This window comes from Notolepis coatsorum (genome assembly GCF_963971535.1).
Source record: "Notolepis coatsorum genome assembly, chromosome: 5".
NCBI classification, from domain to species: domain Eukaryota; kingdom Metazoa; phylum Chordata; class Actinopteri; order Aulopiformes; family Paralepididae; genus Notolepis; species Notolepis coatsorum.
Window position 1 is genome coordinate 174,824,406 of NC_140169.1, and position 144,179 is coordinate 174,968,584.

At 43.5% G+C, this 144,179-nt stretch overlaps 2 protein-coding genes across 7 annotated transcripts in view; both read right to left on the reverse strand.

Annotated features, from left to right (window-relative positions):
- Positions 1–10,387: 10,387 nt before the first annotated feature.
- Positions 10,388–110,466, reverse strand: lypd6b (LY6/PLAUR domain containing 6B). 6 transcript variants are annotated; one of them, XM_084315438.1, is made up of 7 exons: positions 110,328–110,456; positions 39,799–39,933; positions 39,420–39,469; positions 18,213–18,367; positions 13,367–13,465; positions 13,094–13,224; positions 10,388–11,177 (listed from the first exon to the last, which is right to left on the reverse strand). In XM_084315438.1, exons 4-7 carry the CDS (start codon positions 18,331–18,333, stop codon positions 10,992–10,994), a joined length of 537 nt encoding a protein of 178 aa, XP_084171564.1. In that variant the 5' UTR covers positions 18,334–18,367; positions 39,420–39,469; positions 39,799–39,933; positions 110,328–110,456; the 3' UTR covers positions 10,388–10,991. The 6 variants fall into 6 exon arrangements, with proteins under 6 accessions (XP_084171564.1, XP_084171562.1, XP_084171566.1 ...); XM_084315436.1 differs by lacking the exon at positions 39,420–39,469; XM_084315440.1 differs by lacking the exon at positions 39,799–39,933 and having other exon boundaries at positions 39,420–39,466; positions 110,328–110,451.
- Positions 110,467–114,764: 4,298 nt separating this feature from the next.
- Positions 114,765–144,179, reverse strand: part of kif5c (kinesin family member 5C) — a gene marked incomplete at its 5' end in the record, with an annotated part of 152,638 nt that continues 123,223 nt past the window's right edge. The window contains 4 exons of the mRNA XM_084313865.1: positions 114,765–114,892; positions 129,726–129,900; positions 133,283–133,499; positions 135,308–135,412. Coding sequence (XP_084169991.1) covers positions 129,737–129,900; positions 133,283–133,499; positions 135,308–135,412 — 486 coding nt within the window. The 3' untranslated portion in view covers positions 114,765–114,892; positions 129,726–129,736. The remainder of the gene's footprint in view (positions 114,893–129,725; positions 129,901–133,282; positions 133,500–135,307; positions 135,413–144,179) is intronic.

A 144,179-nucleotide genomic window follows, 5' to 3' on the forward strand; every position in this document is an offset into this window, starting at 1 on the left:
CCGAGGAGACCTAGACGAGAACCGTATGGACATGTACACTGGATTAATCTACCCGACGACTACATAGCCTTTGCGGCTGGAATATATTTGCTTTGGTCCTGTGATTTATGGAGCGGATAATCGCCGACGCCTGCACGTGTTGGATTTACCCCGCGAGGAGTGAAGTCGAGTCGGCGCCTCAGAGAGCCTGAGGCCGACTAGCTTTCTTCACTGTGGAGCTACAGTCTACGGAGAACAGCTGTATTCGTCTGTGGATCAAGAGGCTATTGCACCGGCTCCTGTACCTGGAGTCTCCTTAGTCATCGTTGACCAGACTCTCTACTACCGACAGATCTTCTACCCCTGCTGGCTTACAACCAGGGGGACCCTTCCAGTATCTCCCGCTATATTACTAGTGTACCATAGATATAATTCCCTAAGATTCAGGTTGTATAATTACCTCCTGCGTAACCAGAGAATGGACATTCATTGTTGATTTGCCTACGCACATTCCTTTGCCTTACAAGTGCATTCAAAGAATAATGTAAAGTATATTATGTACCTTTTGCTCCATTAAATACTTGATTATACCTTTGTGTGGAACCGATTTCATTGTGGGAAGTGTTCATCATATTCATATATCGTGTACTGTATGGCCAGTAATTAAAGTACATAAAGCGGTAGTGGTTTAATGATACCATACTTATCAATACAGTCAGGGAATTGTACCCCTCAGTTACAATGATGATGATGATGATGATGATGATGATGAAGACTTTATTTCAGACTCAAGGTCCATATTACACATATACAAAACAACAACAAGAATACAATAACAAAAGAAACAAGGCCAACAACATAGATTAAAATACATTAAAATACATAAAGGCATCGGTTCCAATGTTTCCACAAATCAGAGGAGTACCTTGTATCACTTCGTTTCACATCACTAATGGCACCTATTATCTTGTTTTTTGACTCTAATAAACGACACACACACACACACACACACACACACACACACACACACACACACACTCACACATGCACGTCACGCACAAACACACACAAATATGCACACACACTGCTTGTGGGAAATATTATATGTTTCATCCTATTACATCATTTGTACAGATTACTGGACCTATTAATGTGTACAGACAGCATATTTAAAGCTCTGTTTAAATACATATTCTCTGTACAGCCTTGACAATATAGTTAACTAGTATACCATTTCTCAGACACTAGGGCGACAGTCTTAACAGTGTTCTTAAAACAACAACCATGGGCCAGGACAGCTTGACATAGATATGACATACTGTACAGTATGTCCAAGAAAATCACATCTTGTTCTTTTCTTGTTGTCTTCATACAGTAGCAATCGTGTGTCAGATACGACAAAACCCCTAATGTCATCTATGTTTTCCATTTTGTCGTCATGTCAAACTGTGTGTATTTATTGTAAGTCTGACCAGAGCTCTTTCTCACTTTCTGGTCAGACGCTTGTCTTACACGTGTCTCTGATTGTTTTGGCCACAGAAAATAAACTACTATCTGAATTTCTACAGTTCACTGTCTTGGCTCTTTTAAAATATTCCACGACAACAACACACACAGACTGTACTGTAAATATGGTGCAGTCGTGGAGGACGAAGATTATTCTGCTGCGGGCTGCAGTTTATCTATCAGCAACTGTTTCTTCAGTGCTTGATCGGAGACAGACTGCCTTGCAGATCATCTGCATGTCATCGTTTGGCAACACTGACGGTAACTCTTCTTCTACCTTCACTCTGCCGCCTCCATTTTTCAATCAACACTTGTCCCGTCAAATTGGACTAAAGTATAGAATTGCAGATTCCACGCCCCCTTGACCTGATTATCAAAACACCAGGGAGGAAGAAGGAAGACCCACATTTCCTTTTAAAGAGAGATACTGTACCCGCACCCTCCCCTCCTTTCCCTCCTCAGAAACTGTTTTTATTCATCCATCCCTCTATACTTTCATTACTTACTAATAGAAACATAATGACCATGAACACTTACAGTTACCACTGCCTGGGTCAAGCAAGCAGCCGGCGTGAGGTCCCAGAGGGTCGTTCACCATCACAGCCCCCCCCCCCTCCCCCCTGCTGTGAGGAGAATGACAGGAGGCAGATCACACAGGCTCCAAAGTCTCTGTGGTGTGACGTGAACCCCGGAGCTCAGTGTTTTTCGGTCACAGGAGGGACCCATCCTCCTCATTACCACCACCCCCGGACATGAAGGCCTCTGCCTGGGTCGGCTTGGAGAGACCCTCGACCTTCTCTGCTGGACGTCTCAGGGATGTCTCCCCTCTGGAGGCCTGAGATCAAAGGAAGCTGACGATGAGGATGATGAGGATGATGATGATGATGACTAAGTCAGACACCATGTGCTGCTCTGCTCTGCTCACACCTGGCAGGGTACGAGGTTGATGACAACATGAAAGACCTGTAGAACCTGATCAAACATGCCAGGTACGGTATTATTGTACTGTCAGCCTGGCTAACGCTGAGTGAGTGGAATAGTTCCCTGTACGTACTGTGTTTCACAAGAGTGTCTCTCTCCACTCACATAAAATGTATCTATTCTACACAATACTGTATGTTCGCAGTTGTTTGGCACGGACTGTACAGTGAACTGCAGTCTGAATGAAGGTAACGTTAGACCATTAAATCACTTTGTGTATTTAAATGATGAAAGAAGGATATTTATTTCTTAACTTCAGTGAGTTCAGAAATCGACACAGTCAACAGGGGAGTGTTTTTGAACGAGGCTGTATAGTGTGGAGTAATAAAGAGGGGGGACTCCCCTTCTCCGCACAGTTGAATAAAATTTTGATGAGGGGTGTGGTTTGAAAAAGCATTAGGTTGATAATACATATCAATAATACATAGAGAGGGTACAAGGAAGCTGCATTCACTTAAAACTCTTGCAGTTTCATTATTAGTCAGACTGGCGATACGCAACTGCTACTGTGCAGATATTGTGTGGTTGTGCAGATAATTGATAGTTTAAGTTTAAGTTTATTTGGATCCCCATTAGCCACAGCAGTGCTGGGGCTATTCTTCCTGGGGTCCATAACACATAAAATACAGTTACAGACTTATACACTCACAACATTTAAATGTCATACAGACAATTAAAACAACAATAAAAACCCTAATCAAATTCATAATACAATACAACAATATATACGCCTTATGAATTCATAATACAATACAATAATACCTACTCATAATTAATTCATAATACAATACAGCATAATATACTATTTAGCTTTTACATACATTATCTATGTTCATATCAGCCAATTATACAATATTTTAATAATATATCCCTATCAGACACATGCCTTTTCATCCATATATATACCTCTCTCTTTATCAGACACATACATTTTCATTTACGTACACACTATCTATTAGGGAATGTCAATTTCTTTGGTTGAAAATATTGTTTTACCACGATTTTGAAACGACATTTACTATTCTCCTGATTAACATGTCTGGGAAGAGAGTTCCATTCCTGCATACCACGGAACATGACAGTTGTGCAGATAGTGTGTGGTTGTGCAGATAATTGGTAGTTGTGCAGATATTGTGTGGTTGTGCAGATAATTGGTAGTTGTGCAGATATTGTGTGGTTGTGCAGATAATTGGTAGTTGTGCAGATATTGTGTGGTTGCGCACATAATTGGTGATTGTTCAGATATTGTGTGGTTGCGCAGATAATTGGTGGCTGATATGTTCTTGCACTGTCTCGCTTCGTACAAGGATTCAAGAGCATGCACAATTCCATGTATGTATTCAATGGTAATTCCACTGAGGTAGATGTTTAGGTGTTTTTTTTCTGGGAGTGATGGTCATCCTGTCTTGTCTATACATTTATTTTTTTAGAAAAAATTTATGGAAAGAAAGTATTGTAATGAAAGAAAAATGGAGATGTTTAATATATAGGTAGGGCTACAATGCAGTGCCATTTCAACCATACATGCCTCAGTGTGCAGACTCTACCTGTCATGTTTATACTTGTTCCAGCACCTGATTTAAGTTGACTAGATGTGCACTTTTGTTTGTTTGTTGTACTATAGGTATGCAGGCCCATAAAACCTTCTTTCATGTATAAATGAAAGAATGTATGATGTCACACCATTGCCATTTTGTGGACTTTTGTGGAACTCATAACTCATGAAACAACTAAGAAACATTACTTCATATAATATAACACGTTATATTGCTTTTGGTGGAATGGCCATTTAATGGTGTGTGGACAATTAAAACTAAAAAGCGACTGGACATCAAGCACGTCGGACTCACTTCTGGTGTTGTGGTTGAAATAGCCACACCGCCAGGCCAGCTGAATCAGACCTCTCCCTTCAGCGCGGCTCCTATCAAAGAGTTTCTATTTAAACCCCTCCTGGGTTGAAGTGGTGTTCTTTCTTCCTTTGAGACCCCGGCTTATCCATATATCAAGGGCTAAGATCCCCTTTTTACAAAACAAAGTGTTGGGATCCCTTTCTGAACCAGTGCTGCCAATTAGCACAATGAACTCTGCCCTCAGATTGGAATGTTAATCCCTGATTGGCCGTTGCCGTGTAAACACAGCAGGACAAGGAGCGGCGATGGCCGACCATCTACACGATGGGTGAGTATGAGGGGTGAGTATATGAGGGGTGAGGGTATGAGGGGTGAGTATATGAGGGGTCAGTGTATGAGGGGTGAGGGTATGAGGGGTGAGTATATGAGGGGTGAGTATATGAGGGGTGAGTATATGATGGGTGAGTATATGAGGGGTGAGTATATGATGGGTGAGTATATGAGGGTTGAGTATATGAGGGGTGAGTATATGAGGGGTGAGTATATGAGGTGTGAGTATATGAGGGGTGAGGGTATGAGGTGTGAGTATATGCATATGAGGGGTGAGTATATGAGGGGTGAGTATTATGCATACGAGGTGTGAGTATATGCGTATGAGGGCTAAGTATATGAGGTGTGAGTAGGGGAGAACAGGGATGGTTGTCACACGGGTAGGTTGTCACATTCATTATATTTCGCTACCAAAAGGCGCTTTCTCCCATATTTTGGTATGGAAATGTCCAGAATTGGGATCAGAGCTCACCTACATAGTCTTCTTTGGAGTAAGACAGCTGGACTTTAGGTGAGAGGACTTTTTGTGTTTTTCATGTGGAATTGTAAATATTCAGATCCTCTGTATTTTTCTTCTAGGCTTTTACACAATTGGTTTATAATGAAACAATTGTTACCCTTAAAAAGTGTGAAGGGAAAGCTATATTTTAGATTGTTGTTGGCTAACTAACACATTTTTAGATGGTTGTTAGCCTTGATACTAGCAAGACATTCCAGTTGGGGTTGGTTGACAAGCACATGAGTGCTTTAATGAGCACAACATGGACCGCTTCTTCACCAACTTGGAGGTGATGGATGAGCTGAGGACAGAACGAGCAGAGCCCAATGCACCCCAGCCCACCTACCAAGCCTAGTACATCCCAGTCTAGACCATCTGCCAAGCCTAGTACATCCAAGCCTAGACCATCTGCCAAGCCTAGTACATCCCAGCCTAGACCATCTGCCAAGCCTAGTACATCCCAGTCTAGACTACCTACCAAGCCTAGTACATCCCAGCCTAGACCACCTGCCAAGCCTAGTACATCCCAGCCTAGACTACCTACCAAGCCTAGTACCTCCCAGCCTAGACTACCTACCAAGCCTAGTACATCCCAGCCTAGACCATCTACCAAGCCTAGTACATCCCAGCCTAGACCACCTGCCAAGCCTAGTACATCCCAGCCTAGACTACCTACCAAGCCTAGTACCTCCCAGCCTAGACTACCTACCAAGCCTAGTACATCCCAGCCTAGACCATCTGCCAAGCCTAGTACATCCAAGCCTAGACCATCTGCCAAGCCTAGTACATCCCAGCCTAGACCATCTGCCAAGCCTAGTACATCCCAGCCTAGACCATCTGCCAAGCCTAGTACATCCCAGTCTAGACTACCTACCAAGCCTAGTACATCCCAGCCTAGACCACCTGCCAAGCCTAGTACATCCCAGCCTAGACCATCTGCCAAGCCTAGTACATCCCAGCCTAGACCATCTGCCAAGCCTAGTACATCCAAGCCTAGACCATCTGCCAAGCCTAGTACATCCCAGCCTAGACCACCTGCCAAGCCTAGTACATCCAAGCCTAGACCACCTGCCAAGCCTAGTACATCCCAGCCTAGACCAGACAGGAGGAGTCTTCATCAGAGAAGATGATTGTTTTTGTTTGGTTTGTATGGAAACGTTGTCCAACAGCCGTTCAGGGGAGGTATGGGAGAAGTGTTGGATGTGCAACCAGTTGGCACACAAGCTCTGCTTAGTTGGAGTGCCCAGACCCTACATTTGCCATCACTGTAACTTAGATAGTGAATGAGTGTAGCCTAGTTGTGTTGGCTATTATTGTTAGGCCTATTTATTTTGTTTTTGTTTTGTTATATAGGATGGCCTAAAGATGTCTTTCCTGTTTATGTTCATGTTAAGATGCATTAAGTTATGTATTTGTCAAATTCAACGTTCAAATTTAGTTCTTCCTTCTTGCTTTCTTTCTAAGATTTTTTCCATTAAAACACATAGTGACAACCAACCCCATAGTGTGTGACACTGACAACCATCCCCGTGATGGGTCAGAGTGTCTTTGATAGGTAATTTCCTCTTTGTTACAATAATATTGTAAACAAACAAAATTATGTTGGAAAATGAGAGGCATACACATTTCAAGCCAACATCTTAAGCTTCAATTTAATGTAGGAATGACTATTGAAAGATGTTTTGATGATGAGCAATCCACACTAGAGTAAAAAGTGTGACAACCATCCCCGTTCTCCCCTATAGGAGGGGTGAATATATGCGTATGAGGGGTGAGTATATGAGTATGAGTATGATATGTAAGTATGTATATGACATGTAAGTATATGAGATCCCTTACTGGAAAATGTAAATTACAATAAATATGTTTTCTATCACTGGAATCACTCTGACTCAACAAGAAAAAGATGCCATTGAGGGGCCAGCTGAAAACAAACCATTGGAATGTGTCATAACATAGAAAGACGTATTTAATCCTCTGCATCATGCTTTTTAATTTAATATTATCATCACATGCCACTCAATAGGATTACTGCCTTCAACAGTAAATCTGCCTGTTTTCACACTACTAACAACCATACCCCATAACTCCCATTCATGCTGATTACCTGGTTATGCCTTATGGCTCTTATGTCTTGTACTTGTTTTTATCTCTACTTGTATTTTATAATAAATAAACTAATTCAGTTTGGTGGCTACTACTACTACAAGTAGATACATTTCTTTGATCTATCATCATCGTTGTCATCATCATCACTATCATCATCATCGTAATCTAAACACATACGAGGTACAGCTTCAATTGGGAACGTCTTGATCAATGCTGTGGTGTTTAAACAGGGGATAAACATTATCCTCCAGACACATTGTTAGTAAACGCAGAGGCACAAAGCAGACGTCAGGAGTCACTCTGAGGGGGGGAGGGGCCGTGTGTGCGTGTGTGTGTGTGTGGGTGGGGGGTTGGTGGAGAGAGCGACAGAGACAGAGAGAGAGACACACACACAGAGAGGAGGGATAGTGTCAAGTCTCCAGCCTTATGCCTAATAAAGTTAGAATAAAGAGAGCAGAAGCCAGAGCAAACAGCATGTGCCTGCCTGCCACACACACACACACACACACACACACACACACACACACAGCTGTCCAGTTAGGCTCTCAGCGAGACCAAAGCACACAATAGAAAGGCACACAGACTCAGTAAGAATCCCCCCCCCCCCTCGCACCACGCTACACGCTACTGTCCTGTATTATCTAGAGGTCTGCTTGAAAAAGAAGAGGAGGAATGACAAACGTTTCCCCCAGGGTCTTATTTTAGGATATGATCGTCTGTTGTTTTGACAGCACTTTCAACACCTCCTGCAAAGGCAGGGGCTTGGGTACAGGTGAGGAGGCCCCTGCTGGATCCACACCACTCTCACTGGATAGGGGTGTGTCACGGTAGCCTGGGTACAGGTGAGGCCCCTGCTGGATCCACACCACTCTCACTGGATAGGGGTGCGTCACGGTAGCCTGTGTACAGGTGAGGCCCCTGCTGGATCCACACCACTCTCACTGGATAGGGGTGCGTCACGGTAGCTGGGAGGAAGGTGGCCCCATCCATCTCAACTAGCCATCTATCACACAAGGTCTTTGCTCTGAGCCACCTTCAAAAACACACCCAGGAGAAATTAAAGCAAACATACAGTAGGAGCTTTTTATTTTGTACTAGTGCTGTCAATAGATTAATTTCTTTTTACCAATTAATCTCACAATTTTCTGTAATTAATCTAGATTAAAAATTACATTTTTCTACTTAAGACCGAAGCTTGTAACAGATATTTACGTGAGTAAAATCATGGAATTAATGTAAAATCAACACAAAGAAAGTATATTTAGATTCAAAGACTGCTAAATAGCTTTCTTTGAAGAGTTTCTCTCCTGTGAAATACAAATGTTCAACAAAACCATCAACATTGACTCAGCTAGACCTCTTTCTTATATCCGAACACGCAAATATACTGCTGAAAGTTCCGAATGTTGACGATTTTTCACTCCATAGATTAATCTAGATACATTTATTTTAAATGCTTTAAATAATTTAAATGAATCTCCAAAATTAAAGCATTCATTTTGACAGCCCTATTTTGTACCCTTGTCCAGGGAAGATTAGCTGAGCATCTATGGTTATTTTTCAGAAACACCCTGCTACACACCTATAGGAGCTGCCCAGTACAACAACCCCAGTCTTCTACTGTTGGGCACTGGATCACGCAGCTGCACTGAAGCACTTTAAGTGCAAACCTTCTCAAACCTCCAGGCAACGGCTGCCCTCTGATAATAATAGTGGCTTCACTCTCTCAGTGTGGATCACACACCAATGCCATGTGTGTGCATGTTTACTCTGGCCTAGAATATAGAGAACACTCTTGATAGAAACATACATTTACTATTATATACTATTAAGTTGGAGCCATAATGTTTCAGTGGACAAAATATGAAAAAAAAAACATCCAATACAAATATTTTTATGGTTAATTAATAAAATAATCAATTATAGTCATTAATGAGCCATCAATCACAGAATGTCCACTGCTGGCAGGGGCATAGCAATGGGGGGGGGGGGGGGGGGGGGGGGTAATGGTGGAATTGACTACCCCAGGCCCTCAGAGGGTCTGGAGTAAAAGGTTTGTTTTATAAGGTTGTTTTAAAAGGATGTGAAGGCTGATCTCAATTTCATCTCTGTGCTTCCACAAGAGAGAGGTTCGGGTGTGTGTAAGCATTGGAAGTAGGGAGAAGCAGTTAGCCAAGCTCCGTCAAAATTAAGAAATACACCTTCCAACAAATCCCAAACTGTCCTATTTATTACTTGGTTTATTTATTTGGTCCCAGGCAGTTTGACAGGCTCATATCATTCAGATTCCCTTCTCAGCACTTCCTGATTTACAGATTTTAGTGACCAGTTGTTGGTTGTGTCAACATGACTTCCATGCTCATAGGCTATGTCACCAATTAGCATTTAAAGTTGTGTCGAGATATTTTCAATAATTGTTACAATAATTATCTTCAAATTAAGTTGACTATAGCTTGCTAAAACCAATAGACATGCCAACAGATAAGTCAAGCCATTTCACCTTGATTTAAACATTATGTTCAGTGAATTCTGAGTTACCTCCCCCCAAATAATCAAACAATTTAAAACTTAAGTGGTTTCTTTTAATTAACATTTTCTTGCTGCGTACACAACTCCCAAGTGCTCATAAAACTGAGGACAAAACATCTAAATACGTCTCTATTGTCTTTTGTACATATGGCATGAGGATCAATCATTTTAACATTCACAAATGCACAAATATTAATTACATAAAGATATTCGTATACAGTACCTCATGGCATGAGGATCAATAAAAAGCTAAGTTTTCATAATGCTATATTCTGAAATGTTCAAATATTCTTATATACAATTCGTACATATCCAGCAATAGAAATGTGTGTAAAAAAAGAAAAAAATCAAGTGCAAAATATCTTTCACGTCATCATATATCTATATAGCCGTAATACCTGTGTGCCATACTCCCCGACCCAACGGGCGTGGCAATGTCCGTCCAGTGTTTGTGTTCTGGCGTAGAGCCTACGTGAATATTTTCAATGCTGTATCATTCTAGAAAGAAAACAGTTATTAACATTCTCTAGAGTCCAGTAGCATTCCCAAAGAATGTTTCAACAGACGTTTACCCCCCCCCCCCCCCCCCCAGTTGACAGTTGAAATCAAAATCACATGCTTTCACGATGTAGTGGGGCTCCAAGCAAAGTCTGGGAACAGTCACTTAGCATTCCATATCCTGTCAAGGGGACGGAGTGGGAAAAAATCAAATCCACAAGTAACACCATCCAGGGTCTAATGCGGCCACTCATCAGATTATAGATACAGTATGTTGTCCATTTTCCTGGCCAGACACATGGCCTCTCTGGATAGAAGCCAAGCCTTTAATTTAGTCCTGGTCATGAGACGACTGCAGAAGCCTGATGGATCATGATGACGGAAATCTTTATACCGTGGTCGATCGCCATCACAGCTCGCCCTGATACACACCACACCCAGTAGTACCACGGCAGAAGTCGAATTTTCAGCCCCGTATAAAAGTGCTCCTCGCACCCTTTTCCCCACAGAGCGCATACTCTGTCGGACCCCCGATCCACTGACTGTCCTTTCCGGGTCCAGTACCAGGCAGCACTGTGTGGGTAGGCGGACGTTCATGCCCGGCGACTACTACGGGTCTGGTTCATTACGTTTCCATTTTGGTTTCATTGGTGGAACATCAACGACAAGTCCTTCCAGCGTTTCTTATTATTCTGGAAGAGACCACAGAGTCACAGCCGGAGCCATGTGGGAAGTCCCAGCGTGGTGAAGGGGATCAACCAGACCCACCACGTCCTGCCGCGGTGCAGGTGTGACGCGGAGCTGTGCGCCGCCTGACTCCTGGCGAACACGGCGTTGGTGTGATTGGTGGGAACCTCCACGTTACAAATCATGCCCTCACAGCAGGACACGCACTCCTGAAGGGAGGGAGGGGTGGGGAGCAGGGAGGAGGAGACGAGGAGAGAGGTTATTATTATTATTATTAATAACAACAACAACAACAATACTACTACTACTACTACTACTAATAATAATAATAATAATAATAATAATAATAATAATAATAATAATAATAATAATAATAATAATATTAGTAGTAATACATTTTATTTACATAGCACTCATTTAAACACAGTTAGGGATTTAAAAAATGCTAATAAGAATGAGAAATAAATAAAATACAGGATAAAAACAAAACAAAAAAAGAATAATAAAAACAGAATCACAAACTCAGCGACTTAATTCATTGGGCGCCATTCACGAGAAAAGTCGGGTTAACTCGCCATCGCTTGAGCGCCAATCACGAGAAACGTCGGGTTTTAATAGTTATTTACCTTTTATTCACTATATCCATTCATTTTTCATCCATCCAGCCTGATGTTATCATTGGGAATGGGTCTGAGCTCGCAAAAGGCCAATACCGCCGCCTAACGCCTTCCGGCCGGTATTGCACGTCGTTGGAATCCCTCCCCCTTGGGCTGTACGCTGATCTAAGAAGTCCGGTCCAGGTTTTCATTCTCGGGCATGCAGTATCGTTATAACACATGGACTGGGGGCGTGTATCGCTTCCGCAACGGAATTCAGTTTCTGGGTTCCTCTGATTGGCCGCGACCCCCACGTGACCCGCCCCCCTATCCACCGCTCTGCCGCTGTCGCGCGCGGCAGAGCGAGCGGCCGCGGACTCGCTCGCTTCCTCAATTTATACGCATGGAAGTATTGACTGAATGAATGAATGAATGAAAACTTTATTTAACAGATTGCAGAATGGGTACAATACAGTACGGCTCAATACACACAATTGTTAAGGGGATGCAGACCTGAGAAAGACGTTTGTCTTGTTTACATCAGGGTCCCCCATTTTCAATTCATATAGAACGACGCAATATTTTATTTGTTTAACCAATTACATAATCCAACATATGTGTAAAGGCACAACATATTCCAGTTAACAGTATCTTTTTTTAATGATTTGTTACGGCGCAATCAATACTTCCATGCATTCGGGACCTCCATGTTTGGGGGTATTCATCAGACAAATCGGATGCGGGGATTCGGCTCCCATCAGGCGGGCAAGAACTGCGGGTTTTCAGCCTCTCCCCTCTCTCCTGGAGCTTAAGGGGGAGCTTAGTATTCCTGCCGCGGAGGAGGTGGCTACAACATCAACACACAGTGACTACATGCAGTCACTGTGTGTTGTTTTATTTGTTTGTCATGACAAACCAATTACATAATCCAACATATGTGTAAAGGCACAATATATTCCAGTTAACGGTATATTTTTTTAATGATTTGTTACGGCGTAGTCGTTCTATATGAATTGAAAATGGGGGACCCTGATGTAAACAAGACAAACATCTTTCTCAGGTCTGCATCCCCTTAACAATTGTGTGTATTGAGCCGTACTGTATTGTACCCATTCTGCAATCTGTTAAATAAAGTTTTCCGATAATCTAGCGTTTATTTCATAACGATTCATAAAACAAGCGACAAATGGCACGATTTCTAAGGAAATGCATTGAAGCGCGGTTTGCTTGAGTTTCTTGAGATTAGACAGAATCGCTCTGGAACTATACTCATATTCACCACGGTATAAAACGGAAATGTATGTATGAAAAAATTATCTGTTTTTTGCATGTTGACTGGAAGAAACTCACTGACAATCGACGTGTTTATTAGATCCATAGCTATAATATTTAATATAGTTTTAGCACTCGCAAACACGGCATTCTCCCCATTGCGCTACAGCAATGGCGTTCTAACCAGAAGGTAAACAGCGACCCCTTGGCGTCCATTGAGTTAATGAATGAGAGTTAGATGTTTGGGCGAGTCTCACCGTGTGACCGGTGTCCCTGTGACGCCTGCAGCCCGAGGTGTGGCAGTCTTCACGAGCAGCACATCTCTTCGTGACGAACTTGGTTTTACCGTGACTGGTGACATGGTGGATCGTCATGCAGAACTGAGTATCTGCAGAAGCAATAGAAAAATTATGATGATCACTAATGATGACCAAAATGTTACATTGATGTCCAACCCATTTGAATGTGACATGGAGTGAATCTGGTTCTGACAATGTGTACGACACACTTGCGAGGGACGACACACTTACTCTGTGGACACCACTTGTCCTCCGCCCAGCGGTTGCAGTTGTAGTTGTCCTGTGCTCGCTCGCAGGTGAAGCATTTAAAGCTTTTGGGAAATGGAGTGGCTGTAAAGACCAAACAATGATAGAAATATATAATATAATATCAATATCAATCTCTCACTCATATAACAACTGACCAATCACAAAACGGCACGCCAATTGCATATGGGTGGTCCTTGACTTCTGTGTCTGTTTTTCAAGATGGCGGCTCACTAGGCGGCTGGGTGGCGCAGCAGACATTGCGCTCGTCACCAACGCAAGAGACACCGGTCTCGAATCCGGCTGTCGGCGTTGCCTCCGGCTTGGGCCGGCCGTCATACTGACTCAATTGGCAGAGTCAGCGGGAGGGGAGTCGATGGGTGGTTGTCTGGTCGTTGTAAACAGCGACTCCTACAGGTCAGTCAGGGCGCCTGCACAGCAAAGACAGGAAATGGCGGGGGCAGTGTGAGCCTCCCACACGTTACACCTCGCCAATGAGAGTCCGCGCTGGCAGGTGAAAAGATGTGACTGGCTGCCTCCACATGTATCGGAGGGGACATGTGATGCAAGGCTTCTATCCTCCCTACGACCGGCCAGTGGGGGGCACATGCGAGCAACTATCAAGACAGGGGAGGGAGAATTGGCACGAGAGGAAATTGGGATGGGAAAAAAAACCACAGAAAAAGTAGGTAAAAAAATTTAAAAATGGCGGCTCACTCGTAAACCTCCTAAACTAAACTAAAATATGTTTCTGATAAAAATATTAGGTGAGAAATAGGATAAGCAATTACTGGATCTTTCATTCATATTTTATCTGCAATGCCTAGTTTGACAGTTTGATCTGGATTCCGTGAGCCAGACGCCTCGGGGTGTGTATTTCCCTCAGACTAGACGCTTTCGCAGTGGTTCTCAAACTTTTTACACCAAGTACCACCTGAGAACGTAGCTGGCTCTCCAAGTACCACCATATGACCGGCGTTAAAATACATATTCAGCTATGCACAGTTCACGCAGGAGGCAAATGTATTCCTAATACCATTATTTATTGTTAACTTTTGTCAGACACAGCCACAATGTACAAAGGGATAGCACTAGAACTAGCAAACGCTTCCACACAACTCATACAATGCAAGGGGCATTGAGAACATAATAACCAGTGTTGGGACTAACGCGTTACAAAGTAACGCGTTACAGAAACGAAGTTACTTTTTGCCGCAACTAGTACTCTAACGCATTACTTTTGAAATTCAGTAACGCTACTTACGTTACTGAATGGTTTGTTAGTTCGTTACTGCGTTCTTTTTATGTAGATTCATAGCGAGCGTCCTTATTTCGCCTGCGTTTGTTTTGTTTACTGTAGACTGAAAGGCGCTATATAAAACGAAGTATTATTATTATTATTATTTCTTTCCGTAGCCTCATTCTGGTTTCGCACTTCTGATTGGCCACTGACGTTCTGAAAGAAATAGGCGCTCTCTACAGTAAACAACAAGAGGACGCTCGCTATGAATCTACATAATAAGAACGCAGTAATAATAACGAACTAACAAACCATTTAGCAACTACTTGGAGAGATAATTAATATACAACATGGAAACGAGATAAAGAACATGTTTGAAGGGCTGCTGGAGTCAACTGGACTAACGTTACATCTCGACCACCGCAGACTGGTGACGGTGAGTGCAATGTGTTCACTGAAACTCAAGATCAACGGATTTTGACTGTACGAAATCTGCCAGGGAATCTCATAATACTAATCAAACAATATAAATATAGTCCTTTCATGCACAATTGATATCCTAACTATTCTAACGTTGCAATGCTTTGATAACAACGCTGCAAGATGGTTATGAATGAATTAATGAATGGATGAATGAATGAATGAATGAAAACTTTATTTAACAGATTGCAGAATGGGTACAATACAGTACGGCTCAATACATACAATTGTTAAGGGGATGCAGACCTGAGAAAGACGTTTGTCTTGTTTCCATCAGGGTCCCCCATTTTCAATTCATATAGACATTTATGACATACACAACATACATGACATTTATGGCATAGGGACATATAGGTATTTAGTACTGATACATTTGTGACATAGGCGGTATTCAAATATACAGTACTGTTACCCCTAGATCCTGACAGAGTATATACATATGATGGGGAGGGGACTGTACATTAGGAGGGGGTGGGTGGGTGGGAGAGAAATATACATACAGCGGGGAGGGAATATATAATGAAACGCTCTAGACCACATTGCTTAGCAGAGTTCGGTGATGTGAATGGAAACTGTCAAGTTGATCAACCGATTTTGAGTATATGGGGCATGGGACTTGAGCAATTTTTTTTTTTATTTTTTTTTAAATAACTAAATAGTTACTTTTCACAGTAACTCATTACTTTTGGGTGTAAGTAACTAGTACAGTAACGAAGTTACTTTGAAATGAAGTAACTAGTAAAGTAACTGAGTTACTATTTTTCAGTAACTAGCACAACACTGATAATAACTAACATTCTCACATAGCAAGTGAGAAAATTAAGAACAACTGTATTTCAGCAAATGTACTTAATTCTCTCTCTCTCTCTCTCTCTCTCTCTCTCTCTCTCTCTCTCACACAGCAAGCAATTGTCCGTCATTCTCTCTCACACTCTCTCTCACACACACACACACACACACACACACACACACACACACACACACACACACACACACACACACACACACACACACACACACACACACACACAATAATTTGGTTACAAAAACTTAATTTCCTGCATTCTGGTGCAGGAATTTTTGAATTTTTACCCTTTAAATGCCAGTGTTTGTGATGGGCATCACAAATTATTGTAAAAAAGAAAAGAAAACACATATTCAATACATTTTTGAATGTTTACCCTTTAAATGCCAGTTTGTGTGATGGCATCACAAATTATTGTTAAAAAAACACACACAAAAAGTAAAATATTTACAATATATCAAATGCAAAGTACATTTTTCTGGGGGGGATTATTACAGGCTAGGCATGTGTCAATGATTAGCAGCAACACATATTTTGATGGATTTTTTGTAATGTCAGATTTAACACCAACTCTTTTCAGAAAAGTGGGAGTATTTCATTTTTTATCTGACATTACAAGAAATCTAAAAATAAATGGTTATGATCAGGGCTGAAGTTGAATTAAAGATTTATGACTGTTTAGACTGCATTACTCTCTGTCACAGTGATCTCCTGGTTGTTCCCCACTTAGATTATCTAACTATCGCGCTGCCGCAACCAGAAACACTGGCCTGGCCTGGCTGCCTGTAGCTGTTCCGCAACCGTTCCTACTTCCGGGGTAGGCCTGATTGGCCCCGACAGGCACGTGACCCGCCGCGGCCACGCCCCGCGGCAGCCCCAGGAGCAAGCGCGCTACTGCTGGAGTTCGCTTCGCCTTTCACATCGCTGCCGTTGGCAAAAGCAGACAAATGAATGACTAACTAATAACGTTAGTAAGCACTGCTTATATGCTTATTATGTCTGCGGGGTACAGTAAACGTTTCTCCCGGTACATTCTGAAGAGCACACCGCTGTATGTTGGAGAACCAGCGGTCTTCCTCACTCGAGTGAGACTAAAGCCGTGCACAGCTCAGCCCTGTGAGACGCTTATGTCTGCGGGGTACAGTAAACGTTTCTCCCGGTACATTCTGAAGAGCACACCGCTGTATGTTGGAGAACCAGCGGTCTTCCTCACTCGAGTGAGACTAAAGCCGTGCACTGCACAGTCTCTAACAGTAAGAAGCATTTTGGATAAAAGTATTCTGTACTTCTGTATGACAACAATGTATGCCTTTCAAATGTTAAATGATTAAATGATACACAGCGAAATCTATGCTCTCGCCTCTCATCCTGCTTTCGCCAACGGCAGCGATGTGAAAGGCGAAGCGAACTCCAGCAGTAGCGTGCTTGCTCCTGGGCGGGTCACGTGCCTGTCGGGGCCAATCAGGCCTACCCCGGAAGTAGGAACGGTTGCGGAACAGCTACAGGCGGCCTGGCTGCTTCTAAGTTCAGTGGCCTGACTGCAAATTTTTCTTTTTTTCTTTTTTTGCTTTTTTGGAAATGTTTTCAAGTACCACCAGCAGTACCACTAAGTACCACTAGTGGTACGCGTACCACAGTTTGAGAACCACTGCTTTAGAGGATCCAATTGCCACCAATGAAATGTTTCAAATAGTGCTGTCAGGCGATTAAAAAAATGTATCTAATTAATTACAGGATTTGTAATTAATCAATCTAATTAATCGCATTTTAATCGCATAACCATTTTAGGCTTGCTATTCTATATTCTATAATCATATTTCAAATAGCATGTGTCCGGATGGCAGAATTCAGTACTGTATCTACAAAACCTTCTGTTTAATCATCTTCCATTTATTCATTTGCTTAGATTTTTCAGGTCTGGTAAATTTTAGCATGGTGTTATTCACAGTCAAAGATAAAAAATATATATATATATATAATTGAATTGATCTCATTTGGTTCATTACAATTTACTCAAGCCTAGTAACAGACACAGTATTTCTGACACTGGGAATACATTATCTGAGATCCATAGATGTCCCTAGAATCAGATACCAAGAACATGCAAATGGGCCATTTAAAAAAAAGTCTGTAAATGTTTATTCTACGTTCTTATGGAATGAATGAGATAAAAAAAAGAAAAAAGAAAATTTGCTGTGTAATTAATTAATCTAATTAACGCGATAAACTGACAGCCCTAGTTTCAAAGCATTGCAGCAGTGATTTCTAATCGATTGTTTTTTGTGTTCGATGAAAGTCAGTCGTACCTTCTACCGGCGGTCTGATGTTGTAGAAGTTGATGCGATCGGCCTTCACCATGTCACACAGGGCCACCAGGGTCAGCAGATGGAGAGCGCCGGTGATGCGCAGGGCCATAGAGAACGTCATCTTCAAACGCTCTCTCCTTGTCTCAAACGTGAACCTGAAACACAACAACGACATTATTAGTCTCATACGCAAATAATGCAAATAATAACCATTTCCAGTGTCGTTTTTGTTTTTGGAATGTTCTCTTGGAATTCTAAAACTCCACAGCGTTCAATAGAACCTCTCAAATGTTGTCGTTGGGAGGGAAAAGAAGCTCCGTCTCCGTCTTCCCGCCACTTACCGTGAAAATGAATGGTTTTCCTTTCCTGTTAAACAGTAGTTTTGTCCTCTACAGTACAGGTGGGGTGAGAGGGGAAAGAGATGTTTTACAGAAGGGGGGAAAAAAGTCAAAGAAATACTTCAGGTCAGGCAAACGCTGATGCAGCTTCAAGGCCAACACTCAAGAGAAGCTACGCTCCCCAAGCCATCCAGATTCCAAATGCGTTGCGCACAACGTTTAGAGGCTTATTTGCACAACCCTTAGATTCTATCTATCATTCCGCCCTCAGATTTATTACTGGTGATTAGGGGTGGGAGAAAAATCGATACGTAGTAGTATCGCGATATTTTGCGTGGCGATACTTTTTTTTTTTTTTTTTTACAAGGAAGTTGCATTGTTCATTTCAATACCTGTAATAGTACAGTAGTCCACACACACACATGTGCATTCAGTTAAGTTGGAATATGACTGTAATACAAACAGTTCAGTTTGTCAGGTACATGCAACACAGATTACAGTGTTTACATCTGCTTGAGAAAATACCATGTTCTGCAATAAAAATGATTGAAGTGAGATGAACAGACTGAACTTTATTTTATTAGATAAAACATGTTGACAAAGTTGTACTTTGCAGTTGAAAAAAGGTAATAAATTAAATTTGATAAAAAAAAATGTGTGTGTGTGTGTGCAATACTCAGCGTATCACGATATATTTAGTATCGCGATACTATCGTATCGTGACGCAAGTATCGCGATAGTATCGTATCGTGAGGTCTCTGGCGATTCCCACCCCTACTGGTGAGTTAGGGTACTCGTCATCGCGTCCTGTATGATAAGGTTGGTTGGTCTTCTCTGGCAGAGAGGGCATAACAAACGCTGCTATACGTTTATCTATAAAGCCCTTATTGGAAAACTACCATCTTAGTTGTGATAACTATGCCGGTTTGGAACTGGACCGGTCTAACTCGTTCAAATGACTTGTGCTCATGTCCCCCCCGAGCATGTTTCTGAGTTTGGAAAGTAATTTTAGCTCTTCTAAACTCATGGAACGAACACACCCTAAAGATCGATACTCTCATAACCGATGGACAGTTTAAAACAATGATCACAAACCACTCTGTTTTTAACTTTATATTTTATCTTTATAATTGAGTTTGATATTTTATCCTTACTTTTATTTAAGGAGATTTTCTTTTCTTTCTTTTATTGTTTTATTTGTTTTAGGGGGGAAGCATATCACTGCAATATACATGATTGAAACTTGATTACCGGGTATATGTTTTGTCAACTAGCCTATTTTTAAGGGCCACATTGTCAACACTAAAGGAAGGGATGTTGTAGTGTAATTAAGCCCCCGATACCGGTTGAGAGAGTCAACAGCTTTAAGTACCTCGGAGCCTACATATCCGAGGACTTGACATGGACCACACACATTAACAGTGTTGTGAAGAAGGCACGACAACGTCTCTACTTCCTCAGGCGCCTAAGGAAGTTCCAAGTCAGCCAGAAGATCCTTAAGAACTTCTACTCATGTACAATAGAGAGCATCTTGACCGGCAACATCACCTCCTGGTTTGGGAATAGCACTGCACAAGACCAAAGCAGACTACAAAGAGTGACACGTTCAGCCGAACGCACAATTGGAGGGGGGCTCCCCACCCTCCAGAACATTTACTACAAGCGTTGCAAGGGCAAGGCTAAGAGAATCATTAAAGACTCCAGTCACCCGAACAACTGCCTCTTTGAACTGCTGCGGTCAGGCAAGCGATACAGGAGTCTCAAGGCGAGCACAGAAAGACTCAGAAGAAGCTTCTATCCCCAGGCCATCAGGCTGCTAAACGAACAATGAATGAACACTACACAACAACAACCACCAAACGCACATAGCACACACATCCACACGCACACACTCACTTTAAACAAACACACTGTAGCACCCACTCCACACACTTATAGCACACACCCACTTTAAACAAACACACTGTAGCACCCACTCCCCACACTTTATATTTATGGATGAAGGATTGCACTACAACTCGTACACCTTACTGTAAATTGTACCTAAAATTGTACCTCATCCCATTTCTGCTTTGCACTAGATAGTACTGTACATTAGTACACTGCATAGTATTGTGTATTGTATATTATATGGTAACTCAGAACATTGTACATATGCCTATACCGAACACTGTGACCTCATTTTCTTCTTCTAAATTCATGCTATATTATGTTATTATGTTATTTGATACTATCTTGTCTAGCACAGTCTCTGGAGCGTAACAGTAAGAAGCATTTTGTATGAAAGTATTCTGTACTTCTGTATGACAACTATTAAAGAACTTGAACTTGAACTTGATACAAGAATGCACTGAAGCTGGTGATGTCAGGGAACCTGCGCTGAAAGGTTTTCTAGTTTTGCCACTTCAAAATTCCAAAGAGAAATTAATATTAGAGCACGTCATTCAAGGTGAGGAGCCTGTGTGAACCGCAGATGCCAGGGGCGATCTTTTAATAACCCATTAATTTCCCCATAGCTGCGGGAGATAGGTGCAGTCGGACTCCCTTATTTGGGTTGAAAAATTACCACACACTTGAGAGGTCTATGCCGGCGGCTATTGATACATCATAATTAGAACGCTCATTTCTCAAAATACTACCTTACATTGTGAGAGTGAACACCTGAAAGGGTTAAAGGGACACGCCAACATCATGGGAAATGCGCTTACCGTCTTCTCCAGAGTCAGACAAGAAGATATATACCAATTTCCTCTCTGTGTATTCAGAAAGCTATCCAACTACAAGCTAGCATAGCTTAGTTAGCACAAATGAATGGAAGCGGATATGGACCACTAGCCTAGATTAAAACTCCGGGAGAGGTGATTTTGGCCACCAGCTACGCTAGCTGGTCCGTATCTACTTCCATTCATTTGTGTTAAGCTAGGCTAGTTTACAGCCGGATAGCTTTCTACTGAACGCACAGAGAGGAAACTGGTGTCTATCTTCTTGTCTGACTCTGGAGAAGACAGTAAAGCCATGATTCATTTTGGCTTGTTCCTTTAAGATGAAGATTCAGGCGACGTAGTAGAACAAAGATATAATGGAGGAGGGAAGACAACCAGGAGCTACTATCTCTTTTTACCATACGTTGTTCTCATGTTACCGTACCACCAGGCCTCTGCTTCACCCAGAGACAGAGAGCTGGGGACAGGCATTGTATAGGTATCCACCCTGGTATTAAATGGCACTCCTTAGTGACCTGTTCACCTTTAACTGTTCCCACAGGGTCATCCCTCAATACTCAAGTCTTTGACCTCTAAACTTTGACCCCTTGGCCATGTCATGTTGATGCCAGGTAAGCGGGCGGTCAGGTGAGCGAGGAGGCGAAGAGAAGTAATGGAGAGATGACCGAGTGCTCAACTGAGAGCATGACTGAGCAAGCAAAGCAGCAGACTAAATAACCGCCATCAGTCAGCAGGCAATATGAAATCAGTTGTTTGTTTTCTTTTGTTTAAAAGACACTAGCAGAGATTAGACACCTCGTCCTCAACGAGTAAATGAAAAAAGAAAATTCTACATGTTATTGCATCACATTATGCAATATATATATAATTGGCTAAGTATCATGAATCAAATGTGAGCTTTTTACATTGTATTGCACAGAAATGCCCAGAGAGGGCCTGGATACTTAAAAAAAATAATAATAATATTTTAGCATTTTTACAGCTTTTATTTGATTTGATTTGAAATCTTTATTTCGAACATGTAAATGAATACAAACAAAATAAATAACTAAACAAAATCAAAACAACTCAAACAAAATAAATAACTAAACAAAAGCAAAACATAACTCAATTTACATGTTCGAAAAGGAGTAGGAAGAAGTATACACTTATTTAACCCTACCCCTTTTCCACTACTCAAATGAGTGTACTAATTTAAAACATCTAAAAAAACTATATATATATATATATATATATATATATATATATATGCAAAACAAAAAAAACTAAAACTATATATGTAAAACATGAAAGAAATAAAATAAAATGTAAACACCCGTGAATATCAAGTCCCATCCTCATCCCTGTACCTCGTGAACCCATTTCCTTATACATCAGTTTGAATTGTCTCATGTTTGGACATTGCTTTAGCACCACATTCAGACTGTTCCACAGTTTCACTCCACATATTGAGATGCAGTGTCTTCTCATGGTAGTGCGTACATTTAGCACTTTTAAATTGAGTTCTCCCCTCAGATTATAACCCCCCTCCCTATCAAAGAACAGTTCTTGAATGTTTCCTGGAAGTACATGACCTTTTGCTTTATACATTAATTGTGCCATTTTTTTTATTCCACAAGATCATTTAACTTTAATGTTTTTGACTTTAAAAATAATATGTTATTGGTCATACAAGACTGACAGAGGAGAGGGAGAACGGGAGAAGAGGTGGGGAGGACATGCGACAAATCAGCCCGGGAGCGGGAGGCGAACCCGGGACGGCCGCGTGGGTCTGCGAGGCACTGTGCGGTGCGCCACTGGGGCGCCCCCTGATGCTAATACTTTAACACAAAGTTACAAGATGCATGACTAACAGTACAACCACAGGAACGGGTAACGATAATCCAGATGAAGCCGAGTTTAAACCCAACCTGTCAGGCTTGGATAAAGACACAGAAAGTCTTTCACAGCCCAAAGTGTCTGCAGAGACCTTCAGTTCCAGACAGGAGTTGGCTGATTCAAATACCCTACCGTTTCAGTAAATCAACAAGGCGGAATGAGATGATTTATGGCAATGCAATTGACAACGCTGCCCTGTTGAGGTAAACACGGACAGATAACGACAAGACATTTGATATAGCGCCGCGCTGTGCCTAGAGACGTCTGACGATGACATGCTGCTGGAAGACTTCAATGACGTACGGCCAGCAATTACTCTGTCACTTAGAAGGGCATGTGATGCACTACTGAATAACAAAAACAACATAAATGGCGTCTAAATAGCAGGGATGAACCCATACTAGTATCAGATATGGAGACAATACCAGGCTAAAAGAGGGTGTAGGTATCGGAGGATTTTCCCAGGACTAACATCCGATATCAAGAAGGGAGTCAAAAAAAGGCAACTACATTTTATGTATTTTTGACGTTAGATTTCTCTAGTGGGGTGGATTAGATCTGAATCATACAAAGATCCCAAACTAATGGTCTAAGGTCTATACTAAACTGTAAGAGTAATATAACAGATCTGTGCCCATATTCAGAGTTCAGGATTCAGAATAATTCTCATATCAGTGTATCCCCTAATGAAATCGTTCTATAGACTATTATGCATTTTGTCATTTTTCAACATGTGTGTTTAGTGATGGACAACTAGGGTTGCAATAACACTGGACACTGGCCTTGACTACCTGGGCTGGCTTGAAGACAATAAATAGGTAAGAGAGAAGGGAGAGGTTAGACAGAAAAGGTGGATATTTGGCTAGCGAGGGGGTTTAAACATAATTTTTTTTTTAAACCGATACCGATATTTTCCGATATCACATTTTAATGCCAATATCGGCCGATAATATCGGTAGGCCGATAATATCGGACATCCCTAATTAAGAGTAATTCATAACCAACAGCTATCTTACTGTAAGACATCAACAACCATTTATCTTTTTCTCTCTCTTTTTTCCTCTAGAAAGTAAAGCATGTCCAAATGTGTCCGGGAAAAGACTGTGAAGGAGAGGAAGAGGCCGTTCCCGCGGTAGCGGCGACTGATTCAAAGGAACAGGAAGTTATTGATTCCTGAACAGCAGCAACTCGCCGTAAGGAAAGAATGTCTGGAGAAGGAGAGGGCTGAAGTGGACAATCAGAGGAAGAAGAACCAACCGTCCGTACATCAGTGTGGCTCCACAGGGACGCCGCCTCCTTGTGTGCTGGTGGAAGGAAGACACGGCAGAAACAGCCCTTCCGCAAAAACCCAACCAAGAGGCTGATGAAGAATGAATGAATGAATGAATGAAAACTTTATTTAACAGATTTCAGAATGGGTACAATACAGTACGGCTCAATACATACAATTGTTAAGGGGATGCAGACCTGAGAAAGACGTTTGTCTTGTTTCCATCAGGGTCCCCCATTTTCAATTCATATAAAAGCACAGCAAGCTGACCTGTCTGAACTAGTGCCATCAGGCGATTAAAAAAAATAATCTAATTAATTACAGGATTTGTAATTAATTAATCTAATTAATCGCATTTTAATCGCATAACCATTTTATGCCTGATATTCTATATTCTATAATCATATTTCAAATTGCATGTGTCCGGATGGCAGAATGCAGTACTGTATCTACAAAACCTTCTGTTTAATCATCTTCCATTATTCATTTGCTTAGATATTTCAGGTCTGGTAAATTTTAGCATGGTGTTATTCACAGTCAAAGATAAAAAAAAAAATGTATTGATATTCTCATTTGGTTCATTACAATTTACTCAAGCCTAGTAACAGACACAGTATTTCTGACACTGGGAATACATTCCCTGAGATCCATAGATGTCCATAAAATCAGATACCAAGAACGTGCAAATGGACCATATTAAAAAAAAGTCTGTAAATGTGTATTCTACGTTCTTATGGAATGAATGAGATTAAAAAATATTTAAATAATAATAAAACAAATTTGTATCTTTTTTTTTTAAATAAATGTTTAGTTCATTTTCATATCATATGATTCAGATCATTTATAATTAATTAATCTAATTAACGCGATAAACTGACAGCCCTAGTCTGAACCTCTACTGGCCAGAGAGCGTCTGGAGGTGCCGGACCCAGCGTGGTGACTGTGGGCCTCGCTAACTCCACCCACCACCCACTGTTAAGTTCCAAAGAGGGAACCGTGGCTTCAATCAGCCATCATCACGTGAACAGTACACAAAAACAAACATTACTATCTTATCTTTTCCTGTTTAATAACGTATCTACCTTAAATCAAAATCAAAATATATTTAATCAAATCTATTGGACTATACAGAGTAATAACAGTGCTATTCTATCGCTGCCTCTGCTACTGTTTTGCACACACTACACCCACGCTGTGTTTGTTAAAGGAGCCAGAGCTGCTGCTACTTTGCACCCACCACACCCACACCATGTATGCTATTTTTCTTTTTTTATCATTGCTATGCTGCTAATCTTTTTATATTTTAAATCGTTACACAAATTGAATTGCTTATTTTTTGTACTACTTTTTGGTGGTGGGTCTACCCATTTGTTTTGTATTGGTATGTATTGGTACGTATTGGTAATTGGATGGTAAATGGACTGCATTTATATAGTGCTTTTATCCAAAACGCTTTACAATTTGTTCCTCACATTCACTCACACGTTCACACACCGATGGCAGAGGCAACCATGCAAGGTGCCAGCCTGCACATCAGGAGCAATTAGGGGTTAAGTGTCTTGCTCAAGGACACTTTGACACGCTGCTGGGAGGAGCGGGAATCGAACAGGGATTACCAGACAACCACTCTACCTCCTGAGTCTGTGACACTGTCGTACAGGTGAACTTATTTCTGGGGATAAATACACAAAAGGCAATACTAACATGTTTTTGTTATCCACATTTGATGAAAATTCAGAATTGCACTCATTAAATAATGCAGTGCACTCCTCCTATAGATCATCTCCAGCATCCCATTTCATGGGAATTCAGTAGAATTACAACCCTCTGCCTGCACAGTGCATTCTCCCATCACATGTACAGAGCGATCTTCTATCATATGTGCAGAGCATCCGTCCATCAGATGTGCAGAGCATTATCAGCATCTTGTACTCTAATGCAGTGCTATATCTATTATCCAGGCAGGACGTTTTGGGACCATGAGCAGGAAATGTGAAAGGCTTTACAGACCAGGCTAGATCCACAAAGAATGGATTGCACGGTGCTAGTTGCTTGCACCCTTACTTACAATTCATTATGAATTGAAAATGGGGGACCCTGACAATTGTGTGTATTGAGCCGTACTGTATTGTAGGGGTGGGGGAAAAAATCGATACGTAGTAGTATCGCGATACTTTGCATGGCGATACTGTATCGATACAGGGACGCCAAGTATTTTTTTTTTTTTTATATAAGGAAGTTGCATTGTTCATTTCAATACCTGTAATAGTACAGTATAGTCCACACACACACATGTGCATTCAGTTAAGTTGGAATATGACTGTAATACAAACAGTCCAGTTTGTCAGGTACATGCAACACAGATTACAGTGTTTACATCTGTCTGCTTGAGAAAATACCATGTTCTGCAATAAAAATGATTGAAGTGAGATGAACAGACTGAACTTGATTTTATTAGATAAAACATGTTGACAGTTTTACTTTGCAGTTAAAAAAAATAAATAAAAAAAAGTTGATAATAATAAAAATATCGCAATATTCGCGATTATCGTATCGCGGCTCAAGCATCGCAATAGTATCGTATCGCGAGGTCTCTGGAGATTCCCACCCCTACTGTATTGTACCCATTCTGCAATCTGTTCATTTTCATTCAATCAATCACCGATTGATTGAATGAAAATTTTATTAACAGATTGCAGAATGGATACAATACAGTACAGCTCAATACACACAATTGTTAAGGGGATGCAGACCAGAGAAAGACTTTCGTCTTGTTTACATCAGGGTCCCCCATTTTCAATTCATAATGAATTGTAAGTAAGGGTGCAACTAGCACCGTGCAATCCATTCTTTGTGGTGTCTTTATTATTGATTATTATTAGTATTCCCTCTGTTTTATTCTCTTATTATTTTATTATTCATAATTGTACCGTCTATTCTATTCTACTATTTTATTGTACTGCACTATTTTACTATGTCTACCTTTTTATTACAGGTTCGAAACTGTCAGGTATTAAACTGTGTGGGTATCAAGCAAGAAAGACTGTCAGGCTTTAAAACTGTGTAGGACCCAGGCCTAGAACTGCACCCTGAGAGAGGGAACTGCGCCCTGAGAGGAAGGTTTGCCCTGGGTGGGAGGTTCGATGGGTCAAAGTGGGTATCAAACAAGAGGGAAGACTGTCAGGTTTTTAAACGGTGTATACCAAACAGAAGGTAAAGACGACTTTGAACTGTGAAACAGTAATCCAGAACTATTTTATTGCACTGTAAAAAACTGTGATTTTATATGTCTGCACTTTATTTGCTCATTTCATGTCTATTCTATTCTACTAAAACTGAATCAAACCATAAACAAAGTGGCCTGTTGGGATGTTAGATCCTAATGTGAAAAACTGTGATTTTATATGTCTGCACTTTATGTGCTCATTTTACCCTTGCTATTATTTTACTTATTTTTACTTGTATTTCTACGCCCCACTATCCGCTGGGTGTATACTATGACCTTTATCATGTTTTGTAACAGATGACAGAAATTCAAGAAGCCTATTGGAACATGAGGTTCTGATATAATTTTGATTAATATATCTGCATTATTTTATCCCACTCTATGCTTTGCTCTTGTTACTTGTTTTACACAGATTGTATGTCTTATTTCTTACTGATGTAAAGCATTTTGCAATCCCCTGTATGAAAGGTGCTATACAAATAAAGTTTTTCAGAGGCTGTAGCGGGCTCGATTTTAAACTTGGCACAGAGATAGTGGTATTGAAACTAGAGACCTTGAGGAATCAGTAGATACCAACCACATCATGACAAGGCTAAATATTGCTCAAAAGTTGAAGCAAAAATGTTGAGTTGAAAAGGTGACAATGGCATGGCCATTTCAAAGGATCCCCCTTGACCTTTCACCTCAAGGTAATAGGTTTAGGTAATAGATATGGTAAATGTTTTATGTTTATATCTGCATGCCATGGTTAATACTGCCTGTGCAAATAACCCCTGTATTTCCTTTGTATTCCTGTTAATTCCCACGGAATGATCCCACCTTTGAATATTCCCCAAATTGTGCAATCCTGGTATCTCTTATCTCCTTTCACAAAGCTAACACCCCCGGCTAAGCAAACCAGAACACAGCCAATCATCAATCACTGTGTGGTCCCGCTACCTCGGGCCAGTGTCTATACTGAGAGCCGAACCGACGTATTCTGAGCAAATAAACATTTGACACTTTGTGACATGTGGGGGTGGGTATTTAGACTTTACGGCCTGCTCCGGGGGTCCCCAGGTTCACTGACCCTGCAGCAGAAGTATACGCTGGGACAGGCATGCACTTGTTGCTTCAAGCCATCTTTAGCTCCTACTACGACGGCCCAAAACAGACCAGGACCGACGACAGTGAAGCTCAAGGATGACGACAGTGCGCTACTACAGATGCCTCTTATTACTGTATCTTCCAGGGGTGGATATTCATGAGATGGTTCATTGAACAGCAAGCAGCCAAGCACTGCCCTTTTGGTCCGCGGCCAAATTGAGGTGAAATTTACTGTTGTGTTCAAATGGTGCAATTTTTCTGATTCAGATTATTTTTATTGTCACAGTTCAGTTCAGTTCAGTTATTTTTTATTTCGGGTTTTGGACACATAACAATGCAATTCCATAAATCTGCAAAGTTTTACCAGCTGCTATTGCAGCATTGTCCAATTGTCCAAAAAAGGGCTAGGGAGAAGCACTATGCTTGTCGGGCCCTACCCCTGAAGACTTATGTTTAGTAATTTTTTTTTACATTTATGTTTTCACAATATTTTTGTTCATCCTCTAGCGGCCCATTCCACAGCTTTTTTTAAATGTACATATTCAGAAAAACATGAGATGCTTGTTTTTCCTGACTCCTCAACCGTAGTAGATTTGTAAACAGTACACAATATATATTCTATCTATACAAACTATACAATACAAGGTGTTTTGTAGAGTCAATGTCATGGTGTTATAGAATAACGTAAACAGATAGAAGATTACAAACAATAAAACCGTTCCAACAGTTGTTTTTCCCTGGAGCGGGGAGCTTTGAGATAATGACTCACGCGTCCCGCTGCCACACCGGTGTCACAAGAGACTGTTGTTTTCACCACTTCCTCAGTCTGGCCTCACACTTCAATGACAAACAGTCATTCACATGTTCACCACCAATTTCACTTCAATTACCAGACACACACACAGAACTTGAAAAAAAAATCCTTCGTTTACAATCCTATCGGATTGCGTGTTTGAATCTAATTCAACCCCCAGTAGAACTCTGTGTCAGCGTGTTCATTACAAATATTAAGCAGGAACAGTGTTTTTATTAATGCACAGTGTGTCATGATTACACTACACAATGTAAATAAACACGAGTGATGTGGCCTGTAGGCTATAAGCCATAATGAATGTAGTCCAACCTAACTCGAGCAAATACCTAAACAACAAAACATGCTGACTGAAAAAGCCATACAGAGGGAAAACAACCCCTGTAATACAGTATCACGTAAACAAGCTTTACTTTGCTGAAATGGTTTCAAATTGCAAGTCTTACCGTTCATGGCCTCAATCCATTCACACAGTAAAAGAGAGACTTTTTGAGCTGACCTCAAACGTCAGCGAGTAGTATGATTGATCTCAGTTGCAGTATTTCCACACCAAAATAGCCCAATTTCCAAAGAAAATCTTAAAGATAGTCCCTGTAAGGTATACCCAACAACATCCAGTGTTTCAGCAGGAAGAGCCTTCTTCAACAGACTATTGAAGATGAGGACAAACCAATAAATCCCTGTTTAAAGAGCCACAGAGGCCATTCCCTCTCTCATCCAGACCCCCTACTTCCTGGTCGTGCCGCGACGCGATTGGACCAGAGGTGGGGTCAGCCATGGGAACGGTCACTATACCTAACAGAGCAATATAATTCTATGTTTACAGCGCAGTGTCAACCAGTTCCCTCCAGTGTTAGCGTTCACACAAGCATACACAGACAGACAGACAGACAGACAGACAGACAGACAGACAGACAGACAGACAGACAGACAGACAGACAGACAGACAGACAGACAGACAGACAGACAGACAGACAGACAGACAGACAGACAGACAGACAGACAGACAGACAGACAGACAGACAGACAGACAGACAGACAGACAGACAGACAGACAGACAGACAGACAGACAGACAGACAGACAGACAGACAGACAGACAGACAGACAGACAGACAGACAGACAGACAGACAGACAGACAGACAGACAGACAGACAGACAGACAGACAGACAGACAGACAGACAGACAGACAGACAGACAGACAGACAGACAGACAGACAGACAGACAGACAGACAGACAGACAGACAGACAGACAGACAGACAGACAGACAGACAGACAGACAGACAGACAGACAGACAGACAGACAGACAGACAGACAGACAGACAGACAGACAGACAGACAGACAGACAGACAGACAGACAGACAGACAGACAGACAGACAGACAGACAGACAGACAGACAGACAGACAGACAGACAGACAGACAGACAGACAGACAGACAGACAGACAGACAGACAGACAGACAGACAGACAGACAGACAGACAGACAGACAGACAGACAGACAGACAGACAGACAGACAGACAGACAGACAGACAGACAGACAGACAGACAGACAGACAGACAGACAGACAGACAGACAGACAGACAGACAGACAGACAGACAGACAGACAGACAGACAGACAGACAGACAGACAGACAGACAGACAGACAGACAGACAGACAGACAGACAGACAGACAGACAGACAGACAGACAGACAGACAGACAGACAGACAGACAGACAGACAGACAGACAGACAGACAGACAGACAGACAGACAGACAGACAGACAGACAGACAGACAGACAGACAGACAGACAGACAGACAGACAGACAGACAGACAGACAGACAGACAGACAGACAGACAGACAGACAGACAGACAGACAGACAGACAGACAGACAGACAGACAGACAGACAGACAGACAGACAGACAGACAGACAGACAGACAGACAGACAGACAGACAGACAGACAGACAGACAGACAGACAGACAGACAGACAGACAGACAGACAGACAGACAGACACACACACACACACACACACACACACACACACACACACACACACACACACACACACACACACACACACACACACACACACACACACACACACACACACACACACACACACACACACACACACACACACACACACACACACACACACACACACACACACACACGAGGAGTCTTAAGGCGGATATTACGGTGAAAAACAGATTAAATCTGCCTGGTTAAGATCATTGGTCCTTCATATCATATGACAAAAGCCATTTCCTACTGGACAAAGCCAAGGCCTGGTAGGGGGCAGGTAGGGGGCAGGCAGGGGGCAGGTAGGGGGCAGGTAGGGGGGCAGGTAGGGGCCTGGGAACATGCTACAGGTTATCTCTCCAGCTCTGTGGTGCTGAACCTTATCTACCTCTCGTACCGATTCCACTCACATGAACAGCAGGTCACGTGGGGGCAAAACCCTTTTATCAGTTCACTCGATGAAATACACCCGCAAACACTCGAAAGTCTGCCACCAAACACATTAGCAGCAGACGCCCTCGCGCACACACACACCCAGTTGTCAGCCGTGACCTGAGACAACAGGGCCGATAAAGAGAGTGTTTGAACACTTTCGTAACAAATCGTTTCTTTCCCACGTCGTGCAGTGCAGCAGCGTTCTGTCTGTGTTTGTTTTAATGTCTGGATCTCCTCCGTTGACAATGAATGGGAGACCTACATGATTTTATGGACCTACAGAATGTTTACGTTTTTATACCCAAATGTGCTTTGTTTTTATTTTTCCAGGACTGCCGTCTGGGGGGGGGGGGGGGGGGCTATGCATGGCAAATTGTGGTTACTCACTCACTCACTCACTCAGTCACTCACTCAATCAGTCAGTCATGGACAATTTGGCAGCAACATTTTGTTGGACACATGCGCAGGTAGCGCCGTGGGTCTGCACAGTTTCGTGCTTGTTGTGTAGTCTCAGTTATGAAACAGAAAATTTACCCACATGCTCAGAACATTCCCTGGGGTGCTCTCAAGTTCACCTATAACATTGTTCCCAAATTCATCGTCTAGGTAAGCAGCTTCTGACTTTTCTAGCCCTCCAGTGTTCTGATTCAGGAGAGAGTAGTTACTGAACCGCTCTTAGAACATAAGAACAACGCGTACCGATCCTTAAACCGGGGGCGCACTTCCCCTTTAAACTCCGTCGGGTTTTCCACCCGGAGGTCACTGGGAGCACGTCACGGACTCTCGGTTCCCATGGCGGAGGAAGGAGATATGTGGGAGGGGGGGGGGGGGGGGGGGGGGGGTGGAAGAGGCACGACGACTTCCAAGCTCTGTCTCCCAGCAGGGGGTCGGCAGCACATTTCCTTTCGGAAGAGGGGGCTTTAACTCTCTCACAGTTCCGGAGGGTTCCGGCGGCGAGGCTGATGCTGTGTCTGGAAAACACATTCCAGCTCTTGCACCTGACTGGCCGCCCCGCCTGCTCAGTGGACCACGCACCTGGCTCTGATAACAGCAGGCCCTTCAGCGTGTGAGCGGGAAGAAGAGAAGGCTGATGTTTCTTCAGCTTTTAATTTAAGCTTTTTAATTTTAAAACCACCGGCTTTATGGCCGTTTCGGATACAACGGCGGTCTGGAACCCATTATTTCCAATGGCTTCCGCAGTGCCAGCGGCGGCTGTTCGCTGCACCCAGCAAAGCGCATCCAATAGAAACAAAAAGGCAGCAAAGTTGGCACTATTACAATTTCCTCATTTCTACAAATGCATTTCAAACCAAATGCCGGTATGTTTAAACAATGCAATGTAGATTATAGTATTATCTCGAGTTCTACTCTTCTCCTGAAAACCCCACCCATTTTTGCTCTCTGTGATATCTAGTCCGATGTGTGCTGAACCGAGCGCGAGCGCGACTCCAATCGTGTCCTAATCTGAAACCCCCCTATAGCTTCCTGCTCCACCGGCCCTGTGAACACCAGCTGCTGTGGATACTATGGTACTATGGATGTAGGTAAGCTAGGAAAAGCTTCCATTTCCTCAAATACCTCAACTATAGGGCTGGGAGGTATACAGAATATGAAGGTATACAGTCACGGTCACGGATCCATGCAAAGGTATGGATTTTTAATTATACATACCTTATACATAATACTATATATTTGTAAGTTAATCAAAAGGAATAAAAGTAAAAAAAAAAAAATTTGTTAAACCATGTTGGATTAAATAGCACCATGCCAATTGTATTACAAGACAATGATATACAAATATGTCATATAACACTGTAATTCTTTATTGGAAAATGAAATACAGTAAAATACTGTTACAAAACTAAGAAAGATATTGTGATATGATATTTTGACCATATCACCCAGTCCTACTCAAACGCATTTTGTGGAGGATTCCACAACGCAGTTCGCATTTGGCATCGACTTCAAAAGACGACGCGCATTTGTGCCTTTATATTACGGCCTTTCCGCTTGCCGTTGCTGTTAGCCGCGTCCGCACCGCGGCATCCTACCACAATGAGGGGACGACCCGTTGACTTTTCTACAACATATGACCGTTGAATTCAAGTGGTATATAAATCACACAGACCTGAATGCTAGCAGCTTAGAACGACAGCTCCAATTAATCATTCTAAGTAACTGATAGAGCGGAATGGGAAGGGGGTGTAATCTGATGAGGAAGAGCCCACAGCCTTCGCCAAAGTTCAGCTGCCCCGACTGCCCCCCCACTCCCTCCCTCCCTCAAGGCCGTCGTGGGCCGTAAACCAAGGAGGAGATATCCTTGCACGCGTAGTTTAAACGCCAAACTTCAGTGAAATTTACGGCGTCTTCTGCGGATCTTTGTGCCCGCCGATGATGTTGCCCCGAGAGGCAGGGATTCTTAACCCCCGAAAGTGGAGCTCCTCCGATATCAAGGCAGGAATGTCACACTCCCCAAAACCTCAATTCACAGTCGATAAAACCCTTTCAAGACAATTCTTAAGATAAAAAGATGAAGGAATACTGCTTTAACCGGTAAAAAATCCCCCCCCCCCCCCCCCCGCCCCCCCACCACCACCCAAGTCATAAACATAACAGAGTGGCTTCCACTGTGTTTAACTGTTTGTTGGTATATGAACTGTGGGCCTCGCTGCTACCCCAATAAACAGCCGTATCTCTAGGGCGGGCCTGCAGGCATCCTCAACTGTCAATCATCAAGTGACATGTGTGTCTCGTCTTACCAGCGCCGGCATCACCAGCACAAAAACCGCCTCACCACGTTGATGATCCCACAGGTTCTGTACGCGGTGAGAGCCACACCCAGTGCAGCGCGGTACCGTACCGTAATACAGAGAACCATCATAGAGGAGAGGGGGAGGAGGGGTCTTTTGAGTCTGGGGTGTAGCAAATGTTAAAAAGAGATAATGATAGCGGCTAAGTGGCGCAGTGGGCAAGGCGCTCGCCACTAGTGCAGGAGATGCTGGGTTCGAGCCCAGCTCTCGGCATTGCTACCAGCTTGGATGGTCGTTCATACTAATACAATTGGCAGTGTTAGGGGTGGGAAAGCTGGTGGGTGGGTCCTGGTCGTTGTAAACAGCGACTCCTACAGTTCGGTCGGGGCGCCTGCTCAGCGAGGAAAGGATCTAAGAAAGGTAGTGTGACCTTCCACACGTTACACCCTCTCAGTGAGAGTCCGCGATGCCAGGTGAAAAGAAGCGGTTGATTGGCTACACATGTGTCGGAGGAAGCATGTGATAGCCTCCACTCTCCCAGACCGACTGAAGGGGGTAGGTGCGCAACGACCAGGAAGGGGATTGGGAATTGGCATAACAACTAACATTGGGATAGGAAAAAAAAACTGAGGAAAAAGGAGGGGGAAAAAGATCAAAAAAACAAAAAAAATATAATGATTTAGCTCAGTGGTATTCTGTGAGGAACTGGGAATGCCAAAACTCACCACCATCGCTGCGATTTGGCATTCTGACCTCGGTGCGCGGTACAGTGCAGCTCAATGGCCGCATCAGCAGGCAGGTCATATACTAATCTACAAGGATGTGGATGTTGTTGTTGTTGTTGTTGTTGTTGTTGTTGTCGTCATGCCGCACGCGACACGTTCTCCGCTTAGACGCAGAGCGCTTCCCATCCCTGCAGGGGAATAATAATTCGATTCTCCGCCCCCACCACCGACAATACAGTTAGTATCGATCGTATTCGCCGCCTTGGGGTTTGATGAAGCGATGGTTTGATTACTGTTTTTACGATGTCTCTGGCAGATAAGGAACCAGATGAAACAAGGTGGTGCTATTTCCTCCAGACCTCTCCAAGAAGGACTTCGGTGAGAGACTGTGACCAAATACTCCAGATACACACACACACACACCCACCCACCCACCCACCCACCCACCCGCACGCACGCACGCACGCACGCACGCACGCACGCACGCACGCACGCACACACACACACACACACACACACACACACACACACACACACACACACACACACACACACACACACACACACACACACACACACACACACACACACACACACACACACACACACACACACACACACACACACACACACACACACACACACACACACACACACACACACACGGGGGTGAAAGAAGAGAGAAGAGAGAAAAGAGAGAAGAGGAAGAGAAAGAGAAAGACAAATGTTTGGACAGCGTCGTACTGTTGTGTGACTGTGTGTATACGATTACAGTCTACCAGTGTAGCATGCTTTGGGCAATTAAAATGACAGATTTACAGATTTGTTTCTGGCAGAGGGATGTGGGACTCTAGGCGAGAGGAGAGAGAGCGAGAGAGAGGAAGAGAAGAGCAAGCAAGGTTTCTCTTAACGCAGGGCTCTGCTGGCGTGGACACACCTATTTTTTTTACTAGTGTCATTTTCTTTTCACTGAACTTGGTCTGTGACCGGTGGTGGTGAGGCCATGCTTGGCTACCTGAATGGCGAAGCAGCGCAATTGTGTGTGTGGCTGGGGAGGAGAGAGGTTTGAGTCATGGTTTAAAACAGGACTTTATAGGTGGAGGTTTGGCTCCCCAGGGGCAGGGAAGAGATGAATGATCATCCCAGTCAAACAATGGAGAAGGGTTTGGCGGCTGACGGTGCAAAATCCAGCTGTGGCTTGCAAGGTTCTATTTATTTCGTATAGCAGACTTATTAATTCGCAAGACAGATGGGCGCAAAACCCATAGAATTGGAATCAATGTTAAATTTGTTTGAAAGTTTAGTTTAGTTTAGCCCAGGTCTGATGAAGGCCTCATTGGCCCGCCAGGTCGCGTCTATTTATGCTTCCGCATTCGCGTTTTGCGCTCTGATTGGCCACTGCTGTTTCTGGTCGCACCAATCGCGTGACGGCAAGTTCTTTCACTGGTTAAGCTTAGGCACTCTTTCGAAGTTGGTTAAGGTTAGAGTTTGTCTTAGAGCAGGGCGATAGAACGCCAGCCCTGATTCCAAACTCTAACCTTAACCAACTTCGAAAGAGTCGCCTAAGCTTAACCAGTGATAAACTAGGCGTTAGGTAGTTTGCTGCTGGTCGAGGCGGAAATGGGCGCGTCACGCGATTGGGCGCACATGTCACATGACCAGAAACGTCAGTGGCTAATCAGATTCGCAAAACGCATAAACCGATTGCCTTTCGAATAGACGCCGCCAGGTCATGTTGTTAAGTCACCTAATAAAATACTTTTTAATACTTATGGAAAGAGTTGTTATGTATTGTAGATGTTTTTGTGGTTTCACCTTTGATCCTGTTGTTGGAGCCCAAATTTCCTCTTGAGGTGCAAATATAAAAATGTAAATAATAAAATAAAAATAGTTTTACAAGAAATCAGGAAATCAGACGTCTCTCTAGTTCCATTTTTTAAATGTCATCGTTGGTAGTTGCTACCGACAAAGCCTGCAACAATCTAAAATGGAAGTGTCAGGTTGTGAGATCTACTGCACATTAGGAGGAAGACTATACATGGGAATCATTCAGAGAGAACACACCTGGTCGCGATGACATCACTCTGGAACAGTCAGGTTCATCCAACACCATTGAGTGGTGCATGGGTAACCCCCCCCTCCCCTCCCCTGCCCTGCCCTCCCCTGCCCGCACGGTAGAGAGAGAGCGCATCCCTCAGCACCCTGGCACAGACTGCCCTGACGCACCAGGGTGGAACACTTAGTGCAAAACAACCAGAATGTCCTGGCGATTAGGATCCTCTATCAGGAAGCAGGAGAGGAGATCAAATTACTGTGTATGAAGCTCAACGGGGATGTGGAGGAGAGGAGGAGGCTCAAAAAGATGCCAGAGGCCTCCTCCTCCTCTCAAATAAAATAAACACCACCGGAGGCACTTCACACACGCAAATGAGAATACTTACAAATTAAATGATCGCACTCTCTCCCCCACTTAAGTTCTGCACCATTTAATAAGTTTGAAGTTCAAGTTTCATGTTTCTTTATTAGTTGTCATACAAAAATACAGAATACTTTTATATAAAATGCTTCTTTCTGTTTTGCTCCAGAGATTGTGCTAGATAAAAATAAAATAAGTATAATAAGTATAAAATAGAAGTCAAGTACGTAGACAAAAGTTTTCAATGTACATATATATACAATATACAATGCAGAGTAGAAAAGTAACTGAGTTACAATACAATATACAGTACACTGCAGAAATGGGATGAGGTACAATTTAGGTACAATTTACAGTAAGGTGTAATGAGGTATGAGTTGTAGCGCAAATTCTTTACCAATAAATATAAAGTGTGTTAAGTGTCTAAAGTGGGTGCTGCAGTGAGTTGTTTGTTTAAAGTGAGTGTGTGCGTGTGGATGTGTGTGCTGTGAGTGTATTTGATGGCTAGGATGGCTTAGAGTAGACGACAGAGTACAGCAACTTGTAATGGGCCTGGTCTATAAGATACACTACACGACCAAGGTACGCATGTACATGTCAAAATACTTCCCAAAGGTCAGTGAATACCACGATCACAACACCAGAGGGAGCTCCACAAATCATGTAAAACCCAGATTCGGCTCAAACAAGGGACTAAACACGTTTTGCAATTATGCCACAACAATGTGGAACGCCCTACCCAAAGCTGTAAAGGAATGTGAATCACTACCCACCTTCAAAAACACTCTCAAAGAACACCTACGGGAGACTGCAATTCAAAACTGGCCCCTACAAATGTCCTAACCCAGTTGTACAATAAAGACCACGCATGGCTTTGTCAGTATTCCAATGTACAGCCCCACCCAACCCCACCCCACCTACCCAACCTCCTCCAATGTACAGTTTCTATGTCAAATGTATGTCAGTATTCCAATGTACAGTGTCCCCCCCCCTACCCAACCCCCCCCCCCCCCCCCCCCCCCCCCCACACCTCCAATGTACAGCCCCACCCCACCTACCCAACCTCCCCCAATGCACAGTCAGATGTCAAATGTATATACACTCTTTTTCTGGATTTTTTTAGTATCACAAACAGTACTGTATTTGAAAATCTGGTATGTCATAAATGTATAGATGTAGCAGTACTGTCTATCTGTGTGACTCGTGTGTGTCATATGATGAATTGAAAATGGGGGACCCTGATGGAAACAAGACGAAAGTCTTTCTCAGGTCTGCATCCTCTTAACAATTGTATGTATTGAGCTGTACTGTACTGTACCCATTCTGCAATCTGTTAATAAACTTTTCAATCAATCAATCAATCAATCAATGGTTTGTTACATGGTTTGTAACATGCAGCTTCCCTGATGCAACGCTCAGCCAGCCCTAACTAGATGCAACGTTCAGCCAGCCCTAACTAGATGCAGTGTTCAGCCAACCCTAAATAGATGCAACGTTCAGCCAGCCCCGAATAGACAAGTCAGTTACCTACAGCTACCCTGATGGAACGTTTAGCCCTCTGCGTCTTCTCTCCTCTTCTAACATGAAAAAAGAGAGAGAGGAAAAAGGGATGAGAAAGGTATTCCCACAAACTGTAAAACCTCTGTTTACCTCATTCTCAAACAAGGAGGTCCGGTCCGGGTCAGGTCTCAACAAAGCCTCAACCATCTATGTCTGTTCCCATCTTCTCCCACGCAGATTGGATCACCCCAAAACAGGAAATGACTCCAGAGAGAGAGAGAGAGAGAGAGAGAGAGCCCCACCAGAGCAGTCGTAAAACCCTGGGGCCTGGTGGTATAAACCTGAGGGGCCTTTTTTCTGCCCTTTATGGCTCTTTTGTGAGTGAGTAGTTGCTCTTTTGACTCACATGACAATGCCACTCCAGTCAGCACACAGGCACGCGGCTCGTAAAGAGGACAGTTATGGAGAGTTGCCGTGTGGCGTGCGAGTCTAGACCGGCGCTGTTCCACTGCATTTCAGGATACAGAACAGATCAAAAATCCTACAGAAAAGGGGGGAGCAGAAAAAGATGCATTGTACTCAAGTTTCAAGTTCAAGTTTCTTTAATAGTTGTCATACAGAAGTACAGAATACTTTTATACAAAATGCTTCTTACTGTTACGCTCCAGAGACTGTGCAAGACAAGATAAGTATGAAATAAAATAACATAGTATAGCATGTAAATTAGAAGTAAAAAAAAATGAGGTCACAGTGTTCAGTATAGACATATGTACAATGTCCGATGCAGAATAGACGTAACTGAGTTACCATATAATATACAATACTATGCAGTGTACTAATATACAATACTATATAGTGCAAGGCAGAAATGGGATGAGGTGCAATCTAGGTACAATTTACAGTAGGTGTATGAGTTGTAGTGCAAATCCTTTATCAATAAATATAAAGTGTGTTTGTGTGATCTAAAGTGTGGAGAGTGTGTGCTGCAGTGTGTTGTTTGTTTAAGTGAGTGTGTGCGTGTGGGTGTGTGTGCTGTGTGCATTTGATGGTTGTTGCATAGTGTTTATTGTTCGTTTAGCAGCCTGATGGCCTGGGGATAGAAGCTTCTTCTGAGTCTTTCTGTGCTCGCCTTAAGACTCCGGTATCGCTTGCCTGACCGCAGCAGTTCAAAGAGGCAGTTGTTCGGGTGGCTCGAGTCCTTAATAATTCTCTTAGCCTTCCCCCTGCACCGCTTGTTGTAAATGTTCTGGAGGGTGGGAAGCCCCCCTCCAATTGTACGTTCGGCTGAACGTGTCACTCTTTGTAGTCTGCTACGGTCTTGTGCAGTGCTATTCCCAAACCAGGAGGTGATGTTGCCAGTCAGGATGCTCTCTATTGTACATGAGTAGAAGTTCCTAAGGATCTTCTGACTGACTTGGAACTTCCTTAGGCGCCTGAGGGAGTAGAGGCGTTGTCGTGCCTTCTTCACAACACTGTCAATGTGTGTGGTCCATGTCAAGTCCTCGGATATGTGGGCTCCGAGGTACTTGAAACTGTTCACTCTCTCAACCGGTGCCCCGTCGATGCTGAGGGGGCTGTAGTCCTTGACCCCCGACCTCCTGAAGTCCACAATCATCTCTTTTGTTTTGCTGACGTTCAGGGAGAGGCAGTTCTCCTGACACCACTGTGACAGATTTTCTACCTCTTCCAGGTAGGCCCTCTCGTCGTTGGCAGAGATCAGGCCCACCACTACTGTGTCATCAGCAAATTTGATGATTGTGTTGTTGTTCCGCTGTGCCACGCAGTCATGTGTGTACACGGAGTAGAGGAGGGGGCTCAGAACACAGCCCTGGGGGGCCCCTATGTTGAGCGTGATGGATGAGGAGGTGCAGTTGCCTGCTCTTACCACCTGGGGTCTTCCCGTCAGGAAGTCCAAGACCCACTGGCATAAATCACTTGGGGTGGGAATCGCCAGAGATCTCGCGATACGATACTATCACGATAATTGAGCCGCGATACGATAGTATCGCGATACTCGATATATCGCGAATATTGCGATGTTTTTTTTATTTTTTTTTATCAATTTTTATTTTTTTTAACTGCAAAGTAAAACTGTCAACATGTTTTATCTAATAAAATAAAGTTCAGTCTGTTCATCTCACTTCAATCATTTGTATTGCAGAACATGGTATTTTCTCAAGCAGACAGATGTAAACACTGTAATCTGTGTTGCATGTACCTGACAAACTGAACTGTTTGTATTACAGTCATATTCCAACTTAACACTTTAATCGCCGTTGACGCTGAAACACGTCTTTCCCCGCCATGCTCATTCTGCCGAAGACGCTGGACAGCGTCTTTGATATCAATATTTCAAAAATCTGTGATCGAAATCATATTTCTCCCCCGGAGACATGAGATGTACTGTTGAGTCCCTCTCAACTCTACAACGGTTCAAGAGCGCCATCTGGTGACCGATCGGCGGATCGCCCAGGGGAGAAACAGGAAGTGGAAGCTGGTGCTCATTTCAATTGGGTCCGATCACTCGGTAATAGTCCCAGGACCCGAGCTGATCACAACGGATAGTGATCCGTTACCAATAACTCGATAAACAACATGATTTGGACGTATATACTATTATACAACCTGGAAATGGATCGGATATTTCGACATCCCATAATAGAAAAAATTCTGTTCCACGCTCATCTTCCAACGGCGAGAGGAAGCTACGGTGAGTTTCAGCGTTATTTTTTAATTTCTTCGATACAAACTGCTCTGATGATCAAATCACCCACACTAGATGAATGATATAACGTTGCCCACGGAATTATAAACGACCCCCCGCCCATCCGGTCAACATCAGATCATACGTAGTAACTCCTAGAACCACGTCCAGTTGACATTTTTTATCTCGCACAGATTCCTACCAAACTGTATTTGATCATCAATATAATGCATTTGGGGCTATAAATCAAGTTCTGGAGAAAGCTGCAGAAAACGATAAAAACATACTTATACTTTAGACCGTATTTTAGTATGAATATGTGAATGAAAAAGTATAACGTTGCTACACCCTGAACAATAGATCTAGGACGTTGAATGGGCCATAGTAATGTCAATTGAGCAATACAATTTAAAAAGTTATAGCCCTGCAAAGAAGGGGAACTTCTCCATGTTAAATAGGGCTGGCGAGGGATGGTAAATTATGAATTTAACCCCGGCGATCAAAGTGTTAACTGAATGCACATGTGTGTGTGTGGACTACTGTACTATTACAGGTATTGAAATGAACAATGCAACTTCCTTAAACTAAATTAATTTTTTTTCTTTTTCTTTTATGAATAATTAAATATCGATACTTGGCGTCCCTGTATCGATACAGTATCGCCACGCAAAGTATCGTGATACTACTACGTATCGATTTTTCCCCCCACCCCTAATAATCACCCATGTGGCTGGTTTGGATGATGTTCCACCGACATCAAATGTTCTACCAAGCTCTACGTCCCAATTGCAAGGTATTTATAGTCTTCAACTGCAGACATCTTGGTTGGCAAACAACAGGTTATTGTAATCGATTAACTAGGGATGTCCCAATCAAATAATTTTTATTTATATATATTTATTCATTATATTTTTTAATATGGAGTATCTGTCGATACTGAGCCCCAATCCGGTGTTTGTATTTTCGTGGACAATACAGCCACACACTTATAGTATAGAGACGGTTTCACTGGAATGTTGTTGCTAGGCAACAATTTGGACCCAAATGTATTACCTGTCGACTATTGCATTAGCAAACGTTGCAACAGGAAATAAACCTGGGTCCTTTTACAATGTTATTGTTATTGTTGTCACTTTGAAATTGATATTCGGAATAGTAAAACCAAACTAATGTAGATAAGATGTGCTCGGTAATTGAATAGCTCTGCCTAAAGAAAAAATAAATAGCCTACAACATCACAGCTTCCCTTAATAATATAAATACATTTTTAACAAATGCTTGATTACAGGCGATACCGATCACTACCGATCAATTAGAATACGCCGCCATCGGCTCAGGTTCTGATCTGATCGGGACATCCCTACAAATCACCGGTGGTGATTATGATTAAATGGCAACCATGGCATTATGCATTATTGGTTGGCATGTCATGGGAAAATACACTATGCATTGTACAGTATACTGTCATGTTGTTGTCATTGCGGTGCTGTGTGTGTGTCTATGTTGTACTGTTTAAGGTAAATGAATACGGTACATAGGACAAGTCTTTCAAGGTAAAAGGAACGGGGTGAGTAGCAGCACTCCATCTCAATGACAGAGCAACATTGAGTGTGCGGAGAGAGAGTGTGGGGATGGATCTCTGTTCAGTCACGGCATGTCTCCTGAGTAATGTCACTACTGTAGAGACCATAGGGGACAATGGTAAACAAAGCCAATGAAGTGTAACAAAAGGGCTCTCTGGAGAATGGATAAGGGCCAACACGATCTTAGCCTAAAAGCTTTTCAGAAATGTGTGGTATGCCTTTTTGGTCATTCCAAAAACGCCAGCAGAAAGATCAAATATCTTTCAGCTATCTTTTTTTTTTTATATATATATATATATATATATATATATATATATATTTGTTTTACTTTAAATACAGATTAAATCATTCAAGACGGTATTTATCAAAAGACTTAAAAAAAAAAAAAAAAACATCTAAATCAATCTGGATGGGTTCTGTATCGTATAGCTCTCGCTCGGCGTCACTCTCTGCACTGTCCTCACACACGTGCACACGCACTGAATAAAGACCACAATGTACCTTTAATCCCAATATTTGTCTGACCACACCCCTATCAGCTTACCCATATAAGCAGGGGTGGGGCCACCCACTCGCCTCCTTCTCGCTTTCACCACAAGGAAGTGCCTCGGTAGATCCCCACACTTGAAGTGATGTGATGGTAGGAGAAGAGTTGGAAAGCAAGGATACGTTGACATCATATCTTTATTTTCTCTCTCACTATTTTCGAGAAAATACGGCGATATTGTCTTCGTCTGGAAGATGATGATCATTCTAAAGATCCTCCACCGGTTTTCGTATTGGGAGTTCGCGCCGCTACATGCTTTTCCAACTGCAGTCCTTGCTGTGTGCTGGTTGCGGTAAAGACACAGCTGGGCTGTAGGACGCGCCGCTGTTGTGAGAAGCGGTGGGTTCCAGGTTTGGTGAGTTATGTTTTGCTGGCAGGCTCCACTTGTCTGTTAGTGCTATGGGGGCTAATTGACAATGTTTATGAAAACCGGCCCCAGGCTAGGGTCCTTTGTTCAGCCTCTTAGGCGACAGAAGACCTTGGTCTGAAGCCCATTATAGTTTTAACTAGTGGGCCGCGACCATTAACACTGGTGATCCATGTGTTTTCTGGACGAGTGGATATCTCTCTGCCACCGTGTAGGCCCCTTCTTTCATATCCAAATGAGAGTATTCCCTCACGAGGAGATATGGGCATAGATGTTCGATAGCGGAAGATCTGTGTTCAAGTCAGCTACACAGGCCAGTTGGGTATTGTGCTGGCTCCGTCGGGTGTTGGTAAAATCACCGTTGTAAAACTGTGTTAACATCTTGTTTCTCTTTTCTCTTAAAAAGTGAGGAGGTTTTCAGAACGGCGGCCTGTCAGGGTGAGTGTTATATCATTGTGTACAAGTTCAGGTGATAGCTGCTTAGCTTACGTGCTAGTGGTGGCCTACTGTTAGCCAGTCAGCTGTTAGCTGCGGCGCTGGCCTGCTGTGATCACTAGGTGGCCTACTAGGTTAGGCTAGGAAACGTTAGCTTGCTGCTATCGGCCTAGGCCCAGCGCGGGGTGGCTCCGGCACCTCACGTGTCGCCGCGGTTCCCGACTCCCCTCTCCCTCGGGGAGAGGCGGGGGGGGGATTCGAAGCTCCCCTCTGGTCGCGCGCGCCGTTCGCTCGGCGTCTCGCGGGTAGGGGCGGTAGCGTCCGACGGTTAGGGCGGCCGTTAGCTTAATGCTACTCTGTTGAACGTGCTTTGATTATAACATGTTTTAAACACTCTTGACTACGACGTCATCTTTGGCAGAGGATGTTCGTCGAACCTGCCCTGGGCCAGGACGGCAAAGCCTGCGTCAACAAAGGGGACCGTAGCGACGGGTTGGTGCGGCGACGCTGCCCAGATCGACAACACAGGACGGCTGTGTTTTCTACGGTGCCTTGAGACTGCACTTCGTTGATCTACGCTCCGGGTAGGCGAGGTTTGGCCAGACCTTATACACGTCTTCTGGCTTTTCCCTTCTAAATGTTTTGTAAATAACGATGTTTTCCAAAAACGTGTGTTGCTGCAATACATTTAGGATACGACGCGAGTTATGTGTGAATTGTCTTGTCACTGGTAATAGCTTCTCCGTGCAAATCGGGTTGTTGTTACAGATGTGAAAATGATCTGGTTGTTGTGTGAGAAACATCATGTGTGTTTATATGTACCGTGTACTCACAACTAAGGGGGTTAACTAACCTATGAAGCTATGCTTAGTGACAAATGAGTAAAGAATGATTCTTTTCTCAGCCTGTAATGACAATGAACAGTGTGTTCACATAATAACAGGTTTTCCTGTTTTAACTGGCCGTATTAAGGGTAAAGTAGGAGGATTGTGTTTCCCCCCGGTTCCCTGGGGACTTCTTCATCCTCCTATCAGAGTGGACATGTTGTTGCACTACATTGTGTCACTGTGTGGTAGGGATACGATGTAACCCTTAGCTTGATTGCTGAGGTTGTGCTAAATCTGCTGGAGTAACTTTATTTTCCTAAAAGAAAAGATTGTTGGTCACTTTCGTGTGTGCTTAGCAAGGCCTGTGGCCGATATTAACTCTTTCAGTGCCACTCACGAGATTTCTCGTGTTTTTTTATAGGTGGTTGCTAGCCACTCACGAGATTTCTCTTTTTTTTTTGCGATCTGAAAAATTATTGCATCACCCGAGCCTACCCGAGTATAGCCGAAGGGCGCCGACGATCACTGTGGAAAAAAGCGCCCCCTGTCGTCTCCCAGATGACATAAGTGATTTTGGAATGGACTTAATGAAAATGAATGGGGAAAAAAATCCGGTACTCCACATTTTCCAGTTCACTGATCCAGCCGGGGTTACCAGAGTTCATTCTGGAGCCTCAGATCCCCGCGGATCATAGAGATCTACTGTGTCGCGTTGGATCCATACACGTATCGATTTTTTTGAATGGTGATCAGGAATTGGAATATACCAGTTGGATACCATCTGATGTCAGGTAAGGACTCTATGTTATCAGTGGTAGGATAATCGGAGTAAGTTTGATGAAGTTATAAGCTGTTTTGTGAAATGTCTTCTTTCGGTTTCACTGTAAAACTCTGTGAGGTAATCAACGGAGCGATTATCAGTGCGCGGCCGTAATGTGCTTGCGTGCACGTATAATATTGATCATCTAGCGTTTATTTGAAAACGATTCATAAAAAGGCCGACGAATATCAACGTTGTGGAATATTCCACTAAAAGACGATTTTCATAGAATGCTCCAGAATGAGCTGTTTTTTATATCAAAACGGGGGCTTTTCTAACTGCTCTGAAATGGAAACGACGCGATAAAAAAACAATCTGTCTTCACAGCACTGACTGGAAAATAGTCTTTGATAATGCGATGGGCAGATTAGACACATAGCCATAATTTAAAACATAGATTAGGCGATATTAACGTTAACATTGGCGCCGATGGTGGCATTCAAGAGGTAAAACGGAAAACCAGGCGTGGCACTGAAAGAGTTAATCGAGAATTATGTATTCTCTCATTATGAAAAACGGCGTTCCTCTGTAGAGTGTTTTTGCCATTTTTTATAGGTGATGATGGGTTGTGTGTGTCATGTGACCTACAACTGGGTTGGACTGGCCACAGAAGCACATGTGTAAGTTTGGACCAGGGCTCTTAGAGAGCCCTCTCTATTCTGTGTTTTTTCCTTAGTAAAAATCAGATAGCAGGTTAGCTCATGCGCTGTGTGAAGCTGTCAGACGCTTCATAGAGCTGACTATGACTGTGTCATACTCTCTTTTTGTCATTACATCGTATCATGGGTGTGGGGTCGTAAAGGGGTGAACTGGTAACCTTTCCTCTCCCCCTTTTTTCTGTTGGTCAGGGGTACACCCCCTGTCCTTCAAGGTTCCTGTCACGTTGCGGTCCCGCACGTTACGGGGTGAGGGGGGGGGGGGAGTTTCATGGTCCCACGGCCTGGAATATTGGGCGTGTGCACCGCAGAAATTCCCCCGCCATAGAGTACGTCACCGTTCGCGTCTCTGTTGGTAGGACTTCCGTGTGCTGTTCAGGTCCATGTGATGGATCTGTTTCGGGGGGTGGTCAGGGCTCCTCCTCACCAAGCTCCTATTCGGGCCTTCTGTGAGTTGGGACTCCTCCTTCCATGTGAGGGAGCCTCCTTCAGAGTACAGAGCCTCCTCCTCAGATTGTCAAGGTGAGTGGACCCTCTAGAAGGAGTCCTACTCTATTGTGTATGTATTCGATTCAATTCGATTATTGAGTGTGTATGGGTTCAGTGCCTCCTCCCCGGAGAGCCCTAAATCCAATTTTTTACATGGCTCAAGGTGCAATATATTATTTTCAATCTGTACAGCTCGCGTGGGAAGTCTCTCTGGGGATTCCCGTCTCCTTCCTATGGGAGGGTGGTGGGATGTAAAAATGTGAACAATTTTTACCCCCGGCTGTGTAGACTGGGATACATACTGTTGGTGCTTCCTTCTTTTCTACTAAAAAGAGTTGGAGTTAGGAAGTGTCACACCCCTCTTGTCGTTCCCCATGGCGCCTTGGGGATTCAATGACAGGTCTAAATAGCCTGTTCATTGATGTGGGTGTGTCCCGACGCACGTATAGTGCTAGCTCGGGGTGTTCTGTAAACAGGCGACTGACTGGCACGCCTTGGTTGCTTGAGGTTAAAACGGCGTTTTTATAAAGCAACTGGGATGGAGGTTTTTCCTCTTCCGACGACCAAATCCAATGACCTGGTTTTTGTCATTGACGGATTCTCGTTCATGTCTGGGGGATGATGACGGAATGGATCTGAACATATGTAGAGGGGTCTCACGCCCTGGGGGTGGGCCACCGGGCGCGGTTCGCTCGAACGTCTGGGTGGCGCCTTCTTTTCATGTTTAAGATCAACACGCATATCTGCCCCTTCTCCTGGAGTAGGCATGTCGGCGTGGTTAGGGCACGGGACTGGTTCTGGTCACGCTGGTCCGGATCAGTTGAACCCGTTGTCCGCCGGGGATGCAGATCTGCTGTTCTGGTACCCTGAGGGACTTGGGCTTTTTTCAGGGGGAAAAATGCCAGGTTGGTCCGGGTGTCACAGGGTTAAGCACTATGGAGACCCTGGTTGGGTACGTTTTTTACTCAGCACTGTCGTAATGGCTTACGGCCATGCCAACCTGTACACGCTCGATCTCGTCAGATCTCGGCCGCTACACAGGTTGGTCCTGGTTAGTACTTGGTTGGGAGACCGCCTGGGAATACCAAGTACGGTGTGCTTAGGGGCTGGTTCTCCATTCTTTTTCGCTCCTCTCTCACGCATGGCGAAGAGGGGCCTGTTGGGGTGGTCTTTGACCTCCTCTGGTGACCCTGTGCTTCCCGTATCGCCGGGCCCGGTCCGAAGTAATGTTTCGTCGACCCGTAGGCCTGGGTTAACAATTTTTTTTAAAACTGAAACACTTGTACTGCGGTATAGCCGGTGTATACCCGCAGGTGTGTTTGAGTTTTTTCACAGTTGAGTTATAGGAACAACCACCGCATTGGGTAACACAAAGGTGGTTGATTCCCTGGTGTGTTGGAGCAGTGTCAACTCCCGGGTTCACCGTTTGAGGGTGCCCCTGCACGTTCATGACGTCTGCCAATCGTGTCAGCCTTCTCTGCCTCAACCCCTCTGGGTGGGTTTTTTTTAAATGGAGGCTTGGTCATGCAACACCGCCAGCTTACGCCCCTTCCGCCGGGGGGGCTGTGTTCAGCTGTCCCCTCTGGCGCCTGTCTCGTCCGCAGTCTCCAGGCTAGGGTTAATAGCCTGTTGCCTGGTTTTTCCCCGGTGCGCTGCCTGCTTCCGTTGGTTAACTTTTTTTTTGTGCTTACGGCCATGCTGACTGCCTGTTCTGCAGGGTCAGTGTGCCAGGCGGTGTACTATTGGGGGGACAGGGCCCGCTCGGCTGAGGGGCCTTTGTCCGAATACGCTGGCGATGTGGGGGGCGGGGTCACTAAGTGCCCACCTGGTGGGGTCTTGATGCTGGCATCATGGACTTCTCCGGGCCCCCGTTCCAGGGGGTCCAGTCCCTTTGGTGGGTCTGGGTCTTCCTTCGCGCTCCGCTGCTACGGCCTTGCCACGGGGTTGGGTTTGCCCTTGACCCCGTGATTCTTGGGGCAGTAACGAGGTTGTTTCCTCCGTTCGTTCCCGGGTGGCATGCGGGTTGTGCGTGTGTGTAGTCGTGGGGTCAAGCCACGGCTGCTCACCCTGTGCGTTGAGTTGCTTGAGTGCCTCTTCGCACGGTCGGGTCCGTCGCCCTCCCGTGAAGCCCCCAATAGGGGGGGTGCCCTCCATTAGGGTGGGTCGGGGGGGCTCGGCCCTCCCTGTTCTGATGGTTGTGGGGGGCTTTCAGCGGGGTGTATTTGTGGGCCGATGGCTCTCGCTCGGCCTCCCTTGTGCAGAGAGTGACGCCGAGCGAGAGCTATACGATACAGAACGTTAGGTTATGACTATAACCAAGTTCTGTTAGTATAGCGACGCTCGGCGTCCGACGCCGCTGCAGCCCTTGATCTCGCCTTGTGGTGAAAGCTTGGGAAGGAGGCGAGTGGGTGGCCCCACCCCTGCTTATATGGGTAAGCTGATAGGGGTGTGGTCAGACAAATATTGGGATTAAAGGTACATTGTGGTCTTTATTCAGTGCGTGTGCGAGGACAGTGCAGAGAGTGACGCCGAGCGTCGCTATACTAACAGAACTTGGTTATAGTCATAACCTAACGTTAATCTTACATGTTTTACAGCCTGGAAACAGAGACAGAGTAGAGCAGAATAAGTATGTGTTTCGCATGGAACTTATACTCATGTTTCAAAGCATCACCATCGGGGGACAAATTAAAATGAATGTACTTCCATTATTCTGTTGACCTTTACACGGAGCAGCTCGGCAGGACTTATCGAAGAAATATACATGTACAGTATGAAGCATGAATACGGCATTCAAAAATAATCCCTATCCCCAATGCAGACTGATAATTCATTAAATGAATAGCATTTACACAGAAACCTTGTGTAAAACAAAAGGTAAAGTTAACTACTGTAACCTTCGTCATCATCAGTGCCACTGCCACCCCAGTAGTAGTAATAAGTAGGTCTTCCTCGCACACATAACATTTCTGCTACATCATGAACTGCACTGTTTTGAAATGACACAAAAAAAATATGACATGACTCAAATGAAAAGGCAAGGGGAAACACTATTGCACTAAACGTGTGCTGGGTCCATTCATTTAACCCCCAGAATGTATCTGTGGTATGCCAGAACCACCCCTTTCATTGCTCCTAGCCCCAAGGGGGATCTGGTTGGTGGTTCAGGATAAAACCGGCACTTAAGGCTGACTTAAGTTCCCCTTGGCAATGCTTATAAGAGGTGATGTATTGGAGTAATAAATTGGAGAGCGTAATGTGCGGGTGTTATCCGACCCTGTCCCGTTGTACCGCAGCGAGGGGCGTGGGGGGTGTTTTGAGGATCCTGCACATTTGCCCCTTGGTATGGTTAAGATTTGTGTGCCTGTTGAAGCAGGGGTCACACGTTGAATTATGCCCCAGAACAAGAGGAACAGAAAGGAAAACATGTTCTGAACGATCATGCTGTCATGGCATATCACTAGGCCAGATGGCCACCCTCTCTGTTGACATAGTGGGACAGGTTTATGCTCTGAAGCACCTGTCTGAAGCCACACATAGTGGTGTTCTTGTACTGTACGCATGCGTGCAGCAGACAGTATTGCCGTGATGCTAATATACTCACATTTAGGCTCCATACTGTATCTAAGGGTGATACGGTTGATTATCATTAGCAGGACAAGGGCATGTTTTACTAATTCTTCCCAAAGTAAACCAAGGAGACTAATGTTTCAGTGAGAGAGGTGGACATGGGGGTGTGACCAATAGAACAGTGTGCCACCGATATCCGGCGAATATTGGCCATTTTGTTTTTTATATCGGCAGTGTTTCCCCTACCATTGCCTTGGCGGCCCGCCCTGCCAACGGGACGCCCCGCCCCTCCAGAAAGAATTATAAATAAAATAAAATTTATTAAAAAGAAAAGGTATTTAATATTTATTTTTTATTAAAGTTTGCTTTAATCACAATAACGTTGGCGAGCTAGCTAAATTATACATAAATTGGTTTTCATATAAATCAATCTTCACTAAGACATTAAAACGGTGGTGCGGCACGGTCTACGGAGACGCAGAAAAAAGCTACCAAATCCATTCCGAGACAACTCCGAGACTGACTAGCATCGCGCGTAACAAGTCTCAGGGCTAGATCCACAAAGAATGGATTGCACGGTGCTAATTGCACCCTTACAATTCATTATGAATTGAAAATGGGGGACCCTGATGTAAACAAGACGAAAGTCTTTCTCTGGTCTGCATCCCCCTAACAATTGTGTGTATTGAGCCGTACTGTATTGTACCCATTCTGCAATCTGTTAATAACATTTTCATTCAATCAATCACCTTGTTAATATTTATTTACCTAATTTATGTGCAATCGTTTCATTTCAGCTCAGTGTAGAGAAATGCACCGATACTAACAACCGCCTTACTGCGCGCGTCTATGACAACACTGTTGACACCACGTATCCGTGACACACGCACCCCGCGAAAACACTAGTAATTTTGGGGGCCTACCACCCCCCCTGAAAAAAATCCTAGGGGAAACACTGATCGTATCATACGATATAAAAATGTAAATGCTCAGCGATATTACCATCATTCGCAGGCTCTGGAGGTATCATATGAAACCATATCACCATTTCCTGCTAGCTTACCTGGAAAGGAAAGGGGCTCAATAGCTCTTACAACATTTACCACATTTTCGGCAATATTTTATATCCAAAAGATTAGTAATAGTTTGTCTCATCTAGGGCTGACCTTCAAATATTTTTTTGGCAATCGAAGCTTCGGGGCCGAGCTTCGATTTTAATTCGAAGCTTCGAATTACATTTTTTTTTATTATTATTTTTTTTTTTATATAATATTATTATTATTTTTCTTTTTTTATCTTATGTTGTGGGACTTGTACAGCACTTTGGTCAACTTTGTTGTTTTTAAATGTGCTCTATAAATAAAGTGGATTGGATTAATGAATTAAGTATCCCCTTTCGTGACTGTGACACAGCCAACACGGCTGTGTGATTTAATTCAGGTGGATCGCTGTTGTCGTTTGAACAACTTCAGATTTCATGGGAACTACCAATCCCCCAAATCAAGAATGTTTAAGATGAATGAAGTAAGATTTTGATTATTTGAAATATGGCCTGTGTAGACTAAACTATGCACAGAATTATGTCAGTCTACAAGGTCCGGCAATGTAGACCTTGTAGACTCCACTACAGACCAATTATCAGTGAATGTTCATGCACTACTTCCACAAAAAAACTAAGAACTCACCAAAACATCTCATTAGCACCTTATCTAAATGTTCTATTTCATATATGGAGATTCATATTTATTTATGTATTGCATGCATTTCTACATTTTATTTCCTATTTTGTTTATTCATCCCAGTATCTTTCTTTCTTATGTGTGGAATTCTACAAGGCATTTACATTCACATTTACATTTAGTCATTTAGCTGACGCTTTTATCCAAAGCGACTTATAAGTTCTGTACTGTGAGGATTGGCTCGTTCCCCGCCACACGCTTCTTCAAGGTACTGTGTTGATTGGTGCATTCCCCGCCACACGCTTCAGGAGCGATTACCAATTCCATCACGCACCTGTCGTAGTTTGTGATTAGCGCTCCAGAGGCTTCATATACTCGGACCTTCTTTCAATCGTTGCCGGGTCGTTTTGAATACTACTGCTACTGCCTGCCTCCCCCCTGTTGTTGTGCCTCGTCTACTTTCCCTCCAGGACATCTTTGGATCGCCGCTGGTGAATATCTTGATCATCCGTTTGGAGCTGCGCCTCGTTGCCCGCTTTACGCGTTTGCGCTTTGGTGAGTTTGGGAAACAAACCTTTTTGGATTATCTGTTTTTGTGTGTTTGGATAACACTGAAGAAGTACCGTTTTTGTTTTATACTGGACTCAGCTAAATTGTGTGTTTGGATAACACTGAAGAAGTACCGTTTTGTTTTGTACTGGACTCAGCTAAATTGTGTGTTTGGATAACACTGAAGAAGTACCGTTTTGTTTTGTACTGGACTCAGCTAACTTGTGTGTAGTTTACACCGAAGATCAAGTCACTTGTATTTCATACTGGACTCAGCTAAGGGAGGACTGAACTGCACTGCCTCTGTGTACTGTTGGACTGTTGTTGATCTCTCTCTCTCTCTCCGTTTCCACTCCGAGTTGGAGCTGGGAGTATCTGCAGAGCCGCAGCAGCGCCTACGCCGATTCCCCACCTCTAACACCGGGAGGATCTGCAGAGCCGCAGACAACTCTGCCGAAGGCATTCTCCTTTTTTGTTGATTCAGAATTGTTATTTGGCTTTTTTTGATTCTGTAATAAATACGCCCTAGTGTTTGGCTAACTCTGAACTACCTGTCTGTGCCATGCTGTTGAGGTCGGTTTCAAACCCTAACATGTACAACAGATCATCAGGAAGGATACAACTCTATCAGCTGAGTAACAATATTCATCAAAGTGTTGCGTGTTACAGTGTAGGTTAGTTTATTAGGACAAGTGCATGACAGTAAGGTTAGTTAGGGTTAGATTTTTTTTATTTTATTTTTTTTATTTTATTTCAGATAATGGTTGAAGAAGTGCGTCTTTAGTCGACGGCGAAAGATTGGACGGGATTCGGCTGTCCTAACTGGGGTGGGTAGTTCATTCCACCATTGTGGGGCAAGGACTGAGAATAGGCGTGTAGGTTGTGTATATGTGTTTGAGGATGATATCCTTCAAACAGGCAATAGTGATGATATAATTTGGGCAGTGCTGAGCTGGGTTACTTTCCTCCAGTGTATTTGTCCCCGGCCCCACCCAATGGCCCCATGCACACACACACACACACACACACACACAGACAGAAGTAAAAATAAAAATAAAAAATAAAAAGTTGAAAAAGAAAAATTGAAAAAAAAAATTATTTTTCTTTTAATTTTTTTTTAAACTTCGATTTTTTTTTAATGTTCGAAGCTTGTGCCATCGAACGAAGCTTCGAAGCTTCGAAGTATTTAAGACAGCCCTAGTCTCATCATGTTATTTTATAAAAAAATTCACACATTTTTCGTCACGCATACCAACATGCACCCTCTGTAAGTATAAATGGGCCTTAAGGGTGCTATTAGCACCGCACGATCCATTCTTTGTGAATTCGCCCCTCAGTCATACCAGTTCATATATCAAGAAAAATAAAATGTAATTTTGGTGACAGACTACTGTACTTAAGACAAACATTTCTGAATGAATTTGAATTACTGACGTGCATTTCTTGAATGTACTGTATGTGTCTGTCCCCCAATGATGCCCAAGAAAATAACCTCTCACATGGTACAGTAGCGTAAGGTTATGTATATAACCCAGTTCTGTTAGTTATGGTGCGCTCAGCACCTAGTTGCATATATCTCGCTTCAGCGTATATACACTGAATAAAAAATTCCACCATGTACCTTTACATGCCAGCATTCATCTGGCCACACCCCCATCCGCTTACCTTCATAAGCAGGGGTGGGGCCACACACTCATCTCCTTCCCAACAAATTTCACCACAATGAAAAATCAAGGGCTGCAGCGGCGTCCTAGGTGCTGAGCGCACCATAACTAACAGAACTGGGTTATATACATAACCTTACGTTCTGTATCGTTAAGGCTTCGCTCAGCACCTAGTTGCATAACAGGAGCTGAGCGGGAGCCTTAGCCCGACAAATACACCCCGCTGAGGCCCCCCACAACCATCAGACCGGGGAGGACCGAGCCCCCCCGACCCTCCCTAATGGAGGACACCCTCCCTAGTGGAGGCTTACGGGAGGGCGACGGATCCGACCAGGCGAAGAGGAACTCAAGCAACTCAACGCACAGGGTGAGCAGACCGTGGCTTGACCCCACGACTACACACACGCACAACCCGCATGCCACCAGGGAACGAACGGAAGGAACAACCTCGTTACTGCCCCCAAAAACACGGGGTCAAGAGCAACCCCAACCCTGTGGCAAGGCCGTAGCAACGGAGCGCGAAGGAAGACCCAGTCCCACTGAAGGGACTGGATCCCCTTGAAAAAGGGGGCCTGGAGAGGTCAATGACGCCAGGCATCAAGACCCCACCAGGTGGTCATTTAGTGACACCGCCCCCCACATCGCCAGCATATTCGGATAGGGCCCCTCCAAGAGCGGGCCCTTTCCCCCCAATAGCACACCGCCTGGCACACTGACCCTGCAGAACAGGCAGTCAGCATGGCCGTAAGCACTCAAAAGGTTAACCAACGGAAGCAGGCAGCGCACCGGGGAAACCAGGCAGCAGGCTGTAACCTGAGCCTGGAGCACTGCGGAAGAGACAGGCACCAAAGGAGTCAGCTGAAAACAGCCCCCCCGGCGGAAGGGGCGTATGCTGGCGTTGTTGATCACCATGACAAAGCCTCCATTAAAAAAAAACCACCCAGAGGGGTCGAGGCAGAGAAGGCTGACATGATTGGCAGACGTCATGAACGTGCAGGGGCACACTCAACCAGGTAACCCGGGAGTTGACTGTGCTCCAACACACCAGGGAATCAACCACCCTTGTGGGACAGACGGTGGTTGTTCCTATAACCCCTCAAGAAAAAAGGGTTATCCCAGGCCTACGGTATCAACGAAACTTTACTTCGGACCGGGCCCGGCGGCACGGGAAGCACAGGGTTACCAGAGGAGGTCCAAGACCACCCCAACAGCCCCCTCTTCGCCACGCGTGAGAGAGGAGCGAAAAGAATGGAGAACCAGCCCTAAGCACACCGCACTTGGTATTCCCAGGCGGTCTCCCAACCAAGTACTAACCAGGACCGAACCTGCTTAGCTTCCGAGATCGGACGAGATCGGGCGTGTACAGGTTGGTATGGCCGTAAGCCATTACGATAGTGCAGAGTACAACATGTACCCAACAAAGGGTCTCCATAACGCCTAACCCTGTGACACCCGGACCGACCCGGCATTTTTTCCCCCCGAAAAAAAGCACAAGTCCCTCAGGGTACCAGAACAGCAGATCTGCATCCCCGGCGGACAACGGGTTAACTGACCTGGACCAGCGTGACCAGACCAGTCCCGTGTCCTAACCACGCCGACATGCTCACTCCAGGAGAGGGGGTAGGTATGCGTGTCGATCTAAAACATGAAAAGAGGGCGCCACCCAGACGGTCCCATTTGGACCGTGCTCAGTGGCCCACCCCAAGGGCGTGAGACCCCTCTACCTATGTTCAGATCTATTCCGTTAACATCCCCTAGATATGAACGAGAATTCATCGAGACAACCTAGTAAACTGGCGCTCGGAAGAGACAAAACTCCATCCCAGTTGCCCTATAAAAACGCTGTTTTAACAAGCAACCAAGGCGCACTTAGCCCATGTGTGATTCTTTAACAGAAACACACCGAGCCAGCACTATGTATGCGTCGAGACCCAAACACATCAATGGATAGTCTAGCAAGACACCAAACATTGTTCCTCCAAGTCGCCTGGGAGAACGACATGGAGCCGTCGTGCTTCATGTACCTTCCTCTTTTTATTCAAAAAAGAAAGAACACAGACTGACATGAATCCCACGTGACGCAGCTGAGGGATTTATTTTTTTACATTTTTACATCCCACCATCCTCGCCATAGGGAGGAGACGGAAATCCCCAGAGAGACTTCCCACGCGAGCTGTATAGATTGAAAAGAATATATTGCAACATTGAGCTATGTAATATGTGGGTTAGGGCTCTCCGAGGAGGAGGCACTGAACCAAAACACACTCAATAATCGAATTGAATCGAATACACACACAATAGAGCAGAACTCCTTTTTGAAGTTCTACTCACCTTGACAATCTGAGGAGGAGGCTCTGAACTCTGAGGAGGCTCCCTCACAGGGAAGGAGAGTCCTAACTCACAGAAGGCCCGAGGAGGAGCTTCGTGAGGAGGAGCTCTGACAACTCCCTGAAACAGATCCATAACATGGACCTGAACAACTCACGGAAGTCTTACCAACAGAGACGCGCACAGTGACGTACTCTATGGCGGGGGAATTTCCGCGGTGCACACGCCCAATCTTCCAGGGCGTGGGACCAGGAAACTCCCCCCCCCCCCTCTTACCCTGTAACGTGCCGAACAGCAACGTGACAGGAACCTTGAAGGACAGGAGGTTTTAACCCCTGACCAATCAAAAAAGGGGAGGAAAGGATTACCAGTTCACCCCCTTTACGACCCACACCCATGATACGATGTAATGACAAAAAAGAGCATGACACAGTCATAGTCAGCTACATGAAGTGTCTAACAGCTTCACACAGCTCATGTGCTAACCTGCTATCTGATTTTTACTAAGGAAAAAACACAGAATAGAGAGGGCCCCTTTAAGAGCCCCGGTACCAGACTTACACATGTGCTTCTGTGGCCAAACCTAACCCAGTTGTAGATCACAAGACACACACAACCCTTTATCACAACAAAAAATGACAAAGTACACTCTTGCTAAAGAGGAACGCCGTTTTTCATAACGAGAGAATACAGAATCCTCGATTATGTATCGGCCACAGGCCTCGCTAAGCACACACGATAAGCGACAAAACAATCTTTTCTTTAGGAAAATATAGTTTCTCAAGCGGTTAGCACAACCCCAGCAATTAAGCTAAGGGTTACATCGTATCCCCACAAACACAGTGACACAATATATTGTAAACAACATGTCTGAGAGGAGGGTGGGGAAGCCCCAGGGAACCCGGGGGAATCACCCCTCCTACCTTACCCTTGATACGGCCAAGTTGAACAGGTAACCCTGTTAATATGTGAACACACTGTTCATTGTCATTACAGGCTGAGAATAAATCATTCTTCACTCATATGTCACTAAGCATAGCTTTATAGGTTAATTAACCCCCTTAGTTGTGAGTTCACGGTACATGAACACACATGTTCTCAACACAACTAACCAGATCATTTTTACACATGTAAAACAACAACCCGATTTCTATGGAGAGAAGCTATACCAGTGACAAGACAATTCACATACAACACGCGTCGTATCCTCAATGTATTGCAGCAACACCCGTTTTGGAAAACATCGTTATTACAAAACATTTAGAAGGGAAGGAAAGAAGAAGTGTTTAAGGTCCGCTCGGGACCTTCCTACCCTGAGCGCAGGCCAAGCGAACTGCAATCTGGCTAACGGGGCACCGAAGTTTGAACACAGCATCCCTGTGTTGACGACGAGGGCTGCGCCACCCAGCCGCTACGGTTCTCCATGTTGACGCAGTCCTCGCTGGCAGGGCTCCCGGTAGGTTCGACTAACATCCTCTGTCAAAGATGACGTCGTAGTCAGAGTGTTTAAGGCATGTTATAGTCACAGAAAACGTTCAACAGTGTAGCATTAAGCTAACAGCCGTTCGGCTGATAGCAACAAGCTAACGTTTACTAGCCTGGTAAACACAGCGAGCTAACACCGCAGCTAACAGCTGACTGGCTAACACAGTAGTCCACAAACTAGCACGCAAGCTAAGCAGCTATCACCTTGTATATGAAAGATGGGGCCTGCACGGGACAGAGAAGCATCCGCTCGAGAATCCTGGGATCACCAGGACCTAGTCGCGGCCCACTAGATTAACCATCATGGGCGTCAGACCAAGATCCTCCAACCGCCGTTTAAGCCGAGCAGAGGACCCCAGCCTGGAGTCTGCGTTTCGTAAATGGTTAGCTAACCCCCACAGCATCAACAACAACCAGAGCTCGCAAGCAAAACAGTATGTACCCAACCTGGAAACCACCGCTTCTCACAACAGTCGGTGCTTCCTACAGTCCAGCTGTGTTGCCGGAGGGCAACCGCATCCAGCCGCAGCAAGGAGGACTGTAGCTGGGAAGCATGTCAGCGGCGTGAGCTCCTAATACGAAAAAGCCGTTGAAGGTCGGAATGACCAGACACTCCAGTAACGAAGACAATATCGCCGTATTTTCTCGAAATAGTGAGAGAGAAAATAAAGATATGATGTCAACGTATCTCCTTGTTCTTCTTTTTTCCTTTCCTCAAACTAATATTTTACCTCCACGTCAAGTGGGCATATAGCAGGCACTTCCTTGTGGCTGAAATTTGAGAAGGAGATGAGTGTGTGGCCCCACCCCTGCTTATGAAGGTAAGCGGATGGGGGTGTGGCCAGATGAATGCTGGCATGTAAAGGTACATGGTGGAATTTTTTATTCAGTTTATATACGCTGAAGCGAGATATATGCAACTAGGTGCTGAGCGAAGCCTTAACAATACAGAACCTACTACTGTGCAAGGGATCCAAGGGAATGATCTGTGAGTAATGGAAAATGTAGCTTACCAATGTACAATGTGTCTGTTGTTACGATGCATTGAGGTCCATCGTTTGGTTTTAATGCTTAAACATTGTGTGAGTACTGAGTAATGTTACATTTAGCATGGTGAATCTGGCTGCTTTTTTATATAGCGCTTTTATCCAAAGCGCTTTACAATTTGTTACTCACATTTTTACCCATTCACTCACAGATTCACACACCGACGGCGGAGGCAACCATGCAAGGTGCCAACCTGCTCATCGGGAGCAATTAGGGGTTAAGTGTCTTGCTCAAGGACACCTCGACACGCTGCCCGGGAGGAGTGGGAATCGAACTGGGAACCTCCGGATTGCCAGACGACTGCTCTACCTGTCACTGTCGCCCCTTATGATTGCAGCATATTTATATTAGGCTAAATATTTGTAATTTTTGTTATTTATATTATTTAATAAACATACATTTTCATAAAGAAAGCATAGTTGTCCCACTCCCATGTTGATAAGATTATTAAACATTTGAAAAGATTCCTTTAAGGTACATTTTGAACAGATAAAAAATGTGTGATTAATAACCGATTAATCCGTTCCATTTGTCAAGGTGCCTGACACCAGTTAATAATACTATGGACAATCATGAGATTAATCACAATCAAATATTTTAATGGATGCATTTAATTTTAATGCCTACATGCTTTCGGGGACGGATTTAAAATAAGTCTGTCCAAAGCCTTGGAACTGAACACTAATAATCTGCATACTTAGCTAAACAGAATTCACACCCATTTACAACTTTGTAATCAATATCGAGCACTTTGCTTAAAGGCAAAGTTGCGCTCCGGCGGCGTTCACCTTTTAAACCTAGCGCTAGCTCGTTGCGTAAGGAGGAGAAGTTAGCTCCAGCGCACATCAAACAGAACACTCAACACAAACCCATGGTACCATTTGACCAGGTCACCCTTGTCCACTCCTCTCGACTCATTGTCGTCTCTCTCTCTCTCTCTGGAGATCTCTCAATCTCGAGTTTAATGCTCGGTCATTACACAGGGGCGAGGAACCTGGGTCAGTTAAATTGACCGTCTGATTTCGTGGTGCCTTTTCCCCCCATTTACCGCCCTGCATCTCTGCTCCCCTGGTTCCAAGCCACCAAGCCCAAAGGAGCGCAAAGCGTCTCAAAACAAGGCTTCTCTTTGTGTCGCCCGCTCTGCCAGGAAATCAAAAACTTTTTTCTCCCCCTCGCCAAGGCCAAAAGGGGCGGAGAGGGCCATGAAAAAGAAGGGGGGAAAAGAAAAAAGAAAAACAGCTCAGAATCTCAGGTGTCTGTCCCGAGCAGTCTGCAGGTAGTGTAGTACAAGAGGTTTTTGTTTTGTGTTTTGCTTCTGAAGACCTACCTTCTTGATATGAAAATGTTTGAAGTATGTCACATCAAATGTATATACACTCTTTTCTGGACACTTTTTGTATCACAAACAGTACTGTATTTGCAAATCTGGTATGTCATAAATGTATAGATGTAGCAGTACTGTCTTATCTGTATGTCGTGTGTGTCATATATGTTATGATGAATTGAAAATGGGGGACCCTGATGTAAACAAGACGAAAGTCTTTCTCTGGTCTGCATCCCCTTAACAATTGTATGTATTGAGCTGTACTGTACTGTACCCATTCTGCAATCTGTTAATAAAGTTTTCAATCAATCAATCAAACTTTTCTAAGTGAGACTTGGTGGCAAGCAAGACCACGGGAAGACTTGGGAAGCCCCACGCAACAGGTTGGAGGTGATACAGCTGACCTCTACGACCCCTCTATAGAGGGGTGTAATATTGCCCAGCGGTTTCAATATCACGGAACAGAAGACATGGTGAGACTAAGGCGCTTTAATGCTGCGTCAGACCACCTCTTGGACAGTGACAGAGGAATCTCAGACTATGCGGCAGTATGTCTATTGTCGTGCTTTCACAGCTTGACCTGTGTCGTTTATGGGATAAGGCTTATCCTACTTCGATTTCAATTGGTTTCAAATGGCCAACTATCTACTCCGCCCTCTTCTGGTGTTCTGCACAGCGTAGGTCTAAGTGGTTACCTCTCACTGTTGACAATACAACATGGCTATCAGTAAGATGTTAAGCTAAGTAAGTGCAACTCAATATCTGTCCAAATAAAACCCAACTGGATTCCATGAAGTAAGTAACTGTGTAGGTAATGTCAAGAGGGCAAGGGTTCAAAGGTCCATGGGGTCATAATTTTTTTTATTTTTTTATTTATTGCTATTTGCACGTACACAAACATACATTCTGGAATAAAAGAAGTAAAAGAAGAACAGTTAAAAATGTGCAGGAAACCTATGTTCATCATGAGAACCTATACCACAACTACCAATAAACTTCACAACCTTGGAATACCAAGCCAATGGAAGGATAACAATACTGTCAATGCAAATGGGAATATCAACTGAAAACAAAATGCTTTGCTCATTTAAACCAGATTGGTAAGGATACACCCCTCCGCAGGCCATAGTAAACATGAGCTATAATAAAGTCTAGATACACTATGGTCCAATGCATGTTTTAAATGGCCACCAATAGCCACCAGATCCGAGAAGCACAAAGGTAGGTGTTACAAAGGATCAGATTAAACCGAATATATATATATTTATTGATTGATATATATTGCATAATATTTGTATATCGTTTGATATCCCTTGTATATTCCTTGTACATATACACGGAATATCCCTTTAGCCTAGTACAGACCATAATATTTCATTCTCCTATTGGACAGCGGTCCACAGGCGCCAAGGCCATGCCTCCAAAGTCAGGTTCAAAGTCACCGCCGGGGACATGCCTGGACATGAATGGTATTGCGCAAGGATATGAGACAGGAATAAAGCTGGTACTAGTTTATTCATCTAAGCGTATAAATACGGCGCAGGTGAATACAGAAGTATGTTACCCAATAAGTTGAAGCCTCACCCACGATACTACGTGCGGTGAAGTATGGCCTGTTTGGCCCCAAATAGAGCATTGAGACCGCGTGCGAATTAATAACTGAAGTGTCAGAGTTTGGCGCTATACCGTCGAGTGCGACATATTCTATTAAGTCAGTAATAGTCTAATTGTGTATAGTGTATCGTGCGGCTAAAGTTCTACAGTGACCAGCATCACCAACGTTTTCCTCGTATCAGCTAGAGTGCTTATCCAGGCTGGGCTGCTTTCATGGCGCTTTCACCCGAGGAGCCCTAGACGAGGACCGTGTCGACATGTACACTGGATTATCTACCCGACGACTGCATAGCCCTTTACGGCTGGATTATATTTGCTTTTGGTCCTGTGATTAATGGAGCGGAGAATCGCCGACGCCCACAAGTGTGTGGGATTTACCCTGTGAGGAGCCACGTCGAGTCTGCCCCTCAGAAGCCTGAGGCAGGCTAGCTTTCTTCCCTGTGGAGCTACAGGCTACGGAGAACAGCTGTATTCGTCTGTGGATCAAGATCTTATTGCACCGTCTCCCGTACTCAGAGTCTCCTTATCATCGTTGACCCAGACTCTATTACCGACAGATCCTCTACCCTTGCTGGCTTACAACCGGGGGGACCCTTCCAGTATCTCCCGCTATATTACTAGTGTACCATAGATATAATTCCCTAAGATTCAGGTTGTATAATTACCTCCTGCGTAACCAGAGAATGGACATTCGTTATTGATTTGCCTACGCACATTCCTTTGCCTTATAAGCGCATTCAAAGTGAAATAGAGAAGTATATTATGTACCTTTTGCTGCAATAAATACTTAATTACAACTTTGTGTGGAACCGATTTCATTGTGGGAAGTGTTCATCATTATATATATCATGTACTGTATGGCCAGTAATTAAAGTGCATAAGACGGTAGTGGTTTAATGATACCATACTTATCAATACAGTCAGGGAATTGTACCCCTCAGTTACAATTGGTCCTTCGAGCCGGAGGGTAACTAGCGTAATATTAATATAGTGGTATTAATATTGACATGGCCAATGATGAACACTCCACAAAACGGTTCTCCTAAAATAGATCGCCCGCAGCGTAGTAGGGGTGGGAATCACCAGTTTCATCATGATACGATACGATATCGATTCTTTGGACAACGATACGATATTTGCCGATATCACAAAGTCTCTCACGATACAATACGATTAGATTAGATTCAGGTGCCTGCAATCGATATGAGATGATATCATATGCCCATTTAACACAATCAGTAACATTTAGATCAACTAAAAAAAGGTAACGAAAATATCATTTGACATTTGTATTTTTGAGCTCTTCCAGACATTTAAAGGAAAATCAATCTATTGTTTTTAATACAAATAGACCTCCTGTTCACTGTAAAGTGCCACGTTTTGATATATTGAGCTTTAAACTTTAAGCTCCATTTTTTGGAACTCAAAACTCACAACCTAAAACCCCTCCCTACCTCCCTCTCCCAAACCGTTCCTACAACAATTTGTTGATGTTGCATGATCATGTATAGGCCTACATTTATTATGTATTATATTGTTTATGTTTAAATAACATTTAAACATCAAACTCCTCTGACCTCATCTGGTCTTTCCAAAGACGCGCACACACACACACACACAGAAAGGGAGAATGCTATGCTGTAACGTCTACACACGCGGAGCTACTGCTGTTGTTCTTGGGCGGATATGAGACTCGCCACAGGATTTTCAAAATAAGAGTATCGATATGAATCGATCTTATTACATTGCATCGATCCGATTCGATCGTTGATAATTACATCGATGTATCGATCTGGATCGATGTATCGTCCCACCCCTACAGCGTAGACGGCAGACACCTCAGTACTTAGAGGATTACGTTGTCAATATACTACCTAGCTTTCTACAGACGGTAAACGCGGAAAAAGTAGATAGTAAAATTATGTCCGACCCTATCGACCAGGCTACCCCGCCTATAGAGGCCCTAGTGGGTTCTAACGTAACTGACCAAGCTCACGGAGGGGACCAGGAGGGACCTGACATGACTTTACCCCCCGCCAAGACCGAAGAAGTAGTCCCCGGAGAGCTCCAGGATAAAGACAGCCCTCCAGGGATGGAACTCGACCCACTACAAGAAGAGGCGAGCACCCCGGAGATGGATCTCCTCGACTCGCCACAGGAGAACGGATCTCCAACGAGTACTACCAGGAGCGGATCACCTCAACCAGCGTCTTCCCCCAGCGAGGCGGACAAGATGCTGGCACAGGCCTTCCTCGCCAGCCTGGCAGCCTCAACAGAGCGCGATCGACTCCAAGCACAGACGCTTAGTGAGCGCGAACATTCTTCCATGGAAAGAGAACGCCTTCAAGCGCAGCAACGGAGCGACGAAGATCGTACACGTCTAGAGATTAGACGCCTTCAGACGGAAGAGAATATGGGAAGAGACTGGGCCGAAGCCCAGCGCGCCGCCGCCGAAGCCCAGCGCGCCGCTGCCGGTGCCCAAAGAGAAGCAGAGCGCGACCTCGCTCTCACCAAGCGCGAAGCCGAGCGCGACCGATTACAAGCGCAGATAATGGAGCAGCTGATCAACAGGGCAACACCCCCTCCCTCCGCACGGGGCTCCAGGGCCTCGTCAAGACAAGGGTCAAGGGCACCCTCCCCTACCCGATCAAGCGACCCTGAGCCCGACCACCAGAGAGAGCCTATACCCCCCTCCGAACCCCTTCCCCGTCCGGTCCCAGTGAGACCCAGCTACAAGGAAGAAACGGTCTACACCGCGGAGAGGCTAAATAGACGACTACAGGATCTAGATGACCTGCCAGAGGAAGAAGAAGAGGGAGAGGAGGAGAGTCAAGCCCAACAGCAGCACAGTACTCCACAGGACCAGGAGGTCCAGTACAGCCCAAGCTTTACCCCCGCGGCTCTGCGCTACAGACCCCCGACTCAGTTCACGGGTGAGCTTGACGCACGACCAGCCCCGAGGAACAGCACCTGGGTACGCGGGCCATGGTATCCAGCAGGTACCAGCCCACCAAGAGGTGTAAGAGGAGACTCGCCTAGGAGGCCTCTCTTCCAACGCTCACCGATGTGCCAGCCATCCATGGCATCATACATTGGCACACCGACGTTCCCGGACTTCACACACGAGAACAGAGCACAGTACACAGAGCTACGAATGTGCTTAGAGACAATGATGTCCGATGTAGCTGATGAACCGTACAAATATGCTATCCTACTGAAGCACCTCAAGGTGCCCCGAGCGCACAATATAGCGCTGGCCTATGCCACCTCTACTACCCCATACACCGCGGCTCTAGCAGCACTCGACCAAAGATATGGACGCATATGGGACTACGTAATACAAGAGATAAGGCATATTGACCGCCTACCCCCAGCCACAGACAATCGCTCACTAGATGACCTGTCTATCAAGGTACAATCCCTGGTAGGGATGCTGGGGGCGCAAAGAGAAAAGGGTATGCACGAACTGTACGCGAACTCTAATGTCGAGAGGATTTTAGAGAAGCTTCCGCCCGCCCGACAAGAGCGCTTCAGGCGGCAAAGAGACCACCGTGATCCTAACGGTCCCGAGCCATCCCTCCTAGACCTAGCCGACTTCCTGGCAAGAGAAGTCAACAGCCTACGGTTGGATACGTTCATGCGGAGCACACCAAGCTCCAGAGAGGGACCTAGGAGAGCAAACGATGGCCGCAGATTAGTGACCGTCATGCACCAATCAGAATCAGTACCGAGCAGCAAGAACCACAGTACCCCCTCGATGAAAGAGAAGTGGAAGATGGTGTGCCCGTACTGCGAAAATGAACACTGGCTGTCACAATGTGACACGTTCAAGAAGATGACCGCCGACGAGGTGAGTCAATGGGTAAAGGCCAACCGACGCTGTTACCGATGTGCGCGCAGTCACATGGCAGCCGATTGCCGCTTAAAGAAGAGGTGTAGTCGGTGTGACGGAGCCCACTTAGACGTCCTACACGAAAGTAACAGAAGAAAGCCTGCACCCTCAAGCAGCACAAAGGCAAGTGTTATGTACATTGACCCCGCCAGCAGCGGGGGCGCCCGGGTGCTCATAAAGGTGGTCCGCGTAACATTGAGTTACCAAGACAAGGTCATGGACACTTACGCCGTCCTTGACGACGGGTCAGAGAAGACCCTTCTCCTCGCGTCCGCTGCGGCCCAGCTGGGGCTGCGGGGGAGCGAAAACCAGATGACGATTCGGACAATAAGAAGAGATCTAAAGACGATAAAGGGCGAGAATGTCTCCTTCACTATCGCAGCAAGCGGGCAGCCAGAGAGACGGTATAGGATTACTAACGCTTTCACCAGCCAAGAAATAGGCCTGTCGCAGTACACCTACCCCATCGCCAAGCTGATGGATAAATATGTGCACCTGCGTCAACTACCTATACCGCTCATAGACGGTGCCACCCCGACCCTGCTGATAGGCTCCGACCATGCAGACCTCATCGTCCCGATGGACCGGGTCCACACAGGGCCCAGAGGCTGTCCTGCAGCAGTCGAGACCCGCCTAGGATGGACACTACAAGGCCCCCTCGCTAGGTCCCTTAACCGAACAGCAGCCACTAGCTGCCTCCACTCCAGAGTGACAGAAGAAGACACCACCCTCCTACAGCATGTCGAGAGGCTATGGACACTAGAGACAATGCCCTTTAAGAACGAAAAGAAAGACATTCGTTCCAAGGAAGACATTTACGCTATAGCCCTCCTCGAGCAGGGGACAAAGAGAGTCAAAGTCAACGGAGTGATGAGATACGCAACTCCACTCCTGAGGCGAGAGGGTATGCCTACCTTCCACGCCCCAAAAGAAGCGACGGAGCGGTATCTATTGAACACAGAGCGGCGCCTAGCCAGAGACCCCGCTCAAGAGACTGTGTACCGCGCTGAGATTAACAAGCTAATCACAGCGGGACACATAAAGAAAATTGACATTAAAGAGGCCGATCAGACGACCAAATCATGGTACGTGCCGCACCACAAAGTCCACCACAACGGCAAGGATCGTATTGTGTTCAACTGCAGCTACCAGATCGGATCACAAAATCTGAATAAAGAGCTCTTGCCCGGCCCAACACTAGGCCCCTCTCTACTAGGCGTGTTACTACGTTTCCGCCAAGACAAGGTGGCCATCAGCGGCGACATCAAAGGGATGTTCCTGCAGGTGAGACTAGTGGAGGAGGACAAGCCCCTGCTGCGGTTCCTATGGAGAGAGAGGATCGGGGACGAGCAACCAGCCATCTATCAATGGGAAGTCCTCCCTTTCGGAACCACATGCAGCCCATGCTGTGCTACGTTTGCACTGCAAAAACACGTCGCAGAGGACCCAGCAGCCGATGAAGAGGTCCGACAAAGTGTAGGAAATAGTTTCTACGTGGACAACTGTCTGCAAAGCGTCTCGACGCCAGAAGAAGCCGAGGCCCTTCTACTCAAGCTCCGCGCCTCCCTGATCAAAGGCGGCTTTGATCTCAGGCAGTGGGCCAGCAGCGACCCGCAAGTATTGCGCAGCCTCTCCCCCGAGGACAAGGCAGCAAGCAGCGAGACCTGGATGGCGACCATCCCAGGAGAAGCCCAAGAAATGACATTAGGACTAGTCTGGCGCTTCAAAACAGACTCGCTCCATTATAAACACACACCCCTGACCAAGGAGCAGGGAAGGTCGACTGCACTACCGACCACCAGACGGAGTGTATACAGAACACTCGCCAGACAATATGACCCGTTGGGATGTATTCTACCTTACACCACCAGGGCAAAGATGATCGTAAAAGCGTTATGGGACAAGGACCAGGGCTGGGACGACCCCATACCCGAGCACCTTGCATCCACATGGAGAGAGTGGGAGACAGAACTCAGCTCACTCCCAGGTGTCAACATACGCCGCAGCTACTTCCCACCCACAGTGAGGCCGGAGACGTGCCAGATGGACCTGCACGTCTTCAGCGACGCCTCCGAAGTAGCCTACGGTTCGGTGGCCTACTTGCGTGCCCGAGAGGAGGGAGGAGAAATACATACTGCCTTCATCCTGGCTCGCTCAAGAATAGCCCCACGCAAGCAACAATCTATCCCGCGTCTAGAGCTCTGCGCAGCCCTAGCAGGAGCGCAACTCGCCACGTTGATCCAACGTGAACTCACCATCCCGGTGCAAAGAACAATCTTGTGGTCAGACTCCACGACAGTACTCACATGGATCCGGTCTGATTCGTGCAGATACAAGGTCTTCGTGGGAGTCAGAGTCACAGAGATTCAAGATTTAACAGAAGTAGCAAGCTGGAGGTATGTGGACACAAAACACAACCCAGCTGACGTCATCACCCGGGGAATGTCCCTGGATGACCTCACCCGTCACAACCTATACAGTGACGGGCCAGAGTTCCTCAAGCTCCCGGAAGAAGAGTGGCCTACACCCACCCCACGGGCAGCGAGTAAAGAGGAGGCCGAGAACAAGAAATCTATGTTCTGTGGATTGACCACACTCGTCTCCACAGACCCCGACATAGACGATTGCCTCACCCTAGAGAGTGCGCAGCTAAAGACATTCCTGTGGCACCACCCAGAGGTTCAGCTCACTACTGACATTACTGCAGCTGACTACGAAGAAGCAGAACTTCTTCTCCTACAACGAGCCCAGAGAGACTCGTTTCCCGATGAGCTAGACTGTCTACAGGGAGCCAAGCCCGTCCCATCAGACAGCAGATTGCTCCACCTAGCCCCCGAGAGCGACGCCCATGGTCTCATCAGAGTGGGTGGTCGTCTGCGGAGATCTCCAGACTTACCGGATGACGTCAAGTACCCGATAGTCTTAAACAGCCGACACAAGGTCACAGAGCTGATCATAAAGAAATACGACGAGGATGTGCATCATGCCGGGGCAGAGAGAGTCTTCGCGGAGATCAGACGTCGTTATTGGATACTGCAAGGGAGAGAAGCAGTGCGGCGCTTCCAGCGAACCTGTCTAGACTGTCGTAAATGGCGAGCGCAGCCCAGTATACCCCGGATGGCTGACCTACCTCCCTGTCGCCTCCGACTCACTCCACCGGTATGGACTGTTTCGGCCCGCTGTATGTAAAGAAAGGAAGAGGAACCGAGAAGCGGTGGGGTATTGTATTCAAATGCATGACCACCCGAGCGATGCATATAGAACTCCTTCCAACCATGAGCACAGACTCATTCCTTATGGCCTTCCGAAGATTCACATCGCGGAAAGGCAAACCATCTATATTATTGTCTGATCACGGGACAAACTTCAAAGGCGGAGAAAGAGAGCTGAGAGAGAGCTTCCAAGCTATGGGCCCAGAACTTAAGACCCACCTCGCTCCATCCCAGATTGACTTCCAGTTTAATCCCCCGAATGCACCTCACTTCGGTGGAACTTGGGAACGAGAAGTACGTTCAATCAAGACAGCCCTGTACGCCGTGCTTGGGGCCCAGACCGTGGCGGAAGAAGTCCTAATGACAGTCCTCACGGAGATCGAGGGAGTATTGAACTCAAAGCCCCTCGGTTACGTCTCAAGTGATGTAGCAGATGTCGACCCAGTCACCCCCAACACACTCTTGATTGGGCGGCTGGACCCCGCGCTACCACAGACAATGTACAGGCCTGAAGAAGCGAACGGCCGAAGAATGTGGAGGTACAGTCAAGTATTGGCTGACAAGTTTTGGAACAGCTTCCTACTCCACTATCTACCGTCTCTACAGACCCGCCAGAAATGGGTGAAAGAGAGAGACAATTTGACAGAAGGAACAGTCGTCATGATTATCGACCAGTCACTACCCCGAGCTATGTGGCCGGCTGGCCGCGTAAAAAAAGTGATCACAGGTGCCGACGGAAAGGTCCGAGCAGCCGAAGTGCTCGTCCAAGGGCGGATCTACACCCGACCCGTGGCGAGGCTAATAGAGTTGCCAAGGCTCCCCGATACTATTGACGATGACCATGACCCCATGACTTTGTGAACTGCCCTACCCCTCACAACAGACATTGAGTAGTGGACAGTGCGGTTAATCTGTCTCTGCTTAGCTAATTAGGTGGGACTAATTAGGAGGCGGCTGTTACAAAGGATCAGATTAAACCGAATATATATATATTTATTGATTGATATATATTGCATAATATTTGTATATCGTTTGATATCCCTTGTATATTCCTTGTACATATACACGGAATATCCCTTTAGCCTAGTACAGACCATAATATTTCATTCTCCTATTGGGCAGCGGTCCACAGGCGCCAAGGCCATGCCTCCAAAGTCAGGTTCAAAGTCACCGCCGGGGACATGCCTGGACATGAATGGTATTGCGCAAGGATATGAGACAGGAATAAAGCTGGTACTAGTTTATTCATCTAAGCGTATAAATACGGCGCAGGTGAATACAGAAGTATGTTACCCAATAAGTTGAAGCCTCACCCACGATACTACGTGCGGTGAAGTATGGCCTGTTTGGCCCCAAATAGAGCATTGAGACCGCGTGCGAATTAATAACTGAAGTGTCAGAGTTTGGCGCTATACCGTCGAGTGCGACATATTCTATTAAGTCAGTAATAGTCTAATTGTGTATAGTGTATCGTGCGGCTAAAGTTCTACAGTGACCAGCATCACCAACGTTTTCCTCGTATCAGCTAGAGTGCTTATCCAGGCTGGGCTGCTTTCATGGCGCTTTCACCCGAGGAGCCCTAGACGAGGACCGTGTGGACATGTACACAGGATTATCTACCCGACGACTGCATAGCCCTTTACGGCTGGATTATATTTGCTTTTGGTCCTGTGATTAATGGAGCGGAGAATCGCCGACGCCCACAAGTGTGTGGGATTTACCCTGTGAGGAGCCACGTCGAGTCTGCCCCTCAGAAGCCTGAGGCAGGCTAGCTTTCTTCCCTGTGGAGCTACAGGCTACGGAGAACAGCTGTATTCGTCTGTGGATCAAGATCTTATTGCACCGTCTCCCGTACTCAGAGTCTCCTTATCATCGTTGACCCAGACTCTATTACCGACAGATCCTCTACCCTTGCTGGCTTACAACCGGGGGGACCCTTCCAGTATCTCCCGCTATATTACTAGTGTACCATAGATATAATTCCCTAAGATTCAGGTTGTATAATTACCTCCTGCGTAACCAGAGAATGGACATTCGTTATTGATTTGCCTACGCACATTCCTTTGCCTTATAAGCGCATTCAAAGTGAAATAGAGAAGTATATTATGTACCTTTTGCTGCAATAAATACTTAATTACAACTTTGTGTGGAACCGATTTCATTGTGGGAAGTGTTCATCATTATATATATCATGTACTGTATGGCCAGTAATTAAAGTGCATAAGACGGTAGTGGTTTAATGATACCATACTTATCAATACAGTCAGGGAATTGTACCCCTCAGTTACAGTAGGCAAGCATAAACCTACAGTATGCCAGGGTGACTGAAATTATTTATAATTTCTTCATTCAGTCATTTTGATGCTTTACTTGGATTTATAGTTCCTTGATGCAAGTCACAAACTGGACCAAGACTCAAGGACTATGGTGTAATAAAGAGTACTGTTTCATCTACCTTCAGGGTGGGGATACACTGGGCAACCTTTTGGGCAACGTGAAAGGGCAATGTGGTTCGCAAACATGAAATTAAGTGAGAAATGTATGTACTTTAATTTCACATGTAGGCCTACATTTACAGGAGACTGTAAAGAGGGCCTTGTATGTAAACTGAAATATACCTCTCAAGAAATGGCTCTCTCTCTCTCTCTCTCTCACTCACTCACTCACACACACACACACACACACACACACACACACACACACACACACACACACACACACACACACACACACACACACACACACACACACACACACACACACACACACACACACACACACACACACACACACACACACACACACACACACACACACAGAGCCTTCGTACACGTGAGACAATCATGTTCTGCTTACTTTTCATCCCTAAAATCTACAGTGACATATACCAAATGAAACAGAAAATTGTGAGGTTTCTGGAGATGTGATGCATTATATTCTACCTCACCCAGGATCACAATAGGAAGGCAATGAATATACTGTATAATGTTTATTAGGCTTTTATTTGTGATCAGGCAGGAAGCTAGCCACTGTGCCAAACTCACCACAACGCAGCTCAACAAAATCTTGGAGATTTCCATGACTTGGTTTATATATCAGGAGCAAGGTGTCTTCTACAAGGTGAAAGGCTGTCAGTGAACATCTTTCTGTGTTGTTGGTGATGTGCCTTTTCAAGCGTCTCCATCGCGCATCAGTTATCCACATTGGCGCAGGGCGCGCTTGCTTTGTCATTCCAGGGTGTGCGTTTGCTTAGTCAATCCCGTTTTAATTGAAAAACGGGTGAAACATAGCTAAAGCCGCTTACGCCAGTGTATCGCCACCACTTTGCGATAAGTAATGAATCGAACACTATTTGACCTTATCACGTTCATCAGACATTCCACTGGTGGTCACACTCAGGCAAAGCTGAATGGGGACTTTTCATCAAGTAGAAGACTACCTTGTTTCATAGGCTGTATAATTGGGGCCATTCAAGCTGGCGATTAACTTCATTATGTTTTGAGCTATTTCTTTAAGTGTAGAGTGTCTTCGCTCACATTTAATTAAGGGAACAAAGGGCCTACGCTCCCAGTTACAGCAGAGTCAATGGGTCCGGGGCCGAGGACCCGGGCAATTGTCTTGGTCTGTGCTTTCATTGACCTCGTGCCCCTGGAGATCTAATCCGCTGGCCGTGATGAGAGATTGGGTCCTATCTCGTACCGGCCCTGTCAAGTTAGAGATTAAATAAAACCCTTCAGCTGTCCCACCTGGGCTCAGGGCCAGGGTGAATGAGGAGAGGTCTGTACATTTTGTCCAGCCAGGCAGAGGACTGTAATCCCCTCCATCGCCTTTCAATTTCCACATGTCACCGCCTAGAGCCCAGAGCCTTGAGCCTTGAGCCCAGAGCCTTGAGCCCAGAATCTTGAGCCCAGAACCTTGAGCACAGTGCCTAGAGCCTTGAGCACAGAGCATAGAGCCCAGAGCATAGAGCCCAGAGCCCAGAACCCAGAGCATAGAGCCCAGAGCATAGAGCCCAGAGCCTAGAGCCCAGAGCAGGGCTGATGATGATGATGGTGGCGCTGCAACGGACGGGGGCCACTGCCGGTCTCTGTTTGAAATTCTTGAATATTCTAGTTATTTCCATGGCCTTCCAAGTAGGGATGGGTACCGAATTCGGTACTTTTAAAGGTACTTACCGAAACACGTCGGTACTACCGAGTATCGATTCATGTGAGATACAGAAAAAAATAAAAAATATATATATACCGTATATATTTTTTTACACTTTTTTTTTTTTTTTTTTTTTTGTCAACGTTCACACACACAATATACGCTTACCTAGGATTTGACTTGATTCAACAACAAAGCAGTCGGGGCAATGGCAAGCCGAAAACGGTCGAAAGTGTAGTTATTTGAAGTTTGGATTATTTATTTTTTGACTGAGGTAGGTAAATTACATTTTTAGAGACTAAAGTACAGAAAAAAGGTACCGTTGGGTACCGGTATCGATTCACAGGTACCGGTACCGTATCGGTTCAAATGTGAAAGGTACCCATCCCTACTTCCAAGACAGTTCAATCAATATTTGTAAACATGAGCTACTCTCTCCCAAAGCCAGAAACCAGAGATGTAAGAATCAAACTTGTCATGTCATCAAGTGTAAAGTCTGGAGAGACTGATTTTGTGGACCCACAGAACATTTGTTTTCTTTTTTTTTATATCCAAATTATGAACTTTATTCTATCGTAGTGGTCTCAGTTTGGAAACGGAAAATGTATGAACTCAGAACATTCCCCTGGGTGCTCTGTGTCATGATGATCATCTATACAATATTCTGTATAGATACCACCGCATAGACACTGGTATCGAATCCAGCTGTCAGCGGTACCTCCGGCTTGGTCGGTCGTCCCCCATACTAACCAATTGGGTGTGTATCCTGGTCGTTGTAAACAGCGACTCCTACAGGTCGGTCGGGGCGCCTGCTCAGCGACGGAGGGAACTGGGGGAAGTAGTGTGAGCCTCCCACGCGTTACGCTCCCCCAGTGAGAGTCCTCGCTGTCAGGTGAAAAGAAGCGGTTGGCTGACTCCACATGTACCGGAGGGGACATGTGTTATAGTCTTCAACCCTCCCTAGGCCGGCAAGTGGGGGGCAATGACCAGGAAAGGGAGGGGGGAATTGGCATAACGACTAAATTGTGATGGGAGAAAAATACAGAAAAAGTGGAGAAGAAAAAGTAGACAAAAAAAAGGAAATAGTACAAATCCAGTTGAGCAAACATGTTTTTTATTGTTTTCATGAAAACGTAAAATGTGCTTCTTGACAATACGATGTGGGGAGTTCACCTCTAATTGGGTGTTCTTCTCTAAAAACGACTCTTTGGAAATGAAAATGAGAGAGCTCTCCACTTCAAAGGCAACAGGACTCTGCCTCACCGTTCAGGCCCTGCTTGAATAGAAGTACGTATTGGATATCGGGCCAATATACCAGGTTAAAATATAATATCATATCAGAGAGCCTTCCCAGTGCTAAAATCTGATACCAAGAGCCCTGTCAGAAATCAAAGCAAAGTGTGACTTGACTTTCTGCATTTCTAGTACATAGAAGTATCTCTCTAATGGAGAAACATTTATTATAATACCTAGCTATGTTGTTGTACAACTGACTCTGTACTAAGGCTAAATGGTAAATGGACTGCATTTTATATAGTGCTTTTATCCAAAGAGCTTTACAATTTGTTCCTCACATTCACACACCGACAGTGGAGGCGACCACACAAGGTGCCAACCTGCTCATCGGGAGCAGTTAGGGGGTTAAGTGTCTTGCTCAAGGACACTTCAACCCGCTGCCAGGAGGGGCGGGAACCTTCCGATTACCAGCCGACTGGACTGCTCCACCTCCTGAGCCACTGTTGCCACCAAATCAAGTCAAAATCGATACTGGTTTGGCACTTGGCTGCCAATTAGGCCAATATGTAACCGTTTAGGGGGTGTCAGCGCAATGAGGGCATAGATCTTAATCACCAGAAACATCTCTTTCATCAGATCTCTCTCCTCCACTCTCTCTCTCTCTATCTAAAAAAAATAAAATTACTAAATGTAATGTATCTAGCTCTCTCTCTAGCTAGTCGAGCTAGTCAAGATGAGAAGCACGTTCAGCCACAGACTCATACCCCCGACACTCAACTAACCGCCTCGGACAGTCCTTCATACCAGCGGCCATCAGGCTCCACAACAGTGGGCAGGGACTGCGGCCAGACATCCAACTAGAACTCATAGGAACCCAAGGAGGACAATAACACTACCGTATGCAAGTCAAGTCAAGTCAAGTCAAGAGTTTTAATTGTCACGGCATACAAGTATACAATGAAATGCGGGTGGTCTTGCCCGCAACGATGTGCAATACAGTGGTACAACATATAATAGAATCCAATAAACAAACAACATTGTGCAATAAACAGGTAACAGGTAACATGGTGTGACATCTCGGTATCTGTACATAGTTATTTACAGAGCATATAGGACATGCTAGGTAGCTTTGGTAGTGCAATACACTGTTCCTGTTGTTATACTAATTTAAAGTGGCCTTTCCTTTTGGCCATAAGTGTGCGTGTGTGCGGCATGAGTGTGTGCCCGCTCATGTTAAAGTGTTAAAGTGGCTGCTAGTGTGTGAGCGTGTCGTGTGTGTGTTCATGTGTGCTTGTGTGTGGATAGTTCAGTGTTCTGTGGCACTCAATGTTCATTGTTCAAGGCTCTGATGGCCTGGGGGAAGAAGCTGAGCCTAAGCCTCTCTGTCCTAGTAGCTGGGGTTCGCAGGCGTCTGCCTGACCTCAGCAGCTGGAACAGGCTGTTATTGGGGTGGTGGGGGTCTTTCATTATTCTGCAGGCTCTGGATTTGCACCTCTTGTTGTATAGAACCTGCAGGGGAGCTAGTGCAATATCCGTGGTACGCTCGGCTGAGCGCACCACTCTCTGTAGGGCCTTCTTGTCCTGTGCCGTGCTGTTTCCATACCAGGCAGCCTGTATCAGTTCCGCAACCGTTCCTATTTCCGGGGTAGGCCTGATTGGCCGCGACAGGCACGTGACCCGCCACGGCCACGCCCCGCGGCAGCCCCAGAACGCGGCAACGAGGCTGCTGTGTTTCACCGCCGCTTTCCGCCTTCAAAGCCGCCCGCAGCAGCAAATTTGCGCGAGCGCAGGATTATTTCAGTGTGTATCATGCAATCATTTATCATTTAACATTTGAAAGGCATACATTGTTGTATGAAATAAAATAGTATAGAGACATATGTACAGCGTTCGATGCAGAATAGAAGTAACTGAGTTACCATACAATATACAATACGCTATAGTGCAAAGCAGAAATGGGATGAGGTACAATTTACAGTAAGGTGATACTATGCAATGTACTAATATACAATACGGCTCACTTTTCCCACTTCAATGACAGAGCCGCTGTTTAATAATATTGTTGCGGCGGAGCTCCGTCGCGGCAGCATTATGTAGCAGTAATCCCCCTTTTTTACTATTGACAACTAGCTCAACTGGCAGCGCTGCCTTGCTGTGGATCCTCCGGTCCGTTGGTCACAAGTTCGATTCCCTTAAACCTTTTTTTTTTTTTTTTTAATGTACATTCTTTCGCCGGTTAAGTTTAGGCATGTTAACTTTAAGCATTGTTTCGGAGTTGCAGTGCAAATGCTTCTTACTGTTGCGCTCCAGAGACTGTTACTGTACCATACAATATACAATGCAATGTACCAATATACAATACGCTATAGTGCAAAGCAGAAATGGGATGAGGTACAATTTACAGTAAGGTGTATGCGTTGCAGTGCAAATGCTTCTTACTGTTGCACTCCAGAGACTATTACTGTACCATACAATATACTATGCTTAAAGTTAACATGCCTAAACTTAACCGGCGAAAGAATACACGTTAAAAAAAAAAAAAAAAAAAAAAAGTTTAAGGGAATCGAACTTGTGACCAACGGACCAGAGGATCCACAGCAAGGCAGCGCTGCCAGTTGAGCTAGTTGTCGATAGTAAAAAAAAGGGGGGATTACTGCTACATAATGCTGCCGCGACGGAGCTCCGCCGCGACAATATTATTAAACAGCGGCTCTGTCATTGAAGTGGGAAAAGTGAGCCGTATTGTATATTAGTACATTGCATAGTATCACCTTACTGTAAATTGTACCTCATCCCATTTCTGCTTTGCACTATAGCGTATTGTATATTGTATGGTAACTCAGTTACTTTTATTCTGCATCGAACGCTGTACATATGTCTCTATACTATTTTATTTCATACAACAATGTATGCCTTTCAAATGTTAAATGACAAATGATTGCATGATACACACTGAAATAATCCTGCGCTCGCGCAAATTTGCTGCTGCGGGCGGCGTTGAAGGCGGAAAGCGACGGTGAAACACAGCAGCCTCGTTGCCGCGTCCTGGGGCCTGCCGCGGGGGGTGGCCGCGGCGGGTCACGTGCCTGTCGCGGCCAATCAGGCCTACCCCGGAAATAGGAACGGTTGCGGAACTGATACAGGCTACCAGATGCTCTCTACAGCTCCTGAGTAGAAGGACTGGAGTATCTTCCCCGATACTCTGAACTTCCTTAACTGTCTCAGGTGGTAGAGGCGCTGTTTCGCCTTCTTTACTACTGTGTCTATGTGTGTTGACCATGTCAGATCCTCTGAGATGTGGACCCCCAGGTACTTAAAGCTGCTCACCCTGTCCACGGTAGCCCCGTTAATCATCAGTGGTGTGTGTGTCTCCTGCTGTCCTCTCCTATAATCCACGATCAGCTCCTTGGTTTTACCAATGTTCAGGAGCAGGCTGTTGTCCTGGCACCAGCGTTCCAGTACCTCAACCTCCTCCCGGTAGGCCTTCTCGTCGTTGTCCGAGATCAGCCCCACCACCACCGTGTCGTCTGCGAACTTCACTATGGAGTTGGAGCTGAACTTGGCTACACAATCGTGTGTGTAGAGTGAGTACAGCAGGGGGCTCAGAACACAGCCCTGGGGGGACCCGATGCTCAGGGTGATGGTGTTGGAGGTCTGACCCCCCACCCTGACCGCCTGGGGTTTTTCACTCAGAAAGTCCAGTACCCAGGCGCTCAGGGCGGAGCTCAGACCCAGCTCGATCAGCTTGTCCACCAGTCTGGTGGGGACTATGGTGTTGAACGCTGAGCTGTAGTCAATGAACAACAGTCTCACATAGCCCCCCTTCTGACGGTCAAGGTGAGAGAGGGTGCTGTGCAGTACCTGGGAGACCGCGTCGTCAGTGGACCTGTTTGTCCTGTATGCAAATTGCATAGGGTCCATATCACTGGGGAGGGAGGCACAAATGTGGTCCTTGACCAGCCTCTCGAAACATTTCATGACCACAGAGGTGAGTGCCACCGGTCTGTAGTCATTTGGACATGTTGGGGAGGGTTTCTTCGGTACAGGGATGATGGTAGACATCTTGAAGCAGGCAGGGACCACTGACTCCGCCAGGGATTGATTAAATATGGCGGTGAACACCGGGGCAAGCTGGTTGGCACAGGACTTAAGTATGAGTCCTGTTATACCATCTGGGCCATCAGCCTTCCTGGTGTTCACCTGCATAAATGCTCTTCTCACACTGTGTTCCGACAACGAGAGAGCGTCCCCGCCCCCCCGTGGTTGCCCCCCCCCCCCTCCACAACAGCCGGCGCGCCAGTGACGTCACTAGCCAGAGAGCTAGCGGCGACACTGTCTACACCAAACCGAGCGTAGAAGGAGTTGAGTTTGTCCGCGAGAGAGGCGTCGTCGCTCCCCATTGAGGGGGCGCTGACTTTGTAGTCAGTTATTGTCTTCAGTCCCCGCCACAAGCCTCTTGTGTCGTTTTGTGCCATTTGTGTCTCCAGTTTATCAGCATATGTCCTCTTAGCAAGTTTAACAGCCTTGCGCAGAGTATAGACTGAAGCCTTGTACTCTTCCATGTTTCCTGACTCTCTGCCCAGGTTATAAGCCGTGGTGCGAGAGTTCAGGGCTGCTCTAATAGTACTGTCCACCCACGGTTTCTGGTTTGGGAAAACCTGCACCTTTTTCGTGGGGACAATACTATCAGCGAGTGTTGATATGAAGCTCACAACGGTATCAGCGTACTCATTGACGTCACTGGCGCTTTCTCGAAACATATCCCAATCCGTGTCTTCGAGCGCATCCTGGAGCGTGGCCTCTGATTCGTCAGACCATTTTCTTGTCTCACGTGACACGACGGCGTCACGTGATCTTTGTTTGTAGGCAGGGAATAATAAAATGAAGTCGTGATCGCTCGCGCTTGCAGCACCCATCAATGGCGGAGCCGCTACAGCTTTGTAGCCGGCTCTGAACGGGGTGTAACAGTGGTCGAGTGTGTTCCTCCCTCTCGTGGAGCAGGCGATGTGCTGAAAAAAGGACGGCATCACTTTCTTCAGATTCGCCTGGTTGAAATCCCCAGCCACTATCAACGCCGCGTCTGGGTGCTTGATCTGGTGTCTGTTGAGGTGGTCGTGTAGTTCCACCAGCGCTTTGCCAGTATTTGCCTGTGGGGGAATATATACGGCGGTCATGATGACCGCGGTAAACTCACGGGGGAGGTGGAACGGACGGCACAGGATTGAGAGATGTTCCATATCTGGGGAGCATGAACTTGAGAGAACATGTACTTCTTTGGGATTAACCCAGAGATTGTTCGTGAGGATGCAGACCCCACCGCCGATGCTCTTCCCAGAGGCTGCCGTGCGGTCTGCTCGCAGGACGGTGAAGTTGTCCGATGGAGAGATGCTGTTGTCCGGAGTCGCTGGCTTGAGCCATGTCTCCGTGAAACACATGTTAACGTCTCTCATCTCCCGTTGGAATCGGACCCTCGCTCTCAAGTCATCCATCCTTCCCTCCAACGAACGTGCATTCGCCAGAAAGATGGATGGAATTGCTGGACTGTAAGCAGATCTTATTTCTTTTTTTTTTTTTATAACTTTCTTTATTGGAAGAGTTTTCAAAATTATGCAGACAGTTATACATGTTATGCATCTCATTTTTTTTCATTTCCCTTTCCTATCCCCTAACCCCACCCCACCCCACAAAGAGCGACAACAAACATACATATAATACACAAATACAAAATAAAAGTATGTGACAGAAAAATAAAAGTAAAAAATAAAAAAAACCTATAGTACTAATATAACTGAGATGAAAAGACCAAACATTTTAAGAAATAAATAAAAATAGGGGAAAAAACGGAAGGGGGGGGGGGACTCAGTCGTCACACCCAGGCAGGGATGTCAAGGATTCTATATGCTTTAAAAGGGGTCTCCAAGTCTTCTCAAAGGTATTCAGGGAGCCAGTAGGGCCTTTGAGGGAGAATCTGAGCTTTTCAAGATTAATAGATAATAGTAGTTCCTTAACCCACCTATTGTGAGATGGAGGTTGAGTATGTTTCCACTTAAAAAGAATAAGTCGCCTGGCCAATAAAGTGGAGAAGGCAAGAACAGGATGTGACATTTTGGAGGGTAGAGGCTGCAGAGGAACACTGAACAAGGCCACAAGAGGATCAGGGGTGATAGTAAGGTTGTAGGCTGTGCCGATGGTTTCAAAAATTTCAGACCAGAATGTGGCAAGGCTGGGGCAGGACCAGAACATGTGGGTGTGATCGGCAGGGGATTGTTTGCATCTATTACATGCGTCAGAGATGTTGGGGTACATTCGAGAGAGTCTCGAGTTTGTGTAGTGGACTTTGTGTATAATCTTGCACTGTGTGAGGCCGTGTCTCGCACAGATGGAAGATGAGTGGACAGAGTCCAATGCCCAACTCCAATACTCATCAGACAGTTCAATTCCCAGCTCCCGCTCCCACGAGTTCTTAGGGCCGGTTCCTGGGGTATCCGTAGCGGAGCTAATCAGGTTGTAGATGTTGGAGATTAGCCGTTTTTTTTCCGGGTTGAAAACCATTAGTGAATCTATAAGGGTTTCAGGGGGCCGACTAGGGAATTTGGGGTTCTGGTTCTGTGTGAAGTGCCTAATTTGGAAGAAACGAAACAGGTGGGATTTGGGAAGGTCGAATTTCTTTACGAGGTCTGGAAAAGACATGAAAGTCCCTTGGTCATAGAGATCATTAAAAGTGGTTATCCCTTTGACAAACCAGACTTGAAAGGAAGAATCAGTGCAAGAGGGCAGGAATAAATGATTGTTAAAAGTGGGGGAGAGGTCAGAGGCCCTATGGAGGCCGAGGCTTTTCCTGATTTGAATCCAAATTTTTGTGGAGTTGACCACCATTGGGTTTGCAGAGAGTCCAGTAACCGACATAGGGAGTTGGGAGCACAGCAGAGAGCGAAGAGAGTATCTAGAGGAAGAGAGTTCCATGTCGACCCACACCGGGCCTAAGTTGTGTGTCGTGCCCCTCATCCAGTATAAAAGTTTGTGTATGTTACATGCCCAGTAGTAGTGCTGGAAGTTAGGCAGTGCCAATCCCCCTAGCTCTTTGGGGAGTTGTAGTATTGATCTCCTCATCCGTGGGATCTTATTGCCCCAGAGGAAGGAGCTTATTAATCGGTCGAATGTCTTAAAGAACGACTTCTTAATGAGGACTGGGATATGGGTGAAGAGATATAAAAACTTTGGTAGCACTACCATTTTAATTAAATTGACTCTGCCCACTAGAGACAGTGGAAGACATGTCCACCTGTTGAAGTCTAGTTTGCACTTTTCAAGAAGAGGTGAGAAGTTTTTTGAGAACATTGTTTGGATTGAGTTGGTGATGTTAACCCCTAGATATCTGAATCCATCTGTTGTATACTTAAAGGGGAAGAAAGTCCGGGGTATTTTTTTGGCTGAGGGGTTGATTGGGAAGAGTTCGCTTTTATGAAGGTTTAACTTATAGCCCGAATAGAACCCGAACTTGTCCAGTATATTAAGAATTATAGGGAGAGAGGCGGTCGGGTTAGATATATACAGCAGGAGGTCGTCTGCATATAGGGACAGTTTATGAACTTTTCCGACCCGTGTGATGCCTTCAAACCTCTCTTCCTGTCTTAACCAGATGGCCAGTGGTTCGATGGCTAGGGCGAACAGAAGGGGGGAAAGGGGGCATCCCTGTCTGGTGCCTCAATGAAGGGGAAATGAGGCTGACTGAAGTCCGTTTGTATGGACTGAGGCGACTGGGTGTGTGTAGAGTAACTTAATCCAGGCAATAAAGTCAGGGCTAAAACCGAATTTCAGCAGTATAAAGAAGAGGTAGCCCCACTCCACTCTGTCAAAGGCCTTCTCTGCATCCAGGGAGACAATTACTTCTGGTGACATAGAGTTAGGGGAATTGAGGATATTAAGAAGCCTTCTAGTGTTATGAAAGGAGTGTCTACCCAGCATGAATCCTGTTTGGTCAATTGAGATTAAACTTGGTAATACCTGTTGTAAACGTTTGGCTAGGATTTTGGATAGAATTTTTAAGTCTACATTTAAAAGTGAAATGGGTCTATAGCTGCCACATAGAAGAGGGTCCTTGTCTTTCTTAAGCAGGAGAGAGATCGAGGCCTCAGACATAGTTGGGGGCATGCGACCCTTCGAAAAGGACTCGTTATACATTTCCTGGAGAATTGGAGCGATGGATGTAGAAAATTACTTAAAAAATTCCACAGTGAACCCATCTGGGCCCGGTGTTTTACCATTCTGTAGAGACGTAATTGCTTCCAGTACTTCCGTAATCTTAATCGGACCGCCCAGTGCCTTAGCTAGGTCTTGATCGATATTGGGGAAGGCAATCTCCTCTAGAGGGTTGTCCCCTTCCCATATGTCTGAAGAGCACTGTGAGGTGTACAGTTCTGAATAAAAGGCAAGGAACGTCTTATTAATCTCTACAGGGTCTAAAATAACATCACCAGTCGTGGATCGGATCTTGGGGATCAGTCTGGATAGGGATGTGGCACGTGCTTGGTGAGCAAGCAGTCTCCCCGCCTTGTCACCAAATTCAAAGAACCGCTGTCTGGTCAAGAATAGCTGCTTCTGCGTTTTATTTGTAGTCAGTAAATTGAATTTAGATTGGAGTTGAAGACGTTCTTTATATAGGGCCGGGGTAGGGGCTGAGGCGTAAAGGCTATCAACCCTAGCTATATGGTCTGCGGTTGCAGTCAGATCAGCTCTTTCTGTTTTATTTAAGATGGAGATAAAAGAAATTGCCTGACCCCGCATATATGCCTTAAAGGTTTCCCATAGAGTGCACCTAGAGATTTCGGGAAAGTCATTGGTGTCTATAAATAAGGAAATCTGTACCTCAAGAAATTCCTTGAAAGGAGTTTGGGCCAACATTGATGAGTTGAGCCTCCATTGTCGGAAAGGGGGAACATATCTAGAAAAGGTAATATCGACTGAGGTGGGGGCGTGGTCTGAGATCACAATACTGTGGTACTCACAGGAGTGTACGTCTGACAGGTAGCGGTTGTCCAAAAGGAAAAAGTCAATACGCGAATAAGAGTGGTGTACATGTGAGAAAAAAGAAAAAGCTTTATTTGAATGTGGTTTAGCTCTCCAGGGGTCGAATAAACCTAAACTATTTTTATATGTGTCGAGAATTTTAGCTGATTTTGGAGCGGGGGGTAAAAAAAAAAAGGAAACAAACAATAACAATATACCTACATCCGCCCTTGTCCATATCCCACCCCTCCAAATCCACCCGTACGAACCCACCCATGCGTCTATTTCCCCCCCCTACATGCCCACCCACCTCCCCTCTATACTCCCAGCAGGATAGCTTTCCTACTTTTATAACTTCTCCTATCCGGAGATTAAGCTGCATCCCACCTGGTGTGGGATGTGCATAAAGTCCCCCCTGTGTCTCCCGAGTTTCGTGGTCTCTGTCCAGGAGAGAGATTTTTACAACTTTTTGAACTAAACCTATAAACTGAAGCTATGACATCAGACATGGCCACAAGTAAATGTCTCACATTTAGCAGATGGACTTTATATGAACTAATAACTGCAATAAAATGCATATACGTATTGCAGGTGTGCCTGCGTTAATGCTGCACTTACACACATGAAATGAGCTTTGAGTGAAATAATAATAAGTGTGTGCGTGCACCTGCTGCCCATGCATAAGAAAAAAAAAAAAAAAAAAAAGGCTTTAGATGAAATAGTAAATGCAGTATTCATACCAACGCAGTGAGTGGGCTTTAAGCGAAATCATATTAAATGCATGCGTATACGTGCTGCACCTATCTGTGCAGTAAGTAGGCTTTTTAGGAGAAATAATAATAAATGCATACATACTGTGTGTTCACACATACACACACATGCCTGTCCACGAATGCATGTGCACTCACACACATTCATGTAGCCATGTGCATGCAACCACACTAATTGTCAAAAATTCATGTTCTTGGAGAGCTAATACCACAATGGCCACATGTAGCCTATAAAGTATAATGTCCACAGTAATCGAATAGGCTTTAGATTAAATAATAGGAAGTAAATATACATGTATGTACACACACCCTCCTACACAAATAGGATTTATATGTGCAGTAATAAGCATGAATGCCCACAAACACACACCCCTATACACACATCCACACCTAAAGAAAAATAAAAAATAAAAACCGACAAGGTTCAATGCCAAAAGGTTTGGATTCTCTCTCCCCTCAGTCTAACTCTACTTGAATGATAGACAGTCTGCTGTCTGGTAGAGAGTGGCGAGAAAGAAAATAAAAGAAAAAAATTAATAATATGTTAACCTTGTTATATTCGGCAGATTGTAGTATTAATCCCAATATAAATGGGTTAGGGTCTGTGAGGCAAGGTCGTGAGCAACAGTCTGGGTTCATATGACAACGTTTTTAAATTAAATACCTAAGCCATGGCTCTTTGCTAAATTAATAGCATGAGTCTGTTAGGTCATGTGCGTGGCCCATCATGACCGAACGTCAGACCTCTGATGATAGAGCCGTGAGACTAGATTAGTGTGACAAACTGTTTTTACCATAATTCGTTTTGATGGAATATTGCGTGACTCACTTGATCACAAAGTTTGCCTACTTTAATTAAGTGTCTAAAAAAAAAAGCGAATAACAAGCTGCAATAATAATAAAAATAAAAAAAGAGAACAGTAGTGAAGATGATCGTGATAATGATAATAATAATAATGACAATAATAATAAACACTAAGCCAAACACGTTACATTAAAGTATGTTGCGTGAGTCACTTGATCACAGAGTTTGCATACCTTAATTAAGTGTCTTGAAAAAAGCGAATAACAAGCTGCAATAATAATAATAATAAAACAAATATATATATAGGACAGTAGTGAGGATGATCATGATAATAATAATGACAATAACAACAACACTAAACAAAACCCGCTATATTAAAGGCAGGAGGCTTGACGAGCAAAACTAAACCAATACAGCTGCACTGTTAGCCCCTTTCGTGACTTTCGGTTTGCAAGCCTGGGGCAAAATACTGCACTGTATTAATCAACAAGCTACTGCACAGCATAACCAAATTGACTGCTCTAATTCAACACAGTAGCTCATTAATTAAATATATGAATATAAATATTCAGTAGGCTCCTATGCAGTTCTTTAGTGATCGATTATCCTCCAATAATCGTGGTGAAATAATAATAATAAAGTAAATAGAAAAAACAGTTCAAATGTTCAGAGATACATAACCAATTGACTGCTCTAATTCAACACCGTAGATCATTAATTAAATATAAATATTCAGTAGGCTATGCAGTTCTTTTAGTGATAGATTATCCTCCAATAATAGTAGGCAAATGCCTATGGGTGAAAAAAAACTTAAGTAAAGAGATAGAAGTTCAAATGTTCATAGAACAGTCACTTATCCTGATCCGTTGGTTGTCATCTTAGTGTTCAACAGTTGCTGGACCGCTTTTATTCGTTTTTTGATGAAGATTGTTCTGTTTGAGAAATAAATCAGCGTCCTCTTTTGAATGACACATTATTTGGTTCCCTTTGAAGTCGATCTGTAATGATGAAGGCCAGCGCATTCTATAGACAATGCCATTGTCTTGTAGGGCGATTTTGGCATCGAGAAACATTTCTTTTCTCATTTTTTGAATGGCTGGTGGGATGTCTTGAAAGATTTGGACTTTGGCACCTTCAAACGTGAGGGACCGCTTTTCCCTAGCCAGCTGTTGAATTTTATTCTTCTCTTGGAGACGGAGAAAGCGAACCCAAACATTACGAGGCGGGCGGCCTGCAGGTGGACGTGTGTTTGGGGCCCGGTGCGCAGCTTGTAGCTCAATTCGCCTCGGGAGCGGGGCATCAGGGCCGAACAGGTTCGAAAAGAACGTCTCGAAAAATGCGATTGGGTCGGGACCTTCTCTCCCCTCGGGAAGGCCGTGGATTTTAAGGTTAAACCTTCTGCTGCGATTTTCCAGGTCGATATTCCTCTCCGTCAGGTATGATATTTCTTTTTCTAGTTTGTGGAGTCGGCTGTCAGAGTGTTGGGTGTGGTCCTCCACGTCACTGACCCGCTGTTCCATAGTATCGACTCTTGTTGTCAAACCTGTCAGCTTTCCATCCATGGCTGTCAATGCAGATTGGATTTGATCCACTTGTTTGGCGATTCTGTTTGAGACATCAGTCCCGTCTTTAATTGCCTTCATTAAGTCACCTAGATTTAATTCCGCTGAGTCTGTCATGACTGTTGGCGGCGTGTGACGTATCCGTCGTCTCGGCTGTATACCTGCAAGCGTGTCGGGAGGGCCTTGGCTCCGTAATCCTTTACTCATTTAATAAATTACATTTAAATTAAATCCGACAATAAACGAAATGTCTAAGCAGGCAGGACGGTTTCAGTGTGACAGTGACATAGTCAATTCTTTAGGCAAGCATTAAGTTGGTATAATAAGATTGGCATCGGGAGCACAGGGAGCGTGCGACTACTCTAGCACTGCATCCTCCGATTGGCTGTGGAAAGATCTTTTTAATCTTAACCTGATACCTCCTCGTCTCCCTCTGTGCCTCTTCCTGCCGTTTCCTTTGTGGCCGTTCTCCCGCTTGATTTCTGTTGGCCATTCTAGGCATAAAGTGTCTCCAAACTCCTCTTTGAGTCCGGAGTTTAGGTCCATAAGTGTCTGGCGGTCGTATGACGTACCCGCCAGTGATGTTTTAATAAAAAAAGTAGAAAAAACAAACATAATAGCACCATCCCCCATGCTGCTATGATGCCTGCATTTCCCCAAGGGGATCAATAAAGGAATATCTTATCTTATCTTATCTTATCTCTCTCTATCTCGTACTTTCCCTCATCAGGCTTCAGACGTGGCTTCAAGAGAACCCACGTCCTTCTCTTATAGCATTCAGGAGGACATTTTGCCAGAGGGTTGTGAGAGAGAGAGTCCTATCAGTCGGCGTGGCGGGTCAGGAGGCCAGCGGGACAAAGGAGTGTTAAGCAGAGTGTCACTGAGATAGCTTCGGGACAGGAGGCCGGGTGCCTCAGGCCAGGTCAGGACGGTAATTTGCAACTAATTCAGCGTTTTTCTGGATCAGTGGTTTTCACCTGTCCCCAGATCAACCTGCCATGGGCTGAGAACACCCCCCTCCCCTTTCCTTTTTCCTGTAATAGGAGGCTTTTCTTGGTATTGTTCCTTTTCATGCTCGTGGCCAATGCACTCCTTTACTTTGTAGTGGGTGGACCGCCCGGCTAAAAGCTAGATCAGAGAGAAGCTGAGCCTGCATACTGTACCACTCCAACACAGTAACACAGTAAGACATAGGCTACACCAGTGGTCACCAACCCGTCGACTGGTCGATCTTTGAGACTTTCCCTGTAGATCTTTCCCTGGTCTTTTTTATTTATTTCTTTTTTTTTTCTTTTTAATTATTATTATTATTTTTTAGATCTTTCCCTGAGAGTCCACATTACAGTTCTACGTTTGTTTTGATGTGAAAAGTGATGCTGCACTTAGCACTGACTGCACTTAGCACTGACTGAGAAAGTACACATTACAGTTCTACTTTATAAAATGCTAATTGTAAATATGTTTGTCAATGTTAATAATATGAGAACGTCCACATTACAGTTCTACTTTTTTTTATGTGAAAAGTGATGCTGCATAAGATGACTGCACTTAGCACTGACTGAGAAAGTACATATTACAGTTCTACTTTGACGTTTTAATGTTGGACCAAAGCATTGCATGTAATTAGAATACAGGCAAATAAAAGTAATTTAGTTTAAAGTACAATCTTGGCTGTCTTTTTCTCAATAAGTAGATATTGCCTTCACAAAAAAAAAAAAACGTGATCTTGGGCTTAAAAAGGTTGGTGACCACTGGGCTACACTGATGAATGTATGAGTGTGCACGTTTTATCTAAGCCCATTATTTTTTTAAATCTTTTTTTTACAATGCGTTGGAAAGAGGTACAGTAAAAGATAGGTGTCGTGGGCTGATTTATATCTTCATTTGACAGGGGGGTTTTCCAGACCACACGTACGTCTGTTCCGTTTCATTCTCCGTCTGCTCTGTTCTCTGTTTTATTTATTTTTTTGTTTAAGGGGGAGGTAAGCAGAACGACATCAATCTCTTTACTTCCAACATGCCACCCTGTCCTCGTCCCGTCTTCGATGGCGTGACATTATTGTTGCACTCGGGGGACACCTGTGAAGACGACTATTTAGTGTGCTACCCAGCCGGAGGGTTTCACGGTGCTGGATTAACCCTTTCACTGCCACACACGACAGAAGGTTAACCCTTTACTATCACACAACCGACGGTCGCAGTGTGAATTGTCGCAGTGAAAGGGTTAACCGTTTTGGTAGTGCGGCAGTGAAAGGGTTAAGACCCTAACTCACACACCTGGTGTCACTGTGTTCAGATGATACTGTACGAGGGGATATACCGTATAAAGGCATATTTATGCTTCTGCCGGTAATTACAGTACATTCACGTGTGTAGGGGACGGGGTTGTGTTCAGGGAGTTCAGTTAGGCCTAACAAAAATAATGGTTGGTTTCAGGTTGCCGACCGACCCTGCCGATTTAGGTGCGACCCAATATATTTTATGAGTTTTAAAAAAAAATTATATATTAAAAAAAAAAAAATCCGTTTTTTTTTTTTTTTTTTTTTTTTTTAGAATAAAGTTTCATAGAAATCTTAGTCAAACATTTAGTATTATGGATATTAAACATGCTGGCAGAGTACATGCATCCATGTTGTTGTGAACATTTTAACCCTTTCACTGCCACACGACAGCCGGTTAACCCTTTCACTGTGACAATACAGAAGGTTAGCCCTTTACTATCACACAACCGACGGCGATGCTCCATCATTAGCATCATTAGCTCCGCATCCGCGGAGCTAATGATGCTAATGATGGAGCATCGCCGTCGGTTGTGTGATAGTAAAGGGCTAACCTTCTGTCGTGTGGCAGTGAAAGGGTTAATTAAATAAAGAAATTCCCTATCCATAGTCGCCGTGGGAAAGAATAAAAAAAATAAAAATAAAATAAATTCCCTACCTACCCATGGCCAAACTGACAACCAACCTGAAACCAACTATTATTTTTGTTAGGCCTTAGGTTAAAGAAGCCTAGCTTAGCACAAATGCATGAAGCGGATATGGACCACTAGCCTAGCTGTTGGCCAAAAACACCTGGGTACTCACTATTCAGGTATTCAACTATAGCTAATGGTTTCCTTTGAGTAAAATTATGAACTTGTTAATCATTTTAACAAATTGGATTTGGTTTCCTTATTTATTTGACTAATAAATGGAAAACATATGCCATTATGATTCTTTATTTAGTGATGGCAAGGATCAAACAGGTCCACGGAGGACGCCATATCCCATGTGCTGCACACAGCAGCATCACACCTGGACAAGAGGCAGGGGAACTATGTGAGAATGCTATTCATCGACTACAGCTCGGCATTCAATACCATAGTCCCCTCCATACTCATAGCCAAGCTCAGGGACCTGGGCTTGGGCTATGACCTCTGCCAGTGGGTCTTGGACTTCCTGACTGGCAGACCCCAGGTGGTGAGAGCAGGCAACTGCACCTCCTCATCCATCACCCTCAACATAGGGGCCCCCCAGGGCTGTGTTCTGAGTCCCCTCCTCTACTCCCTGTACACACACGACTGTGTGGCTCAGCGGAGTAGCAATACAATCGTCAAATTTGCTGACGACACAGTGGTGGTGGGCCTGATCTCTGCCAACGACGAGAGGGCCTACCTGGAAGAGGTCAAGGTCCTGGCGGGATGGTGCCAGGAAAACAGCCTCTCCCTGAACGTCAGCAAAACAAAGGAGATGATTGTGGACTTCAGGAGGTCGGGGGTCAAGGACTACAGCCCCCTCAGCATCGACGGGGCACCGGTTGAGAGAGTCAACAGCTTCAAGTACCTCGGAGCCTACATATCCGAGGACTTGACATGGACCACACACATTAACAGTGTGGTGAAGAAGGCACGACAACGCCTCTACTTCCTCAGGCGCCTAAGGAAGTTCCAAGTCAGCCAGAAGATCCTTAAGAACTTCTACTCATGTACAATAGAGAGCATCTTGACCGGCAACATCACCTCCTGGTTTGGGAATAGCACTGCAAAAGACCAAAGCAGACTACAAAGAGTGACACGTTCAGCCGAACGCACAATTGGAGGGGGGCTCCCCACCCTCCAGAACATTTACTACAAGCGTTGCAAGGGGAAGGCTAAGAGAATTATTAAGGACTCGAGCCACCCGAACAACTGCCTCTTTGAACTGCTGCCGTCAGGCAAGCGATACAGGAGTCTCAAGGCGAGCACAGAAAGACTCAGAAGTAGCTTCTATCCCCAGGCCATCAGGCTGCTAAACGAACAATGAATGAACACTACACAACAACAACCACCAAACACACATAGCACACACATCCACACGCACACACTCACTTTAAACAAACACACTGTAGCACCCACTACACACACTTTATAGCACACACCCACTTTAAACAAACACACTGTAGCACCCACTCCCCACACTTTATATTTATGGATGAAGGATTGCACTACAACTCGTACACCTTACTGTAAATTGTACCTAAAATTGTACCTCATCCCATTTCTGCTTTGCACTAGATAGTACTGTACATTAGTACACTGCATAGTATTGTGTATTGTATATTATATGGTAACTCAGAACATTGTACATATGTCTATACCGAACACTGTGACCTCATTTTCTTCTTCTAAATTCATGCTATATTATATTATTATGTTATTTGATACTATCTTGTCTAGCACAGTCTCTGGAGCGTAACAGTAAGAAGCATTTTGTATGAAAGTATTCTGTACTTCTGTATGACAACTATTAAAGAACTTGAACTTGAACTTGAACATAGAAGCCCTGCAGGCTATATTGTGAGTGCGCTGCACACTTTTTGTTTTTTGGTGGTAAAAACTGATTCACCAAAATAGTTTTTTGAGAATATTGTAATATTGACATGCCTTCAAATGCCCATCTATAGACTGAATAAAGAAGGCACCCACACACTCAGATCTGCGCAAGAGTTGTTTTTAATACAAGCTTTCGGTCAGAGACCTTGCATTAAAAACAGCTGTGCAGATTGTATTATAATTAGTGGAGCTAATGTTAAGTTCCTCCGAGGCCACCGACATAGAGACATACTTACAGGTGTAGAAGGAGTGGCCACTGCTGAGCTTCACTCCTACAAAGCAAGTTCATCCAACTTCATAAAGAGATGGTAGAGTTCAGTATTCAAGCTACCGCACTCGTATTTCATAAAGAGATGTTAAAAGTTCAGTATTCAAGCTACCGCACTTGTATTTCATAAAGAGATGTTAAAAGTTCAGTATTCAAGCTACTGCACTTGTATTTCATAAAGAGATGGTAGAGTTGATTATCCAAGCTACCACACTTGTATTTCATAAAGAGATGCTAGAGTTCAATATTCAAGCTACCGTACTTGTATTTCATAAAGAGATGCTGGAGTTCAGTATTCAAGCTACCGTACATGTATTTCATAAAGAGATGGTAGAGTTCAGTATTCAAGCTACCGTACATGTATTTCATAAAGAGATGTTAAAAGTTCAGTATTCAAGCTACCATACATGTATTTCATAAATGTTCCTTCCAGCCATTTTCATCTAGTGAAACTCTCAATATCTTGCAATCCATAGACCCTAAGTGTTCTACTGGTGTGGACAATTTAGACTATTTTTTTTATAAAACTGGCAGCCCCTGTCATTTGTGAGCCATTGTCACACATCTTTAACCTTTCTATTGCATCTGGCATAGTCCCGCAAGTGTGGAAATCTGCCAAGGTGCTCCCCTTGCATAAAGGGGGGGATAGGGATAAGATGGATAACTATCGTCCTATCTCCAAACTATCATGCCTAGCCAAAGCACTGGAGACCTTGGTAAACAACCAATTAAAAACCTTTTTCTCAAGTTGCTCAGTGCTAAGTACTCACCAATCAGGTTTCAGAGCAAATCATAGTACTATTACAGCTGTTACTTTGGTCACTAATGACATTATTTCAGCCCTGGACAATGGGAAGCATTGTGCAGTTCTCTTTGTAGACCTCTCAAAGGCGTTTGATACAGTAGACCATCACTTGCTTTTGAATAGTCTAGCTAGCATTGGCCTGGATAAAGCCGCTTGTGCTTGGTTTCAGGACTATTTATCTTCAAGGTGTCAATCTGTGAATTCAGGTAACTTTCAATCTAATTTCCTGCCATTGTCTAAGGGTGTACCACAGGGTTCGGTATTGGGGCCGGTCCTCTTTACAATCTATATTAATGATATTGGTTCTAGTCTTTCAGCACTAGCAGGTTGTCAGGCTCATCTTTATGCGGATGATACAGTTGTCTACTGCATTGCGGATACTGTTCAGGAAGCTATTGTGAACCTGCAGCTTGCGTTTGACACTCTCCAAAATGCTCTAACTAAGCTCAAGTTAGTGCTTAATGCTAGTAAAACCAAGTCTATGATGTTTTCTAGAGCCAGGGTTATAGATTATGACATGCTACACCTAACAACAGCAAATGGTTTGTATATTGAAAGAGTTAGTGAGTATAAATATCTTGGTATATGGCTGGATGATAAACTTTCTTTTAAATTCCATATAAATAACCTAGCTACAAAATTACGGCAAAAGATTGGTTTCTTGTACCGTAACCGCGCTAGTTTTCCTATGTTCTGTAGGAAAATAATTGTACAGGCTGTTTTTTTGTCAATATTGGACTATGGTGATGTCATTTACAGGCATGCGTCTGTGTCTACATTAAGGCCTTTGGATTCTGCCTACCACTCCGCCCTAAGATTTATTACGGGTGACAAATATGATACTCACCATTGTCTTTTGTATGAGAGGGTAGGCTGGCCATCTCTCTCGTTGCGACGTAGTTATCATGGGTATCTTTTTATCTACAAAGCAATTATTGGCAAACTTCCACCTTATATTACATCTTTGTTGGTCTGGAGTGCTGTCACCTACCAAACTCGTTCGAATGATCGGCTTGTGCTCAGGGTGCCTCGAGTTCGGTCTGAGTTTGGAAAGTCTGCCTTCTCCTACGATGCTCCGTACACATGGAATACCCTGCAAAAGACTCTAAAGCTCGGAACATTCCCGTCATTCATGGAGTTTAAAGGCATTGCACTTGACCTATGTACTGAATCATGTAATTGTTTTTAATCCATCATTGTAGTAATTGTAATTCATTGTAATTATTAACTGTTATGATATTTGTGTCCTTTGTTAACTCGTCATCACTGTAAATGAGGGAAACCTCAGTGATTTCACGAGTATAAATAAAGGTTTGAAATGAAATAAAGAGATGGTAAAAGTTCAGTATTCAAGCTACCGTACATGTATTTCATAAAGAGATGGTAGAGTTCAGTATTCAAGCTACCACACATGTATTTCATAAAAAGATGGTAGAGTTCAATATTCAAGCTACCATACTTGTATTTCATAAAGAGATGCTAGAGTTCAGTATTCAAGCTACCGTACATGTATTTCATAAAGAGATGGTAGAGTTCAGTATTCAAGCTACCGTACATGTATTTCATAAAGAGATGTTAAAAGTTCAGTATTCAAGCTACCGTACATGTATTTCATAAAGAGATGGTAAAAGTTCAGTATTCAAGCTACCGTACATGTATTTCATAAAGAGATGGTAGAGTTCAGTATTCAAGCTACCACACATGTATTTCATAAAAAGATGGTAGAGTTGAGTATCCAAGCTACCGTACATGTATTTCATAAAGAGATGCTAGAGTTCAGTATCCAAGCTACCGTACATGTATTTCATAAAGAGATGCTAGAGTTCAGTATCCAAGCTACCACTAATTTCACAAGCGGCGCGCGGCACGGTGGTGTAGTGGTTAACACTGTCGCCTAACAGCAAGAAGGTCCAGGGTTCGATTCCCGCTTGGGGACCAGGTTTCCATGATGCCAGGTACCCAGGTGGGGTATCTCCCGGGCCTTTCTGTGTGGAGTTTGCATGTTCTCCCCGTGCTCGCAAGGGTTTACCCCCCGATAAGATAAACCCAATGGAAAAACATGCACAACAACAGATCGCTAACGCTGTGGCGTCCTTGACGAAGACGGACAGGAGCACTTGGATTGGTCCCCGGGGCGCGGCTCACGTTGACGCCCTATCTGCTCCCGGCTGCCCATGGGGGGAAGGACAACGATGCATGTGTGTATCCCGGTGTGTGTGTGCCGCTCCAATTGCATGTCCAGTTCGTTGCATGCCGAATAAAGACCCCCCTAAAGAGGTCCTGCATTATTATTATTATTACCCATCATCATCACTCTCTTTTTCTATCTTTCTCAATCTTTTTCCACCTCGTCTACATGGCAGGAGGCTGAATCAAAACAGACCAATGAACAAAGCTCCCCTCTTTTCACAAGAGTACTAAAAAGTTAATTGGTAGCGTGTGACCACTCTCAAATTCCTATGTAATTGCTTTGAGCTGGATCAGCCTTGATGAGGTAAACTTACAGGGGCAGGCCAGCATGATGGGAAACAAGAAAATAGATTCCAAATTCATATCTTAAAACTCCAGGAGAGGTGTTTTTGGCCCACAGCTAGGCTAGTGGTCCATATCCGCTTCCTTTATTTTATGCTAAGCTAAGCTAGCTTGCAGCCGGATAGATTTCTACTGAACGCACAGAGAGGAAATTGGTATCTATCTTCTTGTCTGGCTCTGGAGAAGACTGATATTTAGACTTAGTCTTTTCTGCCATAAAGTGGGCCAATAAATACCCAGACCTAATCCGTCCCAACTAGTGTATACAACAAACTCTGTACAGTTTAAACTTCAACTCTATGCCTCTCCTTGAGTAAACACAGACACTCTTAATATTTTGAATACTGGTATGTCTTACTGCCAGTGCCTTATATATTCGATCATAGTTAAACATTAAACATAGTCATAATATGCAGCACTGCGTTGGGCCAGGACGCTTAAAGGCCCAATCAGTGATCCTGATTGCAGCCGGATAGCTTTCCACTTAACACATAGGACATTTGTATCTATCTTCTTGTCTGACTCAGGAGAAGACGGTGAACTAATTTCCCAAGATGTTGGCGTGTTCCTTTAACTCCCAGAGAAGGTAAAACACTGATAGCAACCTAAAGCCCGACTCAAATCACCTAATGAAGAATTTCCAGTAATTAACTTTTGACTAACAAACTGTGCACATGGATCACAGTAAATCCAGATGTAGAGGGAATAAAGTGTCCTTTGTTCTGTATTAATCTCTAAACACAACCAATAATCTACACCATTTGCCAATAATCTTTCACTTTCAATTAATCACTACAGGCACATGACTACACCAAAACTGTACCATATACATAGAATATTATACTACAAACAACAAGTATTTTCACAAACACTTAGATGGTCTTTTCTGCCATAAAGTGGGCCAATAAATATCCAGACCTAATCCATCCCAACTAGTGTATACAACAAACTCAGTACACTTCAACTCTATGCCTCTCCTTGAGTAAACACAGACGCTGTTAATATCTTAAATACTTGTATGTCTTACTGCCAGTGCCTTATATATTCGATCATAGTTAAACATTAAACATAGTCATAATATGCAGCACTGCGTTGGGCCAGGACGCTTAAAGGCCAAATCAGTGATCCACACAAACAAATTAATTAGCCTCACCACCAAAAATAAGAAATATGAATTGAGACAGTATTCATTCTCTGGTTAGTTGACTGAGCTCTTGATACAAGGACTAACACTAAACCACAGATAAGATAATAGTAATAAGTAGGGATGCTCGATATTGGCTTTTTTACCGATACCGATATACCGATATTGTCCAACTCTTAATTTCCGATACCGATATCAACCGATATCACATTTTAATGCCGATATCGGCCGATAATATCGATAGGCCGATAATATCGGACATCCCTAGTAATAAGATAAGATAAGATAATAATAATAGGTGTAGCCTATAGTTTGGACTGTGAAGGCATTGTTTACATTGACAACACAGACATATATTTTGATGTATGATGGGGTAAGAATGCAAATCAAATGATTTCAGAACGTATGTGAATATAACTCTATTTTACATGGTAGAAAGAAACCTGGATTGGGCCTTTAAGAGTTGTTAATGTTGGGGTGCCCAAGTGGCGAACCACGTAACACGCTGCGTCGCGGCACGGCAGACCCGGGTTCGATTCCCGGACCCGGTGTTCTTCGCCGAATGTCTTCCGCTGCTCTGTCTCCCATTCTTCCTCTCTCTCTATCGGACTGTCCGGTAGTAAAAACCAATAAAAATCTACCGAAAACATAATAAAAAAAAGAAAAGAGTTGTTAATGTTATCTTTGTCTTACAGCTGTGGTCACAACTTACTGCAGATAAACGAGTTCACCACTTGTCTTTCTAAACAGGCCCTTCGTGAAATTGTCCCAACTGTTTCCACGTTTATGGGGCACATGTAATTCTGCCGACACATTAATGATAGGCTATGTGACTACATTTTAATAAAGCTGTCATACACATAAGCTGTCATACGCGAAGCGCTGGAGGGAGTATTGCAACTCAGCGGGGAGATCCGCTTTCAATGCTTTTGGTTTGCCCCGCCCCCTACGTTTAAGCCCCACCCCTTTCATACCTCGTGAACAGTTTACCATACAGACTCGCAAGTGACGCTTTGTTTGGCCCGCTCCCGTTCATATCTCACAAATCAATTTGTCTTACAGACACCGGCGTTTGGCACAAAAAACACACATGGAATTGCAAACGTGGGTGCTGCTTAGGCAACGCCAACTGCGTGCAAAACAGTGTCTGCAAGACAAAATGATTTGTGAGATACGAACGGGGGCGGGGCAAACTAAACGGGAGCGGGACACGAAATGTATCGTGACTCAAGTATCGCGATAATATCGTATCGTGGGGCCTCTGGTGATTCCCCCACTGCTCACATAATGCTTTTTTTGGTTGGCATAACATTACAGATTGGATGTGATGTTTCAGGGTTTAGCACCTTGTTCTATGCCATCAGCTAGCTTGGAGCATGTTGAGCTATAGACTCCCCCCCCCCCCCCACCCCAAGGCATCAAGCTCCACAACCGTGGGCAAGAACTGACTTGGTGAACTGCTGGAGAACTGGGGAACTGTTAGAACTGATTTAAACGACCCTACACAGACTCTGGCACACGTTGCACAAGGATTCACATATGACGGGTTGAAGTTGTGTACCTCTCAGGGGAGATTTAAAAAGGCCCTGAAGGATTTTTTTTTTTAAACATCAAACTTTTTTTTCTTTTTTTTCTCAAAAGAATGAAAAAAAATTTAATTATATCTTGCGGCATATTTTAAGTTTTTCTTTCTTATATTAAAGTATATTTAGTTTTTAAGAATTGTAAAGGATAGGCAAAAATAAGCATGTGCTTCAGCCTATTCCTTTTTTTTTAGTCATTGAGTTTGGATTTTGTGTGTGAGCTTACTTTGAATATGTACATTTGTGATTTTTTATTTCCTTTTGAAAGTCCACACATGTGTGTTTTTGATTTATCTGTAAACAAAGACCGAAAATAAAACTATTCATTCATTAATTCATTCACATATCATTCATTCATTCATTCACATCTTAAATTTACATTTATTGATAATCCGCTTAATCTGTTTATTTATAGACAAGACTTAGTATGGAGTATTATATATTTGTACAGAGTAGACTTAGGTTAGCTATATATATATATTCATGGGGGGTTGACTTTGGATAGAATCTGTAGATCATACCAGGGTGGGCTGTACATACGCACAGTGATATTATCGATAGAGTCTCACCTGTTCAAAGATCCAGTGCAGATCAGACCTTTATCTATATCTTTATTTTCTAATTTGATGATCTACTATATTTTATTTGTATATCCTGTCTGTACCTCCCCCTCTCCCTCCCCTGTGATGCTATGACTCCAGACTTTCCCCACGGGGATGGATTAAAGATCCATCTTATCTTATCTTAAGAGCGGACACAGATGTGAAAGAGACTTCTCAACAAGCTTTTAGGCCTAAACCAACAACCTATAAAACATGGTGCTAAGCTCTGAAACATTGCATCCAATCTACCATAATGTTATTGTAACAACTAAAAAAAGCATATTTCAGCGCTAGACGAGGCCACCCTACAGCCTAGCCATAACAGTGTCCAGCTTGATTTTACAGCTGCAGAAAGCTGGGTGCTGCTGTTTGTTCACCATCAGACGCTGTATATCGATATTCATCTGGGAATTATTTCCTGATCATCGATGCATGAAAAAGGCCTCTATGCCAGGCCTACAATATTAGATTAGAAGTTTGGCATCGGGCGGCTAGGTGGTGTAGTGGGCAAGGCACTCGCCACCAATGTGGAGACGCTGGGTTCGCGTGTTCGAATCCAGCTCTCCACATTGTTTTCAGTTTAGCTGGTCGTCCGCAGTAATACACATTGGCCGTATTACGGGGAGGGAAACTGAAGGGTGGGGATCGAACGTTGTGAACAAGCGACTCCTACAAGTCGGTTGGTGCGCCTGCGCAGTAGAATCAGGAAGTGTCGGGGGCAGCGTGAGCCTCCCACGCGTTACTCCTCGACACCGAGAGATCGAGCTGCGCAGGTGAAAAGATGCGACTGCTGTTACCTCAAGTACCGGAGGGGACTTGTGCTATGTATGACTTAGTCCACATTGCAGCCGGCTTGTGGGAGGCAAGAAACAGCGTTCGTGACAGGGGAGGGTTGAATTGGATGATACGAAATTGGGATGGGAGAAAATATAGAAAATGGGAGAAAAAAAGTGGATCAAAAAAAAAGAAGTTTGGCATCCAACCAGAGTGCGAATGTAACAGTAAAGTGCAACAGCACTATACAATGTACAACAGGTGATAAAACTGGGTAATAAATATAATAAATGAGTACTACTGAGTGTAGTGCTAACTAAGCAGATGTATGTACAGAGTTGTAATATTAATATGTAAATTGATACAGGTATAAAGACAGTATGGTACCATAGTAGTCATACTGGCCAGCAGCGTAACTACTAGTACGAGTAAGTAAGGGATATGTACAGATTAGGGGTGTAACGGTACACAAAAACCACGGTACGGTACGCACCTCGGTTTTGAAGTCAAGGTTCGGTACGGGTTTTCGGTACAATGGGGGAAAGTTTGGCTTTCCATGTTCCACTCAGGGGTGATGTAGTGTGCAGTGACTAATTGTACTTGTAGGGCTGTCAACGAATATTCTATATTGAAATGAATAATCGACTTGTACAAAAAATTACAAAAATAATAATTATATTAGATTGTGAAAAAAACAGCCCCCGGTGGGCGGTCGTTAGTGGTTAACACTTTAATCGCCGAAAACGCTGGAACTCGTCTTTCCCCGCCATGCTCATTCTGCCGAAGACGCCGTAACTCGTCTTTGATATCAATATTTCAAAAATCTGTGATCGAAATCATATTTCTCCTCCGGGGACCTGAGATATACTGCCGAGTTCCACTCAACTCTCTAACGGTTCAAGAGCGCCATCTGGTGGCCGATCGGCAGATCGCCCAAACAGCAAACCGGAAACAGGAAACTGGTGCTCATCCAAATTCGGTCCGACCACTCGCTATAGCTCCCGGGACTCCATCTTGACACACTGGATAATCGATCGCTCACCCTAACTCAATAAACAACATGATTTGGACGTATATACTATTATACAACCTGAAAATGGATCTGGTATTTCTCCATCCCATAATAGAAAGAATTCTGTTCCACGCTCATCCCCCAACGGCGCGAGGAAGCCACGGTGAGTTTCAGCGTTATTTTCGAACGTGTTCCATATAAACTGCTCTGATGATCATATGACCCACACTAGATGAATGATATAACGTTGCCCACGGAATTATAAACGACCCCCCGCCCATCCGGTCAACATCGATGATACGTAGTAACTTCTAGAAGTACCTCCAGTTGAAATTTTTTATCTGGCACCGATCGCTACCAAACTGTATTTGATCATCAATATAATGCATTTGGGGCTATAAATCAAGTTCTGGAGAAAGCTGCAGAAAACGATAAAAACATACTTATACTTTAGACCATATTTTAGTATGAATATGTGAATGAAAAAGTATAACGTTGCTACACCCTGAACAATAGATATAGGACATTGAATGGGCCATAATAATGTCAATTTAGCAATACAATTTAAAAAGTTATAGCCCTGCAAAGAAGGGGAACTTCTCCATAGACAAATGGAGATAGCGAGGGATGGTAAATTATGAATTTAACCATGGCGATCAAAGTGTTAAAGGGGAACTATTTTACTATTTCTTTCACTATTTGGGCACTTTTACACAATTCCTGTGAGTCTATGGAACACCTCTGTAATATATATATATATTTTTTTATTCATTGTTTTGTATTTCTAATCAAGTCCTCAAAAACAGCATTTTTCTACCTCAAGATTTCGAGCTGTTTTGAGCCTGGGCTCCTAAACCACTGTGTGGCCTGCGCCGCCTCTTGAACATTAACATGCAGCGGTGTCTCTCTGACATCACATATAGGCACATTTTCAAACGACTCAGTTCAGTGAGGGTGAATATTGTGAGAGGAGAATTGGAAGAATGCGCCAATATGAGAATTTTGAGACATAGATCATATTAATATAAGTTCACATAGCTAGGAAACAATGCTAAACACTCAAAAAGGCCATTTATAAGATAGTTCCCCTTTAACATACCGTTGTATTCGTTCGGTACACTACACAGCCATTTGGTATGGTACGGTACACACTGATACGGTACGGATTAGGGGTGTAACGATGCATCGATTAATGTGTTAGAATTGATGCATCGATTTGAATATGTTAGAATCGATTATAATCTAAATAAAAGAAATTATAATAATAAAATTCTTTTTTTTTTAATCTTTTTTTTTGTGTGTATTGTTTTTATTGACCTACAATATAGTCCATTCATGCTGAGTGAATCAGTTCCCCCAGCCACATTTGTGTATTCAACATTTTTGGGGGAATTAACTGATAGGACATTTATCGAAAATTAATCGAATCGAATCGTGGTCAAATGAAGAGATTTGATGATGCATTGAATCGTTGCCTGAATAATCGTAATCGCAATTAATCGTTGTGAGGTTGCATCGTTACACCACTAGTACGGATACACACTGAAACGGTACGGATACGTGTACCCAGGGGCGGACCTTCCTACAGGCGATATAGGCGGTCGCCTAGAGCGCCACCCAGAGGGGGGCACCAAAAAAAAAAGAAAAAAAAAATTATTTTTAATTTACAATTTGTTTTTCTCTGTGCAGTTTTGGCGCCCCCCTCTATATCTGCAACCATTATTTTTACATAAAAAAAATTCTAACATAAGGGAAAATGAGCCAAAAATCTAAAACGGTCGGTCGGTCTGAGCCTCAGCTTTAGGTGTTCACAGTCAGAACATGCTAGAGCGCTGTGCATTGATGGGTATCGGTCAAGTGTTTATAGAATTGAGCGTTGAGGAAAGAAAGACTAATGTTAGAGAACTATGAAGAGGCAAAAGCCAAAAAAATAAAAATTACAAAAAAAAATTGCGGCGCAGTGGTGAATCTCGCCTAGGGCGCCAAATGTGCTAGGTCCGCCCCTGGCTGCGTGTACCTTTACACCCCTAGTACAAATATAACGTTGCTTATTACCTCGCTGTCCTAATACCTCTCGTTCACCGCTGATGGTATATTTGTGGAGCACCATTGTCAACAGAGCAGCGCTCAGTCAGTGGGGGCCTTCAGAAGGGCTCAATCAGACACTCATCTGCACCCTCCAACCCAGACCTGGGCATTGTACGGCCCGCGGGCCGGATCCGGCCCGCGGGATGATTCTGACCGGCCCGCGAAAGATTACATGATAATAAAAAAAAATAAAAAAAAAATAAAAAAAAATAGTTTTATTTAATATATATATATTTCTTTTTTTTTTACTTTTTTTTTTTTCATGTCAACGTTCACACGCACAGTATACGCTTAGGAGACATGCTCAGAAGATGTTGGTTCTCTTTGGATCCACCTACATACAGTATGTGAACAGACATTCTCAGTCATGACGTTTACCAAGTCCAGGTACAGATCCTCTCTCACTGATGAACATCTGGCAGCTGTGCTTCGCATATCCACCTCAGACATGCAACCTGACTTTGATGGACTTGTTAAAGCTCAACAGAGACTGGATTTCTCACACTGAATGAAAAAAAAGAACTGAAGAACACTAAAATGTGGAAATATAACAAGTGAAATGGGACACTTGATCTTTTTTTTTCTTTTTTTTGCACAGTTCTGAAAACATTAAATGTTTAATATAGGCATGTAAAGTAAAAAAGGCTACAAAACTGGGACACTTTTCTTTACACAGTTCAGTGACATGTCTTGTTTATTTTTGCTATAAGATGATGTGATGTCTTTAGAAAGCTAAGAAAATCCTTGTTTCAATAGTATATGAAACTCAAAATGCCCTTTGTTATTAATGTTTCACATTTTGTTTATCATTTTGGAAATAAATTCTATTTGAATAAATGATATTTTTGAAAGCTAACCTCACCTTTTAATTGCCAAATAATAACATACACTCTTACCAGGGGTCAAAACAATGCCATTTACTGCTTTTTATATAGAAATAAAATGTATATTATGCATAATTGAGTTTGGAATTTTGGCCCGGCCCCCCAACATATTTTCAGTTGCTCATTCGGCCCCCCGGGAAAAATAATTGCCCACCCCTGCTCCAACCCCTACAGCCATCGGTGGAGTAGGGCCTCCTACAAAAGAACACGGGTGGGGATGAGGAGGAGGACTTCAAACAGAACAGACTGTGTCCTGTGATCTCCTACTGTCCTCTCCTCTCTCACTCTGCGCCCCCCCCCCCCCCCCCCCCCCCCCGCTGCCTGCCCCCCACCCCCCGAGGCCTGACAGACACGATAAGGGGAGAGGAGGACTTCAGTTTCACTCCTCACTGGCCTGGAAAATGACTGATGGACAAAGATAAGGAAGAGAGCGGACGAGACAGATGAGGCTGGTGATGAGAGGGGAAGGCCAGATGACTGACAGGTAGGTGTGTCTGAAAGGGGGGGGGGTCCTAAATATACTAGTCACTGACGAAGAGGTATGGAGGGTATGGATAGATAGAAGTGATGGATGGATGGAAATGAGACGTTGGTATCTAGACATGCTATACAGGGATGTGGTGGGGTGCAGGCGGGTAAACCGCCACACGCTTTAGACACCGTTTAGACACCATTTTTATTTGTGAAATAGAGTTTATTCGCTGTTTTAAGCGGATTATATATAGGTTTTTTTAATGGTATATAGATTCCAGTATGTAATATTAGATTGATGTAAGTTAGCCTACAGGAATATGAAACTCAAAAAGATAAGGACAGAGTACATTTTGTTGTATTATTATTGTCAACATCATTATGTCAGCCTATGAAAAGACCAAAACCATAACAACCAGGCATTTCTCCTGCTTACAACGTATGGTCCCGTCTAGCCGGCACAGGATTATAGCTTGTATCCAGAAGTCATAGAACTCCATTGTTTGAAAAAAAAAAAAAAAAAGGGTTAAAACAAGTCACAGAGCTGTGCTGTTTGCTTTGGTCAGTATAATTCTTTGATTCCATGAACATGGGCATTGTTGTTTTTCCTGGACTTGAGTGTGTAATGCTGTGCGTGCTGTTTACGCTGTTCTGTTTACTACTGTGTGTACACTGATAGATCCATAGCACGTGTCGGCTTTTGAAGAATTCTATAACTACTACAGTGCCCGTGTTTTTCCACGATAACACACAATACAAAAACTGGAAATACTATGTGTTTTGCCAGCTGTATTCAATTTAGCAACAATGTATGGCTTCCTGGTTGAGAGCTCCTATGACGGTAGGAGAGAGTAGAGGAAATACATCGTAGGTTTTGCTATTTTTTTGTAGGCTATGTTGACAATAAGAAAGAAAGAAAATGACACTGACCTTATCCTTTAATAGCATTCAGAAAGTATTAGGCCTAGTTACACTGGTGTAAATATCAACAGTGCGAGTGGTGCAATGCACCGGGCCCAGAGGCTGTCAAGGGTTCTTTTTGCTGCTTGCTTTACTATTGTAGGTCCACAGACGGTCACACCGTTTCACACAGTCTTCAAAGTAACCATTCAACTCATTGTAATAGTATATTACCATCTTCTGACCTTGTGTATTATAGCTATATATACCATCTCCTGACCTTGTGTATTATAGGTATATATATGCCATATTCTGACCTTATGTATTATAGCTATATATACCATCTTACCACCTTGTGTATAACAATTATTTCTTATTATTTCTATACCCAGTAAAAACATTTTTTAACTATTATGTTTACACAAATGCTGTTTCTAACTGTGTCCTGTGTTTTATGTATGTACTTTATTCTATTGTATGCACCATTAGAGTGGCAAGTACAATGTTGTTGCATAATATAACAATGACAAATAAAGGCTGATTCTGATAACACTTGTGGTTTTGAGTCATATTCTTATGTATTTCTCTTTGTCCTTATTGAAATGTTCCAAAACTGCATGTGTTATTAATAATGGAATGCTAGAAATGTTGATGTGCAGCTGCTGGGGGCTAACATTAGTGATGATGGGGGCCCAAGAAAATATTTGCGCTAGGGCAAATCCCCATTACCGTACGCGTGTGCCTAGTTATTATTACTATTGTTTTTTATTATTATTAAGTTGTTATTTAGTTGTGTTTTTTTTAATATAGGTTAGTACCCTGGACCCAGACCCATGAATGGTGCACTTCTGCCCTTTTCCAAATTCCATAACGGAATCATAGAATTATTATATTTATTACATTATTATAGGCTTTTTTTCCAGAAGTGGGTGATTCAAGTTACAGTGTCATCAACTGGAGTTCCTCTAGTGTCTCACCCATCCATCTAGCAGACTGTACTACTGACTGTACAGTACCCTGACACCTGCTGACACATTCCTATTGGTACATAGTTGAAATTAATAAAAATCACTGCATATAACAATTTCACTGATGTGTTGTAAAACAAGAGACACTAAAAAATGCTTGGTTTGGGCGGCTGGGTGGCGCAGCGGACAAGGCGCTCGTCACCAACGCAAGAGACACTGGTATCAAATCCAGCTGTCAGCGTTGCTTCCGGCTTGGCCGGCCGTCATACTGGCTCGATTGGCAGAGTCAACGGGAGGGAAGCCGGTGGGGTGGGTCCTGGTCGTTGTGGACAGCGACTCCTACAGGTCGGTCGGGGTACCTGCACAGCGAGGGAAGGATCCCAAGAGAGGTAGTGTGACCTTCCACACATTACACTGTCTCAGTGAGAGTCCGCGCTGCCAGGTGAAAAGAAGCGGTGGGCTGGCTAGTGGCTACACATGTGTCAGAGGAAGCATGTGATAGTCTCCGCCCTCCCGGACCGACGGTAGGGGGTAGAGTGCGCAACGACCAGGAAGGGGATTGGGAATTGGCATAACGACTAACATTGGGAGGGGAGAAAAACAGAAAAAAGAAGGAGGAAAAAGATTAAAAAAAAAGAAAAAAAAATGCTTGGTTTGAAAAAAAAAGAAAGAAAAAAAAGGAGAGAACTTTTGAGTTCTGTTTATAGCTTGCATGGGTTGTAATGGCAGCAGCCAGTTGGTCTATTAGAGGGGCCTGCTGCTGGGAGCCACCTGTCTCCACAAAGTGCAGCAAATGCACCCTGGCCATGATGCAGGAGTGATGGTCCTGCCCGGACCACACATAATGACAGAGACACAAAACACTTCCAGGGACTCATCTGTGGAATAATAAGTGATTGTTCACTGTTCTTCTCTGCAGACATTCTCCTCAAAGGGAACTTGGAAGTGCACACTCCCCTTGGAATCTGCTTTGTAATTAGGTGAGAAAAGCTAAGAAATGGTAAATCAATAGTAATCCAATCTGATGACCATGACTGTTAAAAGCTGTGAGTGTATTACAGGCCAGTTAGATCTCCTGACAGGCAGCAGAGAGCCCGCACAGAAGCCCATCTTGTGTTCTCTGGCATGGCTCAGACAAATATGAGGGGGCTCTTTGTTCAATGTTGTATAAGCTGGATCGCTCGTCGTCGACATTGATATTGATGATTATGAACGAAACGGGTTGGACACACACAAGGTGTTCGACGAGTGGTTCTCAACGTGAGGTGAGGGGACCACCAGGGGTACTTGAGGGGGCTCCAGGGGGTCCTCAGAAAAAGTGGGGATAGGTTTAATGTTGCTTCATTATTTCATTGACTAGAGGTTATAGGAGAGAGAATGTATAGGAAAGACAATTCTGATCACGTGTTTCACTCTCTCCACTATTACCCACCAACAATAATAATGGAATGCTGGACTAAATCACAACTAACAAAACATCTCATCATCATATGGAGGTCCCTCATAGACTAATTATCCGCAGCCTGTATACATTCGGGGGTCCTTGAGATGAAAAAGATTGAGATTGATTGATTGAACATTTTATTTAACAGATTGCAGAATGGGTACAATACAGTTCGGCTCAATACACACAATTGTTAAGGGGATGCAGACCAGAGAAAGACGTTTGTCTTGTTTACATCAGGGTCCCCCATTTTCAATTCATAATGAACCATAATGAACCAGAGTGTTAAATGAGTCATTCCACCAATCCGGTCCGATTTGAGTCCCTCTGATGTTTTTAAGTGTATTTTATCTAATCAGTTACAAAAATATGATTTGAAATGCTATTTATTTCAGTTGAGATGTCCTCTTTAATAAAGTGTAAAAACATTGCATGAATGTAATTTTTTTTATTATGCATTATGTTGTTATTTCAGTTGACACCATGTATTTTGACATGTCCCTCGTGGCATTTCATGAAAATGTATTTGGGATATGACCAAGAAAATTTGTAAAAAGTCCATACTTTTTTCCATGAACATACACATCCATCTGTGCTGTTAATGCTGGTAATGATTTATTTCAAAATAAATGAATAATTATTCATTAAAATAACATTATTCAGTCTGTCCCTCAGTAACCCTCAACCCCGTTACACTGAGCATTCTCACCCCCACAAAAATAATGGTTCAATCCATAGAAGCATGTGAAACAGGAAGTGACAACTTTGAAGTCTTTTGGAGAACACAACACCAGAAACAGGCAAGTAGCTACCTCATTGTACTATGTTTTCAGTCATTTATCATGTAATATTATGGTAGTCAAGCATAATTACTCAACACCGTTACTTGAAAAAAATATAGCAAACTATTACTTGTGAATATGATCTTTGTTATAAAACATTTTTAGATGCTTTCTTAATATCATGCATGCCATGTTCTCTCCTGGTATTCACCACATGTGGAGTAGCAACCATTTTGTGCAAAAAATCACAACCCCATTACACTCAACCCCGTTACGTTTGAATGTATTGTTTGAATGTAACAGGGTTGTGAGATTGTAACAGGGTTGTGATTTTAACACTGATTTTGAAGTTATACAATAATAGTTCAATTAATTATTGAGCTTTTTCAACATGCTTATGCCACATACATATTAATTGTAATGTGCATGTTGCTGTGTGTGTGTGCTCACATGTTACCCTAGACTCAACCCTGTTACAGCTACATGTTTATTAATTATTTCTTTAAGTTTATGAAAAACAAATTCAACTTTTGAATAATTTTGTCTGAAACGTTTAGAGCAAACATAAGAATATCGATTTTAGTTCAAAATCCGAGGTCAAATCACATTTCTGATGAAAAAGCTTGCGGCCGCTGTCAAAAAAAGGCAAATTTCAGGGTTCAGAATAGCAAAAGTGTAGGATTTTACGTAATTTTTATAGAAATGTTGACTTTAGCACAAATACATGTTTTAATCTTATTCAGAGAGCTTCCAGAGTGTCCGTAACGGGGTTGAAGAATAATGGTGTCCATATCATATAATAATGACCAAAAATAATAAAGATTTCATGCCTGAGATGGGAAAATATATTTTTCTGGAAGTTAAATATGTCATTCATCTTGAGGGGTGCTCAGAAAAGTAATACCTCTTGGTAAAAAAAATCCCAAAGTCCAAATCGGACTGGATTGGTGGAATGACTCATAGACTATATCTGATATACTTAGTCTCTCATCTTTCTTACCCATACCCATCCGTTGTTGATATGGGTGCTGCGCAGTAAACAAGAAGAAAGTCTTTCTCTGGTCTGCATCCCCTTAACAATTGTGTGTATTGAGCTGTACTCTATTGTACCCATTCTGCAATCTGTTAATAAAGTTTTCAATCAATCAATCAGTTCCATCTTGCTTACAATATCTTTTATCGACCGTGGTTGTTGTTTTGTTTCGTAAAATGGGCCACACACACACACACACACACACACACACACACACACACACACTGCCCTTCGTTTTATTATACATTTTGCAGACATCAGCCCTGCCACAGGCTACTTCGATCAATTTGAGTCGTAATTGTTACCGGAAAATGTAGCCAATAACGCACGAATGACGAGATAACATGCATAATGCATAATGCATGATGAATTCCATGCAAGTCAGCCTCTACAAAACCTACAGTAATAAAAGTATTGTGAACTAACGCGCCTCCTCTTTCAAAGTGAAATGTCTTCTCCTTCTGGTTTCGGCTTACCTCTCTGATCGCCTTCAAAATGTTCTTGATAGATAGAGGTGAGTTGGATGCAGGTTGTTGGACACTAGACGATTCTCTTGTTGCCTAGTACAGATTTCTGCGGTGGACCCATGTTGTCTCGTCCCGGTGCCGGTGGACGGTGGAAGCGCACGACCAGAGAGGGCTCCCTGGGGCTGAAGTGAGGGGAGGCGGGGGAGAGAGGGAGGAGGTGCAGCCCGCTGGAGGGCGGAGTTGCAGGGATTGATTGATTGATTGAAAACTTTATTAACAGATTGCAGAATGGGTACAATACAGTACAGCTCAATACACACAATTGTTAAGGGGATGCAGACCAGAGAAAGACTTTCGTCTTGTTTACATCAGGGTCCCCCATTTTCAATTCATCAGGACATATATGACATACATGACATACAGATAGTCAGTACTGCTACATCTATACATTTATGACATACCAGATTTGCAAATACAGTACTGTTTGTGATACAGAAGGAGTCAAGAAAAGGGTGTATATACATTTGACGTAGAAACTGTACATTGGAGGAGGTTGGGTGGGGGGGGTTGGGTACATTGGGATATTGACAACCATACTGGGTAATTTACATTGGAGGTGGTTGGGGGGGGGGGGGGGGGGGGGCGGGGGCACACTGTATAAACAAGCAAAACTGTACATTGAGGGGGGGGGGAGACACTGTACAACCAAACAAAATTGTACATTGGACTATTGACAAAACCATACTAGGTAAATGACTGTACATTGGAGGGGGTTGGGTTAGGATATTTACAGGGGCCAGTGTTGAATTGCAGTCTCCCGTAGGTGTCCCTTGAGAGAGGTTTTGAAAGTGGGTAGTGATCCACATTCCTTTACAGCTTTGGGTAGGGCGTTCCACATTGATGTGGCATAATTGCGAAACGTGTTTAGTCCCTTATTTGAGCCGAATCTGGGTTTAACATGATTTGTGGAGCTCCCTCTGGTGTTGTGATCGTGGTATTCACTGACTTTTGGGAAGTATTTTGCCATGTACATGGGTACCTTGGTCGTGTAGTGTATCTTGTAGACCAGGCCCATTGCAAGTTGCTGTACTCTGTCGTCTACTCTAAGCCATCCTAGGTTGTCAAAAGGGCAGGTGTGCAGCAGTGTCAAAAGTTCTTGTATTTTTGTGGTGGTAATTTTTTATGTAACATAACATGCTGGAAGTTATAACATGTGTCTGTCTGTACTATGCATGCAACACTAACCCATCCATCTACATTAATTTCACACACATCCACACACACTCACTTTAAACAAACACATCTCCTTTTTAACATTCACTTTAAACACTTTTACACCATATTTTTTTTTATCAATTTTTTTTGCATTTTGTACTCTAGTTTGTATATTGTATATTTTGTATATTGGACTTTATTCTTTTTACTTTTTTTTACTGTATGAAGCACATTCTCAGGGGGCTCATACAGAACCAAGCATTTCACTGTAATGTACATGTACTTTATATAACACAGTGCTGTGCTTACAAGAGGAAGTTCATGGAAGATGTCGAGCCAGCATTAACCCTTTCACTGCCACACGACAGCCGGTTAACCCTTTCACTGTGACAATACAGAAGGTTAGCCCTCTACTATCACACAACCGACGGTGATGCTCCATCATTAGCATCATTAGCTCCGTGGTTGTGTGATAGTAAAGGGTTAACCTTCTGTCGTGTGGCAGTGAAAGGGTTAAAACCTGATTTAGGTGCGAGAGCTCACATAAACATTGTCAGAGCCCCATTCATTGTCTATGGAGCAGCCTCAGATTTTACACCCCAGTCACATCAACGCATGAGGGGTTCTGGACTGGAGGGTTCTCTCTCTGACTTCTAGCTTCAGGAGAGAGCGATGCGTGTTCACATAATAATACTGACTGAGGGTGGCCGGGTAGCGCAGCGGACTAAGCGTCTGTCTACCACCACAGAGAGACAGTGGGATCGAATTCAGCTGTGGTGCTTCCGGGTTGGTCGGCCGTCCATACTAACACAATTGGCAGTGTTAGCGGGTGGGAAAGCCGGCGTGGGTGGGTCCTGGTCATTGTAAAAACAGCGACTCCTACAGTTCGGTCGGGGCGCCTGCACAGCGAGGGAAGGATCTAGGAGAGGTAGTGTGACCTTCCACACGTTACACTCTCCCAGTGAGAGTCCGCGCTGCCAGGTGAAAAGAAGCGGTGGGCTGGCTACACGTGTTGGAGGAAGCATGTGATAGTCTCCGCCCCCCCGGACCGACGGTAGGGTGTAGAGTGCGCAACGACCAGGAAGGGGAGTGGGAATTGGCATAACGACTAACATTGGGATGGGAGAAAATCGAAAAAAGAAGGGGGAAAAAGATAGTAAAAAAAAAATAATAATACTGACTGAACTGTCCTGGGGCACTGGGGGGTTCTAGATCTAGAGGGTTCTCTCTCTGACTTCTAGCTTCAGGAGAGAGCGATGCGTGTTCACATAATAATACTGACTGAACTGTCCTGGGGCTCAGGAAGAACATCATGTGAATTCCTATAAAATGGGTGGTATTCCCCTGTCTAGGGAGACCAAGGTCGGAACACCATTCCAAACACTTCAATATCAGTTTATTAGCCTTTTTTCCCCCTCTTCATTATAAATTCAAAAGACAAATCACAAGTGTCCTATGAGACAAAACCCAAAATGATCTGATTGATCCCTTTAGCTCCCATGCAGGCTCCTGGGCTATAAGCACACATCTATCTGCATGAGGGCTGGTCATCAGCACCACCACGGCAGGCAGGAACCTTCCACCTTTTAATTGAAAACCAGGGACAATGAATCCATTCCTCTTTTTGGCAAAAGCAGAACATAATTTTGACATTCTATAGTTGAAAGCAGCGAAAACAAATTCTATCCTCAAATGATTTTAGCATCAACTTGTTTACTTACTTTAATAATTTGAGACTGACTGATTATGCCGTTTTGGCTTCATATAGGACATCATTAGGCTTGTAAACGGCCACGCTGTATATGACTCACAACAACTGTGTTAACGGGGGCAGTGAAACAGGAAAGAATATACTCATCAAGCTTGTGTGGTTCAATAATAAGTAATAATAATAATAATAATAATAATAATAATAATAATAATAATAATAATAATAATAATAATAATAATAATAATAATAATAATAATAATAATAACAAATGCCGTCTTTGGACTATACATGACCGCTGATTACAAATGTCCCTGTCACATCAATATAATTTTCAATTACAAAAGTTCACAATGAGAAAGTCGATCAACACTGTTCTACACCTTACAGCCACGTGTTTCACATAGATGACACACGTACGAGTACAAATGTACACTGACTGTTACACCCTGTAATCACCTAAGAGGGATGTCACATTGTGTCATAAACAAAGTTAAAAATTTTTTTAAAAAAAAACAACAAATTCAATCAATTAAAATGTATAAAAACAACAACAATCAAAGTGTCAACGTACAAAATGTGACATCACATGGAAAAAAAACGTAAACACATTCGGTGCAAAGTAAAAAGTGCTTCTCATTTATATATATAAAAAAAAAAAAAAAGCTAAACATTCAACAAAACACAGTAAATTCCCAGAAGAAGCTACAATCCTCGTTGGATCTGTGCATGTTTCTCTTGACAGTTCAGTATGTAACAAGTCACGATTCACCAGTTGCAGGCCAGGAACCCTGTCCCCTGTTTCTGTAAACTATATGCGGTCAGTCTTGACAGAAACCCCTTATTCACCTCTTGACCCCTTATTCCTTGTGCACCCTTGAACATGTGTCCTTGTCAGCAAGCAGCGGCAGACCCGCTAGCCTACTCATCTTGTTTATAGCAGTCAAATACTCATTAAAAACTACGTTTGTCTTCATACGAAATCCACCAAATAGAACGAGAGAGAGAGAGAGAGAGAGAGAGAGAGAGAGAGAGAGAGAGAGAGAGAGAGAGAGAGAGAGAGAGAGAGCGAGTTTAGGGACAGACAGGCAGAAGACACAGATAAAGATAGATAGGCTACTGTACCATAGAGGAGGAGGAAAGCACTTGTTGGCCACAAGGACAGAATGATTATGATGAATTGAAAACGGGGGACCCTGATATAAACAAGACGAAAGTCTTTCTCTGGTCTGCATCCCCTTAACAATTGTGTGTATTGAGCTGTACTGTACCCATTCTGCAATCTGTTAATCAAATTTTCAATCAATCTGTTAATAACATTTTCAATCAAGCAATCAATGATTTGGTAGAGGAGAGTCTGTGGTTCCGGTAAAGGAGAGTCTGTGGTTCCGGTAGAGGAGAGTCTGTGGTTCTGGTAGAGGAGAGTCTGTGGTTCTGGTAGAGGAGAGTCTGTGGTTCCGGTAAAGGAGAGTCTGTGGTTCTGGTAGAGGAGAGGCTGTGGTTCCGGTAAAGGAGAGGCTGTGGTTCTGGTAAAGGCAGATCGGTGATGAGAAGATAGCTTCCAGACGTTATAGAAATCGAAGGAGAATATGGTCCATTATGAAGAGACGGCTCCAGTAATACACAGGAAACTCCAGCTTCAGTCCTCTACCTTTAAAAGGAATGACATTGGACAGAGAATAGAGAACAGAGGGGTTAATCATCATGCAGATACATTGGTGATGAATGACATGGTGTAGGATTATTAGATAATGATGGTCAACACAACGTTTTGTAAGAGCTGTATGTGTAAGTCTCAACACACAGCAGTATAGACACAGAGCACCTACGGGAGGCTGCAATTCGAAACTGGCCACCGTAAATGCCCAAAACCCCCACCACCTCCTAATAGACAGTCTCCTCCCCACCGCATGTATATATTCCCTCCCCGCCGTATGTATATTTCCCTCCCACCCACCCACCCCCTCCTAATGTACAGTCCCCTCCCCATCATATGTATATACTCTGTCAAGATCTAGGGGTAACAGTACTGTATATTTGAATACCGCCTATGTCACAAATGTATCAGTACTAAATACCTATATGTCCCTATGCCATAAATGTCATGTATGTTGTGTATGTCATAAATGTCTATATGAATTGAAAATGGGGGACCCTGATGGAAACAAGACAAACGTCTTTCTCAGGTCTGCATCCCCTTAACAATTGTATGTATTGAGCCGTACTGTATTGTACCCATTCTGCAATCTGTTAAATAAAGTTTTCATTCATTCATTCATTCAGACGTATAGACGAGTGCTGCCACCTTGTGGTACGTTGTAGGACACACCATTGTGTAGAAACAACCTGATCATCTGCTGAGCATGACAGACAAAACGAATACAGGCATTTCATCTGAATGAACGTGACATGCAACACACTATATCAGGTCATGTTAAAGGATAAATCCCAGTGAAGTATTTTCTTGAGACAAAACTATTTGTATCTTGTGTTTTGATCAGAGCTCTTGTTCTACCTCAGAGGACTGGGTGAATATATCAGCCCTCGGGTTTAGCTGCTGGCTCAAACCAAGACGTTTCCCAGGGCCTGCTCTGAACTGATTAAAGCTTGAATGCCTTTGAAACTTAATGAATTCATGTGGATTCCCTGACTGAAGTCATTAATCTTTTCAAAGGTCGACCGCACAGGAGCGCGGACCAACACCAATTAGGCCAATCTGATTAATTCCTTCTAAAAAGTGTGACACAAAGAGAAACAGCCCCACTGCTGGCCTCTGTGGCAGACTTGTGTCCTGAAATGTGATTTGCCTCAGAATCAACGTTCAAGTACACGCATTGTTTCAGAGTGAAAGTGAAGGGACTTTGAAAAAAGCTTCAGAGTAGAGCAGTGTGGGAAAGGGCGCTGTGGTGAACAGCTCATCATACAGACTGAATCTGGAGGCCAAATCACAAGGCTTTTCTACTTGTCCTAACTTTTTCAAATCCCCTTGTGTTTTTTTGTGTTTGCAATAAATAAATAAAAAAAAAAAAAACAGAACTGCTTAACACTTTGAGTGCCAGCCACGAGAAATCTCGTTATTTCATGCCATGCGTTGAGTGCCAAGGACGAGAAATCTCGTTATTTAATTGTTATTGCTTTTATTAGCGATTTCCATACATTTTTCATCATTCTAGCCTAATGTTATCATTGGGACTGTCTAGGAGCTTGAACAGGGAAAATACCGCCCCCTATCGTCTGCCGGATGGTAATGCACGCATTGGATTGGACTGAATGAAAATGCATGGGAAAAGAAAAATCCGGAATCCACATTTGACTTCTCAGGCATGTAACCCGAGCCTACTGCAGTCATTGCCGACCCTCAGAACAGCGTGGATTATGTGTTTCGAGTACCCAGCATTGGATCAATAAATGCGATCGATATTTGGAATGGCGATCAGGAATTGGAATAATCTTTTTGCAGAACATCTGATGAGGTACGGAATCTATTTTACCAGTCTTGGGGTAATCAGAGTTTTTTTTCCACATATATCTCAACGTGTCCCCTATGTGTGTATGTGTGAGTGTGCAAAAAACTGAGCGCCCTCCAACCTAACAAGGCCACTGGCCATGACAACATCCCCTCCAAATTCCTCAGAGACTCAGCAGCTGCCATCACCCCAGTCATCACACACATAATAAACCTCTCCATAAAACAGGGACACGTCCCCAAGGACTTCAAAATTGCGAGAGTGACCCCTCTGCACAAAAAGGACAGCAAATTAGACCCAGGCAACTACCGCCCTGTTTCTATTCTTACCTCCATCTCGAAAGTCATGGAAAAAATAGTCTATGCACAGGTCGAAAAGTACCTAGCGGAAAGAAATCTAATCTATGAATTCCAATCTGGCTTCAGAACATCCCACTCCACTGACACATGTCTTCTCTATTGAACAACCACATCAAACAAGATGTGGACGCGGGCAAATACTGCGGCATGGTCATGCTGGACCTACAAAAGGCCTTCGACACTGTCAATCACTCCATTCTGATTGACAAGCTAAAAGCAATTGGTTTTGATAGTCTATCAGTGAGCTGGATGCAATCCTACCTTGAGGGGAGGGAACAGATGGTGGAGGTAAACGGTACCCTATCCCCCCCCCCCCTCACAGTGAGCTGTGGTGTTCCACAAGGAAGCATACTAGGACCGCTACTGTTCCTAATTTATGCAAATGACATGTCGTCAGCTTGTGACTGCAACTTGTTCTTGTTCGCGGACGACTCAGCCCTGCTGGTCTCTGACAAGAACAAGTTACAGGTTGAAAAAACCCTCAGCTCAGAACTCAGCAGAATTTGCACCTAGCTCGCTGATAACAAACTATCATTACACCTGGGTAAAACAGAGTCCATTCTCTTCGGATCAAATAACAAACTCAGCAAGACCGACGGCTTCTCAGTTACAGTGGGTGACAATATTGTCACAAGGAAAGATGAAATTACATACCTAGGTTCCATCCTAGAGGCAAATCTTTCCTGTGACAAAATGGCATCCAAGGTAATAAAAAAAAGTCAACCAACGAACTAGATTTTTGTACCGGATCTCCTCTCTGGTAAACAAGAATACCCTAAAGACTCTGGCAGGAGCACTCATTCAAGGGTACTACGACTATGCTTGCACCTCATGGTACCAAAGCACCTCAAAGGCGCTAAAAACAAGATTACAAACATCACAAAACAAACTGGTCAGACTACTACTTGACCTTACTCCTAGAACCCACCTCACCCCTGCCCACTTTGACTACCTAGGATGGCTTAGAGTAGATGACAGAGGACAGCAACTTGCAATGGGCCTGGTCTACAAGATACACTATACGACTAAGGTACCCATGTACATGTCAAAATACTTCCCAAAGGTCAGTGAATACCACGACCACAACACCAGAGGAAGCTCAACAAATCATGTTAAACCCAGATTCGGCTCAAACAAGGGACTAAACACGTTTTGCAATTATGCCACAACAATGTGGAACGCCCTACCCAAAGCTGTAAAGGAATGTGAATCCCTACCCACATTCAAAACCGCTCTTAAAGAGCACCTACGGGAGGCTGCAATTCGAAACTGCCACTGTAAATGTCCAAACCCCCCCACCCCCACCTAATAGACAGACCGTATGTATATATTCCCTACCCACCGTATGTATATTTCTCTCCCACCCACCCACCCCCTCCTAATGTACAGTCTCCTCCCCACCGTATGTATATATTCTCTCCCCACCGTGTTTATATTCCTCTCCCACCCACCCACCCCCTCCTAATGTACAGTCTCATCCCCATCATATGCATATACTCTGTCAGGATCTATGGGTAAGAGTACTGTATATTTGCATATCATATATGTCACAAATGTAACAGTACTATGCCATAAATGTCATGATGTCATGTTGTGTATGTCATAAATGTCACTATAAATTGAAAATGGGGGACCCTGATGAAAACAAGACAAACGTCTTTCTCTGGTCTGCATCCCCTTAACAATTGTGTATTGAGCCGTACTGTATTGTACCCATTCTGCAATCTGTTAAATAAAATTTGCATTCATTCATTCATTCATTCATTCATTCATTCATTCATTCAAGGGCGATTATCACAGAATCTTTTTTTTTCTGGAAATTTCCAAAAACGAGTGTTTTTCAAAATGGTATCAAACGGAAATGTACAGATGAAAAAACAATCCGTTTCGTACATGTTGACTGCAAGCAAGTCATTGATAAGCGACGGGGGTATTAGACACATAGCCATAATATAGAATATAGAAATAGCTCCGTGAAAATCATGAAATATCGGAAAAATTTTCTAAAAAGGCTGGCATTCAAACGCTAATTCTGGCGCCCCCTGCTGGCACTCAAAGTGTTAAAGGTGCTATAGATGAGATTCGGCCACTAGATGTCGCACTAGAGCACGAGTATGTCAAATTTGATCCAATCAGGTGCATTCCACATGGGGAAATGGGAAGTAGGGAAGGGATACAGTGCATGCACGAGACATGTAAACAACATTCACCTGCCAACGTTTTTTAAATTATAAATTCATTAATAAAAAGAAAAAGCAGTAAATGTATTTCTCACCTTTCTAAACACTCTGTGGTTGTGTTATTACATTTTTCTTTTTAACACAGGCCCTATTTAAACATTGTCTGGCTTGTCTGGCATGATGTTTAGTTACAGGTCAAAAGTTCACAGATCACTTTAGTGTTGAGCAGTGTTAATTTTGTCAACGAAAATTATGACGAAAGATCTTCGTCAACGAAGGTCTTTTTCATGACGACAACGAGACGTGACGTCACGTTATTGAAGACCATGTCATGCTAACATGACTAAATAGTTCATTAAATATCGTTGACCACAACTGAGGACACAAAAATGTAATTTACAAAAACCAGGACGAAATTTCTCTTCATGTATGTTGATATTGTTGACTAAAACAAGACGAGACAAAATAATTATAACTTTTCTTAATGCCATCGTCCCGACAGAGCAGTGTGACGGCTGATGGGGAGCTCTGTGTTATGAGCATTAGCTGAAGAGCTATCTGAAAAGCTAGTTTTAGCTTAACGTTACCTTGGCTAAAATTGAGACTATTCATAATCCAGCTGCAGACCTGCAAGCAAAGTACAGCAAGTTGGCAAAGGAGTATTCCAAGGTAAATCACTTTTTCACCAGTTTGTTACATTGTTTCCATCTAGCTCGCGTTAACTAGTGGCTAACCTAGCTCACGCTAGCGTGGCTAACTGATCGACCTCTCCCACACATGCACGCAATTAATGACATGTTGCAGACAGCCATACCGGTGACAATGTTTAGCTTTTAGTGCCAAATGATAAGAGTCTGAGGCGGAGTCTCAAAAGACGTATAATGTCCGTGCGGAACCAGTGTGCCACCAACCTTTCCGTGGGTGAACTCATTGAGCATAGTTGATACTAATACTAATCTTTTTTTTGTATTTTATTTTTTTATTATTTTTTAAACAAACACATAAACAAACATGACAACACACGATAAGATATACAAGCATTAATTGTCAGAGCACATCCAATGAGATTACATTTTAGTTAATTGTCTTATATAAGATATACCCCTAATACCTGTTATCTAAAAACCTACACACATATGCTCCAGCTCGAACCCCCCCCTCCCGGACCCCACCTTGAGAAGTACCTCCACTATCCCTCGCACCTAACCAGACACTACCATTATAAGCTAGCTTTTATTCTCTCCACCACTTCTAACCACATTGACATTTTGGATTCATTGAGACCCAGAATTCTTGCTGTAGATATTTCTTGATAAATCACATCGAGATATCTAAGAAACCAAACTTTACGGCACATTTTTTCCGGTTGAAACCAGCGTGATGCGATCAGCTTTTTAGCTACTGTGATACCCGATAAAACCAATCTCTTTAGCTGTGGATTCACTGCAAACTCAAAAACATCATTCAATAGTAATACCGAGGGGTGTACAGGTATATTCCAAGATACGAGTTTTGATAATTGTTGGGTCACATCTTTCCAGAATGCCTTGACTGGTGGGCAGTCCCAATACATGTGCATAAATGTCCCTTCGTCCCCATTTGTACATTGGGTGCATTTGGAGTCTTGTTTAAGCCCCATTCGGCACAGTCTTATAGGAGTCAAGTATGTCCTGTGGATATAGTTAAGATTGATTGTTGATGATCCGGGTTCCTTGATGTAAGTCGGACATTTGCCCAGGCTCCTTGCCAATCAAAGTCATTTTCCAGGTCTGGTATATCCCTCCTCCAGACAGAGTCTAGTTGGAGGGTTTCATACGAGGACGTTAGTAATTGATGATAAAATTCTGAAACAAAACCTCTAGATGTCTCTCTTTCGTAGAAGAATTTGTGGTATCTGTGGTGTTCAATTGGTCTGTCTAATGGAACACCGTGAGACTTCAAACATAGCTGTAACTGTTTGTAAAAAAGCCATGTGGACTTGGTGAGATTACATTTTTTGCGTATTTCTTTATCACTACAAAAACCCTGTTTGTTAAAAACATCCCCTAATGAGTGTATGCCTTGCTCTTCCCATATAGGGAATCTTATAGGTCGTTTTTCAATTAAGAGTGCATTGTTATTGAATAAGGGAGTATGATTGTGCCATTTATGTGGGTTAGGATTTTTTTTTTGTGATTCACGCCATATCCGGATCGCATGAGTAATTATGGGGCCAAATTTTCGTTCACAGTGCTTGATTGGTAGTTCAGTGTATGCTATGTCCTTCAGTCTATGTGGGGCTACTATGTTTTCTTCTAATTTTCTCCAGGATACTAATGCTTGACCATGTTGTCAATGGTCTTAATGTGTACGCCTTAAAATATTGGAAAAAATCTGGAAATGCCATGCCACCATCTGCTTTATTTCTCTGTGCGGTGGATCTTTTTATACGTGGTGGTTTGTTATTCCAAATAAATTTGTATGTGGAGGAGTGTAATCTTTTCCAGTAACCCTCTGGAGGGGGTAACGGTAGCATTGAACTGAAGAAGTTGATTCTAGGTAGTACATCCATCTTAACTATTGATATCCGTGCTTGTACTGTGTTTTTAAGTTTTGCCCATCTATCAAGGTCGTCTTTGATTTTGTTTTGGATTTTTGTGTAATTGTGCTTCACCGTTTGTCTTATGGTGGGGAATATTTCCACTCCCAAGCATCTGAAATGTTTTACCATCGGTATCTCTCCTGGGAGGGTTATATCTTTTTTTGCAGGGGTGTTAAGTGGAAGGAAAGCCGACTTCGGCCAATTTATCTTAAATCCCGATAAATCACCAAAGTCCTCAATCAACTTGAGCAGATGAGGCAATGTGGTGTTGGGGTTTTGCATGAACAATATTACGTCGTCCGCATATAAACAAATTTTTTGTTGTGTGCCCTTGATTACGATTGGTTCTATGGATTGGGATTGTCTTATATATTGTGCTAAAGGCTCTAATGATAGATTGAATAGTCCGGGACTAAGAGGACAACCCTGTCTGGCAGAGCGTGATACCGGAAAGATTTTGGAGATGATTGTGCCTGTTGTAATCATGGCCGATGGGTCTTTGTATAATACTTTAATCATATCAATGAATCCTTTTCCTAACCCCATCCTTTCTAGTACTGCCCATAGATACGACCATTCCAGCCTGTCAAAGGCTTTCATAGCATCCAGGGACAGCATCGCCTTAGGTATGGTGTCATCCTTGTCGGCATCTAGTACGTGCAGTATTCGTCTTATGTTATCAGTGATCAGGCGGCCTCTTATGAAGCCAGTTTGGTCCGGGTGAACTAAAGACGTCATATGCTTTTGTAATCTGATGGCTAATACGAGTACAGTTTGATATCGGTTCCGAGGAGGTTTAAAGGTCTATAACTACCGCACTCGTTGGGGTCTGTCTTTTTTAAGGAGAACTGTTATGAGTGCAATATTGTCATTCTTATGGAAGTTCCCCTCCTTGACTGAGTATAAGATCATATTTAGTAATAAGGGACCAATTATGTCCCAACAAGAAAGGCACATTTCTGATGGGAAACCGTCTCTTCCAGGAGCCTTACCACTTTGCATTGCGGTTATGGCCTTCTTGAGTTCCTCTAGTGTGATCGGTGTTTCTAACTGTTTAGCGTCATCCTCTGAAAGTTTAGGGAGAATAATTTGATTAAGAAATGTGTCCATTTTGTTTTGATCGAAGGTCGTTTCTGATTTATATAAGTCGGAGTAGAATTCTTTGAATGTATCGTTTATTTTTACAGGATCTGTTACAAGTACTTGTTGTGCTCTAATGGTAGTTATATCTGCAAATTTTGCATTAATTCTTAATCGCATGGCTAATAGATGACTAGGTTTGGAACCATGGGAGTACTGCTGTTGTCTTGTGCTGCGTATTTGTATTTCCGATTGTTGTCTGTATATGGCATTGATCTCTATTTTTAGTACGTTAACTTGATTCTCTAGTCGAGTTGAGTTGTTGTATTTTAGAGAATTAAATAACGTTGAGTAAAGCGTTTCCAGCTCAGCCAGTTTTGTGCATTTATTCTTGCGCATTTTGGAGGAAAAGCTATCCGTGAAATCTTTGATCATTCCCTTTACCGACATCCATATTATTCTGGGGTCTTGCACCGAGTTTGCATTCTCCCGTTGGAATACTATAAGAGCTTCTTTGAGTTGTGTAATGAATTCCTTGTTATTAAGCAGCAACGAGTTAAATCGCCATCTTGGGGCTCGGGAGGATAGTATACCAAATGTACCTTTAAGGAGTAAATAACAGTGATCTGATAGTGCGTTGGGTATCATTTCCACTTCATAATTATCAAATAGTCTCTGTGATGCAAAGACATAATCTATTCTGGATAGTGTATTATGTCTCGCAGATCGACAAGAGTACTTTCGGGTCGTGGGATTAAGTAACCGCCATAAGTCATTTACACCTGTAATCTTCGACCAATCCTTTAATGCCTTCGATGAATTCTTTTGTTCGCTGGAAAAGGCGAGGTAAGATTTGTCCATCCTTGGGTTCCAGATGGCATTAAAATCCGCACCTATTATAAATGAGTAATCGGGAATGTCTAACATTGCATTGGTTAGTGTAGTGAAGAAATCTTCTTCGTACAAATTTGGGGCGTATACCGCTACCAACGCTATTTTCCTGTTCTTATGTTCAATCTTAGCTATAGTTATCCGACCTTCTACATCAGACCATACTCCCTTTAGTACAATATTCAACTTACGTTTAACGACTATGGCTACACCCCGAGTTCTCGTACCAATAGAAGAGTGACTAATATTATGGTATGTGTTGTCCGCTAATTTATCTATGTCTTTCTCTAGAATGTGCGTTTCGCTTAGCAGAGCAATGTCCACATGTTCTTTTTTCATCAGTGTGAGCACGCTTTTGCGTTTGAGTTGGTTATTTATTCCCCCGGTGTTCCATATCATTATATTCAAACTAGCCATAATCTATACATGTTGTATTGTAATTTTTGGTAATGCTTCTGGAGTGCGAGGCAATAATAGATATACATCCCACCAATGAGGTCCCGTTGAGAGCCGAGCTTAAAAACATACATATATACAAATAAAAATCCCCTACCCTTCCCTCCCACCGAGAGACGTACAGGATTGTGTTCCATGAACACAACCTTTGCGTATGACTCCCTCCCTTGCACCACCGGATATCCCAGAATGATCCAATTATCCTTAACATTCCTATGTATACCATAGGATCTAACACTCTAAATTCTACCATAAGTAGAATGTCGACTGTGGCTTGGCCACTTTCCCGTAAAATAAAAATGTAAATAAGATAAAACTAAAAATAAAGACCAAAAATAAGCTTCAATTATCATGCCCTAATCACTTACATTTTATATGAACTTGTGTAATTTATAGTAACCCATGAATAATATGGAGGTATTGAACTGAAGAGAGAGCCTCAATAAATCAGAGAAAACGGATGAAAAAAACAAGTAAAAGGAAGAGAACATTAACTTAGATCTTAAAAGAGCTTTGCTATGCTTAAACATCTAAAGTATAAATTGGAGAAGTAGTGGAAATATTTCCAATTAATAGAAAACAGTTTTTAAATACGTATATGCAGCATTTCCCTGACCGGGGTGGGCGATGATCCGTTGTGTAGAATGATCTTTCAGCCGGCCGCTGCTATGATGGTGCTGTGGTTCTGCATCTAGATGCTGTTGATTATTCCCCCGAGGGGCTTCTGGTAGAATGACTGACCACGTATTGCTGTTATTCCAGAATGTTCCTTATATCAAAGAATGCTTTAGATGTTCTAGATTATTCCAATATGTCGTTTTTACATTGTTCGAATGTTCCAGTATGTTCTGGAGTGTTCCAATCTTGAATCCAATATGTCCGCAATAATAGAATCCCGACGGGGAAATCATTCAATAATTCTGAGCACGTAGGTCTCTCTGTCCCAAATCCTCGGTTCATTAAAGATTATACTATATGGTGACCTTGCATAACAGAGATTAAAAGGCCATTTATACACTATCCTGCGTGTTGTGCAGACAAGTATTTGGCTGCATCTTCAGGCGAGTTGAGGAAAACCCTTGCTCCTTTTTTATCGACAATGCGAAGTATTGCAGGGTATGTTAATAGGGGTCTGTATTTCTCCAGATAGAGTTGAGACATCACCGTCTTGAACTTGGCACGCAGGTCCACTACATCACGACAATAATCTTCAAAGCAGTGTATTGGTACATCCATGTATTTCAGATTGCCTTTCATCCTGCGAGTTTCACGAATAATCATTTCTTTTATTCTGACTTGGCGCAGGATAACCAATATCACTCTGGGCTTAGCGTTATTGCCAATGGATCGAGGCCCCAATCTGTAGCACTGTTCCACCTCTGGTACTTTAGGAAGGATCTCTGTTCCCAAGATTTTCTGTAATTCTGTGGCAAACTCTTCAGGGTGAGCACATCTCACTGACTCGTCCAGACCGACTATACGAATATTCAGCTTGCGTTTTTGATATTCCATCTCGAATATTTTGGCTTTCTGTTCTTCATTGATTTGCTTAAGCTCCATCGTTATATCGCTGAGCTTCGTATTGATTTCTTTGTAGTTTCCCTTCATCTCAGCAGTTAGGTTAACGTTCATAACCTCTACTTCTTTGTAGATTCGAGCGACATTTTTTTCGTGGGCTTCCATTCCTGTTTCCAGAGCCTCGGTGCGTTTAATATGTGTGTCGGCGTCCGCTCTCAGCGCATCTATTTTGCCTTCAATAGATTATTTAATAGCATCTACTTTTTGGGTTATTATCTTCTCCATTTCCTCCATTCTCTTCTCCATTGTCTTCCCCATACTAATACTAATCTATACCTGTTGTTGAATAAATACCATTACTTTCTAGTTATTACTAAAAAACAGTATATATAAAACTAGCTGTAAAAAAAAAAAATAAAAAAAAAAGCTTTATAATTTATATAATATATATATATATATTTTTATGTATGCACTGGTATCGGATCAGTACGTTTTTTTCCATTAACGAAAAATAGACAAAAATGTCATCCGTTTTCGTCTACTAAATCTAGACTAAAACAAAAAAGACTAAATTTAGACAAAAACTGACTAAGACTAAAATGCTCAGAAATTTTTGACTAAACGAAAAATAAACGAAGATGACTAAATATGATGAAAACGAAAAAGGAGCACTTGACACATGACTAAGACAAAAACTAAAATGAAAATAGCTGCCAAAATTAACACTGGTGTTGAGAAACCTTGCACTATGCTGCATCCTCTCACCACACTCCAATCCAATCCAATGGGGCTTCAGTGTTTTATTATTCAGAAACCATGGGCTAGATCCACAAAGAATGGATTGCATGGTGATAATCAGTGTGCGATCCATAGCATCATCTTTGGGTGAGCAAACTCACCACTCTCGCTGCCGTTGAATTCGTAAGGGCTGCTACCACATAGTAGTACTTGGTGGCATCCGCGGTAATATTCCTGAGAGCGAATTGGGCTTCGGCTTGCGCGAACCAAGCGTTGGCACTCTGCGCAGCTTGAGTGAAACTGCGTTCAAAGTTCTGCGATCTGCGTTCTGTTGTTCAGTTGACATGTTCGATATAATCTCCGAAATACGTCCAAGGGTCACAAATGTAGGAATGCAGTAATGATAGCGTAGACGGAGTCGTGTTCCAATGCAAAAACGCTAGTTTATTACGCACTCTACTGTCGCACAAACACTGTCTCTCTTTAACTACGTCATCCCCCGCTAAGGGTCATGGGAGATGTAGTAAACACCACAAAAGGCTAGAATGCCGTGAATTATGTCCCAGTAAGTAGCCACTACACGCAAATCATTAATCATACATCCAAAATAGCATACGTTTATTATTATACACGATGATGATACAGCTCCCAGGGGAGCTTTAGAGACCCCCAGGGGAGCTGATGTCTGATCTAGGGGAGCTATAGCTCACCGGGCTCCCCTCGTGGATCGCACCCTGGTGATAATTACACCCTTACTTACAATTCATTATGAATTGAAAATGGGGGACCCTGATGTAAACAAGACGAAAGTCTTTCTCTGGTCTGCATCCCTTTAACAATTGTGTGTATTGAATCGTACTGTATTGTACCCATTCTGCAATCTGTTAATAACATTTTCATTCAAGCAATCACCTGCGCGGAAATTCACAAAGTTTTGGACAGGGTTGTAGCCAATGAGTGTGGCTTTCCAATGATACCCCATGTGGGGATATAATACGGTCTGTATTGATCGATTTATGATTTTAAAAAAAAGCAGGTATATATAAGGGGACCTTGGTGAATTTTTGTCGTAAATGGGGAACATTTTCAGAACATTCTGTGAAATTAGAGCAATTGTATACGCTCAAGATGTATTTTTTTTATCCGCTTTTTCTCCTCCTTTTTCGATGTTTTTCTCCCATCCCAATTTAGTCGTGCCAATTCCCCCCTCCCCTGTCTTGATCGTTGCTCGCATGTGCCCCCCACTGGTCGTCGTAGGGAGGGTTGAAGAATCTATCGCATGTCCCCTCCGATACATGCAGAGTCAGCCAGCCACTTCTTTTCACCTGCCAGCGCGGACTCTCTTTGGCGTGGTGTAACGTGTGGGAGGTCACACTACCCTCACCATCTCCCTTCCTCGCTGTGCAGGCGCCCTGATCGACCTGTAGGAGTTGCTGTTTACAACGACCAGATTACCACCCCACCGGCTTCCCTCCCGCTGAATCTGCCAATTGAGCCAGTATGACGGCCGGCCAAGCCGGAGGCAACGCTGACAGCCGGATTCGATACCAGTGTCTCGCTCGTTGGTGATGCGCGCTTAGTCCGCTGCGCCACCCAGCCGCATCATCTGTATTATCTGATAACATTTTCAGTCTGTTCACCTCACTCCAATAATTTCTATTACAGCAAAATGGGATTTTCTTTTATTGCAATATATTGCTGTATTGATTCCCCCCCCCCCCCCCCCCCCCTGTGGTAGATAAAACTTCCCCCACCTCTCTTTGATCCCCCTCACCCATCTTCCCTTCCTACCCTCATCCCTCATTCTTTAATCCCAATAAACCCTCCCCCAAATGTCATGACACCCTTATCTAAGATCTGGTGGGGGTGTCTCTCATTTCATGGGTTTCCTAACTAGTCACCTATAGTGTGAGAGTCATCCAGTCATTCTCTGACTATTTTGTATTGACAAACATACATTAAAAAATGGTTCAGAGACAGGGAAGGAGAATATAACTTAAGAGGGAGAGGGGATCTTAAACAACCAATGGTACACACTACGCTGAAAAGCATGTGCATATCTGTTTGTGGAGTGAAGTTGTGGAATAATTTACCTGAATACATCAAACTGAGTAAACATATGGCACAATTTAAAAAGCAGCTTAAAAATACACATTAGAGAAATACAGAAATGAGTAATGAGGATAAACAAAGTTATGTTATATTGTGTTATGTAGTGCTGTACTGTATTCACTGCTGTCAAGTGAATCAAGTTTTTTTTCTTTTCGTACTATAAGTAAAAGTATATTCTATATTGTATTATACTAAATTCTGTTATATCTAGTAAAATTAATGGAAGAACAAATGTAAATGTAAGGGGGTAGGGATCAATAAGCTTAGCTTCCCTCTACTCCTTTTTTGGACATGTCTGCTAACTAAATACATTGCTCTTGACTTTTTGTTTAAAATTCCTTTTTTTAATGTTTTTTAAAGAAAAATGTAATTACATTTTTTTGTTGTTGTTATGATTGTTCTGTTTGACGGAGCTAGATACCATGATTTGTTTGGAGGAATATGGAGAATACATGTTCAAAAATAAACGTTTTCATTCATTCATTCATTCATTCATTCATTGATACTTTGACTGAGTTAATAAATTGTATTAACCGGATCTCTTCTGACTGAGTAAGTTATTCAGCTTCGGCTACATTCCACTACACCCGCCACCCCTAATAAGTATCAGCTTTTGAATGATAGCAAACATATAACTTCCCTGTGGTTCTTTAGGAGTTGACTATTAATTAATTAGATTAATTGACATTAATCACAAAGTTACTAAGAGAGAACAGAAATGTAATATAACCCATGCTGTATTTGTTGTTTATTTTCTATCAACATAAACATATCTGACACACAAAGCGCACTGCATCTACGTTACTATTCTTTCAATATACTGTATATCTAGATAATTTAATTAATATGAAATAAGTACCTTTAGGGATTCTAGGGCATGTTTTCATGTTGAAATAACTGTAAACCATGCACAAAACCATTTAAACACTCATGTGCCATTAATGAATAGCTCTATTACTGATAAAGTATATGCTTTAAATGTGTTATTGATAGATAACTAATGAAAGAAAGAACATTTTAAAATAAATGTAAGGTAAACGTAAAGGTAACATGTCGAATGGGAGATTTCACACGTTAAAAGGGTCAAACTTGTTCTACATACCAACCTGTTGCTCACTTGCTGTGATGCTGTTGGTGCGGAGGCTGACGGTGGTGCTGATGGCGGGGGCTGGACACACCCCCACCTCCACGGATGGCAGGCCGATGTCCCGCTGAGGCAGAGGAGGCAGAGGAGGAGAGGTGCTGCTGGTGCTGGGCACCAGCGCGGATAGGCTTGGCTACAGAGAGACAGAGCACAGCCATCTTGCTACTCCATAGGAACTCATTTCATATTTCACATGGATTTTCCGCCAAAAAACACACATTCCCGAACATTTTTCAAAGATATATTCTGGAAGACTTATCTTGGAACCACTGAGACATAATCTATGACAAGTACACTCTGAGTCCTGAACGTGCTGGAGATATGTCTTAAGTGGCTGAAACGGTCGCAGAAATTATATGATCTGATATCTGCTTGGAGAATGGGTCGTAAACTCCAAAGCGCGTTCCCGTTCAGCTCATTTGCATACAAAACACCGCCTCCATAGCTCCTTATAAGGCAACTGGTGACGCAGCTGTGTGAAATGGAATGGCGGAAGTGCTTTGCGAGCCGCGTGATTACGAAACCTAGCGTCAGTCAGTGCCAATCAGAGAGCGTCTCCGAGAAATGCGGCTAGGTTTCGTAATCACGCTTGCGCCCATCAAAACTAGATTAGATTAATGTATTGGCATCATATACAGCTCGCGGTACACACCTGCCGCAGCGCGCGCGCACACACAGACACACACACGTGCGCGCGCGCAGTACTGTATATGAATGAATGAATGACATATAATATATATAGCCTACGGCGGGCGTAATGAATGAACGCAGTATGGCTTATTATTCGATAATTAAGCCATTCGTAGGCGCACACAAGACTTGTTATGGAATATTAATGCTGTCTATTTCCACCGATTAGCTTTAGTTCTTATTTATTTATCCACTGTCATTTCAGTGTTGGTGTATAGGCTATATAGTGTATTTCAATATAAGTTTAATTGATTAATGATATATTCGAAGGAATGCAGGTTTATAGCTATATCAACCCCCTCCAATGTACAGTAAATGACCAAGTATGGTTTTGTCAATATTCCAATGTACAGTTTTGCTTGTACAGTGTAAGTCTATCCCCCACCCACCCCTACCCAACCTCCTCCAACAGTTTCTACGTCAAATGTACTCTCTTTTCTGGACTCTTTTTGTATCACAAACAGTACTGTATTTGCAAATCTGGTATGTCATAAATGTATAGATGTAGCAGTACTGTCTATCTGTGTCATGTGTGTCATATATGTTATGATGAATTGAAAATGGGGGACCCTGATGTAAACAAGACGAAATTCTTTCTCTGGTCTGCATCCCCTTATGTAATTGAGCTGTACTGTACTGTACCCATTCTGCAATCTGTTAATGAAGCTTTCAATCAATCAATCAAACAAAGGTCTGTCCCATTGTATACCAATCAATGGGATACATTGCATGTTGACCTGCATTCTTTCAAATGTATATAATTAATCATTAAAACAGATGTGTAACAAATAAGAAATACAAATTCCACAGAAGGCATTAAATTATTATTATTTTCAATCATTTCACAATAATTGCATAATTGTGTTTGAATATCTGAGTAATTATTTGTCCAAAATAGCTGGTTCAGATATGATTAATCCAGCTGCCCTGTGATCAGATGAATCCATATTATTTATTTTTCCGACATCAAATTTGTAATTTCTTATCGTACAAATATTGTCATATTTATTTTAATTATGATTAAGTAATTAATTCCAAGGAGGCCTGTAGCATTGACGTGAAGGAATCACTATGAGAACACAGTCTGTCAAGTTATAATAACATTTTAAATTAGTCAATCAATCATGAGATTTGATTGTGGGCTGAGAGCATATTTAAGTGTGCTCCTCAGCACTCTTAGATCTGCTCTCAAATAAGATTTCAGGAAAATTTGAGGACTCCCATTCCCAGCCCTAATATGTCTTAAATGGGCCGAAATCTGGCTAAGACGAAATATTTTGTCGTAACTTCGTTCGAGAATGAGACCCACTGATTTCACATCAGAACTACATGAAAAATAATATAGAATAATTTGTATGGATTCATCATCACCATATGATCTTCTTGTCATTTATTTATATGTGCAAACAATTTGCAAGCCATAGAACTATAGTATTATTAACAAACACTGTCTTTGTGTAAGACAGTTCAATTAATGTGACAAAGCTTCATATCTATAACACTGTGTTGTTAACAGTCTAAGAACAATCCCCAGGGTTAAGTTAAAATTAAGACTTTTTAAAAACCTTTTTAAGACCACTTTGAATATAATGTAATACCTACTGGCAGAGAAATATGAAGGAAAATTACTATGATAGAAGTAATTCTATATGAATTGTTGGGGAGAACTGATTACTATTACCCTACTGCTTACTTTGCAGCCCGGACGTTTCCCCCCAAACACATTTAAACACGATACAGAGATGTTATCGCAACATAGAAGTAACTTCCTAATCCAATAAATGTTTAAGGCCTCATATAAAACTCATATTTAACACCTTTTTAAGGTCTGAAATTCACATTATTAAACTTAAGACTCTTAAGTAGGGATGTCCGATAGGGCGGCTAGGTGGTGTAGTGGGCAGGGCACTCGCCACCAGTGTGGAGACGCTAGGATTCGCGTGTTCGAATCCAGCTCTCCACATTGTTTTCAGTTTAGCTGGTCGTCCGCAGTAATACACATTGGCCGTATTACGGGGAGGGAAAACTGAAGGGTGGGGATCGAACGTTGTGAACAAGCGACTCCTACAAGTCGGTTGGTGCGCCTGCGCAGTAGAATCAGGAAGTGTCGGGGGCAGCGTGAGCCTCCCACGCGTTACTCCTCGACACTGAGAGATCGAGCTGCGCAGGTGAAAAGATGCGACTGCTGTTACCTCAAGTACCGGAGGGGACTTGTGCTATGTATGACTTAGTCCACATTGCAGCCGGCTTGTGGGAGGCAAGAAACAGCGTTCGTGACAGGGGAGGGTTGAATTGGATGATACGAAATTGGGATGGGAGAAAATATAGAAAAATGGGAGAAAAAGTGGATCAAAAAAAAAAAGTAGGGATGTCCGATATTATCGGCCTACCGATATTATCGGCCGATATCAGCATTAAAATGTGATATCGGAAAATATCGGTATCGGTTTTCAAAAAAAAAATTATTATTATAATTCTTTTTACATTTCTATAACCTTTATTTACCCAGGCAAGCAAGTAAGAACAAATTCTGATTTTATTTATTGTCAAAAGTATGCATAATGTTGTGTTAATTCCACAACAAGAGATATGTAATGTTAATTACCTGAAATTATTCAATTTTTTTGGGGGGGGAAACCCTGCATATATCGGTATCGGTTGCTATCGGTTGATATCGGTATCGGAAATTAAGAGTTGGACAATATCGGTATATCGGTATCGGTAAAAAAGCCAATATCAAGCATCCCTACTCTTAAGACATTTTATTAAGACCCCTGTGGGAACCCTGAATCCCTCTCAACCTCATCCCTCCCATCACACGTCACCTATTTGTGCAGACTGTCCTCTCCTGGACACGTTCTTGGCGCGCACGGCCTCCGTGATGCGGTCCACCTCCTGTTGGTAGCGCTTGCGGTCCCGCATGGCCCCCTCCTTGGCCTCCTTCAGGGCGTGCTCCAGGGCCTTCACACGCTCCCCCGTGGCCCGCAGGCGCTTCTCCAGCTTGGGCAGCTCACAGCGCAGGTCTGCATTGTCACGCACCAACTGGAAAATAAAGACAAATATACCTTTAATTTAGGGATGTCCGATATTATCGGCCGATATCGGTATTTTTTTTACATTTCTATAACCTTTATTTACCCAGGCAGGCAAGTAAGAACAAATTCTGATTTTATTTATTGTCAAAAGTATGCATAATGTTGTGTTAATTCCACAACAAGAGATATGTAATGTTAATTAGTAAATTACCTGAAATTATTCCATTTTTTGGGAGGGGAAACCCTGCATATATCGGTATCGGTTGATATCGGTATCGGAAATTAAGAGTTGGACAATATCGGTATATCGGTATCGGTAAAAAAGCCAATATCGAGCATCCCTACTTTAATTAGATAATAAATCAATTGTGGAATAGCCTTAGTAGTGACGGGTTGAAGTTGTGTACTTCTCAGGGGAGATTTAAAAAGGCCCTAAAGGATCAAATAATCCAGGAGTACAGTTTTGAGTAAGACATCAAACATTTGGTTTTTTTTCTTTAAAAAAAAATTACATCTTGCAGCATATTTTAAGTTTTTCTTTCTTATATTAAAGTATATTTAGTGTTTAAGAATTGTAAAGGATAGGCAAAAATAAACATGTGCTTCAGCCTATTCCTTTTTTCGGTCATTGAGTTTGAATTTTTGTGTGTGAGCTTACTTTGAATTATGTACATTTGTGATTTTTCTTTATTTTTTCTTTTGAAAGTCCACACAAGTGTGTTTTTGATTGATCTGTAAACAAAGACAGAAAATAAACTATTCATCATCATCATCATCATCATCATAATACCTAAAGTAAACCCATGTGACTATGTGGCTTGATCTGCCATTTTCAGTCACACTGACCAGGGAAGACAGAACGCTAAAACTCAGATTTGTGATATCATCAAGTATAGAGTCTGAGCCTGCCCCAGAGACATTGCATTGATAAAGATGGACCCAGAGGATTGTGTACACAGGTACATTTCCTGTCTCACAACTGAGAACACTACTATAGAATAGAGCTCATTTAGGGCGGCCGGGTAGCGCAGAGGACCAAGCGTCTGCCTACCACCGCAGAGACAGTGGGATCGAATCCAGCTGCCGCAGTACCTCCAGGGGGGAATTGGCATAATGACTAAAAATGGGGATGGGAGAAAAAACTGAAAAAAGGAGGAGAAAAAGTAGATAAAAAAAATAATAGAGCTCAATGAGGCTTAAAAACTCAAACAAACTTTCTGTGGGTCCACAAAATCATCATTCATGTCTACTGAACAGCTCCAGACATTATACTTGATGAGATCACAAGTTTGATTCTTACTTCCCTGGTTTCTGGCTTTGGGAGCGGGTAGATCATGTTCACAAGTATTGATTGTCTTAGGCCATGGAAATAACATATTGGAATTCATCCTTTGGGTGGTGTTCTCTGAAGGTCATTGAAAGGTTAAATGTAACCAATGTGTAACCTGTGTGTGTGTGTGTGTGTGTGTGTGTGTGTGTGTGTGTGTACTAGGGCTGACCCCCATTAGTCGAATGGTCGACTAATCGATCGAAAGGAGCCTTAGTCGAATGCAAAAAAATAATAAAAAAAATCAAATCCATCAGTGGACCAATTGCATGCTTTCGCAGAGAACAAGAAGCCTTCCATCGACTCCTTCAGACATTAAGCACCCCCCACAGCCCAAATAAAAAAAAATTTTAAATTAAAGAATTAAAATTATCAAAAAAAAAGAAAAAAAAAAGAATTCGTCTAATTTCGGCGACTACAAGTCGACTATACAAATCCTTAGTCGTGGACAGCCTTAGTGTGTATACCATATCTTTGCCGTGTCTCACCTGTTTGTGGACCTTGGTGAGCTGCTCCAGGTTATTCTCTAGGAAGGTGATTCTCTGTCTCTGGGCCTGGCTGCCGCCCGCCTCATCGCTGTCCATCTCTGCACTCTGATTGGACGTGAGGGAGGAAGTGAGAGAGACATCATATTATAAAGCGTCTGTGCGTCGGATATGTCCGTAATCAATTAACTTAACCACAGTAACACCAATAATCAATAATATACAAAGTATATATATCTTTCAGCATAGTATTAGTTGTCTTTATTACCACAAAAATATCACTTTTCTTTTGTTTCATCAATATAATACAACTTAGATAAGATAGATATAGATAGATATGTAAAAAATATTATATGCAGGTATGTACAGACAGATGTGGATATATATATATGGATATAAATATATATATATACATATGGTATATGTATGGTATGGTATGGTATATACAGCATTATTGTACATTCTATCATACAGAGTTATATGGGTTATATGCACGTGTATAAGTAGGTATATAGAAGAATCGACTGCAGGTATATTATGTTATAAATTAAATACTATGAATTTCAATAATAATCAGCTTAAACAAATAAAAAGGTGGGTAAACTGAGTTTAGGTGGGCGTTACCCTCCACTGCATCCCTCTCAATAGGGTCACACTGAACTTGAATGTAACATATTTAATGGGGAAGGTTCGTTTAAAGGTACTGTAAGTCAGTGTTTCTCAACTGGTGGGTCGCGACCCAAAAGTGGGTCGCAGGGCCATTTTGAGTGGGTCGCGGAAGTGTGTGTAAAAAAAAGAAAAAAAAAAGTTAATTTTTTTTTTTTTACTTTTTTTTTTTCTCACTACCTATCTTTGTGAAAGTGGCTTCTCAGCTCTGGTCCAGCTGAAGACAAAGCGGAGGAACAGATTGGACATTGAGCATGACCTCAGAGTTGCTTTGTCTACCATCACCCCAGACTTTGAGACTCTTGTCAGGAGCAAACATCATCCCCAGTTATCCCATTAGTTCCCTGCATGTTAAGCTAAGAAGTCTGCTAAGAAGGATATATTATTTATTATTATTTTATTTCATTGTGTTTTTAGCCCTTAGTTGCACTTTTGTTGCAACCCCAGTTATCCCATTAGTTCCCCCAAACGTAGGTCTGTTATGTTAAGCTAAGAAATCTGCTAAGAAGCATATTATTTATTATTATTTTATTTCATTTGGTTTTAGCCCTAGTTGCACTTTTGTTGCAACCTCAGTTATCCCATTAGTTCCCCCAAATTTAGGTCTGTTATGTTAAGCTAAGAAATCTGCTAAGAAGCATATATTATTTATTATTCTTTTATTTCATTGGGTTTTTAGCAATAGTTGCACTTTTGTTGCACTTTTTTGTGTTTATTTCATGTTTTGAAAGATTGCGTATTACTGCAATTTTTTTTTACATAAATCATAGTGGTTCAAAATTTTGGGTCGCGACTTAATGACTAAGGAAAATGTTGGGTCCCGAGGCTAGACCAGTTGAGAACCACTGCTGTAAGTGATATTTTCTTTGTAAAAATGTGCCGTCTACATGTTAAAATAATAGCTCTACATTTTGACAGCCATCACTGATATAGAGTGTATGGTCAGTGTGACGACCCCCACTTTACCGAGTAGGGTATAACTGCAGTGCCGCAGCTCCATACATAGGAGGGGCCTGTACTGTGCGTTGGGGGCCTGTACTGTGCGGTGCACTACTGCGCATGCGAGAAACAAAGTAACATAGGACACTAGAGACATAAAGTAACATACGGAAAATAGGACCTAATGTCCAAAATATTTTTGTCTTAAACTGAATATCAATTGGATTAGGAGTAACCAAATAAAGCATTCAATGCAACCAATTGTCTATAGACTAGAATTGTTTATCTTAAACTGAATATCAATTGGATTACCAGCCCTGACTGTTACTCTAAGCTTAACCTCTTCTGGATGAGGGACTAAACTTAAAATTTAGCCGCCCCCCCTCAGGCCCTGCCCTGATTATATGAGAGAAGAACAAGAACAATATTTTTAGTTTTATAGCCCTATAAATAATATAAACATGTTTAAAATGAATAATATTTACTCATTTTAAGTATGTTTGTGTTTCCAATGCACAATGTAACGTTACTATATAAAATAAAAAATACTCGTTTTCCTGAACAGGAAGTGACTCACTTTTTTTTCTTTTTTTTTTCTTTTTGTATTTCTCGGCCGGGGCTAGACGCGATATCGCTCTGAGTGCGCGTCACTGTGTGATCGCTGTATCCGTCTCAGCCAATCAGTGCGTAATGCGTTGTGCGTTGAAATATGATGTTTATGATGGAAGCCGGGCACGATTTGAAGCGGTCTAAGCAGCAGCGTCTATTATTTTTTTCCGTAGCAGCATTTTTTTCCTTAGCCGCATTTCGCGGAGACGCTCTCTGATTGGCCGACGCGGCGATGCCAGTTTTTTCCTTAGCCACAGTTTGCAACATGTTCGAGGCTGTGTGTTGTGAACTTGTGATTCAGTCTGGAGTCTGGACAGTGGGCAGTGAGTGGAATGGATATACATCGACAACAGTCTGGGGGACAGTCAGTGGACATACACTTTATTAAGCCCTCCGGCTGGACCACGTTTCAATTAAACAAAGTGAGTTAATTCTCTCTCTCTCTCTCTCTTAGCCAACTCAGCTAACTTTAGCTGCTGTTAGCCACTCAGCTAATGCTTAACTAACGCACGCTCGCTCTCTCTCTCTCTCTCTCTCTCGCTCTCGCTCTCGCTCTCTCTCGCTCTCGCTCTCTCTCTCTCTCTCTCTCTCTCTCTCTCTCTCTCTCTCTCTCTCTCTAATTTCGCCGCGGGTAGAGCATAACCACTCAGACAATGAATGGTAACTTGTTTAAAATGTCAATATATACATATGTGTTTCTTATTGAATCGATCTGAGAGAGAGAGAGAGAGGGAGAGAGAGGGAGAGAGAGAGAGAGAGGGAGAGAGAGAGAGAGCGAGAGAGAGAGAGAGAGAGAGAGAGAGAGAGAGAGAGAGAGAGAGAGAGAGAGAGAGAGAGAGAGAGAGAGAGAGAGAGAGAGAGAGAGAGAGAGAGAGAGAGGGAGAGAGAGAGAGAGAGAGAGAGAGAGAGAGAGAGAGAGAGAGAGAGAGAGAGAGAGCTGTGCGTGTTTGTGTTGGGCTATTGGAAACGTGGTTGCATTTGACTGACTGTGATCATATATTGATCGATGGCAATGGTGATAATATTCGCCAATGCGTGCCTTGTACATGTTTGCAAAATGTTTGGTATAGCGCCCCTAGTGGCGAAGCATCCAGCAGCCGCTACTGACAGGCCCCCAAAGCACAGTACAGGCCCCCAACGCACAGTACAGGCCCCTCCTATGTATGGGGCTGCGGCACTGCAGGTTTATGCTATTGACTTTACCGGCAAATGGGGAGTCTTCTGAGCATGGTAGAGTGGTTAGGTCGTTGGTCCCAATGAGACTCACCTGTGCAGTGCAGAGAGCTGCCTGCAGCACCATTATATATATGTTCCCCCTGTCTAAACCCTTCTGTCTGCTTTTCCCATCTCCCAGGACAGGTTGTATCATTTACATTTACATTTACATTTAGTCATTTAGCGGACGCTTTTATCCAAAGCGACTTACAAGTTCTGTACGACAAGCCATCAGGAAGGGCACAACTCTATCAGCTGAGCAACAATGTTCATCAAAGTGTTGAGTGCTACAGTGTAGGTTAGTTTATTAGGACAAGTGCATGACAGTACGGTTAGTTAGGGTTAGATTTATTTTTATTTAATTTTTTAATTTTTTTTATTCAGATAATGGTTGAAGAAGTGCGTATCAGCAACCAACTTTGGATCCTCTGATCATTCTGATATATACATTTGTTGTTTATTCAATTATTGTTTGTTATCCTGGTTTAAATAAATTATTTTGTTAACTTGGTATCATGTGTGTGGACGCCCTATTTGTCAGAAACCACCTGTTTGTGACATCAGTAACATGGGTCTCCCTGTCCCTCCGCTCTCCAGTAAACACAAAATAAATTTTCTGGTATTCCCTTCTCCAACTTGATCCAATCAGGAGAAAGAACTCCACACTGAAGAAATATGAAATAAGAACAAATATGCTTGAAACAAGTAAAATAATCTGCCAGCAAATCTGGCTTGGCAAGATTTCTTGAAATAAATTCAAATATCTATAGTTTCAAGTTTCTTTAATAGTTGTCATACAGAAGTACAGAATACTTTTATACAAAATGCTTCTTACTGTTGCGCTCCAGAGACTGTGCAAGACAAGATAAGTGTGAAATAAAATAACATAGTAAAATTAGAAGTAAAAAAATGAGGTCACAGTGTTCAGTTTAGACATATGTACAATGTTCGATGCAGAATAGACGTAGTTACCATACAATATACAATACTGTGCAGTGTACTAATATACAATACTATATAGTGCAAGGCAGAAATGGAGAAATGGGACGAGGTGCAATTTAGGTACAATTCACAGTAGGTGTACGAGTTGTAGTGCAAATCCTTTATCAATAAATATAAAGTGTAAGTGTGTTTGTGTGATCTAAAGTGTGGAGAGTGGGTGCTGCAGTGTGTTGTTTGTTTGAGTGAGTGTGTGCGTGTGGGTGTGTGTGCTGTGTGCATTTGATGGTTGTTTCATAGTGATTATTGTTCGTTTAGCAGCCTGATGGCCTGGGGATAGAAGCTTCTTCTGAGTCTTTCTGTGCTCGCCTTAAGACTCCGGTATCGCTTGCCTGACCGCAGCAGTTCAAAGAGGCAGTTGTTCGGGTGGCTCGAGTCCTTAATAATTCTCTTAGCCTTCCCCTTGCACCGCTTGTTGTAAATGTTCTGGAGGGTGGGAAGCCCCCCTCCAATTGTGCGTTCGGCTGAACGTGTCACTCTTTGTAGTCTGCTACGGTCTTGTGCAGTGCTATTCCCAAACCAGGAGGTGATGTTGCCGGTCAGGATGCTCTCTATTGTACATGAGTAGAAGTTCCTAAGGATCTTCTGACTGACTTGGAACTTCCTTAGGCGCCTGAGGAAGTAGAGGCGTTGTCGTGCCTTCTTCACAACACTGTCAATGTGTGTGGTCCATGTCAAGTCCTCGGATATGTGGGCTCCGAGGTACTTGAAACTGTTCACTCTCTCAACCGGTGCCCCGTCGATGCTGAGGGGGCTGTAGTCCTTGACCCCCGACCTCCTGAAGTCAACAATCATCTCTTTTGTTTTGCTGACGTTCAGGGAGAGGCAGTTCTCCTGACACCACTGTGACAGGTTCTCTACCTCTTCCAGGTAGGCCCTTCCGTCGTTGGCAGAGATCAGGCCCACCACTACTGTGTCATCAGCAAATTTGATGATGGTGTTGTTGTTCCGCTGTGCTACGCAGTCATGTGTGTACAGGGAGTAGAGGAGGGGGCTCAGAACACAGCCCTGGGGGGCCCCTATGTTGAGCGTGATGGATGAGGAGGTGCAGTTGCCGGCTCTTACCACCTGGGGTCTGCCCGTCAGGAAGTCCAAGACCCACTGGCAGAGGTCATAGTTCAAGCCCAGGTCCCTGAGCTTGGCTATGAGTTTGGAGGGGACTATGGTATTGAATGCTGAGCTGTAGTCGATGAACAGCATTCTCACATAGTTCCCCTGCCTCTTGTCCAGGTGTGATGCTGCTGTGTGCAGCACATGGGCTATGGCGTCCTCCGTGGACCTGTTGGGGCGATATGCAAATTGCAGAGGGTCCAGGTTGATGGGGAGGGAGGAACAGATGTAGCCCTTCACTAGCTTCTCAAAGCACTTCATGGCTATGGAGGTGAGGGCTACAGGGCGGTAGTCGTTGAGGCAAGCGGGCGTAGATTTTTTGGGTACAGGGATGATGGTGGACTTCTTCAGACAGGTGGGGATGACAGCCTGTTCCAAGGACAGGTTGAAGATGTCAGTGAATACCGGGGCCAGTTGGTCGGCACAGACTTTTAGGACGCGGCCGGGGATGCCGTCCGGTCCTGCTGCCTTCCTGATATTAACTTTTTTAAAGATCCGTCTCACCTCATGCTCTGTTACCCTAAACACTGAGTCTCCATCAGCAGACCCCCCCCCCCCCCCCCATTGCCGTGGTTTGTAGGCTGGTGTTGTTATTCACAGCCTCAAACCTCGCATAGAAGGAATTGAGATCATTTGCTAAGGAGATGTCACTGTTCAGTTTGAGGGGGGTGCCTTTGTAGTCTGTCATTGTTCTGAGGCCCTGCCACATGCCTCTAGAGTCAGCCTGTTCAAACTGAAGTTCAACTTTATCCCTGTAACGCCGTTTTGCCTCTATTACTGCTCTCCTGACGTTGTATCTTGCCATCTTGTGTTCTTCCATGTTGCCTGTCACCAGCCCGGTGTTGTATGCTGATGTGCGCACTTTCAGAGCCTCACGGACGGATTTGTCTACCCAGGGCTTTTGATTTGGGTAGATTTTAATTTTGGTGGAGGGGATTGTTTCTTCTACCAGAGTACAGACATAGTCAATCACCGTTTCGGTGTATTCGTTAATATTGGCTGTGTTATCACGGAATACACTCCAGTCTGTGCATCCAAGTGCAGCTTGGAGTGACTCCTCTGACGTCACGGCCCAACGCTTAACCTCTCGCGAGACCACCGGCGTTCGCTTGAGACTTTGTTTGTACTTTGGCAAAAGGAAGATGGCGGCGTGATCGCTTTTACCGAATGGACTAAGAGCCTGTGACTTGTACCCATTCTTAAATTGCGAGTATACATGGTCTAATATGTTCTCGCCTCTGGTGGGACAGGTCACATGCTGATAGAAATTCGGCAACACCTTTTTAAGACGCGCGCTGTTGAAATCACCCAGAACCAAAATGGCAGCGTCAACATTAGCTGTCTGGAGTTTGTTTACCTCGTCGTGAAGTTTTGAAAGTGCGACCCCAGTGTTCGCGTGTGGTGGAATGTACACTCCGATGAGGATGATGGACGTTAACTCTCTTGGGAGGAAGAAGGGTCGACATTTTATCGTGATAAACTCCAGGTCTGGGGAGCAGTGGTTAGACAGTTCCTTTGTGTTGCCTAAATCGCACCACTCCTTGTTTATCATGAAGGCAATGCCGCCTCCTTTCTTCTTTAGTGACTCTTCTGCCGTCCGGTCCTTGCGGAGAACGAAGAAGTGGTCTGCCGGTTCTATTGCATGATTCGGGACATCTGGACTCAGCCAAGTTTCTGTGAAACAGAGGACGTTACAATCCCGAATGTCCCTCTGGAATTGGATCCGTGCTCTGATGTCATCCAGTTTATTTCCTATCGATTGCACATTGGCCAACAATATGCTGGGCAATGTGGTTCTGTGTCGTTTGGACCTCAGTCTGTTTCGGACCCCGGCTCTCTTTCCATGTCTTCGCGGCGGCTTCTCCTGGTCTTGGCCATGGCCATAACAAAGGATCTCGGCGGGCCATTTCTGCTGTTCAGCGATCCGATCCAGAGAGCAATCCAATCGGTAAGTTTTCCTTAATCCAATGTCAATGATTGACTGACGGTCATACACATATAATGCACCAACAGTTGGTAGGTCCTGTGTCCTGATTGGATTAATTGGGAAAGGGATACCAGAAAATTTATTTTGTGTTTACCGCAGAGTGGAGGGGCCCATGTTACTGACCAAACACTCTATATCAGTGGTGGCTGTCGGAATGTCAAGCTATTTAACACTTATATCAACAAAAGAATACCACTTACAGCACCTTTAACCCTTTCACTACCACACTACAGAAGGTTAACCCTTTCACTACCTAACCGTCTGTAGTGTGGTAGTGAAAGGGTTAACCTTCTGTCGTGTGGTAGTGAAAGGGTTATGGAATAAACAGTTTACCACTGTCTTATTTCAATATAGACACTGGTCCCTTAAGTATGATCAGTTGTATGTGATTCTATATCCATCCCAACCGGCCCCTTAAAACACAGTGCAGCGTGTGAGAGAAAGCAGTTCATATCATCTCTGTGCTTCCGGCATCGGGACTTACTTTTGGCCTCAGGTGCTGATTAGCATGAAAACAAACAATAGCATGAGTGCTGGTGTTTTATTTTTAATTATATTTTTTTTTATCTTTTCCCCCCTCCTTCTTTTTTCCGATTTTCCTCCCATCCCACTGTTAGTCGTTATGCCAATTCCCAACCCCCTTCCTGGTTGTTGCGCACTTTCCCCTACTGTTGGTCCGGGAGGCCGGAGACTGTCGCATGCTTTCCTCCGACGCATGTGCAGCCAGCCGGCAGCCAGCCTGGCCGCGCAGATTCTCACCGGGAGAGTGTAACGTGTGGAAGGTCGCACTACCTCTCTCCAGATCCTACCCTTGCTGAGCAGGCGCCCCGACCGAACTGTAGGGGTCGCTGTCCACAACGCCCAGGACCCACCCACGGCTCCCCTCCGCCTATTCTTTAATTGGAAACGAAGAGTGCTGCCGAGTGCTTCCGCGTTTTCCCTGATTGGCTGCGACACGCCCCGCGGCAGCCGCAGAGCGGAGCGGCAGAGCTTGCGGCATTATGTGCGGCAGAGCTTGCGGCATTATGTAGCCGTAATCCCAGATGTTTTTCCATCGACGCTTAGCTCAACTGGTACGCCGCCGTGCTCTGGAGCCTGCGGTGCGGTTGGTCACAAGTTCGAATCACTTCAATTTTTTTTTCTTCTTTTTTACGTTTATCATCTCTCGCTATAAACGTGCATTCTTCCGCTGGTTAAGTTTAGGCATTCTTTCGGAGTTGGTTAAGGTTAGGGTTAAGTTAAGGTTAGGCATTATTTCGGAGTTGGTTAAGGTTAGGGTTAAGTTAAGGTTAGGGAGGGTTAAGGTTAGGCATTATTTCGGAGTTGGTTAAGGTTAGGGTTTGTCACAGA

Bases quoted from the DNA above. Each gene is read 5' to 3' on its own strand.
- lypd6b (XM_084315435.1), bottom strand. The intron at 13,225-13,366 runs GTAAGTGTGTCG...TTGCTTCTGCAG, and splicing joins GGACAAGTGGTGTCCACAGA to ATACTCAGTTCTGCATGACG. The intron at 11,178-13,093 runs GTGAGACTCGCC...CCCTCCCTTCAG, and splicing joins ACAGGGACACCGGTCACACG to GAGTGCGTGTCCTGCTGTGA.